This window comes from Typopeltis vanoorti, chromosome 15 (assembly GCF_054136105.1).
Source record: "Typopeltis vanoorti isolate ZY-2024b chromosome 15, IOZ_Tvanoo_1.0, whole genome shotgun sequence".
In the NCBI taxonomy this organism is placed as follows: Eukaryota; Metazoa; Arthropoda; class Arachnida; order Uropygi; family Thelyphonidae; genus Typopeltis; species Typopeltis vanoorti.
Window position 1 is genome coordinate 103,352,155 of NC_143563.1, and position 144,179 is coordinate 103,496,333.

The following is a 144,179-nucleotide window of genomic DNA, read 5'->3' on the forward strand; positions in this document are numbered from 1 at the left end:
CTTCTTTTCCTAAACACATGAGCAATTGCTGTTCAACATCCGTTCACTGTGCAGCTTTTTAAAATCTAGTAAATTTAAATTTTCATGCTCCTCTTTCATTCAGTCAACTAATGTTCTTTGAAACAGTCCTTAAGTCTCAATAACAAAATCACATCCTCCAGTTGTTCAAGAAATATATCGATAGATTTCTTATTCTTTTCTTTAAACACTTGCCTCAACATATCACCAACGTTCTGTAGGTTTTGTAATCCTTCGTGTTTGAGAGTGACATAAAAATGTGAAAATTCGTTCCTTTAAAAGTGGGATAATTGATGCATTGTATTAATAATATGAGCATGTGTCTGCAGATCCGCAGACTTTATTTTCTTTGCAATTAAATGAAGTTATTTTATCAAGGCTGAATGAAATTGAAATATTTTGATTGGTTAAAATTTCAAAAAAAGAAAAAACTATGAACATGATTTATTACAATACCTTAGATGCTAGAAGGAGAAAGATGTGACTATCGATGATGTAAAGATTTTTCAATTCTGTAATCTGAATTCATTGATTAACAGCTGGAAAGAAGAGGCGGGGGGGGTGTATTTTTAAGAGAAACGTTTACACGAACAACATGTAACTTTATTAAATGTTAACCAAAAGTGGAAATTTTTCCTGAGCTACTCAGAATTCTAAATCTTGTTCCGCATGAATCGGCATCACTGATAAGTAAGAAACTGACGGATAGTCAATTATACTTGACAAGAAATTATATTCTTATACCTAAATCCTTTATCCAATAGCGGACCAACAAAAGTTTTGCTCGTGTTCTCGATTAGGCTTAGTTTTGTATAGAAACTGTTGACTTGACATCAGATTATTTCAGTATCCCATAATGCACGGCACATCGCTTTAGGACGCGCATACTGCTATGTGTTGTGGAAATGTATCATCCAGACCGGTTTCGACCGTTACTCAGGTCTCTTCGGTCACAGTTAGACCAGTACTGATACTGAGAACTATTATCAATGTGCAGAAGTCATATTTTCCAAATACAAATAGCAAAATATTACCATATTATTATTAAATTACTCTGGATAAGAAATAGTTGTAGCAAGTTTTTGTATCCAGTTGTAGTAGGTCGACAACTTCTACGTACAAGCCAAGCAGCGCAGCTATCCATGAAGACTTTTCACAGGCAACCAATTGTTTCCTCACAATTAGCGGGTGAACGATTAAAACAAGAATCAGTGGCAGCCAGTGAAAATTTTAAGTGGGGGAGTGCTGCATATAAAAAAATAAAATAAAATAAAAAATGAAAACTTTTTTTCTAATCAGTAACGAATATATTAATAAATAAATTTACATATTATAAATTGTTTTATTAAAAATATTTGATCCTCACTACGAACAACACCAATAATAAAAGTTTCGTATCAATAGCAATGACAAGTGCAAACGAATATCGGCGTAATTAGATGGCAGTGCATTTGTTTCGTGTAACGATAATTGAAAAAATATAATTCTTTTCATATTTTCAACAGTGACACTCGTCATAATTCAGCCTTGTATCTATAATAAATAAATAATTATATGTTATTTTAACAAAATAAAATAAGATTTACAAAAAAAAAATGGTTCACCACTCACACGCACCAATAATAAGCGTTTCATATCTCACAGAAATAAGGAGCATAAACATACTAAAAATACACTGCCGTTTGAGCAGTTACAGTTGGGAATGACGTAACGTGCAATGACAAGAGCAAACGAATATTGGCGTTAGATCGCAGTGCATTTGTCTCGTAATCTAAAGTGTTAATCGAACAATTCCAATTATTAACTATTCAATCAATGTCAAAACATAAGCTGTAACCTTTAACATGTACTGCATTTATATAATGTTGAAAGTATTGTTATTATTTCTAAATACAAACAAAATTTAATTTTTTCCTTTTTTCCTTGGGGGTGCTGCAGTGTCGCAGTGTTTATGTAAGGGTCGCCACTAACAAGAATATAATTTCTTGTCAAGTATAATTTACTTTCTAGCATAGGAACATAATAAAATATTAAATTCTAATTTCATTTTTGGAATAAAATTGATTAGATTCTATTCCAAAAAGGATCTTTATTTGAACAGGCTACATTCTGCCAGCGACATAACCAGGCTTTTAGTGCCGTTCAGAAATTCCTAGCTAAGACAGTTTTATCGTGTGCAAATTTCAATAATTGGTAAAATATCCTAACAATCAGTGGTGTAGCTAGAACTTTTGTCGTCCGGGGTAATCCCTGAGTTTGCCGCCCCTCTCAATGTACACCAAAAATACTACAAAAAGTCAAAACGACGTATACGGAAATAAATTAAAACACTGTTTATTTTTGAAGTAAAACTTTAATTTCAACATTCTAAAATGTTATTTTCTTGCTTTTCTGTTAGCAAAATTGTCGATGACATTGGCGAAGTCTATTTCATAGTAATATAAGTAATTCTTAATCATTTTTATTTAGAAAAACTCCTCTCCCAACTAGCAACACTTACAGCAAATGTGAGGCAAATTAGCAGTAGTATTACAAGATTTCGAAATTAGTTCTGGAGACTGTATTTTAGAATTAACTGCAAAAGTTAAAAACGGTTCAAAGTGCCACCCGATGCTGACCGCCCCCTCCACCCTCCTAGCTACGCCTCTGCTAACACTAACGCTCTTCTGACATGGACATCCCCTGGCCAGGGCTATCGCCAGATTAGATCGCGCCCTGAGGCAAACAATTAAATATCACCCCTGATGGATTATAAGACAAAAATATAAGAAAATGTCCAATTGCCATTTTGTTTTTATTACCAGAGAAACATTAATGGAAAATGATTACATAATAATATTAATTGTTTGTTCTACGGGGATATCGCACAATAAAACTGTTTTTAAGCTTTTCTAAATTTAAATTATAAGTTATGTCCGCCTTTATCGATATAGTTGATAGACCAACCAATCTTTCTTAGGTCATTGCTGTTCGCAAATAATTTTTAATCAGTTTAAATTTAGAAAAACTTTTTTATGCACTTGCTACGCTAACAGGAATTGTTAGCGTAGCGACTGCGCCTACCGCAATATGGCTGAACGAGCACCCTTATTAAGCCGTGCCGTGAGGGAGGCTGTCTCTATGCTATACCCTGTCGACGGTACTGCCCCTGGTAACTTCCCTAATGATAAAGCCTTTGCATTCTGCTATGGAAGTATATCATAGCAGAATGTAGATATGAGCATGTGTTTACCTATTTGGATATACTTTCAGCTACATTAGAAACAAAAATCACATTTGGATGAAGATATCAAATGGAAATGATCAAATGGCAGTGATCAAATGGAAATGTTCCTTATCCGAGTCAATCAGAAGTGAAACGAGCATTAGACAATTTAAAAATGCTTTAAAGTAACTTTGGACGCCTGTATGGATTTAGATACGGAAAAGTATGACCGGATGAGCTATCTGTTTAGCTAAATTTCAAAAATACAAAAGAGCTGTAATAAGCATTGCCAACCTGGTTGGCTAAGGGATTAGCATAACCTGACAGACTGCTGGTTCGAATCCTGCTGCAGGTATGGATAGTTGGAGGCCTGAATTGGCTTAAAAAAGTTTCTGGTTTGGTCTGTAGAGAAGGGTTCATGGTTATGTAAAAAATAAATTATATAAAACAACAAAAAATAAAATAAAGAATACTTTTGTATTAGGTTTCCAAAGTATTCAAAATATGAATATATATTATACGTCTCTTCTCGCTGTAATCATCAACTGTCATCGTATATCTCGGGGAACCATTTTTCTTTCATTCAGATGTACGAAAATCGAAGACATTTCTGAGTAGAAGAGCGAACTACTGCAATTGGAACTGTGGGGGGATTAATTCCAGGTTTGTTTTAAATATAATGAACTTCAATTTTATTGGGAAACTATTCATGAATCAATTTTTATTCCTATAGCAGACATTTCAATTAATATTGATTTTTGAATAAAAATATTCAAACGCTTTAGAATACCATTTATACAAAATACATTGATCTTTCTGCCAGGCGGATTGATTGCATGCGGAAGGCGTCAGTTGGCCTTCGCTGTCCTGCTTTATAAAAACGAAGAGAATCGAAGAATGATGCACAGTTTTTATCATGGAGCACAAAGGGAGATGCATAACTGCAAATTGAAGCGTAAATGCAAACATATGCGAAGCAGGAGGGGGGGGGGGGAGAATTGACAAGCAGTTGTAAAACAGGTTTGTTTTCAACAGGTCCTTAGATATATATCACTTAACTAATACACTTCACTAGCAGTGTAATTTTTCTCGCCTTTACTGACATTAAGCTGAAGCTGTTATCCAGTTTAGTGATCTACGAGTAATAAATCAAAACAAAAATACTATAATAAATACCTGTAATTAACAATCTATAATTAATAAATACCTATAATTAACACTGGTAAGTAGAACAAATGATTATACGAAATCTTTATTTCTTCCTTTTGGTGTTAAAAACACGGGGGTAGGGAAATAAATATTGATAGGTTATCCCTGTGGAAATGGCATTCGCTTCCATAGTGCTAGGTCGAAGGAAGACAGTTCTAAGTTCGATTCTAGTCGCCGTCTGGAGGAAATTTTTCTAGGCCTTCTTTTAAGCAGGTTCTCGAGTTGGTCGATCTTTAGGAAGGGAGTTTTAAAGCCAGGCAACTCAAGAAAATCATTATTTCAAATACCAATGTATGATGTTATGTATGACCTAACACTATTATTATGACCACGAGATGGCAGCATTTGTCTGCCGTATCCTTTTATCCTGATGGCTTTGAATCATTGATAACTATGGGCAAACTATCAACGACGAACAAACAGGTAAGTCATTTATTTATTTTGAGTAACATCGATATCGATGGCTGGTCAGCCTTCTGACTAGCTATCGATGTTAAAAAATCGTTAAATTGTTAAAATGGCTTCGCCTACTCGCTTTGGGGAATAAAAAGCCTTAGATTTTTTATTTTTATGTGATGACTAATAAGACTGAGGTACTGCTGCAGCAGATATTCATACGCAATGAGTTTGTTTTATTTATATGCAGCGGTATTTCACATGTTTAGCAGCAGAATGGTATACGTCCAGAGCCAATAGCCTTTTTATTTGAATTGCATTGCAAGTCTGATGCAAGACGGCTGACGGCAGAAGTGAGATGTCTGTTTGTATGGAGTGTTCGTCATTACAATAAACAATGCAAATAACATGTTTTTGTGTTTATTATTATTATTTTTAATCTAAAGTAATAATTGTAAATAGCTTTGAGCGTGACTACTTTTCAATCCCCATAATGCAGTGACAAAGAAACAAACATCACTACACAGGTGAGTACGTTGCCCATCAAATCTATAAAGTGATGTTGACGACGAATTATAAACTGAAAAATTAACTCCTTAATTAAATCTACAAAATTATGAAATTATTAAGATATACAAATTAATTGCCCAATTAGTCAGAATAAAAGGATAAATGCATAAGTGGCGTTTTTGTTTTCCTGTTTTTTTATTAAGATGTACAAAATTAGGTTCTTTAAATAATTATACTTTTTTTTTTCCTTTGTAAGCACGGTTAACTAAAATAACTGTTAGAGACCATAGTCAGGTGACTTTTTTATTATTCAGTAATATAATAATTATACATTATTTGAACATAATATCCTATTTCATTTGTAATTAGATTTATAATGTTCTAATGTATAATTTCATAATTATAAAATTATGAAGTAAAATAAAGTCATATTTGGAGCTGTAGATAGATTGTCAATGTTACCTATGCTTAAATAGTATCGAGTATAACTACTGTCTTTTGAGTTTCATATAAAATCTGGCTATTATGAACAGCCTTAACACTGGTACATTCCCCCCCCCTCTTTTGACTCCTATTGTTATACAGATAACGTTAGAATAGCACTCAGTACTCGACATTTCGTTCCATGAAATGTCGCTGAATTATCGTGCTCATTATACGTATTATAATGAGGGATTATGTTCCTTATTTTTGTTAATAAAGTACCAGTTAAAAATAGCTACTGAAAATAACGATGATGCAGTAACTGTTCCCTTATATCATTTGTCAGTGTATTTGCTATCGCTGTTCTAATTTTGTTCTTCTGCGTGCAAGGATTATGTATACCGGCAGAAAACGACTTTGACCAGAAAATGGAGTTTGTGTTTCCTTTGTTGCTTCAATTTTATTTTAATTTCTTATTCAAAAGGTTCCAGTAACTATACATTTAGAAAACAGCATTTGCACTCTCTCTCCCCTTCTCTTTCATTCTCTCTCCCTTCCTCCCTCCCTCTCGATGTTCGATCCAAGGAGAGCGAGCATGACGACTGCGCGTGAGGAGACCGTTGTATGTGGCACCAGCCGGCCATGGTATTTGTTGCTGTCGGTGCTGCCATTTACAGTGCTCTCATGTCACTTCGAATATCACACCACAGTCATCTCCTTGTGTAACCACTATGTTTACTCCACTCCGTTTCAGCTTATTTAACTATCATATGGTAAGTATTCCTTAAACATATCCTTGTTGTGTTTACGTGTTCGTAAATTCATGCACCACTGAACCCTTGAGTGCGCTCGGAAAATGACAGCGCTGTTTTCCTGCCATATTCCTTTTGTAGTTAAGTATCAGTGTACACGATTACTTTACGTGGGCTTATAAAATGTCAAAGTTTTTTGTTTTGTGGAAAAAAATTAGATATATTTCCTGTTCCTTATTTTTTGGACGAAAATGTTGCTTTTGTATACTTCACATCTTTCCATATGACACTCATATAGAAGAAATAAGATCCCAGAATCTACAGAGACAATGTTCCACTGTATTCGATCAGAAGGGAGAAAAAAAAAATTTGTATATATTAAAGTGGTTAAATTATTAAAAGTACTAAAATAAAAATCATTATTCATTTCTAAATCAGATTTCCGAAGTTTCGCAAATATTGTTAGAATATTAACTTCGTGATTCTGTGTCGAAAAGTTAATGCATAACACATGATTCAAATTGTATCTCTCAACCTCTGTGAGACATCCTCGCATCAGTTCTTCATTCCGAGTTATTTTCGATTTGTGTCCGTTCAATATTATAGTTCTTGATGTACAATTTACAAAGTCATTCGAAAGAAGAAATTTGCTGGAAATTCTTCGATACACAAACATCACCATTTTGGAGAAATGTGGCTTTGTCTTTTCATCTGATTATGAAATGGAAAGTAAGAATAATTAGTCTGGGTAGCTTTCATATTCACATAACGTGTTTCTCCACTACCTGCAGTCAGCAATGTTGCAAGATTATTCGATTTTTTTTTTTTTGTTGTTGTTTTTTTGTGTGGGGCGAAAGAATTACGCCAATTTACATAATAGCATAGTAGGCGAGTGGCCTGGGAACCCACTTTCCCTTCATTTTTCTTTATTGATAAGGAAATTTGCAACTTTAAAAATTCAGAAGTAGTGATCTTGCGATTTATTTTCGTTTTTTCTTAAAGAAAAAGTAAAGTAACCTTTTGATATTATTAAAATTTAAAAAAAAAAAAAAAAACGTTTTTGATATATATTACGATTTTCTTTACTGCAAAAAGGCCTCAAAGTAAAAAGCGCTTCGGTGTTTCCAGAAGTTCTTAATTCGCCAATGGACAAGTGATACCGTCACTTCAGTACTTTCCAGAAGCACCGAAACATACTAAATAAAAACAATTTATAGGTGTCTTACGGTCGTTGTCACGTTTTCTTCTTCTTCTTCTTTATTATTTATTTTTTTTTTTTTTTCATCGTGAATCCGATCCGCAAAAAGTTGACCTCCTACATTTAGTACCGTGGGTTAATCTTTAACGTGGTTATGCACTCGTTATTCATAAAAAAATCATGAAATATATGTTTTTAAAATAGTAATTCTGTTTATAAATATAAAGTGATGCATTCTAAACTGAAAACGTAATTTTGTTGCTTCCGTTATAAATAAGGACGAGTTTATATTCATCTTTATAACATGTGGCTGATATAAAATTACCAAAACACATCAAGACAAGATGTGTTTTGGCAAGACAATAACGTGCCAAAAATATCTGAAATGTATTTCAGCAGACTGTTTTTGTAGTTGTTTAAGCCATGAACTGTATATAAAAATTACTCTGCTATAGGAAAACAAAAACACCAGTGTATTCTATAAACAGACAATGGTTTCTGAAAGGTAAAAACGTATAAAAGTAAACTAGGTTTCTATTTTTTATCTTGTGGCTTCCCTGCCATCTAGCTTTGTAAAATATTTTTGTGCATTTCTTCCATCGCTCCAAGATATTTCATGTTGATATAGAATTTTTTGGAGAGCAACTCTAAATTTCCGGCTGGAAAGAAATACGGACAAATACCCATGCAATAGGTATTTGTCCGTATCCAAAATGAGGCGGTCGATGGCACTCGAATACTTTTATCTTTTTTATTTCTATATTTGTCTCACTGTAACCTCTCTCTCTCTCTTCAATTCCATTTCTATAACGAAAAGCATTTCTGCCTTTTCGTTTATTTCTCTCCGGAAGTTACTTCAAAATTCGTGAGTTCTCCATTTTCAGCTTTCTTATCTGTGATTTTACTAGTTCATGACCTAGACTGATTGTTTCTTTAAATTAGTAATAACATCTGAGCTGATTTTACTATATTTCTGTAGCAAGATTTTTTGGAACCTCTTGTAGAAACGATGCCTTGTGGTTGAGAAGACCTGGCTCGATTCTTTTCGCAGTATGATAATATTTTTCACCAGTATTATAGTGATGCTACAAGCAGTGCCAGCACTTGGGTCTCTGCCGCCCGCATGCATTTTCTATTAAGCGCCCCCTGTAACGATCCAGTCATGTGTGGTTCTTTTACGATAATAAAAATTTAAATTATTTGAAATTTCTTAAATAAATTTTGACAGAACAGCCACACGTTGGTTCGCTAAATGTAACGAACCGGGGGTGTTAACTAGGCAGGATAATCGTTAAATCGCTAACAAAATTAAAAATTTTAAATTAAAATCCAAATTTTAATTAAAGTTAAAATTTATTTGAAACAAAGTTTAAAAAATTCTTGCATTTTACAAGTTACTAAATTCTTACTAACTTTTTTTTTTAATAAGTTTTATAAGTGGAACTATCTTTTAGGAAAATAAAAGAAACTCAAGATAGATGAGAAAATAATTCAGAAATAATTGGAACATTTAATATAAGTATTCAAAAAATTCACAGAATAACAGAAAATAAATTAAATTACATAAATATACTTGAAATTTTTTTAATTAAAATTTTAGGATTCTTGATTTCATATTCACAAAATTAGAAATAATGGTCTTAACGTCTAATTCCGCACATAATCGTTTTCAATAGCTATTAACGCCAAACTAACTAGCCTTTTTTGTGACACACGTGTTCTTAAGTAGGTTTTAATCAATTTTAACTTGGAAAAGGAACGTTCACCGCTCGCTACAGTAACATGTAAGGTTAACAGTATTCTTAAAGCAATTGAAAAGTTAGGGAAAGATAAATTATTGGACACAATAAAATTAAGAATATCGAAAGGGTTTTGAATATTAAAATTATCCTTCCGAAAAATATCCCGGAAAGCACATAACTCGTCATACAGTTTATTGCATTTACGGCTTTATTGTCACCGTCCTTCAAGAGAATCTCTAAATCGTCACAATGTTTTCGTAAATCTTCGTTATTAATTTGTAGTAATCTATACAAGAAATTGAAATTATCATAATATGTTTTTAGTTGTTCAAAACGTTCTATTAACGAACACATTGCAACTTCTAGAAGTGTATAAAACACATTCACTCAAAATTTATCTTCTGGCGATTGTGGCGTTTCGTCATGATGCTCATAGTCAAATTGTCGTCTTCTTTCGGCGTCGAACTTCCGTACCAGTTTTAAATTCTTGTTCTCCATTCACCTCTTCACTCAGTTCTTTTGCTGTTTTTAGAACTTCTTTAAGATTTTTGTATCTGATCAATACTCTTGTAAAAATATGTTTAAGTTTTCGATAGATTCTAAAGCAAGTGTAATGTTCATATTTATCTTGAAGCATTTTACTCACAGGGCTTATTATGTTAAGTAAATCATGCCAAGTTATAAGAGAGCAAATAAATTTGTAGTCCTTTATTTTAGTACATAATGTTTGTGCTTCATGCTGAGTTTCTTTATGAAAATTTTCATTATTTAAAATTTCAAAAAGTGCATCGTAAATGTTTCCTAACTGATATCGTAGAGGGCGGATTGTATTAATTTTACTTTCCCATCGCGTTTCTGATGGCTGTTTCAATGTTAAATTTTTTACGAACTTTAAAAGGATTGCCCAACGTTTGTGAGAGAATGAAAAGAAATTGTATATTTCTTGAATAATTGCAAAGAAACTAATTGTATCTGCATTCACTTTGACTGCATCGTTAATGATTAAATTTAGAGTATGAGCAGCACATGGCACGTAGAAAGCTGGGGGATTTTTGTTCAAAACCAATTTTGGAGCCCATATTTTTTCCCTTTCATATTTGCCCCATTGTCATACCCTTGCCCTCGCATGTCTTCAATGGGAATGTTCCATTTTTCCAGTTGTTTCATTATTGTTGCACATAAACCATGTCCTGTGGAATCTGATATATCTGCAAAACCTAAAACGTTTCCCCTGATCTTGACAATTCCGTTGTCACAGGAAACAAAGCGAATAATAATGGTCATTTGTCCTGTTCTACTTGCATCAGGTGTGCAGTCTAAAATTATGGAATAATATTTAGATTTTCGAATTAATAATAAAATTGTATCCCTGATTAAGTTACTTAAAGTTTCCAATATTTCATTTTGACTGTCTTTACTCAAATAGTGTACTCTATTGTTTCGCTGTAGGGCCCTTTCAGCATGATTTTCCATAACGGGATCAAACTTCGCAAACAGTTCGACTAATTTTAAAAAATTGTCGTTATTCTTTTCATATAATTTATCAGATGATCCGCAAAAAGCTAAATTTTGGCTACCAAGGAATTTTATAATTTCAATCAAGCGCTCTAAAACACTCGTCCAATGTTTCTTTTTCATTTCATACATGCTTTGAGTGGCAATCAATAGTAGTTTTGTTTTTTTAATTTTATCAAGTTCCTTCCATTTTAAGAAATTTTTCATGTGAGTTAAACTAGTCTCACGTCTATGCAAAGTTGTACTTACATTTCTCCAATCGTTATAACCTTCTACAAGACTACTTGATTCAGTAGGTGCGAAACGTTTGCAACAAAAGCAAAAAACAGAATTTAAAGTTTCGGAATAAATGAGCCATGTTCTTGGCACGAGCTCCCCGTTTTCCATTTTTCTATTATAATACGTGTCGCCAAATTTACGACCATATGTATCTCTGGGATATATTATATTTTTCTTTTGAACAGGCCTCATTTCAATTAAAACAACTCGTAATTTTTCATCAATATTTTCCCATTCACCTGGATCTTCTAAATTTACAGACTAACAATGTGTTAGTTTCGTGGTCAACAACAACTAAATCTTCTCCTAACTGTTTTTCACTTAAATCATGCGTCTTGTTAGTACAAGACGCATGATTTAAGTTCAATAGTATTTTCATGCAAACTGGATAATGTGCACGGTTCGTCAACTCCGATTTCTGATGTATCGAGTTGGTTACAATCTACATCAGAATATTTTAATATTTTAACAAATTTATTAAGAGCCCCAGTTTGTTTCTTAATATCTGCTTCTTTCGCAGCATGACGCTTACGATTTTGTGCACCGGATAACTTTTTTTTTTAATTTTTGATTCCATTTTTATACCCACAAGAAATTATTACACAACACGACACAGAGACGAAATAATAGTCCGCACTGCGCTACTGTCAGTAGCCTACTGACATGCGTACCATATGACTCATATGGTACGCATGTCAGTAGGCTCTTGTTGCTAGGTAACCAGTCATATGATATGACTGGTTACTTAGCAACAAATGTTTTGTACGAAAATTCGCTTCTACGCAGAAAAAACGTTCACTGTTTCACTTTAGATAGACTGCAGTAGACACAACATTCTGCAGGCAAGCATTTAGCCTGTTCTCGATGCAAAATTGTAAACATACAATTTATACACAATTTTTTAAATTTTTATTCGGTGTATCCGGCCTTATTTTAATATTGATTATTCAAAGACTTTTTTGTTTTTATGATAAAAATTTTGTTTCTTAAAAATGAACTTATGAACAGTGTCCCGGCAGCGGCGCCCGCATGCACCGCATGGTCTGAATGCCCGCTTCAAGCAAGTTACGCCTTTTTCCTCTAGCTCATTTCCCCTTCCATTGAGCACACGCATCCCACAAACATAATGCACAGTACTTGCATTATGCGCCCCCTTCGTAGCGACGCCCGCATGCACCGCATGGTCTGAATGCCCGCTTCAAGCAAGTTAAACCTTTTTCCTCTAGCTCATTTTCCCTTCCATTGAGCACACGCATCCCACAAACATAATGCACAGTACTTGCCTTGGCAGCCAGGCCAGAAAGGGAATACGATTAACTTATGTCAAATGTAGCCTGCCGACAAGGATGAAAAAATAAAAATTTCGACTACTGTAGCGCTATCAGTTCAGTGAAATTTATATTTTCTCTAAATGTTATTTTATTTATAATCACGGACATAATAAACTCAGCAAGAGCAGTTTCTGAGCATTTTATTCGATATGTTATAACCGAAGTGCTAAAACCTTATAAATAAAATATTAATTTTCTGATCACTCGCAGAGGATTTTCGCAAAAAAGTGGAATTTTAAGAAATATATTCTTCTTCCCAGTCTTCGCCAGTCCATGCGATTAACGCAGTACTGATACACAAATCTTACATATTTAGATTCGTAATAAAATTGTCGTATTACCTTGTATCGCCTATATTGTAATGTTATAACCTGATATTCTGCAGTCAACTGCTTGTGAAATATTAATTATTTTGGGATAAGGTGATGAATATCCTGAGCGAATTCATTTAATATTTCATAGCATGCGAAAACGCTAGAGAATGTGTTTTGCATCGTGTGTTTTTCGAAAAAATACCTACAAGATGGAGTCATCAATGCTATATGGCCGCATTGTATCAGTTGAAATATGACAAAAAAAATATATATATATATAGAAGTGCACAGCATTATTTGATTATGTTAAGGAAATACATCGCAAGTTGGTAAAAGTGTACGAAGCTAGCGCACAAACTACCCGTCATCTCTCCCTGCAAGAAAAAAAAAAAAAAAAGAAAGAAAAAGGGCAACTGACAAAGAAAATAGGACAGCAGTGTTATTCATACGGTAGTGCTGTTTAACTGGGATTATAATGTATCAACACTGTAACCAAGTTACGATTTACCCTAATTCTAACCGATTTCTTTTACACCGGGATTGAGTGCCTCGATACATGTGTCATCAACGTAATCAGTAGTCATCTCCACATAATCAAAATTTATTCTTCTTTTAATATGTGCAAAAGTGATTCGTACTTAAAGTCCACTTAGGTGTTCTTCAATTCTTTTAAGAATATTGGCAGATCTGGAGGAGAAAGAAAATAGGGACGATCGTATCTCTCTCTCTCTCTTAAGAAATTTATTTATGTATATTTCTTTCGGTGTGCATAAAGAACCTTAGAGAGATTCATGTTAAGGTATCAAAAACTGAGATCTCCCACAATTATACTGGTTTTGAGCTTCTGTAGGGATTAAAAATAAATTCAGTGTTTGCATCCTTTATACAAACTGAGATTTACACCTATTTAAATGTTCTTGCTCAATGGTATGCGTAAAGAAAATATCTGGATCTCAAATAACGCATGGTATGCTTATATATGAGAGAGAGAGGTATAATGAAATATGAAATGTTTGACTTCAGCTTGGCTCCCTTTCTTCACTTATAAGTACTAGAGTAATTTCAAAAGCTCTGCATAGTGTGCGTGGTAAGTGGGATGATACTAGTTTTCTTTCATCTTCGCATCAGTCGTAACCAGACTCGGAGGGAAAATGTAGAGTACTCATTTACTTATGGTGTTCTACGAAATAAAATTCAAAATTGAGGTAAAATCTGATTCAGGTTGGAAAAATCGTGCAGTAACCACCATTCGTAGATCAAAACTGGAACCTGACTTGAAAAAAAAAAAGGATTTCAATGTTTTGCACGAAGTTTGTGAAGATATTGCAGATGACCGCAGCAAACTATCACAGTAGGCCTTCCGCTTTCGTGAAGGTCGGACAAGAATTAAATATGATCCAAGGGGTGACAGATGATCGACAGCCGCAGATGGCACATGGGTAGTTATTGTGAACAGCATACTGGAGGATGATCGGCACAAACATATGATGAAATCGCAAATGAAGCAAACATCTCAACCACATCTGTTTTAAGAATTCTGAATAAAGAAGAGAAACTTTCAGCTGTTGTGGAACAGCTGAAAGAAGACCAGAAGCAGCCCGCAAGAGGACTGTAGAATCATGCATAGTTAAAAATATATGAAAGGTGCATCCAAAAACTTACTCCACGTATTGCGCTGTAATATTTTAATATTTTTTCAAAAAAAAATCAAATTTACTTGTTTATTCATTTTCTTCGTATCTGTTAGTTTTGTCATTTTTAATGTTAAATTTTATTAGAAATCCTTGCCCCTTTAGTTTTTACTGTATATGATATTAAGAAATCTGTTTTCACCACGACTGTGTAATGTAACGTGACTGTATATTTAGAAATTATGACAAAACATCACTGAAGCAACTATTTTAATTGGCTTGCTGTTGCGAAGCTGAAGACGTAATCATACCAAGAATAATGTCATTTCATTAATATCATTAGAATGACATACAAGTGATGTCATTCCATTTTGAACGATTGCAGTTCACCCTTATTCACCTAGCATTCGCTGTTTCAATCAATACAGTTCACGAGAAAACATTCAAAGTATCTATAATGCGGACTTAAATTCGGCTCAGTCATGCTTGGGCTTATGTGGCTATATCAAAACTGCAATGGAAAGAACTTGCGTGTACTTCTGGCTGCAAGAAAAAACAAACCTTTTTAAGATAAAGGTGCTATTAACGTTGTGATGGTCATTGTTATATATAAACCGCATCTGCTGTATCTTTATAAACGTCATTCTCTGTAATTACAGCACAAAGCCATCTATGATACTAATGATAATGTACTATTGGCTAACAGCCTTCCATGAGTAGAATTCAAAAATATCACTTAAAAAATAAATGGAATTTTTTCATGTCGTACGTTGTTCTCATCAGATGGAACACAGGAGGGCAAGCTGAATAAACATCGCTTCTGTATAGCAATACATTTTGTCGTTTTCAAAATTTTTTAGTTTATTATTATTTTTAATGTAAAATTAGAAAACTCTGCAGAACAAAAGCATTAAACGTATTTCTTCTAAAAGGTAGAAAAATGTGCTCAAATATTATTATTTATTCATTTTAATTTTATTTTTCAAATAATAATAACAGCACAGCATTACGAGTGCTTTTGCTAATACTGTATATAAATGTATCCGATAAAAGAGTCGTCATAAAGAAATGGTGACTAAGTGAAAACAAGGACAAAATATCATTGAAATGTATTTTGCACTTTCATTCTAATTAGCGAGATATGAAATAAGCCTCGTTTACTGAAGAGGAATTCTCGAAAACAGGATTAAAAAAATAAGTAATAAAATTTGAGCGAAGCAGCTGGTCCCAGTCGATAAGCAATAAGAATAAATAAACGTATATAAATATTTTAAAACAGCAGTTGTTGTTCTTTCTCTTTTTTTTCTCTATAAAGTATTTTTTTTTCTTTCTTTATCACTTCCATAGCGCCGTCAGAACTGCATGGCAGTTCTGACAGCGCCGTTCTTGGAAACGAGTTGATTATAAAGTGCATCTCATGAGAATCCTTTATACGGGCGTTTTCAAATGAAGATGAAATATCCGGTCTCATACCGGGGTGACACGCCTAATGTCACCAACTAATGAATACACGCTGTTAACGGATAAACATATCTAATGGGTGGAGACTCGGAAGAAGTTATTGGGTGAAAGAAAATAAATAAAGTGGCCTACTGCATTGAATCGTGGGACTTCATGCAGTGAAAATAATATAATGCTCACACATACGAAATCTTTAGAACCTGTAATACTCTACAACAGTGGGTGAGCTGCAGGTGGGGAAGAAAATAGTAGCTTCTTAGTGGATTTTAATAATTACATGTTGCAGTCGTCCAGAAATGCTGACAAGGAAGGTTGTTTCAATGAATAAAGGGAGAAATTATTAATGAAGACAAACAAACACAGTTTAATGAGTTCAAATGTTGATAGAGGTCAAGTTTTAATAAGTTTGGAAAACGTAATGGGATTACACAAGCCAATTCAGATAAACAGCGAATAGAAGAATGCATGTAAAAGCAATGCAGTACTGAAACATCTACATAAAGACAAAGTGAATCAGTGGAGAGAAAAGAGGAAAGTTTGTTGATTTCCTAAATTAGACTAATACAGTAACTCCCTTACCTCTGGTGTAAAACTAGGAGAGAGAGAGAGAGAGAGAGAGAGAGAGAATATATATAGAGAGAGAGAGGGAAAAACGCAGGGACGAATGAAACGAATCATGTTCTATGGTTCACTAAAGACGATTACACCACTGAATATATATTAGTGTCCAAAAGTTAAGGATGAACTACATTTTAACTGTATATAAAAAAATTTTCATGACTACAACCAAATGTGGACAAATTTATTGCCCGCATACTAATAAATTATATTCACAAAAATGTGTTATAAATTTCATTACAAATTAAATTGTCACACATTTGTGGTAAAAGTTACAAATCTCCTAAGGACGTAATTAATGTATAGTGCTTACAGAAAACTATGCAGAGAGGCATTTTAGTATGGAATATGTTCAACGCGAACTGCGATGCATCTCTCAACGTAGTACCATGCTTAGCACCAAATGATTCAGAATTCTTGAGACAAACTGTCCCACTCCTCCTTCAGAACAAGAAAAAGGCCTTGTTTGTTTTCTGGAGGGGGATTTTCGAGTAGCAATGTGCTCTCTATTGCGTCCCAAACATGTTCTATGGGCTCGACATCTGGAGAGCGTGCTGGCCACTCGATTCGATTAATATCCTCTGCCTCCAGAAGTATCTCCATAGCTCGTGTACGATGTGATGGCTCACTGTCATCCATAAAAATGAATTCTTCGCCTACAGTACCACGGAACAATCGAACATGACATTATAGAACTCCGTTGAAATATCGTTCACTGGTCATAGTCCCTTTTTCCAGCACTTGTAGCTCGCTGCGTCAATTGAGCATAATGCCTCCACACCATTACCCCAGCACCGCAGTATCTACTCCTTTCAAGAATATTCTCGCGATGGTAAGCAGTACCACTTCCACGTCAGATCAGATGTTGTCTAGAATCGGAGGAAAGACTAAAATTTCTCTCATCTGGAAAGAGTAGATTAGCCCATTGGTGTCTTGTCCAATTTTTATGGATACAACATCACTGAAAACGTGTTCTATAATGGGATATGGATAAAGGGACGCAGACTACAGGCCTTAGGACGTATAGACCTATTTGTTGCAAACGTCTTGTCATAGTTTCTTGAGATATCCGCGTACCTGTGCTTGAATGGAGCCGACTTGTAGGCTGACCTGCCATGGCGCGTCGATTACGTTTTACTGTTATAACGAAAAATCTTCATGTTGCTTGGTACAGCGAGGGCGACCTAAGCAAACGTCTGGAACACATTCCATGGTTTGAAACGCCGGTCAGAGCCTGAATACAACGCTACGTGAGATTCCAAATTCCCAAAATTAGTAATTCTGCGGCTTTTTTTCAACTTTCTAATAATTCTTCCCCGCATGAAATTATCTAGTGATCTCTCTGAGACATTACAAGACATTACAAACTTGCAACTTTATTCATTCACGAAAAGAACTTCCTTCTAACACAATTTGCTTAGCGCAGCCTTTTTCCTTTTCCTCTTGTTGAATGCTACTACGTAACTCTTTTGAGCGCGATTCGAAAGTTTGAATGTGTACCCGCTTTCTGCTCGAAATCATCAGTTATACAAATTGCTACAAGCTGATTCGTCTGGATTTGCGATTGTAATCTTCAGAAATAGTGTTCATCCTTTGATTTTGTTTACCGATATAATAATGCAGTATATCAACTGGTTTTATTTTAGTTAAGGTTACAATGATAGTATTTGTATTCTTTTTCTCTCTCTCTCTCTCTCTCTCTCTCTCTCCATACAGTCTTATCGACAGTACAGAGAAGCGCTATATATAACTCAAATTTTAATTTCAAATTTTGTCATTATGTGTTCGCTTATATTTGTATTCAGGGGCGCGCCGAGGGTATTTGCCGCCTAAGTGCAAACTTTTATCGGCCGCCCCTTAAAACAAAAACTAAAAGAAATTGCATGTAGCATTTACTACAATAAATAAAATAACAATTTATGCTAACCAAAAGTTACATGTATTATTTATTAAAAACACAGATTACATAGTTTCGTATAGTAATTTTTAACATTTTTTCAAAAACAAACAAAAAAACAACAACAATTATTTCTAATATAAACAAAGATTAATTGTACAGGCCTTTATGTAAAATTTACTTGAAGTGATTTTTTTTGTAGAAAAATCGTTTATTATATCCTCCATATCTAAATTAGTAGCAATTTGATGTTCTATGCTAATAAGACTTAAATTGTTGAGTCTATCCTGTGTCATTGTACTGCGGAGATGATTTTTTATAATTTTCAGCTTTGAAAAGGATCTTTCGCCAGTTGCAACAGTCACAGGTATTGTTAAATTGTTAAATATCCTTGAAGTATGGAGTAATTACTTTGAAAAACTGCTAAATGAAACAAGCAGTGATGACAGCACAGTGATAAAAAACACTGACCAGGCATGCAGTCAGGAATACATATCCATACTTGAAGTAGAAAAAGCCATCAAAGGCTTGAAATGTGGAAAGGCAGCAGGAGTAGATGATATTCGACCAGAAATGCTGAAGTATGGTGGTATAAGAGTCTTACAGTGGCTGCACTGCATAGTTCAGAAAGCCTGGACAGAGGGACGAATTCCCGATGATTGGAGTAGAGCTCTCATAGTACCCATATATAAAAAGGGAAATAAAACTGAATGTGAGAATTACAGAGGTATTTCCCTACTGAGTGTTCCTGGCAAGATCTATGCAAGTATACTTGAGAAACGGTTGAGAAGAATTGTGGAAGAAAAGCTTGGTGAAGAACAAGCTGGATTCAGGCCAAATAGAGGCTGTCAGGATCAGATCTTCACTTTACGACAAATAGTCGAGAAAGCATGGGAATATAACAAAGATCTGTATTTAAGTTTTGTCGATTTGGAAAAGGCATATGACAAGGTGCCAAGAGAGAAGCTATTCAATATGCTGCAGTTATATGGTGTCAATGGGGCATTATATCAAGCAATACTTAGTCTTTATTTGAGTTGTGAGTCAGCAGTTAGAATTGAAGGAAGTACAGGAAGATGGTTTAATGTTAAATCTGGTGTGAGACAAGGATGTACATTATCCCCTCTGTTATTCATTATCTATATGGATCACATTATGAAGGAATGTGGTATTAAACCTGATATCAAAATTGGAGATGTTAATGTCAGCTCTTTGCTTTATGCGGATGATGTTATACTTCTAAATAAATCCGCTACAAGTCTGCAAGATTCTCTGACTAAATTGAATAGCTGTTGTAATAGATATGGTATGAAGGTCAGCAATAAAAAGACAAAGACAATGAAAATAGGCAGAATCATTGAAAATGTCAACTGTGTTGTGAATGGAGAACCTGTGGAACAAGTAAAACATTTCAGCTACTTAGGCACAATTTTTACTGAAGATGGTAAACTAAATATAGAAATAGACAAGAGAATCAGCAAAGCTGGTATCGTGGGAAGTCAATTGAATAAATTCATATGGAATAAGAAAGAAATTAGTCGGAACACTAAATTAGCTGTATACAAGACTGTGTTCAAACCAATTTTAACTTATGGATCTGAGAGCTGGGTCAGAAGTAAAACACTTGACCAAAGACTAGAGACCGCAGATATGAGAGTCCTGAGAAAGATTAGAGGCGTGAACAGATGGCATCAATGGCAATATCATATTAAAAATGAGGATATTAGGAAAGAACTTGACATTGTCAGCATCCAGGAATGCGTTAGCAGAGCTAATCTCAGATGGTATGGTCACTTAAATAGAATGGGAGAGGAAAGATTAGCAAAACAAGTGTTCTCTGCCAGGTTGGCAGGAAAACGACCCAGAGGAAGACCAAGATATAGGTGGATTGATACGGTACAAAGTGCCTTAGACGATAGAAATATAAGATCTGATAATGTTGGAGTCTTGACAAGTAACAGACTGATTTGGAGGAAAATTGTAGATAGGAAGTTAGTAATGATGTAATTTTTTCATGTAGTACTGTCATATCCTGTACACCCTTTGAGGGTACATGGCAGGAATTTGATGATGATGATGATGATGACAAATTGGGGAAAATACTAAGAAGATCATTCGAACATATATACTCAAGTACCGAAAATGCGTTCATATTCGGATTAAGATAGATTAAAATATTTTCTATTTCTTCGCATAATTCCAATGATTTTATATCACAATCTTTACCATCTGTCAATTTTATCTCCAAATCTTTACAATATTTTAATTTTTCTTTTTTCTCCATTGATTTTAATAAATAAATGTCATTTAAAAATTCAAAAACATCATTATGTTCTTTCAATAATGTAAATCTTTCAATTTTTGAAATAGCTATATCAATTATAACTAAATAAAAATTGACTTTGAAATTTTGTTCTTGCGATTCAATAACTTCATCTTCACTTTCATACGAGAATAATCTTTTTGTTTTCCGAGGTCTGACTATTGGCATACAAGGAAAAATTGGATCACAATCCACTGTATTTGTAATTTCGGTTGCTTCTCCTAACATATTTTTGAATGCCTCATCTGTTCTACAATCCTTTAAATAATTATTTTAGGTCTATCAACATTTTCATTATTGTAGACACAATTACGTCCGGTTTTTGCATCAAATTACTTATGGCATTAATTTTCGATAAGATTTGGTGCCATATAACAAGAGAACATATGAATTTGAAAGATGTAATTTTTAATAATAATGATTCAGCTTCGTTCCTTGTGTAGCTATCTCTTGATATATCTTGATATAAAATGTATAAAGCATCGTATATTTACAGCGTCTATGCGGCTTGACCGTCTCGTATCATAAACTTTTTTAACAATAAAACTTGGGCATTCCTCTTTTAAAATTTTCCAACGATAGGCTGATTTAGAAAAAAAAATTATATATTTTCTGAATTAATGAAAAAAAGTTTGCTATTTTACGCGGAACACTTGTAGCATCATTTACAACTAGACTAAGCGTATGAGCGGCATATGGTACGTAAAACGCTCTCGGGTTCATATCTAATATTCTCTTTTGGAGACCCTGATTTTTGCCATTCATATTTTCCCCGTTATCACAAAAAATCTACAACAAAATTTGTTAAATCCTCGCCTGTTGAGTTAGTAATTGAATAAAATTCTAAAAAGTGTTCTCTGATTTCTATTTTCTTGCTATCATTATCGAGGTAAACAAATCTTACAACAATACTTACCGTAATTGATTTTCGTGAGATGCGTCTGGAGTGATGTCTAAAATGATAGCGTAATATTTATTTAATTTTAGCATTTTAACAATATTAGATTTTATTTTTTCTCCTATTATTGAAATTATTTCATTTTGCATCCCCTCTAAATAATGTTGCATTTTGTTCTTATCGGTTTGCATTCGACTTATATGATCTGCCATTACATTATCGAATTTTGCTACAGTTTCTATTAATTTTAAAAAAATTACCGTTGCTATCTTCAAAACGTTTATTACTGTTACCTCTGAAAGCTAAATTTTGTCCTGCTGAAAATTGAACTGTATAAATAATCCTTTCTATTACCGATTTCAAACGATTTTTTCTAGTTTTATTAATTGTTCATTTACCGCATCTATTATATTATTATTTATAAACGACTTTTTTAAATCGATCCATGACTTGTGATATGTGCTTCACTTTTTTTATGGCGCTCTAATGTTCTGGATAAATGTTGCCAATCGCAATAACCAATACATAATTGAACGCATTAATTTTAAAAACTTTAAAATTAATGCGTTCAATAAATTTTAATTCAATTATTTAAAATTAAAGTTTAGAATAGAATAACCAATTTCTGTGTATCTTTTCGTTATTATTTAATGCTTTATAGTAATAATCTGTTGAAAATTATCTGTTTTTTTTTCATATTTTGGAAAATCAATATCATATATTTGTTTTGGTCCAACATTTATTAGAATCATTTTGAGATTATCTGTTATTTTTAAAGGCCACTTTCCTGGATCATCAAAATCATACTCAAGGATAAAATTCATGAGTTTTCAGTTGTTATACTTGTATTGCACACGCTTTTGTCACCTGTTTCTTCCTGTGAACCCTAGTGAGCTGTTGAGAGCTTCAGAAGTGAAAGATAAATTTTCTAAGCATCGTTTTTTTAGCAGCTATAGAATCTTCAGTTAAATGTATGGCAGAAGAAGAAGAATCTTCAAAATTTTCTCGAGGAACTGAATATTTGTCTGTACATGTAGATACAAAACAATTGGAAATAGGAGTCGTAAATTTTTTTACATTTTCTTCTTTCTGTGCTCTTCGTTTTCTATATTCTGCTCCAGAAAATCTTTTTCTTCCGTCTGACATCTAAAAGTAAGGATTATTAATATTATATTAGTTAAATTTTACGATGTATGATGTACCAAGAAATGAATATTATTACTATTAATGATTATACTGCATTGTATAATCCAAATTAGATATTAGCTACATAAAATAAATATTTGATACTTGTTTCTTGCCGCCCTATCAATGTTGTCGCCCGGGTGCGGTGCACCCTTTGCACCCTCGGGTTGGTGCCGCCCTGTTTGTATTAGTAAAATAACCATGATGCTACTGCCTCCCTATTTACAGTAATGGTCATTAGGAAGGCAACAAATCTATTCGATCGAATAGATTTATGCTGACATTCAGTTCCTACTAAAATACTTGCTTGTATGTGTTATTAGGTTAATCCTTCATTTTATCATATATATATATATATATATATATATATATATATGATAAAATGAAGTTAATAAATCTAATTTTCCTTATTTTAGACATAAAATTCTAATATTATAATGATGTTATCACGGTTTATCATTAATATAAATCAATTAATTTTATTATTACTATTTTTTGCAGGAATCATATTGCCAAAAATCTTCGACAAGTGACAGCAATCCTGTAAGAATTGTAAAGGTTTCTGAATGCAGCCAGATATATGCTTTCTTATTTAATGATTACGTGTAAGACTGTCGAACATTTCTCTACTCAACTGATATTTTATTGCCTATTGATTATGCACGAACATAATTTGTTATCTTTATTAGCAAGAAAGTAATGCTATGGAAGTTTCTTCTGAGGATGTCGGCGAAAAAAAAAAGAGAGAAAAGATACCTAAATATATGAAGAGCGTGCCTATTAAAATATTAACTCACCCTGTGGACAAGAACATAGCTTGGAGTTTCTTCTTCTCTGTAATCTTTGTTGCGGTGGCTATAGTTACAGGTTTCCCCGTTGTTGCTCTCCTTACATTACTTCTACCGTTTGCTATGTTATTTCGCCAAACATGCGCAGGATGCTATCGTTGTTCGGGGAGAAGATGTTCCGCTAAAAAGATTAATATGTTATCACCATCTGATGCGTTCTGGTTACACGATTCTAGATTTAATTTGTATGTGGCACACTGTTTATTTTTCCTGGACTATGGCCTAAGTGCTACGAAACTACGTGACCTGATTAGTGTGAGAATTATCAATAAAACAACCGAAGATGGAGAAAGGGCATTTCCTCGATTTGTTGAAAAAGTGGTATCATTATCTACAGGCTATTGTTGGGTGGAGGATTCAACTTTCAACATTGACAATCATATTTTTCAAGAATCAAAGAGGATTAGAAACAGAAGGCAACTTCGGGAGCACGTGAGTGTCCTTATGGGTGAACCTTTGGCTTATCAGCGACCTCTGTGGGAAATACGAATAATTTCTAATTTTGGCAAATCAGGGGACACAGTATTAATTGTAAGGATACACCAAGCAATTAGTGATGGAATTTCTCTAGTCAAGATATTAGCAAATTACATGTCAGACAGTGATCAATCAGCTCATATTAAACCACGCTATGGTGGAACAACATTTCCACTAAACGTATTCAGGGCTCTTATAGTTGGACCTTTAACTTTTCTGGGCTGGTTAATTTTCACCAAACGAGATTATAATTACCTGAGACACGGCAAATCACATTCGAAACAACGCATAGTAACGTGGTCACGAGATATTCGATTTTCCAAAGTAAATCGCATTAAGCAAGTTATGAGGTGTACATTAAATGATGTGTTAGTCACTGCGATATGTGGCGCTGTAAGAACTTACTTCAAAAAATGTGGGATCAACAATCCTCCAAATGTCACGGTAAGTATGATTTTAAAATTCATGAACTTAAATGTATTTTTAAAGGAATCCAAGCTATATTGTAGATAACTATCCAAATCATTTCAAAGATTCCATTTTTTCCTTATATACGGATCTCACCCATGGAAAAAAAAAAAAAAGTAAACCTATCGCATTTTGGTGCCATCGGTGAGATAAGGGTAAAATAATCTAATTTTCCTGTTCTAGAAATCAACCCTTGAACTTTGTCTAACAGTTTCTGTTTTCCAATATCCAGAGTGGTTTTTTCAATAGGAAATGAAATCCATCTCTCATCTAAAGACATTCACAATTATTCATGTTCACGGTAGGATTCCAACTCACAGCCTGTAGAGTGAATACATTATCCACTCTGCCGAGTATACTGCTCAATACAATCATCTTTATTGTCACCTATGGCTAAATACATCCTTATATTATAAATATGCAATAATATGGTTCTAAGAATGTACTTACACCATCGAGTTCATTGTTTCGTGGACAAAGAGCTTTCAATATCTTGACACGGCGATTTCATGTATATTCATGCGCGAAAACAGTAGGACCACCAAGCCTGTTTCCAGCAGCCAGACTGCACTGGCCGAAAACAGGCTGGTGCTGACTATCCCGGTATGAGGATTGATCTCCTGTATATCACTGGGTCCTCTTATGCTGTTTACTGAACACACGTGGACAGCTATTTCGTAGTTGCTGAGAGTTTCCAAAGAGGTATTTCTCGATATGGCTCGAGGGATTTGGACTCTTCCAGCAAACACCTGTGTTACAAAGCTCTTATTGTGCAAGCATAGTTCGAAGAGAATATCCAAGCATTCCTTGTGACCCCCCCCCCCGAGCTCCTAATTCTCCTAATTTCATTCCTACAAACTCTTGTGGTATCATGTCGAACGCAGCATCCAACAGTCGACGCCTGTACCTTGCTCGGTCGCTGACCTCCGGGACATTATTTTGTTCTTTATTAGTTGGTCCAGAATACTTCTCCACATCTTCTGTGGTCTAGTGGAGTCAATGCCATTTAACCGAATGAAAAACCCAGTTTAAAGGAGAGAAAATCCTTCTAGATATGAGAGCAGTTAGTCTACGTTCAACCAAAAAGTCCAGAAAAAATATTTCCTGTCGTCATAACGAAAATTGCACGCAGATTATTTCCAGTCGAATGATGCATGTCTTATACTGCCAACTACGCAACGGACATAGCAATGAAAGAAATGCTAAATACATTTTACAAATTGAAATGAAAAATATCGTTCGATAATATCTTCACTTTTCTAAATTCTTGCTTCCCTTATTCATGTCTTGATACTTGAAATGTAATTGGATATAATATATCCGCATACTTTAATTATTCTTTCCCCCACCTCTCTCTCTCTCTCTCTCTCTCTCTCTCTCTCTCAGTATCTCACAAAGGATGTAATATTTTATCACGTACTTCTATGAATAAACCTTAAAACAACAGTAGCAAGAATTTTATGAAATAGTTCATAAAATCAAGACAATTCCTTCTCCAACTTCACTGGCGACCAGTACTAAATTACTAAATACTATACTTCAATTACTTCTATAATCTTCTATATACTTATTTAGCGATTGATGTTACGCAAGAATATGATCGATTAGAATTCCGAAAGATTTAACTAAGGACAAGAAATCAGAATATTATGTCTGTTTAATTGAGTAGGTCCTCAAATGGGTTTATATGTTTTGCTGGAGAAAAGCATTCTAATTTTAGGGAGTAAGATGCTACCTCAAGAGACATGTGCACATTAATCTGGTCATATGAATGGTTTATAAGTGAAAAAGAACATGATCCGATTTGCTAATAGTATTATATGGCCCCTCTCGCTGTATGTTAACTTGACAAATCTGTATGGAAGGAATTCCCGGGGTGTACAGAAAATATATACTGCATTGGTAATATTGTTTCCAAACCGCTTTTTTTTTTTTTTTCCAGATTATGTGCTACCATTTGTTTCAGAATTGTGAAACTGTGTGTGTGTGTGTGTGTGTGTGTGTGTGTGTGTGTGTGTGTGTGTGTGTGTGTGTGTGTGTGTGTGTGTGTGTGTGTGTGTGTGTGTGTGTGTGTGTGTGTTAAAAGAATCTAAAGCACGATGTTGAAAAATTCTATTACGAGATAGTTTTTTCCAAAAATCTATGTGATATATAAGATGCAAAACCCTTCACCCTACTTGGTCGAGTCCTTAACGTATCCGCTATCTAACTAACAGATTGTGGTTCAAATTCACCGCGAGCATGGATATTTGTGATCGTCTTCCGGTGGGTGATCACCTTCATTGCTTACTGTGAACCCACCGTCCTGCTTATTGGAGGCCTGAAGTAGCTTGCAAAATTTAATCTTCGATCTGAACAGCAGAATGTCCGCTCTAAGTAAAAAAAAAAAAAAATTAAATACAAAATAAATAAAATTTAAAAAAATTCTTTAGCCCTCTCCCCACTCTTGTAAACTATAGGTTTACAAACTTTAACGGCTGGAAGACATAAAAATATGAATTCATTTATATAATATATTTCATTAATTTATTTTTCTAATTGATTGTTTTTGTAATTGGTGTTAATGTACTGAAGGCTATGTTTAATTCATTTTATATTTAATAGATTTGTTAGTACTTTTTTATAGTAGAATACTCGTAAAAAAGTAATTTTTTTTACCCTTGTTTCCGAATTGCGAAACTGTGTGTGTGTGTGTGTGATAAAATGAGAATATTCTAAAATACACACAGGTCTAATTCGGATACCGAAATATTAGATTAGCAAACTTTGATGTCTTGTAATGTTTCAAACACATCATCTAGAATCTAGATGATATCTAGAATCTAGAAGTATTGTTGGAAAACTTAAAAGAAGATCCAAATTACTAATATTGCCAGTGAGTTTGGAATCTCACGTAGCGTTGTACTCAGCTCTGGGCAGCGTTTCAACCAATGGAATGCGTGCCAGACGTTTGCTTAGGTCATCCTCATTCTACCAAGGAGCATGAAGACAGACTTTCGTTATAATAATAGTAAAACGTAATCGACGCACCACGGCAGGTCAGATTACAAGGCGATTCTATTCAAGCACAGTACCCGGATATTTCGACAAACTGTAGCAAGATGACTGCTACAAGTAGGCCCATATGCCCGAAGGCCTGTAGTCTGCGTCCCTTTATTCACAGCTCATGGTAGAGCACGTTTTCAGTGGTGTTGTATCCATAAAAATTGGACAAGACACCAGTGGGTGTCGTCCAGTTGTACAAATGAGAGTCGTTTTAGTCTTTGTCTTTCCTCCGATTCTAGACGACACTTGATCTGGCGTGAAAGTGGCCCTGCTTACCATCATGAAAATATTCTTGAAAGGGATAGATATGGTCATGATGTCGGGAAGTATTATGTATAATATACCCACCGGTCTACAACTGCTAGAAAAAGGGTTTTTGACTGGCGAACGATATTACAACGAAGTTCTTCAACATCGTTTTCGATGGTTTAGTGATGCGGTAGGCGATGCATTCATTCTTAATGACGACATTGCCACACCACATCGTACACGTGCAGTGGGTATACTTCTGTAGACCGCGGATATAAATCGAATCGAGTGATTAACAGGCTTCCCTGATCTTATCTCCGTAGAACACGTTTGGGACGCAATAAGGAGATGCATTGCTGTTCGAAATTCCCCCTCCAGAAAACAAACAAGGCCTTTATCCTTACTCTGAAGTAGGCTAGTTGGATAGTTTGCGTCAAGAACTCCTGAATCACTTGGCGTTAAGCATGGTACGACGTTGTGAGAGCTGAATCGCAGTTAGGGATGGAAATATATCAAACTGAAATGTCTCTCCTCATAGTTTACTGTAAGCACTGTACATTAATTACTTAACTAGCCTTCGGAAATTTGTAACTTTTGCAAAACGTATTGCAATTTAATTTGTACGAAATGTATAACACATTTTTGTAATATAATTTATTAGTATACTGGCAATAAATTTATGTCCGCATTTGGATGTAGTCATGAAAAATTTTTCATATACAGATAAAAATGTAGTTCATCCTTAGGTTTTGGAAACCAAGGTATTTTTGGTATTGCAGAAGATTTCTCTCCTCCAAGACATTATTCGCCTTGCAGGAGAGAAATGATGCATGGAGTTCTGACATTTGGGGTGGTGTGCCCAAAGCCTCCCTAAGAATTCTTGATGATATACAGGGGGATCCACTAATAGATGGCCCTTCTCTCACTGACTCCTTTCAGTCACTTTTCCATAGGCGCTTATCTATATGGGTACTGCTTTACTGAACTGGCCACTACCATTCGTTCACTTTCTTCTAATCATATCAGAACTAAAGCTATTGGCCAACGCCCATACATTACATACTGAAAGAACTTCTCGTCACCTTCCTTCATTCCAGTTCTTTAGAAAAAATCTCCCTGGATTATTTTTCCAGGGATCTCCCAGCTGTTTAAGGAACATATCAGTATATAATCAATCACTTTACCCACACATGGCACTGTTGTGTGGTAGTTCTTTTGACCTTTCATGTATGAGATTATTTTAAAAAAAAATAGAAAGAAAAAAAGAGGCCCTTCTTTTTTGGGGATATCTGGAAGTGAGCTAGGCGAAAGCATAAAAAAAGGCAGTCTGCGGTTTTTGTACAGGGTGGCTCACAAAGGGGTTTAAACATGTAATAACGTTTTTATTTATTAATGATTTTTATTATTTTTTGTTATAATGAAATACAGAACAGCTCTTAATGTTTCTGGCTTCGGTGCCCTAAGTTTTGCAAAAATGTTCTCCTTCAGCTGTTGATTGTCTGGGGCTTGTTCATTCACATTTAGCTTTTCGTTCACGTTAGTCCATAGGAAGAAGTCGGTAGCCGTCAGATCTGGAGAATATGGTGACCAATTCATTGTAGATCATCCTGAAATTATTCACTCGTCAAAAATGTGTTTTAGAAGTTTCATTTTGACTCCAGCAGTGGGCATTGACTCCATCTTACTGAAACCACATCTCTGGTCTGTCTGTCCACAGTGACGACACTACATTACCGTCATCTTGAAAGATGTAAGGCCTGATAATTTCTTGTGACGTTACTCCACACCAGAATATATACTTGAGGGAGATGCAATTCACTCTGGTGAATTACCCTTGGATTCTCTGAATCTCAAATCTTGCAGTTCTGCTTGTTTATGAAACCGCTGAGGTCAAAGTGAGCCTCATCGGACATAATTAAAGGTGGATAAAGTTGTTTTCTTCTCTAGCCAGTTGTTGAAAGGGGACTGCAATATTTACACGTCGCTGAAAATCCATCGGATTTAATTCCTGTACCAGTTGGATCGTGTATTGGAAGAGGCGTAAATGGTTTAAAATGCTCTGCAGTAACGTCCGAGTCACCCAGCTGACCAGAACGCCTTTGGATCGACGTTCCTGGTTCTTCTTCATTACTGTCCCGCACACGTTGAATGTTTTCCACGATTGAACGGAAACGTTCAATCAAACGACGAACATTGTTTCCAAGGTGGCATTTCTGACATTACAATAGCGGCGATATGCTCTTTGCTTTACAATAATAATAGAATGCTAATTTTCAAAATAAAATTGCAGGATTTTGGTTCGTTGTTGGGTTCTGAACTTTTGCATTATTTCCAAATTGTTTCTTAGAATAGCTGAAAAAAAAATTAATAATCAAAAAAGTTATTCACATAAAAATGTGAATACATTTTTTGATTATTAATTTTTTAACCCCTTCGTGACTTATGAGCCACCCTGTACATTGACCTGCTGATCAACGTACAACTACTGTAACGTAATTCCTGGCAAACAGCCAGAGTTTTACAATGTACGGCGAGTATCTTTTGCAATCCTTATTTAACTAACAATTGGGAAAAGGTACTCGCCGTACAGGCAGAGAGAGAGAGAGGGTGTGTCAAGTGAAATGTGGTATGCCGTATTTAGGTAGCCGGTGTTTAGATTAGATCCGAAGCAGTAATTAGACAATGCAAATAAATGGTATGAATCGCGTAGATTTTCATTTTGGCACACTATGTAGGATCCACGGCTACTACATGGAAACACTGGATTAAAATTATCCACAGAAAACTTCCCAAAGAAGACAAGTTTACGATTTGGATTTACTGTAGAAAATTAAGCTTCAAAAATGAATAACGAAACCAGAGAAGCTATCAGAATTAGGAGAGAGAGAGAGAGAGAGAGAGCAAATGAACGCGACATAATGCGGGAAGTGGAAATTTAAGACATCAGAAAGGGAGATCTAATAATTAAATACACAAATAACACCCTTGTAACGGATTTGGATTTCTCCGAATTGCGACCAAGCAACTAAAGCTATAAGGCCTGTATATTACACGTATGTTCTTGCTAATTTGTTTGTTTTCCGGAATGAAAAACTCAACGTTTTGGGAGGAGAAATTTTGAACAGTTAAGAGGGTAGTAGTTGTATCAGCTGAAGGTCCTGCTAGAAAAACAGTAGTGCGATTTAGACACATAAACATTCGTATGCATCGCTTGTATGTGTTGTAAGACGCTAATGTTGCTAAAATGAACGTGCATTTTTTTTGTCTACTATAACTTGAATTAAAATTAATTGAATATACATACATCGAATTATTGAATATATATAGATATTATATACGTATTCCTGAGCTTCTACTCGGTTGTAATGGTACATTTTAAAGAATAAATATTTAATGACTTAAACCGAGATAAAATGTGAAGTTTTAATGAAAATGATGCAAATAGTTTCAGCCTTTTACAGCCTTCTTCAGGTATCCACTAAAGGTAGAACACAGTATTAAAAATTGAATTTACAAAAAACTGAGAATTACAGGCAAAAAATGCAATACATAATTGACACAAAAAAGTTTTATTTTTCAACTTGAAAAATATTTACAAGTAGTAATTTACAAGTAGGCAGTAGATAATAATAATATATTCGTACATTCAATTGCTGAGCGGTTTCTGTTGATTTGTATATAAAGCTCCATGTGTACCAAATGCAGATGCTGAGATTTTTCTGTAATGTTTCTTGATTAAAAAATATATTTTTTTATCTACACGAAAAGCAGAATAACTACACGAAATATAACTATACGAAAAGCTCTTATAGTACGCTTAGGTTAAATAATCCGATTCCACTTATTCCAGAGACCAAACATGGCATTTTCAAATCACTTGAAGCCTTCAACATTCTTGAAATGTGACAATAAATATTTTATACAGGCTTTTTAAAACTGTACATATTAGGGAATCAGTATTCAGTGCTATGAAACCATTAAGAGCAGCCAAATGTGAGATCCTCTGCAGTGAAAAGACTCAGTAAAACTTCTAAATCCCAAGATTCCTCGCGCGTGAGCAATCGAATATGTTTGTCCAAAACCAGAATTTCTGTTTTAATGATTTCGAAGAGCCAAGCTCCTTTTCAGGTAGAGAGTCTTTATCTTTGAAGTCATTCAGAATCTGTTTTAATTGCTTAAGTTACCAAGAGAAACTGCTGCATTTGTATTAAATTACAACTCAGTGTCAGTTGTAGTTCAGTGTCTACTCTTCCTACTGCGGCTGCGACATACTGGGCTAAGAACAACCGGTTTAAGGTCGTCATATTAACTTCGTACAAAGTCATATAGCTTCAAATTCCCACATGTTCGTGAACTTTCCTGTCGTGAGTTAAGTCATCACTCCACAGATGAGCCCTAATGTCTCTTCCTGTGCCATACACACACACACACACGCACTCATAAGAAAGTAAGAATATTATAGAAGAGGTCGCAAACTTCTGATGAGTTTGTTATGAATATATCATCGATTCGCGACAGCAAGATCAGCTGTTGCATTTGAATCTGACCTTGCTTAAGTTTTAACAGTAGCAACCTGTTAAATAAAGATATCGGAGAACGAAATCTGGAGATATTGAATTTAATTACTAAAATTCAAGAAAATAATTTGTATTTTTGAACTTAATCGATGTTTTCTCAGAGAGTAGGCTGAAAGTTTCATGAATAAAAAAACAACAAAAACATCGTTTTAAAATAATTTCGATGAAAACCTACAGCGAATTTCCATAAAAGGAAATCGATGCAGAAGTCAGTCAGTGTATTGTGCTTGCGAGTAGAACGAAACCATTAGAGGTAATATATTAAAAGAAAATCCTCCTTAATATATAGTGGCGATATGTTAGAAGCACTTTTTGAATATACTTCTATATTCGGGAAGGATTTTTTGCACTGGCTGATGTCATACCCAAGTCTTCATTTCTTATTACTTCAGTATGAGACTTTATCCAATAAAGATCAGTTTCTCATCCACAAGTGTAAAAATCTTTATGATATTTTCTGCTTGTTCTGTCAATGATGGTTAATCGTTTCATCAATTGCTTCGGACTTTTGTTAAGGTGATGAACTTCAATTCCTGGAGATATGAATGTGGGGGAACAAAATCGGAAGCTGTTAAATAGAGAATAATTTGAAACGACCTTCTCATTATAACAGTTTGTCCCTGATAGACTATAAAAAACATTTGACGCCTCTTTTTTTTTTTTTTTTTTTCTGTCAGCAGACGCTGTATTCTTCATTACTTTCAGAAATTTCCTGCTCCTAGCACTTTCATTCTATTTCCCTGAAATAATTTCATATTTAACATATTTAACACAGAATTTTAACATTTTCAAAGAGATCAGTGTTAAATTTGCAATGATTCCTTTCATTTGTATCCTTTTATGATGCTTAAATCTATATACAATTATATTCTATAAAAATTTTGTGGATTGGTCTTCGACTTATTGCTTCTTTCCAGGCGATCGCAGAATGTCGTCAACAGTAAAGTGGCTCTTGTATATATCATTTTCAGCTCTCGTTTGCCTAATATCCCAATCCTTTGTTTATTCTTTGCAGATTTCGACTTCCAAGCTTTTGTCATTTAGTGATTGAAGTCAAAGTTTCTAACCAAAGGACATTAGCAGTATTGCTACTGACTTAGCCATTGAGACACGTCTTTTGCATGTTTGTATACTTTTAATACAGATAGGATTTAAATCTTTACCAGTCACCATTACAAGATTAATCGTGTCAGCATCGTTGCTCATAAGTGGACATATGAATTAACTTATAAAATTTCTTTTTATGATGATAAAATGACTATATGACTAACGAAACTATAAAAGTTTAGTTCTGCATTTCATTAGTACTAAAATGATGTGTTATGCTGTTTGTTAGAGTTGAATTTCTCATTAATAGTTAGTCTCAGGCTTTTAAATATTACTCACTACCACTAATATTTTTCAGCTTAAGAAAACCATAATCGGTTGTTTTGATCACTTTCGTGAAACACTTTAAACATCGCGCTGTTGAGTCTTCCTTGTTCTGAAATTTTAGTCCTTCGTTTGCGTTGCTTCTAATTGAGTTTGAACTTTAACCATAAGCTCCACATCATCGGGAAAAGTCTAACTGTTTTCAATGTTGTAAGAATGTTGTAATAAGTTATAAAGTCGTTAACTAGATGTTTCAGAATCAAATTCAACCACAATGAACCTTGCAGACAGCTTCATTTGACTTGTTTCTTTGAGATTTCTGAGATCTTTCTTTCATGTGTCTGTGTGTGATCATCGGAATGATTTTCAAGAGTTCAACAATTGTTTTAAGGGTTTTTAAGGAAGGAATAATTATGTTATAATTGTTCTTTCTTCCGAAGAGATTATGCTTTGGTTCATAGATTTAATATTGGAAAGATTAGGCTTAAATTCATCATTATCATTAGGAGTTGTTGATATTCTGTGTATGTATTTTGTGAATTTATTTGCCCGTTGATTCATCACCATCATCAGGAATAAACTTGCCCTTTAAAATAACTGCAGTTTCTGCTAATTTTAGTAGAATTTGTAGTTGGATGGCATACAGGGGCGTCCCAGTAGTGTCCGGCGCCTGTGTGCAAAACTTTAGTTGGCGCCCATATCCCCTCCCCTCCAATAAAAAAAATCACTTTAAAAAATGTTTTTTTTAAGTATTTCCTCCTCTTTGGCGCCTTTACTATCCTGGCGCCTGTGTGCGTCGCACACATTGCACATATGGCCGGCGCGCCTCTGATGGCATAGTTGACCGAGCGTATAGGGCTTTGGCTTTTTCGATTAAGTATTGTTCGATGAACAGTTTTTCAATTAATTGTTTATTAAATTAATGGTTTTTTCGATAAATTGCTTTTCGGTAAATTGTCTTTCTATAAATTGTTTTCGGTGAATTTTCTGGATACCGGCCTATCCACGGTACGCATGTTACATTACATGTTTAGAACATTTCGTCGGTGAGATTTATGTAAAAAAATTAGCACATTTTTGTTTTGTTTTCAGATCGTTCACAACAGTAGAAGTTGTTATGCTGCAGAAAACTACAAAATGCTTCAGGAAGCATTTCGTAATAATGCTATAAACCAAAGCAAAACTTTTGTGTATGTGTGTGTGGTACAAATGTTTCAAGGGCGAATGAACATCTGTCGACGACGATGCGTTTTCGGGACAATCTTCGACAAGCACAACACTGGAAAATATCGCAACAGTGTGCGAGGCTATCGGTACAGATCGTAGGCGAACTATCCATATGTGTGAGATCGTAGGACTATCATACGTTCAACTATACAACAACTATACAAAATTACGTTGAACAGTACGTACACACTGATGAGACGCACGGCTGCAAAATTCGTGCCATTTCCTGACTTCCAAAACCACGACAATAATTCTCCAACCCCCACCTTTTCGCTGAACTTTGCTCTCTGTGACTTTTTCCTGTTCTGGCTGAAATAGGATGAAATTCCGGATGAAAGGGCGTCGTTTTGACACGATTGAGGAGATCTATGCAGAATCGCATGAGATACTCAACTCAGTCACACTTGAAGATTTCCAAACATGCATGGAATCATGGAAAAACTGCTGGGATCGCTATATACATGCCCAAGGGACTACCTCGAAAAAAGACGGTGGAAACTAGGAATTAGAGTATTTTTTATGATCAAATTCCCCGAACGTTTGAGTAGCACCTCGTATGAAACTATCGCATTATATGCTAACTGCATGTGTTCTTGCAAGTGATCCTTTTTTAGGATTGAAAAATTGAAGTTTCTGAAGGAAAACCTTCCATATCCGTATAAGAGCGAGTAACTCACTCTCAGTTTAAAACCAAACATAGGAGACGCATATCTTCCAATTTTAATGAATTTTGTGAAAATGTTTCATAGACATCACATGATGAAATAGCATTAAAACTGAGGGTAATGGAAATTTAGTAGACCAGTTGCTTGGCTGAGATGGCTAGTTGCCAGTTACGACTAGTTATGTATTTTTTTTTTTTTTTTAAATATGTGAATCTCACCCAAGAAAAGCTGTAATCCTAAAGTACATTAGAACCTTGAATAGGCGAAGGATTAAAGATAAAGGATATGGAGAGTTTTCAAGCAACTTCAGACCTCCAACGAGACATAGCGGTGGTCTTCCACTGAACGAGGAAATTCATCTACCATTTAACGACATTCACGATCATTCATCTATACAGAGGGTTTTCGTACCCAGAACTTGTCATTACAGTCCAACGTGGGAAGGGAAGATATGGAATGGTTTGTAGACGATGCAACATTTGGAAGAATGACTGTTGGACATTCACATATAATGCTAATTGAGGAAGGGCAATATACCTTTTTTGTGGGGAGACGAAATGAGACAAAATTTCAGCTCAAAGTTCACATGTGCGAAGATGGAATGGAATAGGATGTACTAAATTGAATCAATTTAGTACATCCTATCCTATTCCATTCCATCTTTCCCTCTTTTTATCAATTTAATTGATAGGAAGAGATGAGACAAAGAGGAAAGATCTGAGAATGGTAGAAGACAAGTGGTTTAGGGTATAGGCAGCAGGATAGACAGCAGAAGCTGAATGTCACCCAGAACAGTAGCATTATAATGAGACAGATACTGTCACGTCTGGTAAGGAGATTACAGTACCACCGCACAAAATATTCATCGGATCATGTCTGGATTGGTCTGGGCATATCCGCTCACCTGATATTTTTATCTCAGCCCCACCTACAAGAGATCAGAACCTATAGCACATTTAATTACCTAGGATGAACTAACTGTGAGTGGTTAGTTAACCTGAGAACACTGCTCTAGACCAAAACATGGATTTTTTCAGGAAATTATGCAGAGCGATAATCCTATACCAGCAGATGAAGATTACTATGATGTAAATACTCATGTTATATGAGAAATCCAACTCGCGGTCTATATTTTGGGAAGGCCGAAACACTCTCCGCCCGGCAGCAGGCTGGCAATGAAACGCTCAGAGGATCCAAAGGCAAGTAACTAAGATTTTATTGGGACTAAAGAATGTTCGCAAAGAAATTAAATTCAGATATAAGCTGGAGGAAGGTGCTGATGGGACAAATGTAAGAAGAATACTGCTAGAGTGGGGAGTGATGCACGAACAAGACGTCATCCTGAAAGTTGTATAAGAATGTAATAAGCAAGCAAGGGAATGAAAAAAGGATTTTGGCATGGAAAGTGGTAAATGAGTAGAATGTACAGAAAAATAGCAAGTAGAGGTGTGTTAGATAGATAGATAAATGAAACCACGTTCTGGATCTAGAGATTTATTATAGGAGGTCTGAATGAAATGAATTTTCACATTTTTTGCTGATTTCCATTCACCCTTGTATATTTATGTAACTCACACCCACGTTCCTTTTTTTTCATTTTGTTTATTTTTTAATTTAATATTTTTACATAATCTAGAAACTAAACATTTAACTTTATCAAGCCACTTCACACCTCCAGTAAGCTGGACGGTGGTCTTACACCGGCTGACGAAATTCAACTTCCCACATAAAGACACTCCCTAACATTAATGCTCAAGATAGGATCCATCCGCAGTGCTTTGAGTGGAGAGCGGATATGCTCACCACTCGAAAAACCAGTTCGACAGTATTATTTGTGAACCGCACTCGCAACAGCTTTCAGGCAGATTTATCAATGGTGTCCGCTCACACATTAATATTTATTTCTTCTTCATTCATATTTTACATCGATTTATACTTTAGTAAATTTCTACGTATTTTTTCATAAAAAGAAATGTTTATGGATGTTCTCGATTCAAATATTTTTTTATGATTATTTGACGGACACGAGCAGTGACTCGCCAACATTCTTTTACAAACTTATCGACTTTGCTTCTCTCATTTGCCTCTTCATTCTATGCCTCATTTCTCTGAAACAGTGAACAGTTCTCTACTAGATGGATGAAGTTTATAACGAAATTCTGTATTTCACTTAATGAAATCCGATATGTATTGAAATATTCCGAGACATTTCAGTTTTGGTTTCAATCAGACATTTATAGTGACCAATTAGGCAAAACAAAAATATAATATAATATATATCCACACTGCATAAAACTGTAAACATTTAAAAAATTGCGCTTTGACTTTCAACACACCTGAAATTTTTACAGAAGCATCGCCATTCGATAAAGCTGTTTGAATACTATAATTTTATTGCATGATAGCTCTCATGTAATACCCTAAATCATATCCCTTTATCTACTACCATTCTTAGATCTTCCCTCTCGAAAAACGTCGACATTCTAAGCCTAAACAGTTTCAAATTTTTGGTTGATAAATGATATTATCCTTTGTATTTAAAATATTCTTTTCAAAATAACAATTATTCTCCATAATATGACCATTTTTAATGGCAAACGATTCTAAATGATAACAATATAATTTCTTTATGGATGGAAGGCATTTAATACGAAATTTTGCTATTTGTTTTCTACTACAATTTGGATTCATTTCTGTTAGAGACCATTTTAATGCAATAATATTGTAACACAAACTTACCTTAAAAAATTGTTGATATAATGAATGAAATCCCTATACAAAAAGAATGTTGCAATGAAACGCATTTTCGTCCTATTTACAGAGCAATACATACACTTAAGTTAGCAGTTAGATGTGAAGGATATACATGAAGGCTTCATGTAAAATCATTGGTAAGCCATGCTAACTCGTCTTATTCATCATGGATCGCTTTATGAAGAAAAATAGCATTTAACTTTATACGAAAATCGGACATTCACCTCAGTTCTTAATTCTATGCGGACATGCTATATTCCTAAATAAATCCAGTACAAATCTCTCGAAATCTAAACTGAGTTACAAATTTTCCATGAAAATCACCACCAAAATGGCAAAAACTGTGAAACTGAGTAAGAGTTTTGGAAACATCGACTGCATTCTAAATAGATAACTTATTAAACAAGTAAAATATTTCTTCTATTAAACTTTATGTATACTAAATGTATACATTTCATGTATACTAAAATACTTTAGTATACATGATATCTACATGGATTTTAACTTTGGATTAGAAAGTGTGATTAAAATAAGACACTTGATCGAAGACTGAAGACTACAGAGCTATAAAGTTCTGAGAAGAATTAGAGGAGTAATGAAATGGTAACAATGGCAGAACGAAGATAATAAAAAAGACATCTTGACATCATTAGCATTCAAATAGAAAATCCAAGATGGTATGGTGATTTAAACAGAATGGGAGGCTTGAGATTAGCAAAACTAGTATTGGACACCAGGATGGCTGAATCAGATAGATGACCAAGATCCCGGTGGGTCAGTGGTGTAGCTAGAGCTTTTGCGCCCGGAGCGGTACCTGAGTTTGTCGCCCCTCTCAATACAGCCAAAAATATTACAAAATGTCAAAACGACGTATAGGGAAATAAATTAAAACACTGTGTTTATTTTTGAAGTAAAACTTTAATTTTAACATTCTAAAAATGTAATTATTCTTGCTTTTCTGTTAGCAAAACCGTCGATGACATTGTCGAAGTATATGTCATAGTACTGTAGGTAATTCTTAATCAGTTTTATTTAGAAAAACTCCTCTCACACTTACAGCTATTGTGAGGAAAATTCGTTGTAGTATTACAATAGTTGTAACTGAGTTCTCGAGACTATATTTTAGAATTAACTGCAAAAGTTCAAAAATGTTCAAAGTGCCGCCTGGGGCGGCCTTCCCCCTCCTCCCCCCTCTAGCTACGCCTCTGCGGTGGGTTGACGTTGTAAATAGTGCTTTGAAACATCGAAATAACGCTGTTAGAAAACTGACAAAGAACAAATAATTTGGAAGAAAATTATCCATAAGAAGCTAGTAATAATGCAAACTTAAGATAGGAACCTGGTAATAATGCAACCTGATCGTGCAGTACTGCCATAATATCTTGTGTACACATATGCCTTGAAGATACATACCAGGAATATAGCGATGATGATGAAAACGTAAACATTGTGATAATGATGTTTTACGACAATCCACTCATGAACAGCTGTAAAACTATAGCACATTAGTACTGAGGGTTAGTAAAAGTTACACAATTGAAAGCAACTAAGACCGTGAGACATTTTCTATCCACTTCAAGGCTTGAGGTGAAATATAAATATCTCATCCAAGTGTGGGATATCTGATATGAATATGTAGTCTTTTAGAAACCTAATGTTTCTAAGGGAACCACTAGAAAAGGAGCGTCAGTTTATTTCGAGTGGATTCTTTAGGAACATTAGGTTCCTTAAATTAAATTAGAACTGAAAATAATATATCATAAGCTTAATTAGTTAAGCTAAATTAACTTACGACTAATTAGTATCCCATAAGAGATATTAATTAGTTTTAATTAATTATTATTAATTATATAAACAAATCTACCTTTTTTTTTTCACTAATATACATGTATGTATACTGTCCTAACAAAAGTCACGGACATGACCGTAGGGAAAGTGGATCTGACTATGCAAATTTTGCCCTATTTAGGATGTTTCCAGTTCGCTGGGAAACTATTTCTTTTTTTCGAAATTTCAGAGTATGAGAAAATGTAGTATTGCAGAATTAAGCATTCCAAAATCTATAGTTTGCAAAAATGCTTGAAATAACGGAATCCTACGGGTGACATTTAGCCCAAACATATCTAATTGTACAATCAGATAGACATAAAATATTGGCAGACGTCGTTGCTCTGTGAGAAAACTGGATTCCTCATCTTGCTGTCTTACATTCAGAATCTGTGTTTGGGCACTCTAGCAGCCACATCCAATCTCATAAATGTTTCCATGACACGCGAGTTATGTGCATGCTATGACCTTTCGCAAAGCAATTGTTCAACAAGCTTTTGCTAGCAGTGGCGAGTGTTCTAACATGAAGTTTCAAACTGGCAACATAATTATGTGCAGTTGTTTTTGTGCTATGGATGAGATCACCTGGTTGTAGTCTTGCGGTTATGGAATCATGACTGCACGTATTACGAACCGGAATTTTTATGGTACCGACCAATGCATATTTCTGTACGATAATGCTCTGTATTAATTTTTTCCTCCGTCCCTCTCTCTCTTGAAGAGGATGACATCGTAACATTGGGTCTAATGTTAGATAGCCAAAAGGTTATTTCATAGCACATTAAAGCAATTATTACAGTCGAAAACTGGGTTAGATGTTTCGAATTACGGTAAAAAAATAAATAAAGAAATAACGCCATGAGGCTACCGTATTGTGACTGTGAATTGTATGTTCTACCAGAACGGCAAATTGTCTGGTTTGCCTGTTCTGTGAAATGAAAAATCCGGTTTTCGGAGAAGGAAAACCTCTCTATTGCTGTATAAACCTGGCTTTCTCACCTTCGGTTGAGAACCCACTTATAAAGGTTCTCCACTCTTAGACGGAATTCAGACACAATTCTTTCCAACCAAAGGTCATCGTTGTTACCGACTGGTAACTCTCCTTAGCACATCAAGTGCGTTTACCTATTCTGTTTCCTAAAATGAAACACAAAAGGTTTTTTTTTTTTTTTTTTTTTTTTTTTTTTTTGAGGCATAATTTAGGAGCATAGTTCACGGCCAGGCCCGTTCCATACCGGTGTGCAAAGAACCCGGGCGGTAATGTAAAGTGTTATTGTACTTCGGGATCTTTTAATTTTTAATGGAAAGGGAGCACAAAAATTTTGCACCAGGCAACGCAATCCTACGGAACGGCCCTGATCACGGCCTAACTTCGTTAAAGATTGTATAGTTTAGCAATAAACAATAGCTACCTGTTGAAATAAAAATATAAAATAAAATAAAATAAAAAGATTTCCAAATTTAGTTACTGTATTCTTCAGTAACAGCTCGCGACATTGGCTACAATTCATGTGAAGCGAATGTCTCGCGCAAAAATAGAGATCGAGTTGTGCTACAATTCCGACCATTATAATGTTGTTCTAAACTACATGATAATGATTGTGATTCAGTGTCGTTATATAGTTTTGTTTTTATCTCTCCCACACACCAGATGCTGCTAAGCCTATAGCAAATCAATATCGTGTGTGCGTAGATGTTAAGAATTTTTTTTTTTCTATTTGAAATTGTGGTCTGTGAGGAGTACTTCATGGGAAAGACTTGCACCAAATCGAGGTAGGAGGAAAAATGAACGAAAGTAGCAGATTCGGTAAGTCTGTAAAAGAATATCGGACAGTTGTTACTCGTGTTACTGTAGGTTTAATAGAAATGAGAGGCGTGATGGATTCCAAGTCTACTGATGCCTGGTGTCCATTGAAATATCTGTTGAAAAAACACTGCAAAAACTGACCCATCTCTGAAACGGTAGGTGGAGAGAGTCTGTGAAAAAACAGATCTTCAGCTACTGAACTGCCATCTTCTGAAAAAATCAAATATACCGACATGTCAGAGCAGTATTTCAAGGTTGAGCGGATTTGGGATTTGTACCGACTTAGTAGCTGAAAAAAAGTAAATTATTTAGCGAAAACGAATCCCACGTTATTTTGATGTTGTTGCTGCTGTAGGAACCTATCTACAGAAGATGTGTTTGTCAGGAAAAAGGCAAAGACTAGGGATTCATGCCAGTTCGAGAAGAGAAATCTGATCTTGACTTCTACGCTGAGCAATATTAAAATTAAGGGGAGAGAGAAATGGTATTTTAATGAAAATAAAGGGAAAACAATGTGTTTGGGAAACATTAAAAGTGACTAGATTGTCATCCTGATCATCCCTAACTTATTTGGTACAGACGAGCCCTTTGGTCTGTGCCGTGAGGAGCCTTTCTTGGATTTTTTTCAATCATATGATGAGTTAACCGGTCTCATGCCAAGGTAAAGGTATTTTCTCTGGAAACTGGAGAGTTTCGTCCCTCAGAAAAGGCAAATTGATCCTGTGATCAATTTGCCTTTGTCTATTTTTTTTTCTATTTGTATATTTTCTTCTTTCTTAAAGAAGAAAATTATATGTATATATATATATATATATATATATATATATATATATATATCAACATAAATCATACATGTGTGTAAGCGTGATACGCAAGAACGCACTCACGCACGCACACACACACAATACCGTTTAGTACCGTACTGGACCTCCTTTAGCCCGAATTACAGCACATTTGCGGTTTGGCATAGATTCCACATGGTGTTGGATTCCATCTACGTCTACCAACAGTCCTTTAACTGGCTGAGATTTAATGGAAGAGGACTTCCTCCCGGATCTGTTTTTGTAACTTGTTCCATAAATTCTCAATAGGTTTAGACCCAGTGACCAGTATAGATGACGGAAGTCGCTGTCATGCTCGCTGAACCACTGCTGAACAGTTCTTGCGCGAGGGAGAGTAGCATCCGTTCACCTGCCGGATAAAAAAGTCAACATTGCACGATGGACTTGATCAGGAACTGTTCAGATATTTCTTGGAGAACACCTGATCTTCCAGCAATATCAGGAGACCTGTTCCTACCAACTGAACATGCTTCACACTATGACACCACCTCCAGAACCTACAGTTGTGTTTGCAGGGCAAGCTAGTTTCATTGCTTCCTGGGCCCTCCTCCCAAACGCTCTGCCTATATCAGTACAGAATAAGGTATGCCGTGACTCACTGGACCACATGACTTTTTTCTAGTGTCTAATCACGGTGTTCCTGACACACCATTGTAGAGACAAACTTTCTGGTGCTTCGCAGAAATCAATGGATTCCTCTAGGCATGTGACTGCCAATACCAATCCTCTTTAATTCCCTGCATAAAGTTCGGTAAGATATGAGTTGGGTTGGGAAATGCCTTCATTAAATACTTCCGTCTGTTTGTCCGTACAAGCTTTCGAAGCGATCTCGTTTCTGACAGACTACTGTCTTAGGACCACACTTACGCCTCTTGGAAAAGCAATGTGGATTGTTTTTCTACTTATTAAACACCCTGGATATCTCACCTTTTGAGAAACCAGTCAGAGCTACTATTTTCAGAATCGTGGCTCCAGCTAGACTGGCCCCTTCATCGAACTCCAAAAAGATCCTTTGTTTTCTCATTTTGATTTGTATTTTGCATATACGTTGCGTAAGTGACGTTTACTTACATCTTCATAAAGGTTTCTAATTCAGTGGCCGGTGTGTGTGTGTGTGTGTGTGTGTGTGTGTGTGTGTGTGTGTGTGTGTGTGTGTGTGTGTGTGTGTGTGTGTGTGTGTGTGTGTGTGTGTGTGTGTGTGTGTGTGTGTGTGTGAACTATGACATAATGAATCCTACTTACATTAAGCAGTGTATTTCTGTAGTATGAATATAGTGAATCTGTATATATGGGTTTCATTAGATTCTATCCACAAACAAGAGAATAAAGATGGGACTGACTTTGCATGCCTTTTCATCTGTATCCCACTTAAGCGAAATGTTAAAGTAATTTGTTGTTTTTGTCAAATATCATAAATGTTTCACACATTTGCTATTTAGTCCTGGTGCTCAATTCCGTTATTGCACTGTGCTTAAACTGGTTTCACAGTTGCCATTTCATGTGAAGGGTTTCAAAAGAGAATAAAGATGGCACTGACTTTGCTTGCCTTTTCATCTGATAGTTTCTTAAAGAATTACTTCCCTTGATTTCTTTCTCAGACGATTCAGTACAACAATGTCTGCTTCGAACAATCATTGAGTTATCCTACAATACTTAACTTTTAATTTTTATTCCATGTACGAAGACATTTTACATTTAGTTGAGACAACAATCAGACTAGTGATACTATGATATTAAAGCAAACTAATAATTATTAATTTATTCGATCCATGGAAGTTCTAATTCATTTCAATGAGCTGTAATTTTTCGACAAGGCAGCTTAACGAACACCTTATAGCTATGGCTATCACAAACATTTTATAATTTTATAATTGCTGATAGTTTTAATCTATAAATGTAATGCAAAGAAATATTTCCTGTGTAATGTACAGTATTTTGGCTACAATGGAGAGATATTATCTCTGAAAAAAAGTAAAGAATGCAGTTTACTAACCAATAATTGCCACCGATTATTGGTTGGTAATCTGCATTCTTTAGCGATGGTATAAGCACCTCAACGCGTAGCTCATGAATGCTGTCCAATGTTTCAGCACTCTGCCTATTAAATGATGTGCGAAAGTGCAGTTAATTATGTCTGTATATTCGCTATTTGATATATTAGATAAAAGATATGTCTGTATATTAGATAAAAGTAGACAGCAATTTTGGATGGGAAATTGATCTGGTGCTGTATAAAATTACTTTCTGTAATAATGCACGGTCTATATGTTAAAGTATATGATTACAATCTTCACAAAAAATTTAATTGTACTTACTATTTATTTCAACAGATGAGTATACCTGTAGACTTGAGGTATGAACCGACATCCACAGATGCTTTGCCTCAGATGGGAACTCGTTTCTCCTTGGTGAATGTCCGACTACCTACGAACACAGAAGGCTCTATTCCTCGTCTGTGGGAAGTCCGGCACCTAATGGAAGAGCTGAAAACTTCCGCGGATCCTGTAGTAATGTATGGTGCAATTCATTTTTTGTTGCTGCTTCTACCGGAAGTTATAGGTCAATGGCTGCTAGGAAATATTAATCAGAAAGGAAGTGTCTTCTTCTCAAACATTCCTGGACCAGAGGAGACTGTCGTTCTAGGCTCACGAAGAGTGAAGAAAGTAACATTCTGGATGGCATGCACGCCTGAAATTCCGATATCATTTTCGATAATGTCATATGCAGGATCTCTTCAAATCGCTGTATCCGCTGAAAAAAATTTTGTTTCCTCTCCCAATGTGCTCCTGAAGGAATTCGCAACTGAAGTATGTAGCAAAGCATTTAATTATATCAAACATAAATTATACTTTAACTTTAATTAATATATCCACAAAATACTGAAGTGAACGTCAGTCATTTTAGTATTAACTATATCTACAATTTTAACTGATGTATTTTAACCTATGTTTTATTCATTGAATTTGTATCACATATTTTATAAAAAAATAATAATAATCTTTGAACTTATTCCTAAATGTTATTCTTGGATGCTGTTTAAAGAGCTTCACAGTACGAGTATGAGTAAACCCTGATATCCAATTTTATGGGCCTAGAGGTAAACACGAACCATTGTACTGTATGGGCTCAAAGTAAGTGGCAGAGTTTGAGTGCAACCGTATCGACGAATATTTCAATCCTGAAAATGTTTTGGGGAGATTCTATATATATATTTTTTTTTTACACGCAAGCGCTCAGCTTGCTTGATTTATTGACTCTGTTTTGCAGCAGCAACACTATGTTTTGTTACTGGTCGTTTTTATGCATGAAATATTCATTTCGGCCAAGGTCATCAAATAACTAGTATATAGGACTGTGACTAATGTGCTGGCTTCATCTTGCAGAGTCATCGTCCCACCGGATGATGCAATTAATCCGGTGGGACAGTGATCCTGCTTATTGGAGGTCTGAAATGATGTTTATTCTTTACATCAGGCTTTCCAGATTATCTAATCCTTGACACATAAGATATTTCGCATGCTATAGATTATTAACTAGTTAATATGATGACAATGCCATAGGTATATGATTCCATTACGACACGCTTTGGGAATTCTTTGGCAATTCCAAATAATTTCTTTGGAATTCCCAGAATTCCAAAGAATGAATTTACTGTCGAATAATAGGTGGAGCAAGTAGCTCACGCAGAAGCATCATTATCAGAACAGAAATCTGAGAAATTCTTAGATGTGGAGTGTTATTGTATAGATTTTGGTTGTTTCGTGTTTATTGTATTTTTGTTATTTTAAAACTGTTTTTGGTTGTTTTAAAGGTTTTAGGGTTTATTTTATTTTATTTTATTTTATTTGGTATTTCTTTCAATGAAAGATTTTTTTTTTCCTAATTCGCAGTGTTACTGTATTTGCGAATGTTGATATTACCAGAGTTTGAGTGCAAAGCTCAAGAAAACGAATACGATTTCCCTATTTCGGTGTATGAGCAGCCTCAATAGTTCCCCCCTGCATTCTGCTATGATATGGAACCTGCATTACCGCTGTACCAAGAACGGAGGGTGTATTGGCTTCCTAGTTATTCTACTAAGCATATCCATGAAGAGTGAACCTCATGTGTAGCTAGAGGGAAGGAGCACACGCAAGCCATTCACAGAGTTCACGTTCCGTACTGAACAATAAGAAATAAGTTATTATCAGCTAAGCGAAAATGAAGAAATTCGAGTTGAAACCAAATAACTGTCACAATAACACTCGCTACCACCAAAAATGTTTCAGAGCTCTTTGTTATTAATATTCAGTAATATACTGTATCACCGTAATTAATCTCTGGTGGTGGTCATTAAAAAGGGGTGGGTAGTGAGCAGTAAGCAAAATGTTTATTTGAAACAACAAACTGAAATGAAAACTGAGAGTCAGTGGCGCACTCAGGATTTAATGGACACTCAGGACACTCAAGATTTAATCTTGGGGGGGGGGGGGCCGAGTTGAGTAGACGATTTACGAATACACACTACACATTGTATACGACCTATGACTGAGCATCTGCAATGATCGCCAATACATGATAAGTAGTATAGAAATAGAAGACACAACATAAATGAAGAAATGAATTTTAATTAGGAAAAGAGTTTGGGGAAATTTTCTAGTGTTTATTTCCTTTTTCTTTTTTTTTTTTTTGGTGGGGGGAAGGGCCCCTTGTCCCCCTCCCTGTGTGTGTCACTGCTGAGAGTTAAAGGTTGATCGGTGTAGTTTTCCAAAGGATGCTACGGAAAAATGGAAAATATTAAGAATGGATTAGATTAGAAGCTGGAGCAAATAGCAGAGTGATTAAAAGAAAAACTGTTATAATGATAAAGTTTAAAATGAGACTAACTGTACCTAATGAATACAGATATTTTTGTCTCTCTTCAACCAATTGTCGAGTGTTTAGAAGAAATGAGATGTGTACATGTATGTGTTATTTTTAGTCCTTTTATTTCTTGTTTTAGATTTTTTTTCTATAATTAATAATTACACTTGGAATACCAGGCACTAAATAACAAATATAAGTAATTATGATGATTATGGTTTTATAGATAATAATTTTTGCAATAATATTAATCGTTTCCAAATTTAAAAAAATAAAAATAAATAAATATCGTAAATAAAAATGATTATTCACTTATTAAAATCAACAATGACAGCTGTAACTTCGAAGCTATACAGTATTGTCTTCGTGATGAAACCTTACAATTTATATATCTATAAAGATTTACTTCGTCAGCGCGGTTAGCCTAGTTGCTATGCGCTTCACAACCATATGCCGGGGAAAGGGGTGTCCTGGGTTCGATTCCCGTCGCCGACGTGAGGAGCTTAAGGATCTTTCTCAGACATAGCCAAGCTAGCCGGTCTTGGCTGTGGACAGCAGGGCTTTTCTCCCCAGTTTATCTGGGGTTTTTCCTTCCGCAAGCAGGCAAATCGGCCCCGTGAACACAAGCATCTACAGATATAGGACACACTAGGAGGCATAGTACCGTACCTTTATCCTCAGGATAAAGAAGGGCTTAGAAGGGCTAAGGATAGCTCCGTAACAGGTCACTAGGCCTAATACGTGAAGGGAAGAAGATTTACTCTAACAGTGTGGGATATCCATGCTTGCACTAAGAAACTGAAGTCTCTGAGATTGATAGCATTATGTCAGCTTAGATAAGTTAAGCAAATCCTCTGTGCTGGACTTAAAAGACGTGATCTCTGATAACGTCATTAAGTATTTCGGAATGTAAGACTTTTAGGATTTCAGTGACTTGACAGGAATTTTGAACAAGCCGATTCTTCTTAGAGACTCGTTACATTTCCTGACAGTCTCACCTAGTACCAATAGGCTGAGAATCAGATCTGGAACTCCGATCTAGTGATTAAACATCGCAGTTTTCAGCGCCCCATTAAGCGGTTGACGATGAAAATCATCTGACACCTACCGAAGACATTCATAAACTTCCATATTACACTGATATTCGAATCTATATTCCATAGATTGGCAAGCGATGAAACCGTATATGCAATAACTCGTGTTGAAAGTTATGCATTTTATGAGTTCGTTATCGGGTATGCCATGTAAGCTCGTATTTTAATTTATAGCTGTTTCACTTATAAATGCTAGAAATATATAGAGAATGATATTATAGCGAGCCACGTAAAGACCTACATAACTCTGAATTTCGGAAACTTAAGTTTACTTAGCGGAAAAGTCGGTTTCCCTTCTGAATGAAAATAAATGGATACTTTATTTTTCTAATGCTGTAGTTATTGCTTTCAGTTATATTACATTATAATATAATACCGTATAATATTTATATTATACTGTATTAAAATTTCCTATATAACGTATCTTAAAAAGTCATAAGTTGTAAAAGTAAAGGCTTTTATATCACAATTAAAATTTATGTTTTAAGCAGATCTAATAAAATTAACAAGTTGTATTTACACAGATTAATCGCTTGTCGAATCTTTTGGAAAAGCGTCGAATCCCTGGTGAGCATCGTAGACGGAGCAGTTATTCAGCTGAACGTCGACAAGAAGAGATAATCAAGCCTCCTGTTCAGGCAGTGAGTGGATATTAAAATCTTTTCAAATTTTAGCTATTTTTTTAGATATTAGATATTACAAACCATAAAGCTTACACTTAATATACCTTACTGACCGAATAGTTCCATAATAATCCCCATCTAATCTTCTCTGTAACTATCACAATAAAAGGTATTACAATAATAGTCTTCTTCCTTAAAAACAATAATATGTGACATGCAATGTTTCGATATATATATATATATTCATTCATCAAAGCTTGATTTGCTTCCTCAGTCTTAAGTAAATTCTTTACATATATATATATATATATATATAATTCTTTCACCAGAGGATGCGTTCACATTCTGAAAGAATTAACTCGGTTTTAGAAAATTCAGGTTTCGGCCCTTCAGGGGTATAAAATTGGTTGCAAGAAAAGACTATGGGATGGAAAAATATTTTTCCTTAGGGTGTTTCCCTGGTGGTGCATGGTGGCATCATTTCGTATTCCTTTCTCTCGAGAAGGTGGGGGGGGAGGCTTTCTCGGATTGAGGTGTCTGTTTTTGTTGGTAGGGACGTTTTTTCTGAAGATGGATGAAAGGGGATTACTAGTTTTCCCTTTGTCTAGTATTGCTTCTCTTCGTTTCCCTCGGGAGAGGAGAGGAACTCTTCCCCTTCCAGAAGGCAATGAACAGAAATGTCTTTTATATGTTTGCTGTATATTTCTGGATAGTTTTTTTCCCTGCTGTGATTGTTATTTTCAATCTGTTTGTTTTTTTCTTAATTTCTCTTAAAGAAAAATAGTGGCCATTTGAATTGAACACGTCTTCTCTAATGAAGAGTGGCTTCAGTTTCATATGTGATTAGTCTATATATCTGCCGTTAGCATTCAGAAAATCCACATTCATCCGCCAGAAATCTCCTCACAATCCGGAAACTTTTTCTTTCTGTTTTTATATGTCATGTAATGAAACATTATTTATCCAATATTTTATTAATATGCCTGTAAAGGGCATGTGTGTATATTTATGATATATAAAACCATTTTTCCAGAAGAATAACTTGTGGTCATTTGTTTCAGCAAGTTCTTTCTATGGTTCCCACATTAGTTCACAACAAAACAGTATTCATTGGAAGATTTGATAATTTCCAGCCCACAGCAATAATATGACAGAATAAACTAAAAACGATGGAGCAGTTATCAAAACAGCCCAAAATAATCACCGACTTTAAAGTTGTGATCAAGACTAAAATTATTTCAATATGTATTTAAGAAATATATTTCAATCTCTGTTGTGAAATGCAATAATTTTTGTTCAAATGGCCCAAGTCGATTAATGTTAATGGAAATCACTCCAATACTTATAAACTTCACGGCTGAAATATGTTTCTTACCAGGAACCACACGTTCATTTTTTTCATTTCACAATTCATAGTAAATGTTTATGTAGTTCCGAGTGCTTTTTAAGACTGTTCAAAACTAGAGGAAATTCAATGTATTGGTGCTAGAGAATGAAGAATGAGGTTGAAAAAAAAAAGGAAAACTATTTATCAGTTTTCTTTATCTATGGACTGCAATCAAAAAATACACCGACGAGGAGATTGTTACAAATATCATTGGATTGTTTGGAATTAGCAGAAACAATTAAGGTCAGCGTATTATGCTTGTCAATCGAGTGTGTTTCCTCTGAACAGTAAACGAAGAGGAAAAATTATATGACCGATATTCGATAGCATGACCGTTCGTCTCATGACGAACGGTCATGCTATCGAAATATCATTGTGTTGTGTAACAACTAAACATGTAATAACCTTCTGTCTGTTCTGAATTAACAGTTTATTCATGTAGAATTCTTTTCTCAGAAATGTTGCTAACATTTTACAGTAAATACATGAATATTGACACTAAATGCATGAATGATTTGAAGCAATTGAAGCAATCCCCCTTTAACAGTTATCTGCTAGAAAAAAAAAACATCAAGAAAAATAACTATATTAAGTTGTTTTGCTAACTATTGGGTTATCTAGAATAGTTTGAATGTGGTTCTATTTGCTCCTTTTAGCTACAACAAAAACTGCATGCAGTCCAGGAAGAAATCCATGATATTTCCGAAAAGCTCGATGAAGATCTTTTGAACACTAACAGGACTTTAAAAGATGACGTTATCGAATTTCCTGCATCGAAAGCTGCTCTTTATCAGCGGTTAGATCAACTGAAAGAAGAATTCTCTGAGTTAATGACAGAACTACGCAGAAGAAAATCTCTTGCTGATGGAATCGTCATCACCGTTGAGGTAGGAATTAGTTTAAATGTAGTAGTAGTGCACTCAGGATTTAATCTTGGGGATGGGGGCGAGTTGAGTAGATGATTTGACAGTACACACTATGTATCACATACAACTTATGACTGAGCATCTGCAATGATCACTAATTCATAAGTAGTATAGAAATAGAACACACGACAGCACAACATAAATAAAAAAATGAATTTTAATTAGAAAAAAAATTTTTGGAAAATTTTCTAATGTTTTTTTCCTTTTTCTTTGGGGGAGAGCAGGGCCCCTTGTCCCCCCTTTAGGTGCACCACTGAAATGTAGTGTATAATAATTAAACCTTTAACATGAAATACTTCTTGTTAATATTTATGTATATCAATGTATATTTATAAATTCATTTACATGAATTTATAAATATACATTGATATATATATATATATTTATTTATTTATTTATAAATGTATATTCATATGTGTACACACACATGTATAACCTTCATTGTTACTTCACCTGTGGAGTATCACAAGAAGCTGTTCTTTCTCCGATTCTCTCTCTCTCACAAACACACGACATAACCAGCTTCCCCTAAAAAGTAATATCTTCCAACATGAAAACCACAAGGCCATAGCGTCCATTCACAACAACTCAAACATAGCTTATAAATATGTAACATGACATCAATCTGGCTAACTGACAACGGCATATACAAAGGAAGGTAATGATATTTAAAACCCCGGAATCAACCCATAGAAACTAAATATCTCCCTATCTGATGTTCATCCTCCTACACACAAAGCACTGATCCTTAAACCATAACCATCTCACAGGTAAAAACAGCATATTATCTCGGATTTCACTTCGATGCTGTTAAAGTTCGAATAGCCATACAAATTATCTACGCAACACACTCAGGATAACAGCAAACGAACTATACCAATTAAAAGACATTGCTTCCACATACATAAAATTACTAATCTATAAGACATTATGTGAAAACATTTTAAGATATGTAGTCACATCATATACATTCTATGCAGACTACAAACTTAAAGTATTACAATTGTTGCAAGATAAACCAGTAACACTGGTATTCTGTAAACAAAGAGAAGAACCCACACTCATACAGGCTGCAATGACAGAACACAAAATGTTTAAGGTAAATATTTATGCCACTACGCAGTCATGCTAAAACACTACTTCAGTCCAATCTACAGAATAATCAGAACGTTTGAGATAACAAGAGCGGAGACAACACACCGCTTAACATATAAAGATAATGGACAACAAGTGAGAAGGGTGACACGTTTTGATTAATATGCGTTGGTCTGCTGTGGGCATCTAGTAAAGCCTGTATTCTTCGAGGGAAAGACTCTGTCAGTGCTTGGAACTCAACGGAAGGAATTTTGCACCATTCGTCTGACAGAAACTGGATCAATTCGCCATTGTTCTTTGGAGGTGGGAAACGCTGCCTGAGAGCTAGCTCCGAAATATTCCATACATATAGGATTTAAGTCTGGTGATTGGGATGGCCATGGCAAACAGGACACCTAACCATCATGTTCTGTAAACCACTGGGTGATCAATTTGCTCGATGAATGGAAGCATTATCCATAGCTGGCTGCATAAGAGAACAGTGTGCAAACATGGGATGAAGATGATCATTTACGATTGAAAGATAACATGCAGCATCCACTTTGCCTTCCAATACAACAAGTGGTCCCAAACCATGAAATGAGAATGTGGAGCAGACCATTACAGAACCACCAAAACCTTTCATAGTTGGAAACAAGCACTCTGGCCGGTAAGCTTCCTTCGGTTGACACCACATGTGTTCATCCGTTTGCGGCAAAATGTGTAAACGTGGAATCATTGGAAAATACCACATCCCTCCACTGTTGTGTATTCCACTGCCTGTAATCTTTGCACCACTGGACATAACAACGTGTACATTGACGGGAGTGATCAAAGGCTTATGTAAGGCAATCCAAACCTATGTAGTTCCCAGTGCAGAGTTTTTTGTTGAAATGAGTTTCTCAGGACCGGTTCACTGGTGTCGTATTTTTCACACAATTGCTCAGCACTAGCCCTACTATGTTTTGTGGCACAGCGCACTAATGCTTGAACGCTCCTCGCTTCCAATAAAGGCTTTCATCCACTATTGGATTTTGCTGATGAGGTTTATCTTGTGGACTGCCATGCTGACATAACCTTAGAAACTGTTCTGTGACTAACATGTGCAATTTCAGCTGTTCTGCTTACAGAAGCACCTGCCAGCCTGGCTCCAACAATCATGCCGCTTTCAAAGCCACTGAGGTCCTCTCTCGATTCCATTCTAACATGCAATAAATGGCAGCAAACTTCCGTTTGCCTTAATACAAACGTCCCTAGAAATGTTGAGAGTATATATCCATATCAATTGCATCTGTATTTGGTGCATCGCAGATGCTGCATTGCAACTATCGATAATGCAAGCAGACAACTCTGCGTTTCCATTGTTTTTTGTCCATTACCTGTATAGTTAAATCAACACCTCACTCGCTGCTAGTACTGAAACAAAACTACGAAACCACTGCCACCTAATATCTTCCTGAGATAATCTCAACACAAGGTTGAGGAAGTTAGCAGAAACATCATCTGAGCAAACAAATGAAGAAAAATTTCAGTTCAGAGGTAACAACCAAAATCATGAACATTTATCAAAAAACTAACATTCTCATTATTTTGTTTTGAACAGAAAATGTAACGTGATATATATATATATATACTGTATATATATATATATATTATTTATCAAAGATGAATGTAACTCAGTAATTTGTTTAGTTCCACATGTTCTACAAACAACGGAACAGAAAATGCAGCTCGTGGCCTTCCTAATCTGGTTACTATACTCGTGTCTACAATAGCATATATGGCATAAGTCATGCCATAAATGGAAACCTGTTTGGCGCCCCTTAAATGTTTCATGAAAATGCACAGAGCACTATGGTAATTGGGCTGGAAGAAGATGGGAATTTGACAGTAGGGAATGAGGTGTCTTTAGGAAATTCTCTCCCCTACTCTTCTGACATGAGTTCCAGGAACTATAAAAAAAAAAAAAAAAAGACTTTGTTATACTTTGGAGAAGCAGGCCTTTTCCGTGCTACCACAGAATGAGGTTCACATTCAGAACTTTTGCTCTGCAGCCACCGAGTGACATTTTATCACATGGAAGTTTTCATTTACTATGTTTGGCCAAAGGTGTCATACATACTACCTGATGCTATGAGATGGTCTCTGGTTATAATGAATGAAAGTTATAGTTTTAATATCAGTAATTGAGAAAAAATAAAATAAAAATTGAAAACATTGTTGCCACTTTTTTTTTTTTTTTTTTAACCGTTCATATTAGAATGAGGAATACTTTTTTTATGGTTCAAATTAAGGGCAATTTATGTCTCTAAAAATAATTTGAAACTATCACTGCAATCTTAGGAAGAAGATCTCGATGGTGGATTACGACGTCCTAGGAAAAAAGTACAGCCTTCATCAGTTAGGAGAACTAGTCTTTCTTCTGTTTTATCAACTGCATCAACTGCAAGACCTCTCACTACACCTACAACACCACATCATGCTTCTTTTGTGATGTCAACACCAAATCTTGATTCATCTGTCTCACCTTTCCTGAGTCAAAAAGCGGTTCCATTTTTCAGAAGTAATCAGGTCGGTATAAATAGATTTTTTTTAATCAAGATATAGTTAATTAACTATTTAGGACTGAATACTTCTTTTCATTGATTTTCTGAAATGTTTTCCGGGATGAATCATAATAGAAACGATATAGGATATAAAAGAATCGTCATGGTGATGTTTCAAACTTTTTGAAAAGGTGAAAATTAAAATTAATTTACATGTATACATATGTATGTACAAGCAGGGCCAGCGGAAGCGGGCCTGCAGTGCAGGCGGGCGTCACTACAAGGTGGGCGCCATTTCGAAGTGTTAGCATGAAGTTTCATTCTTTCTTTAAATGTTTGTAAACGAATTGACATACCTAATTATTATTAAGTAATAATAATTAGGTAAGTCAATCTAATTTCTGCAAATTTACATATTCTGCATAAAAATAGATCAGATTTTCTCCCACTAAGATTGTCATGAACGCGCCTTCTTAGGCAGCAAGCGTACTGCTTCGCTCAGCTCATAGCAGCCCTGTGCAATAACCCTATCCCGTAATGTATTTTCTACGGGACCTTAGAGTCTCATTCCGCTGAAGCGCTAGCAGTCGTTTGGCCCGGTTCAACCGGTGCAGAGCGTGCAGAACTCTGCACCGGTTGAACCGGATCTACAACTATAACGGCCCGTTTCACGGGGATGATTTCTATTTTGAAATGAAAACAATAAAATTCAGTTGTATTTGCTCTGGTTAGTGCTGATAAGTAGTAGATATCATTTACTACCGCGCTGATTTCGCCGCTGGAGGGCGCTGGAAGTCCTATTCGGCCCTTGTCAGCAGAATAGGATTTTAATATTGACAACTATAAAACGGTCCTTTTCATCCCCGTGGCTCAGAGTATGATTCACTTACTCTCATTAATCAAACAGTATTCGTAAGACAGTGGTGAAATAAAGACGAATTATTCGGAGTGTTCTTACATTTGGCGTTTAAAATTTGCATATTTGTACTTGTAAACAGTTCCTCTTAGTAAGTATTATTTTATTAATTATATCATCGATTACCTGTTGTATTTATGGAGTTTTTGTAAATGTTTTATTTTTATTTTTCTTCTAATAACTTCAAATATAGATCTGACCGTTATTATTATTTTTTTTTTCAAAAATTATTTTGTAACTCAAAAAAATTATTATTACTATAAAAATTTTAAATCTAATTTCTTAAATTTCAGTTTATTTTCAAAAATAAATTAAACAAATGGATACGAAGAAAAAGTTATCCGGTGCAAAAAATCGAAAACGAAAAGCTGCAAAAGAAGCACTGGCTCAAAAACAAGCCGAAGCTCTTAATACTTTTCTTAAAAAAATTACAAATTCTTCTGATGATACAGACCAGCAAAACAAACCAGGAATCGATGTTGACGAACCCAGGTCATCAACAAGCTCTTATAATGATGTAATTGGTGAAGGAGAAAGTCAAACGCAGGAATTAAATGAGAAACAGTTGGAACAAGTAACTGTCAAGAGAGACAAGTCGTTAATTTCTGAAAATTTAGAAGATAAAGGCAAATGGCCAAAAATTAATGATAAATTAAGAGTAATTTTAACTCAAATGAGACCTACTCAAAAGAAAAATATACAATATCGAAGAGATATCAATGGACGTAAATTTAGTGATGTTTATTATAACAGAAGAATGGAAAATGGAGAGACCGTTTCGAGAACATGGCCAATTTATTCTGAATCTTTAAATTCTATTTTCTGCTTTTGTTGTAAGCTTTTTTCATCTATTGAATCTAGCAGTCTCGAAGAAGGGTTCAGTGATTGGGGAAATATATCTAAAGCTTTACATGGACATGAAACAAGTTCAATTCATATGAAACACTCTTAAAATGGAAAGAATTAAATAAAAATTTAAAAAAACAAACGTACTATCGACTGTCAGGAGCAAGTTATGTACGATATGGAGAAGAAACATGGGATAAATGTTTTAATACGGTTAATGGAAATAATAAAATTCCTTGGTGGTCAAAATTTAACATTTCGAGGAACGTCAGATAAATTATATAACAAAAATAATGGAAACTTTTAAAAATTAGTGGAATTATTTGCTAAATTTGATCCTGTTATGGAAAATCATATTGAAAGAGTCCTTCGAAAAAACAACAGCGCACACTATTTGAGTAAGAATGGTCAAAATGAAATAATAGAAATGTTTGGTAATGCAATAGGGAATAAAATCTTATTATCAATTCGAGAATCCAAATATTATTCGATAATTTTGGACTGCACACCTGATGCTAGTAAAACATAACAGATAACTATTATTATACGCTTTGTTTTCTGTACTAATGAAATAGTCGAAATCAATGAAAACTTTTTAGGTTTTGTAAGTGTTGATGATTCTACAGGCCGCGGTTTATTCGAGATAACTGCACAACTGACCAAATGGAACATTCCTATTGAGGACGTGCGAGGCCAGAGTTATGATAATGGAGCAAATGTGAAGGGAAAGAAAATGAGCTTCAAAATTTACTTTTAGCTAAAAATCCGCGGGTTTTCTACGTTTCATGTGCTGGCCACTCTCAATTTAATGATCAACGATACAGCAAAAGTATCTGCATTTACAAATAGTTTTTTTGCAACTGTACAAGAAAAATTTTTTTTTCATCATCTTCAAGGCGTTGTACAATTCTTTTGAATATAACATTAAAACAGCCATCGGAAACTCGCTGGGAAAGCAAAATTAAAGCAATTCGCCCTCTACGTTATCAATTAGGAGAAATTTATGACGCGCTTTTTGAATTTTTAAATAATGACAACGTCAATAAAGAAATTCAAAATGAAGCACAAGTTCTATGTCTTACAATCAAAGACTATAAATTCATCTGCTCTTTAATAATTTGGCACGATTTGCTTAATAGAATAAATCCAGTTAGTTTTAATAAATCCAGTCAAATTTTTTATCCTCTTCAGGATAAAAATATGACTATATCACTAGTCTTAAGATCCATTGGAAATTAAAAAAAATTCATATCGGAATATCGATCAGATACATATTATAAAAAAGTTCTTGAAATAGCAAAACAACTAAGTGAAGACGTGGATGGAGAAACAGAGTTTAAATCTGTATTAGAAGTTCGCCAACGGAAGAAAAAACGTCAGGTTCAATACGAACATCCTGATGAACAGCCACAAACACCAGAAGATAAATTTAAAGTCAACGTATTTTATACACTTTTGGATACTGCATGGACTTCGTTAAACGAACGTTTTGAACAACTTAAAACTCGCGCTGATAATTTTAGTCTTTTGTGTAGACTTTTCCAAATTAATAATGAAGAGTTAAGAAAAAACTGCGAAAACTTAGAAATTCTTTTGAAAGATGGTAACACTAAAGATATAAATGCCATGGAACTCTTTGACGAGATACAATCATATACAGATATTTTTCGAAACGATACTTCAAAAATTGAAAATCCTCTCGATATTCTTAAATATATTGTGTCGAATAATTTATCTTTTCCGAATTTTGCAATTGTTTTAAGAATATTATTAACTATACCTGTTAGTATAGCAAGCGGTGAGCGTTCGTTTTCGAAACTTATATTAATTAAGACATTCAAGAACAAGTATGTTACAAACAAGGCTTGAAAGTCTAGCATTAATAGCTATTGAAAATGATATATGTGAAAACTTAGACATTAAGAATATTATAGATAATTTTGTTAATATCAATACTAGGAAATTTAAATTTTAATTAATAAAATGTTTTCAAAAACAAATGTATAATTTTTATTTCTTTCTTGTACATTCTTTCCACATGATTATGACAAAAATAAAAATAAATAAATTGCCATTTGTTTGGGGGCACCCATTTCAGCTTTGCAGGTGGGCGACGTCCAGCCTGCAAAAGTATATCAAGTATATTACCACTTTCAGGAATAAATACTCAAGTATATTACCGTCAAGTATACTTGACGGGCGACGTCAAGTATATTACTACTTTCAGGAATAAATACTTAAGAAATGCATTCCTCTCCTTTAAAACCCGGACTGGCTTTCATTAACGATACCTATTAAAATACCTTATGATATTACAATACATATCGTTAACGAATAACAATGATAAATCTTAAAGTTTATTATTATTACAAATCTCAGGATAATTACAGATCCCCAGATAAATGTTCACTTTTAGTCTCAGCACATGGAAGATTCTACAGAAAAGAAAGAATGTATAATAATCCCATTCTGCAAAGGTAGACGCATCCGACTATCGGTCTGTCAGTATCTCTGGTGCAGTGGTGAAGATTTTGGAAAAGTTGGTAATATTCCATACAGAAATGGATTTAAAGAGAATCTATACTTTGCAATGAACTGTAATGTGTATGAGCAATTTGCTCATAATTTATAACAATGCTATGGCTGAGTTGGATAACAGAATGGGATACACAATTGATACTGTCAGACTTTGCTAAAGCATTTGATAGAATTCTGCAGGAAAGGCCTATTTTTATAAATTGGAAGATAATCGGATTGGAACATGAACTATCGAATTGGCAAATAGTTGCACTTACGGCCAGTTTCAGGAAGTGATTTATGGTGGATGTCAATCTGCCAGATTTGAATTGTGTACATTACCAATATCAGTTCCTTGGACCATTTTTAATCAATCTCTACATTAATGATACTGCAAAGGACTTGACAGGAGATATTCGATTGTTCAATCAGTTCATTCTGTTATACAGAATGATTTGAATACGCTGGAAATGTGGATAAATAATGGCTATAAATTCAATGTCGGTAAGTGTAAAGTAATACACTTTAGCATAGTAAGATTTCCAATAGCATATTATATTGGTAGAATTATCTATGGGCATAATCCTAAGAAAAAGTGATGCGTCTAGGGATCTTGGAGATATGGTAGATAGGAAGTTGAAGTTCAAAGGTCACATAACAAAAATTGCAAATACATTGACATGAAATCATTTCAGAAATTATGACTTTACAACCGTGTTATAAATAACTCTTTTAATTTCCCGAAGTTTCCATCTTCATATTAAGATCATCGTCTGGAGTATATACAAATAACATAGCAGACAAAATACATTTAGAAACCGTCAACATTTTAAATATAAATCATAAGAAAACAATAACAAGCAACTTAACGAAACACAAATTAACGGCGGTGAAATCATTAAAATCAAATCCGAACATCGTAATAACCAGAGCCGATAAAGGAAGTGCCACCGTGATTCTAGACCGAACCACTTATTTAGAAAAAATGAATCTGCTAGTCGCGGACTAGTACAATAGTACATACCAACTTGTTAACTACGCTCCAACCAATAGAATACAAAAGAAAACAGACAAACTACTTAAATCAATTACTACATGGCCTGCAGATACAGTCAAAAAACTACTTTCGCACTAGGCTCGGTCCCCGAGAATTTACGGTCTACCAAAGATACACAAACAAAACACACCACTCCAGCCGATAGTCGAAGGTATAGATAACCCGAATTATCACCTAGCCAAGAAATTAGCAACACTCAAGGAGTTGGTAGGTCATTCCCCCTCCTATATCAGAAACACACAACACTTCATAAACATAATCAAAGATATTACATTAGAAAAAGATGATTTATTAGTCAGTTTTGATGTCTCTGCTCTCTACGAATGTCCCAATCAATGACACAATCCTTTTGCAGAACAAATTCCCTGGTTATTTTGTATGGCAAAACGCTTTCTACCTACAAAAAGAAGGCACAGCCATGGGCTCGCCATTATCCATATAAAAGTTAGCAATGGGGGGGGGGGGGGCATTGCTAACTTTTATATGGAACATTTCGAGCAACATGCTCTAGATTCCTCTCCTTTAAAACCCGAAATCTGGCTTAGATACGTTGACGATGTTTTCGCGATCTGATCCCATGGCCGCCAGACACTAAACACTTTTCTTAGCCACCTAAACAAACAAGGAGCGATGAAAAGGGGCCATCCCTGGAAGTTCCGAGAGGAAACTGTGAGCAAGAGGGTGAGGAGTGGTTTCTTTGCATGGAGGGTGGTTGAACCATGGAATGCATTGCCTGATAGAGTGGTGAATGCAAGGACGGTCAATGAGTTTGAGGAGTGGTTTGATATACATGGTTTCCTAGGAGGGACCTCCCGTGATGAGCCTTGATAGACTTTGTGTTTCGTAGGAAGGACCTCCCAGTGATGACTCTTTTGACTCCATGGAGGCCTGAATAATAATAACTTGTATAGTCAAATCAAGTGCAGTTGTGTTTTGTTGTACCATTTTAGTGGCAAAATTAGGCAAAACAAAACTATGAAACTATCTATAACATATGATGACAAGTAAAGAAATAACTTCACAAAAACAATATTCCATAATAGCATTATTTTATGGTGACATCATTCACTTTTCATAACAACTGAACTGAGAGCTGTGTCATATGCAGAGTAGATATCATTTTGTTTCAATTAATTAAAAGGTCAGATTTAAATGACTTGACAACTTTTATCAGTTCTTATTTTTATTAAATTCTACCAGACCGAGAAGAATTATTATTCCTTCAAATTGTTTCAAAAAAAGAAGAGAGAGAGGGGTGTTTTATTAACTAGTCGTAAATTGATTGCTGAAAGATACATCCACAAGTAGGTTCAATCAGAAATGTACTTACACTTTTCCCGAGGCAGGAGGGAGGCGCTATAGTGCTTCAAGTTCCACGCTTATGAAATGAATAAAGACAGTAAAAACAATCAATATATATACAAAAAACTTATTACATTTATTTAAAAAACTTATGCCAAGTAAAAACAATACACATCAAACACAAATGTTGAACTTGCACTAATTAACGTCTACAAATGTTCATTCCTATTCTCTTTTGGAAAATATCAATAGCATCATCAAAATTCAAATTATTCACAACATCATTTTCAGTAAATAATAGTGATAAATTTGACATTTTATCCTGATGCAAAGAGTGTCCTAAATAATTTTTCACCCTTTTAAGAACAGAAAATGAATGTTACCTATATGCAGCATGAGCACAAAGAGTCATGGAGTCATAAATAGCATTTGCATTCTTTTTTTTTTTTTTTTTAAAGGAACATATGATCTGTTTAGATGTTGACTTGAAGCAACAACACCCTTTTTTCTGAGCCAGAAAACAATCAGAATATTTTATGTTCGATTTTAATTATTTATACTTTTAATTCTTCAATTTTAAATATCATTGTTCGGGACACTTAAATTGGCGTTAATTTTTCAGGCCCCCCAGTTAGGGCCTCGTGCACTTGTGTATAAGTATGACCCTGGGTTCAATAAGGAAATTTACGATACTGTAGTGGGCACACTATCGTGTTTATCAAGCTCTTATAACTGTTCACATAAAATGCAATTTGAAATTATTCAGAATAGAATTGTTGATTGTTGATCAGAATTCATTTCTTGATATTCGATCAGATGAGTGCATTTAAAAATCCAATGAGTGAGTCTGTTATAACATATTATTAAATATATTATTATTATATTTTATTATTTATCATTTTATTCTTTATATTGCATATTTGTATTATTTTTGTTTCAATTCTTCCATATGAACTGAATAAATTAAGACAGTGATATACATCATATTAAAATAAACTCCTTACACTTTACTAATGCACTTATAGATTAAAGTAGTTAATCTATAATATAAAGTAGTATGAAAAGAAAGGAATTGAATTTCAAGAAATGTGAAATGGAAAAACAACACTTGTTTTTTTATATTACGATGCTATTATCTTGTGATGCTGAGAGCATGAGGAAGAAATTAGTGAAATCAGTATAATGAAGACATAAATGAATTATGAATACAGAAGAATAATGAGATCAAGTGAAATTAAAAAACAGTTTAATAACGAGACCTTTTTTCTGCCACTTCAAAGTTAGTCAGTCAAACTTTGATAGAGGCAAGTAGCATCTTTTTTTATCTCAGAAACTTGAGCTTTTTTAATCTAGCAACTCAAGAATCAAAAAATCATAGAATTCACACTATTTGACAATAATTTATACCTCTTGGGGTTAAGAATCACAATATACTAGTGGGTGTCAACCACATGTATGCGAGTTTTTCATCCCGCGTGCTGACAAACTAGCCTTCAGAACATATGCAATTTATAGTCAAAACTGTTGTTGGTAATGATGGGCAGTAGATGGTGCTAATGGTAAATGCAGTGCCATAGTAGGAGAATTAAGTAGTAGTAGTGGGGTGGGTGAGATGTATTTAGCAAGGCCAGTGGTGCACTCAGGATTTAATCTTGGGGGGGGGGCTGTTGAGTAGACGATTTGAGAATACGCACTACGCATCGCATACGACCTATGACTGAGCATCTGCAATGATCGCTAATTCTTAAGTAGTATAGAAATAGAAGATACAACAACATAAATAAAAAAAATTAATTTTAATTACGAAAAGATTTTTGGAAATTTTCGAGTTTTTTTTCCCCTTTTTCTTTGGGGAGTGCCAGGGTCCCCTAGCTTCCCTCTGGGTGTCACTGAGCAAGGCAGAGTAAAGTGCCCTCCTGCGATGAGTCCTTGGACTCCCTGAAGGTGTCACATAATAATAATAATAATATTATTATTATTTCGCCTGATGTCCCTTTAAATCACTGCCAGTCTTGGGATCAGATATCAGTGATGGCTAAGGGTAGAACCAGGTTGTCCACCATTCTTCAAAAAAGTTAGGTACTTATTTATTTATTCATTTAATAATGAAGAAATGAAGGAAACTTTCATGTTCTGAACATTTTTAATTGTTTTATTTATTTATTTCAGATTAGATATGGCAGAAGGAAATCCGATTTTAACTGAACAGCTCTCCGTATTTGATTTTACTACAAGATTGAATAAATTCATATGTGAAGTACCCATTTCTCTTACTCAAGTTATGTGGTTCGTGAAATATGTATAAATTTGCATATTATATATGTATGATTGAATCGCATTGAATCTGGATAGAGAACTGTTATCCTGAAATAGTTTTCATCCCTCCTAGTCAATGTGAATAAACAAGAGAATATTGTGCATTTGTGGCGATGAACGTTTATTTACAGTCACCGTTTGCATTTCCAACAGTTAATTATACAAATACAAATACATTTATTTATGAACAACAACAATTAGTTAATGAAACGCTTACCATAAACTAAACAAATTTTATTTTAATGGCATAACAAGTAGAATAAATAGATCTAACAAACAGAATTTACAATTAGGTGAAATAATGTGTAAAAAAAAAAAAATCTTTACTGCTGTTTTATAGCCTTTAAGCAAGCATTTGACTTAATAAATAGAAATGAACTGTTTAAAATTTCAGAACAAAAAAATAAAAAAAAAGTACATCAACCTTCAGTAGTATAAAAATAGTATACTGCAGGATGATATTGAGTATGATTAGTATGGTAACAATAAAATTTAGAGTAGTTGAAACTTCTGAAATACCAGTGGAGAGCAATGTCATGCAGACATGTCCGTTTTTGTTTATTTAACCTGTGGCTGGAAGAACTGGTAAAATAGTTTATTCCAGAAAGCATGGAAATAACTGTGCATGGAGAAAATTTACATCATATGAAATATGCAGGTGATATAGTATTATTTGTCCGCGCAGTTAGCCTAGTGGCTTTGCGCTTCGTAACCATATGCCTGGGGAAGGCGTGTCCTAGGTTCGATTCCCATCGACGACGTGAGGAGCTTAAGGATTTTCCTCAGTCATAGCCAAGTTAGCCTGTCTTGGGCCTGGATTGCAGGGTTTTTTCCGCCAGTTTATCTGGGGTTTTTCATCCCACAAGCGGGCAAACAGGATCCGTGAACACACAGGCTACAGCAAGGTAGGCAACGGGAAACTACCCTGCGTCACTATCTCCCTAGTAATCAGCTGCAACACTCTCAAGAGAGGAAGCCACAGGATCAGATCAGCTAGTATTATTTACAGATAATGAAGAAAACTTAAAGTAGATGATTGAAAACCTACATAAAACAGTAAAGACTATACAATGTAGATAAATTTTAGTAAAACCAAAATAATGGCAATATCCAGAATGGAAAGAGCTTAACTTAGCAGTGGAAGAAAATAAACTGAAATAGGTTAACAAATTCAATTATATAAGCACACTGATCATAGACAAGTAAAATTATGAAGAAACTGTTTAACAAAGAACAAATCTAGGGTGGTCTACTATGACCAAACATACAAATATATGAGAACATACACACCTCTCTAAAGAACATAACTTGGTACAGAGATCAAACAGATAAAAGAATAAAGACAACAGGCTTTGAAAAGAAGTCTTTGAGGAAAGGTGTAAATAAAACATCATGGACTGAAATGAAACAAATCAGGAGATCAGAGAAGAATTAAACTACAATATTTTAATAACAAGAATTAGAGAAAAACGGTTATAGTGGTATTGACATGTGTACAGAATGTCCACTAAGAGGTTTCCTGAAATCCTCCAAAAAGGAATAGTAGAAGGAAAGGTCCACCAGAAAGACGTATAAGGAACTGGATATAAAACATCGAGTATGAGTGGTCTATACTCAGAACCGTCGACAGGGTGTAGCATAGAGGCAGCCTGCCTTACGGTGGCTGCCTCCACGCGGCTTAATAAGGACGCTCATTTAGCCATATTGCGCTAGGAGCCGTCGCGACGCTTGCGGAAAGGCGTTTTTTCAAGCTTAAATTGATTAAAAATTATTTGCGAACAGCAGTGACCCAAGAAAGATTGGTTGGCCTATCGACCATATCGATAGAGATTGGCATAGCGTATAACTTAAATTTAGAAGTGCTTATAAACAGCTTTATTGTGCGATATCTTCGTAGAGCAAACATTTAACTAATATTATTATGTAATCATTTTGCATTAATATTTCTCTTGTAATAAAAACAAAATAGCAAAATGATTACATAATAGTTTCGCTATTTTGTTTTTTTGATTGTTTTCCTCAGGGCGCGATCTAATCTGGCGACGACCCTGTCTGTACTCTTACCGAAATTTAAATGATTAGCAGCTGATAGATTCCACTGGAAAGCTATTGTTCGTTATCAGCCTCCACCCGCCTTGGAAGGGTGGTAAAGATGATCAACGAGTAGAATACATCTGATTTTAGTGACAGAGCAAAAATACATCTGAAAAACGGTTGCATTATAGTTTCTCAGACAAATCACCAAGTGACCATATATAGCAATTTTCCCCTTCTCTGAAAAATCAACAAAATATTAAAACATACCCCTCGTATGCCCTAGTTCAGTGTATTTGCGGTTAATTGTGGACATCAGATGTATGGTTCTTTTTCTTTCTTTTCACAACAAACAAAATAATAGATGATAAATATGTTTGAAACAAATATAGATGTTGCATCCAATTTATTTTAATTTTAGTTAGAGAAGCTGCAACGAAGTAGTGCAAGACGATAAAAATAGTCACAATCAATATAATTAAAATGCACATTTCATAACACGATTTTTATGTAATATCATAATTCATAATTACAATTGCAACAACAGCCATTTTTGGAATATGCATAGCCATTTTTGTTCCTAATTTTGCCCCAAAATGGTCGAATTGATTAAATTTTAATAATTATCCTGAATGCAAAATATCTTTTAAAGTCATCATTTCAGGAAGGGAATTATTTGATTAAAAAAAAGTCACCAAATTATAGCGCAAAAGAAAATAATATATATTGTTAGCATTTCGGGTTTGCCAATAAAAAAAAAAAAAACGTATACTATCACCACTGTGCATATGCTTAGAATGCAGAGCAGTATGCTTTGTTGTAATTGTGGAATTGTTCAGTGCACTTGCGATTGTCGAAATTTCCGTAGTTTTCTTGAGAATTACAATATAATATGACAAAATTTCATTATTCAAAGAACTCTGTTGAACGGTGATGATTTTGCTAAATCTAGCCAGCAGAATCAAAACTTATAGCAGGTGTTAAGAAATGGTTTTAGGAGCTTGGTACAAATTATGGAAGCACTTACTAAATTTGCTGGGTCTGCCCATCTGATTGTGGCAGGAACACTGGTTGGAGTATTTTTTTATTAAAATTCAGCATCTTCCTGTCATTTAGAATCCTCCCAAAAATTTGTCAGGCCATTCCAGTTTTTGTCTGGAATGTCATTTGTATTTTGCATACCACTGTCTAGAGCAGTGGTGGTGAACCTTCTTGTGCATGTGCCAAAAATTTACAAATCGAGTTGTGACGTGTAGGCGCCAAGGGGGCAACGCCCCTAGTGTGTGTGTGTGTATGTATATATATATATATAATATTTTATAAATAATTATAATTTTATAGATAATATATTTTTTTATAAAATTTATTTATATATAAACTTATAATATTATTCAGTGGAAAATTGAGTATTATATTATTAAATTGATTTTAATGATGTTGGTTTGAAAGAAAAAAAAACAGTAGTTAATAATAATAATATATTTATGCATTGTAACTCGCCATAGAAGTCAACTGAGCAGAGAAAGCAGCAGAAGGATGTCAACCTCTCAGCGAAATGCTTAACGTATTTACTCGAATATAACTTGCATTCGCGTATCTCGCACCCCGATTTTACTTTACGAAAAAAGACATTAAAAAGTTTTGCATATACCTCGCACACGAAAAATGTTTAAACATGTTCACGTCGAGGCGATAGTAACTCGCTCCCCCGCGGTAACAACACGCCCATTATGCTGCAGCCATTATACTGCAGATGCAAGAATAACAAGTAGTTTTATTGTATCCCTGGATAAGGTACAGAGGCGTTTGTATTCTGTGTAATATACACCGTATTTCTCAACAAATAGTGTAATTAGAGAGAGCTGGAATAAAAACTGCTCTAATTAATGAATCGCATGTCCCCTCCCACAGAAACTATGGTGTATACACGCAAGCAAAACCATATGTTGCACCAGAAACACATTATCTAACTAAAAACTATTGTCCAATTTTTTAGTTACATGAAATAAGTTTATTGCATTTGAAATTTTCGATGTCATTATGACATCCACAAAGGCTAACTTCAAATAAAATTCTACCAAGAATTGAAACATGCCATATAATGAGAGTGTGAGTTCTCCTGCCAGCTCAAACGCAAACAAGCAGCAATAAAATTCAACCAAGGGTTGAAGCTTTGTGTGAGTTGAGCCCACCAGTAATGAGAAGTTCCGTCGCAATGATAAATGACACCCCATCGTGAATGCGTTAAAACTAAGAAAAATATAGCTAATGTTGTTATGAAAGTTTCAGATGTTATGGAATTCGGTTGAAGAGAATTAACATTTCAACTCATCAATTGTCGGTTGCCTTTGTCTTTGGGTCGCCTGATCTTTTGTTAATACCACACCAATCATATGCACGTCTTCATAGCTGCTCTCTCATGGAAAAATTTAATTTGTACATATTGTAATAATTTTTTTAAAAAGTTGAATCATTTATAAGCATATAAAAGGATATTACCTGTAAATCGTTGACGTGTCACCTCTGGCACACGTGCCATAGGTTCGCCATCTAGGCTCTAGAGCACATATGGGCAACCTCCGGCCCACGGGCCGGATCCGGCTCTCTACTTCTTTCGATCCGGCCCTAATCTATTTCAGCGAAGTTTGTCTGATTTCATGGTGAGAGAAAACATTGTGTGTTCTACTAACTCACATTAAGCTGACGTCATATGACTTGCGCAAAACACACTATGTTTTCTCCTACCAAGGTCTCTTTCTCACTTTGACTAGTTGTGTGTGTGAATGCGCTACAACGTGACAGTTCGGTACTTGTGTTGATATTGTGCTTTGTTCAGTGCCTGCATTGATGTTGTGTTCTGTTCAGTGCCTGCGGTGTAGAAAACAGTTTTGTTTGACAGTTCTGAATATCGCTTATAAACAGTGGTGAGCTATGGAAATTTTAACAAAGGGCTCGCATCGTAGAGCAAAAAAAGCCGTATTTCACACAAAAACTTATTAATACAGCTTGTGTACAAATGCCAATCAAAAAGTATGAGGGGACAATCAACCTGTAAAGGCAATCATTTTTAAACAAATATTTCATGATCTAAACATGAAATATTTGCACACAATCATCTGTGTTAATTTATCTTATTTATCTTACATAAGAAAAACATTATTTAACTATCAAAATATAATAAGAATAAAATCTTTTATAATCGCACATATGAAATAGTCTGCAGTGTTTATAAACAAAATAAATTTCTTTTGTTTGCGATAGAAGTTTTTATGACAGACAATCTATAAAGAATAAATAAATATTATCTAAACACAATAATATTGAAGTCCTGTTATATTTCTCTTTTCTTTTTATACTTCAAGTCATAATCAACGGTACCAATAAAGGGACATTATTTTATAGTCCTATTTATTTATATGCGATTGCCAAAAGTGATTACGGTAACCTAACAAAGTGATTTTATTAAATAAAATCACTTTGTTAGGTTACCGTATGAGTTTGTCGCTAAATATATTTTTAAAAAAATACGTTTTTTTTTTGTTATTGTTGTTTTGAAAAAATAAAAAAGTAAACAAGAAGAACAAGGGGTTCGCAAATTTGAGAAAAATTTAACAAAGGTCTCCGGCGAGCCCCTTATAGCTCACCACTGCTTATAAATTTGGGACAATGTCAGGTGTTATTGCAAAAAAAAAAAGAAAAGTAGATGAAAAGAATCGTCAATTTCAAGACAACTGGACTGAGGATTATTATTTTATTCTGAATAAAGGTTTGCCTGTATGTTTGTTGTGCAACGAATCCGTATCCGTCAACAAAGAATGCAACTTGAAGAGACACTTTACTTCAAGACATGCGGATCACCCAAAAATTGATGGACAACTACGAAAAGATTAAATACAAAAGTTGAAGAAGAACTTGGATACCCAGCAGCAAATATTCAACAAGCAAAGAACGCAGCACCACAGCATTGTCAAAGCCAGCTTGTGGTAAGCGAAAAAATCACTAAACATTCTAAGTCATTTGGTGAAGGAGAATTTATCAAAGAATGTCTGCTGGATGTTGCAAGTATAATATGTCCTGAAAAGAAAATAGACTTCGAGAATATTCGTTTGTCGAGACGTACTGTTGTCCGACGGATAGAAATTATGGCTGATGATATCAAAAAAAAGTTTAAAAGAGAAGATTGCTAGATTGGAAGCATTTTCAATTGCTTTGGATAACAACACCGATGCCTCCGATAGAGCACAACTAGCAATATTTATTCGAGGAGTTGATGCGGATTTCAACATTACAGAAGAACCATTGGCGCTTCGGCCGTTAAAAGGAACAACTACCGGTGAAGATATATTTGAAACACTCAATTCACTAGCTGGCATATGCACTGATGGAGCCCCTGCAATACTTAGTGCACAGAAGGGATTTATTGGAATAGTTCACAAAAGAGCAATAGAACTACAGATCCATCTGGAAAATTTAAAAAATTTTCACTGCATTATCCACCAACAAAATCTGTGTGCAAAATCGATTAAATTTACAAATGTTATGGAAGTTGTAGTAGCCAGTATTAACTTTATTAAGTCACGTGCACTTAATCACCGCCAATTTAAGGAGTATTTGGCAGACCTATTTTCGGATTATGGAGATCTGTCTTATTATTGTGAAGTGAGGTGGTTGAGTAAAGGCAAAATGTTAAAACGATTTAATGATCTGAGACAAGACATTGCAGATTTTACGGACATGAAAGGAAACACAATTAACCTAGTAAAAGATGATGAGAGAGTGTGTGATTTAGTATTCCTTGTAGATGTCACCGGATACCTAAACGAACTTAATCTTAAATTACAAAAAAAGATCACAATTGGTTCATGAACTGCATGGACATGTCAAAGCTTTTTTTAATAAACTAAGATATAAGAGCTAAAGATTGTTATAATTTTCCTACTCTAGCAACTCATAAAAATATCCCTTATAATTGTTATGGAGATGAACTGAAGACACTAATAGAGCAATTTGATACAAGGTTTGCCGACTTCAAAAACAAAGACTACATATTCGCTATATTTGCTCGTCCGATGGATGTTGATGTAAATAATGTGCAAGAAAACTTACAGATGGAACTTATTGAGCTTCAGGTGGATTTAGTGCTAAAATCACAATTTAACAAGATTTTTATAAATTTTATTTGGTAGAAGAAAAATACACAAATTTACGCGCCTTTTCAAGAAAAATCATTTGTCTTTTCGGCAACACATATATGTGTGAACAGTTTTTTCGAGGATGAAATACAATAAATCAAAAATTCGGACAAGAATAATGGACGAAAACCTCAAATTCTATGCGATTATCCTTAAGTAATATTAACGTCAATATTGATAGTCTCGTAGTTGAAGTACAAGGCCAATCTTCACATTAAATTGTTATTGTCGTTCATTATATTATAAAATTTATGTAGCCCTTTATACCAAAGCATTATATTATAAATAAATGAAATATGAAGTAGCAACTTGTTTTAATTCATTTAATATTAATTTATTTTATTTAATAATTTGGTCCGGCTCTTGACTCGAGACAGAATGATAATTTGGTCCCCGAACTAGGAGAGGTTGCCCATGCCTGCTCTAGAGCAATGGATTTTCACAACCTTTTTTGACTCGCGAACCCCTTTCACCATAGTATTTTTTTTAAAAATATAATCATTTAATTAATGATACAATGTGAGCTAGTAAACTAATTACAAGCAGTTATTGCAATTAAATTCTTAAACATAATGGTAATATGTAATTATAAATCAAAATAAAGCATAGTTTTATTGCTTTCCAGAATTTTCGAGGTTTTCGTCCGTTATTCTTGTTGAGTATGCTTATGCGAACAGCATATGGCAATATTTAGTTCACCGGAAGACAGATAGCCTCAATTCTGGTTCTGCATCGGGTTTCAACCGTTATGTTGACTTCAGCGAGGTTTAAGTTCCAAAAACTCTCTCGCTATACGTAGTTGAAAATGGCAGAAGTATTTTCCTAACTTTTTCACTAGGTGATGGATATTAGATATTTAATCAGTAAAAATTTAATATATTTAGAGTCAAAAATTTATAAGATTTATAGTCTTGAATAAGCTTTAAAGTTCAAATCATGTTGCCATATTTCAAAAGTTTCCTTTTTCTGTCAGTTTCAGCTCATCATCCATTGCCAAATGGATTAAGAATCCAATTCAGATATTTTGATATTTGTGGAAAATACTCTCCGAAAGCAACTTGTAAGAACTTAAAATGGTCTTGAATATTTTCCTTTAACAACTTGGTTCCAAATAGTTTCATTTTCTGTCAAGAACAAAGTTAAAGTGCTGAAACACTTGTAACTGTTATCAATAAAGTCCCCCTCGCATTTTAATTTTTATCATGCTTTCCACTCGGTATTGAAGAGTGATAACTGTTCTATATGTAACGACAGCCATGTAATATTTGTGTTTGTTAAAAAATAGATACAAGCTCATTTTCTATTTCTTTACATAAAGAAGTGAATAGTCTGTAATTTGTTGACCTTAATTTTATAAAGTTAACTACTTTAACAGCATCATCAAGTACACCTGTAAGTTTTTGAAACATTCTTCTCGACACACAAACTGGAATTTGTCGATGAATGCTGCAGTGTGTCCTTATTTATAACGCATACATATTTTGATCTAAAGTAAAAAGACCTACAAATTTTCCTGTCATTGATTTTGATCCATTGCTACAAATTCCACAACACGATCAATTTGTTTTTCTTCACAATACGAGTTAATTAATGAAAAATATCCTCACCAGTTGAGGACCTGCTAAAGAAGCGTAAAACAGCATAGGTATTATTTCTGAGAAATTCCCATGTTGCTCCTCTTAAAAAATTATTATTTTTGCTGCTATTTCTGCCTGTTTTCGTTTAGGAGTGTCCCTTATTTTAAATACATTGGCTCTTTACCCAAGAATTCTTAGGGTTTTATAAGTGTATTTTAAAGTTAAATATATGCAGATTAATAGAGGAAGAAATTTTGCACATACCTTGTTTGGAAGTTAGGATGTCTTCTTTCTCCCTACTTCTCCTGTTTGCTGTTACAAAATGGGGGGAAGGGTTCGGAAAACGTGGAGGGGGGAATGTTTGATAAATTAGAAAACCCGGGTTTTTTTTTTTAAATAATATATATACAAATACATACATTATTATATTTAAGGGCGGTTTTTGGGGAAGGGTTATATGGGAAACCGGAGCAGGGGAGAATTCTTGAGTAAAGAGCCAATGTATTTAAAATAAGGGACACTCCTAAACAAAAACAGGCAGAAATAGCCGTAAAAATAATAAAACAACATGTTTTCCTCTACTTTATCTTCACTCAAGTGACGTGCAAATGCAAATAAAATGGCTAGATTAGAAACCTGTGTGGTCTCATCTAATTTTAAAGCATAAAATGTACTTTTTCCACTTTCTATAATAATGGATCCAACATCGTCAGACATATCATATCGCATTTCTTTAAGAAATTAATACCAAGCTTTCATGCATTTGAGAGTAACCTTCACAGATTAAAGTAAAAATTTCTGCAATAGTATGATCTTCCCTAGCTGTTGCTGTTTCACAGCTTGCTAAATACGATGCCCCAAATTCTTTTTCACTGTCGTGAGTTCTTTCAATTCTTGCTTTAAAAAATTAACTAACTTTTCTGCATAATTTTCGTGTTTTGTTTCTAAATGAAAAAATGTTTCAAATTGCTACTTACTAGCGCTTCTCCTGAATAATCTTCACTATATTATTTTTTCATGCCAATATTTTGAATAACTTTGTGTTGTTTCGCGAATTTTGACCAACTGAATGAATGTTACGGAGTGTTTGAAGGTCATCTTGAGATGAATACTGTACCAGTAACGGTCTATGCTGGCTTTAGAGCTTAAGAATACTACGAATTCATTAAAAGCAGCTTAATACTATATAACGTTCAAATCCATTCAACACAATACGGTGCGGCTCAGTTACTTTTAATGCTTACCGGACTTCGTCTAATACATATCAGTATTAGACGAAGAGCCATTCCCCCTCCGCTAACGTTCTAGCTATGTAAGGACGAGTAACCACAAAGAACGTCATAAATTAATATCTAACCCTTTTATAGTTTACAGAAGTATACCAATGTAAATCTTAAGGAAACCTTATTATGCATTCTTTAGTGCGAACCCCCGAGAGTTCGCGAACAACCAGTTGCGAACAGGGCTGCGCCAACCCGAGGGTGCCCGCACCCGGGCGACAACATTGATAGTGCGGCATTTTATGTAGCTAATATCTAATTTAGATTATACAGTGTAGTATGGTGCGGCCGATAAAAGTTTGCACCCAGGCGGCAAATACCCTTGGTGTGCCCCTGGTTGGAATCTAGAGCAAGGATCGGTAAAATATTTTTTGACAATGGCCGGATAGTAAATATTTTATGTTTCGCTGAGCAAGAGGTAAAATTGAGGATATCATGTACTTATAAGATAATAATAATAAGCTAACGCCTTTTATTCCCTTATAATTTGTTAACTTTTGTGGCTGGATGGATCTCAATCCCTTGGAATATAATCCCTTCATCTCTAAGAAGTTGAGTTAATGTAATAAGAGATTATCGAGCACTTGGCTCGCCCATATTAGGGCAGCGTGGGAGCACTTGTACCGATGAGCAGAGCAGCTTTCGGGCGCTTGTGTTTCCACCTGTCGTTTTCATCATAGTTAGATGACTCTTGAATGAGTTAATTGGGGTGAATAGCTGCTTTGGTGAAATATGCAGAGGCAGTGTCACGGAGAAACTTGGGAATATCTTAAATATTAGCATCTCGATGAAGGAGAGCATTCCTTACAAACCACGGAGCATCAGATATCATGTGCGGAGACAATTGTTTTGGATAACTTGTAGTTTTTTGATGTTGCTGGGGGAAGTGTGACCCCAAGCCGGTGATCCGTACGTTAAAGTAGGTCTAATAATTGTTTTGTAGATCCGTAGCTTGTTTTCAATGCTAACTTGGCTTCTTCGATTGAGAAGCGAGTAGAGCAGTACAATTACGGAATTTGATTTGTTGCAGGCATAGACGATGTGAGGGTTAAAATTGAGGTGGTTATCTAGCTGTATACCTATTTGGTTTTGGATTTCCATGGAATAGCTGTATTAAAAAGTTTGACCTCTCTGTAATGGGATGCTTTCCGTCTTCTAAAAAGAATGGCAGTGATTTTGTCCGCATTTACAGCTATCCTCCATTTTCTGAACCATTTTTCTAGATTTGTTGCTGCGATTTGTAAGCGCTGCGTAGCTAAATATGATCTGCTAAGAATTGCCATATCGTCCGCTTAGCAAGCTATGGTGGTTAAATCCGTGCTCGGAACGTCTGCAACGAAGATGTTAAAAAGCAGCGTCGAAAGCAGCGAGACTTGAGGAACATCTGCAATGATTCTTTTCAAAGAGGATCTGAGTCCGCGCTGCTTAATTTGAAATTTCCGGTTTTTTTAGAAAGGAGTCGATGAGCTTAGTAAAGTAAAGTGGAATGTTGGCTGTAATCAATTTATAGATAAGGCCTTTATGCCAAACCTCATCAAATGCTTTTTGCTACATCTAGAAAGATAGCTCCTGTGGCTGTCTTCAGTTAAATTCAGTTGTAATAAATCCTGTCACTCTATGAACTTGTTGAGTTGTACTGTGCCCAGTATGGAACCCAAATTGCTCTTTTGGAATAATGTTGTTTTTGTTTACCTCATCTTGCAGACGATTGAGAATGCCTTTTTCCGTAATTTTCCCTATGCATGACAAGAGGCTGATGGGCCTATAATTCTGTGGAAACAGTGGTGATTTCCCTGGATTGTGAAAGAGAATTATATCTGCTTGCGAGTGGGAAAGTAACTGAGTCTGTGCATTGCATTTATGATCGCTACCAGATGCATAACTGTTTTATGTGAAAGCGCTTTAATAGTTTCGTTGGTAATCTCGTCGGGTTCTGGAACCTTTTTGTTGTTGAGTTTCTTTATGATGGTATAAACTTCCTTTGAAGTGAAACTAATATTTTCAAGGCTGCAGGGATGACGTAAAGCGCAGCGAACATGTCTGTGGATTTTCTCAATGAAATTCAAATTCGCATGCGTGTAGTTAGGCCTACGTTGCAGCTCCAGGGCATCTGCAAAAACTTCAGTCTTCTCATCATCTCTGTACATATGCCTCTTTCGCCGTGGATAGGCTGTGTGTTGGAACGATCCGAGCGGAGAGCTTTAGTCAATTTCCACAGCGAGTTATACTCAGCTTTTAAGGAATACAGCTTTCCTTCCCACTGTTGATTCCTGCAGTCTTTGAACTAAATTGGTTGCCCTATTTAGTTCTTGGCGATCCTGGGGAGATAAAGTATTGTGATAACGGCATCTGGTTATATTTTTACTACGGATTAGATTTAGAATTTCTTCCGGGAGCAGATTTGTTTGAGCTGGGGTGGTAACGGTGGAGGCTGTAGCCAGCATGAATTGTATTTTCTAAATTTTTAACTGCTGCACCGATTTCTTCGTAGGAGGAGATAGTTGGTACGGGGGCCTATAAGAGTGTGGAGTGCGACTTTGAGTTTGGTGAAGTTTATACAGGTTTGATTGGGGATGCGTTCTGGATCTACTCCTAGGTTTAGTAGTACTCGGTTGTGATCCGAGCTAAGGTCGTTAATCACCTGCAGCTGAAAATGATGAGAGGTGTTCCTGAAAATGGCTACATCGAGCACATCAGGACTGCCTCGCAGTCCGTGGTGCGTTGGTTCGATTGGTCCTGCAACAACGATGTTTCTTAGCAAAGCAAAGTTGTTAAGAATCATCCCATTATTATTGAAACTTTTACTGTTCCATAAGGGATGTTTAGAGTTGATATCTCCCACCACAATTGTTGCTTCATTAGTATCGACCAGTTGGGAGAGATTGGAAGGTAGGAGAGGTTTGTCTGGAGGGTTATAAATTGAGTGTAGCTTTAGGGTACCTGCGTTATTGGTGTGGATTTCAATGCCAGTTACTTCCATATTTGTTGTAGTGGCTTTCTCTATTTCATTATAACGGATATTTTTTTTTTGACAAAGATAGCTGTAATAGGATGGAAAAAATCAAATGGACAGATAAAATAACTAATGAAGATATCTTAGGGTAGAAGAAGAAAGAAGACTGTTAAGGTGGATAAAAAGAAGCAAGAGAAACTGAATCGGACATATTCTGAGAGGGAATGGAATCATCAGAGATGCCATCGAAGGAAAAATAGACGGAAAAAGACCCAGTGGAAGAGTGAGAAAAACGACATGCTGAACGGAGACATGTACACAACCTTGAAAGAGATGGCTCAGAAAAGAAGAGAGTGGAAGGAAAGTTTCTGCTACTAAAAGAAGAACCTGTTCAGCTGAAGAATACTAAAGAAGAAGAAGAAGAAGCTGTGCCACCGCCTCCGGCATTGATCCAATCATTTCTGAGAAGTGAATAATATCTGAGTTCAGGGTTGTCACAGGGTCGAAGATGCGTATCACTAATTAATAGGATATTAATTCTAAAGTGGTCTACAAACTCCTGTAGCTCTAGAGGTTTGTTACTAAGACCGTTAGCATTTCAGAATGTGATCTGTATGGAGTTGGTTGGGATTGTTGGATTATCCATTAAGCATTGAGAATAAGACTTGGGTATTTTTCAGGAACTTGATTGTATCATTCTGATTGGGGTTAGTTTTGCGGAAATCAGTTAGCATCTCCCCTAAGGTAGAAATTAGAGTAGCCGTAGAGTTTTAATTGCTTGGAGCGAGTTTTACCTGTTTTGTGCACAAGGTAACTGCTTCGGCATACGATCTTTGAGTTGTAGTCTGCAAAAGATTTCCTGTTGCAGGAGATGTTGTACATTTTTGTGATTTTGGAGCTCCTGATTCTCTAGCTTTCAGAAGGTTAGCTGGGTGGAATGTGCGGCCTTTGTAGTTCGCCGGATGCGGGCCGCCACAATTTGCGCACTTAGCAGGAGTTGTGCGTGGTTTAGAACACCTGTGAGTGGGGTGTTTATTTCCACATTTGACACATCTGTACTCGGCTCTACAAAGTTCTGCGCATGCCCATATTTTTGAGACAGCGGTAGCATTGTCCGGCAGTTGTTTTCCTTCTAAGTGGTCCAGTCTTGATTACTAGATTACATACGGTCTTGAGGTCATAGATCTCTCTCTCTCTCTCTCTCTCTCTCTCATCTTTAATGATTTCCACCAAGACCAGAGGCATGGGGCCTTTATCTGCCCGGTACATGAGCGATATCTTTATCGTCACTAATCCTTCTGTTTTGAAGCGGCCATCTCCTCTGATGTTATTGCTTCCACTAGACCTCTGCTGACTACCTTTAAGTTCTTCTCGTTTTTTAGCTGAAATGTGTGATATGGAATTTTCAGCTCTTCCATAAATTTAGTAATCCGACGGTAGCCTGACGCTCCTTCTGGTTGAATGCGGACACCTTCATCTGAATTTTTAGCAGAGGTGAACTTGATTTCGGTGTTCTTCATCACCTCCGCTACTGTCGACCATTTGTCTTTAGATCTTAGAATCACCGGTGGAATTCTTTCTTTGGGCTGAGCCACTGTGTTCATTGAATCTGCTCTTTCTACGGGCTGCCGATGTGTCCATCGGTGCTATCCTATCTTTGGGCTGAAGCCCTGTTTCTGCTGTTGTTTCAGGTTCTGTAGCTGGAGACGCCTTCTTATGCTTCGTTCTGCTGACCACCTGATAGTCTGTAGAGTCATCTGAGTCGACTAGGAGCTGGCCGATAGCTGTCGATATAATCTGCCTGGTGTTGTCCTCAGAAGTGCTGGAGAGAGGATCAGGGGGTTGGTAGTCCTCTGTTTCAACTTCCTTAATGTGGTGGATCTCTATTCTTCCTGGCCATTCAGTGTGCAACAGGTTACCAACATGCTTAAAAACTGCAAGCAGTTGCTTGAAATCTAGTTCTTCATATGGAGTGTCCATGGTTAGGCCTCATCTGTAGTTAATGGGCGTTTGCGTGGAATAATAGTTAATAATGTTTTATTTCTAATATATAAGCCAACAATGGCGATTCTAACGGAAGCAAAGCAAAATTAGGCCTAGCAATCGCCCTCGTTGTAATTACAGTTTTCTGGAATAAAGTATTTACCTAGATTAACCAGAACTGCACATCAGATAACAACATTACCTCAATCATTCAATGCACCACACAAACTCGAAAAGAAAAACTGAAATAGGCGAACACTGATCAAATTCACTCACAATTCCTAATCGTCGTAGTACAATTCATCACTCAGATCCGCCATATTTTTTCAGCCTATTCCCTTTTAGGGAGTAGGCAAGGCCTTTAAACCCTATCTAGCTTTTGGAAACTGAGTGGGTAGTTCAATCTCCACAGGTAGCGAATCAGAGATAAATGGCCCATGCCAATCACTAATTATAGGCGCACCGATGAAGAGACGAGCAAACAAGTGCTGACATCTCTTGGTACTTAACCCTAACAGGATATGTTACTGTCTGAAATAATATGGGTTCTACTGTCGAATTTCTTGAGTTTATTTGGGTTTTAAAACCCCGAGTTTCTGGGAGAAAAAAACCCGCGTGCCCGTGTCAGAGATCGACTAACTCGGGAACCAGTCGAAGAAAGGCTTAGAGAAAGTTGCTTCAGTCGGCGACCAGACTCGATCTTATAAGTCTATCTTCGTGCTGTCGAGTGCAGAGCCTGCAAGTGCCACTTCCACTGTGCTTCACAGGCTTTATATATAAGATAGAAAACAAAATTTACACAGTTCTTTTTTTATTAATATGCGGAATATAACTGTGTACAAAATAGATGTTTGGGAAATTAATGAGAGGAATGGAATGCTTTTTAATGAAACATAATTACACTAAACTCGAGTTCATAGTTAGTGATGTCAATCATCAAAATCCAATTCTTATCAGAGAATGACGATCTCTAACGAGAATTTACTTATTTCATCTTAGAAAATGTCTTTTCACATTTTTAAAAATATATCTTTTTTAAGCTAAGCTACCTAACTTGAATATAAACAAATATGTACCAATATACCCTGAAGTTACGTCGTGATTACATAAGTGTGACTAAGACATGATTGACGCTCAATACTTTTGTGAACACAGTTATATATACTCTGTGTGTGTGTGTGTGTGTGTGTGTGTGTGTGTGTGTGTGTGTGTGTGTGTGTGTGTGTGTGTGTGTGTGTGTGTGTGTGTGTGTGTGTGTGTGTGTGTGTGTGTGTGTGTGTGTGTGTGTGTGTGTGTGTGTGTGTGTGTGTGTGTGTGTGTGTGTGTGTGTGTGTGTGTGTGTGTGTGTGTGTGTGTGTGTGTGTGTGTGTGTGTGTGTGTGTGTGTGTGTGTGTGTGTGTGTGTGTGTTGCAGATTGCCATTGCACTAGTGCCACACTGCACTGGCGGTCTTATTGAACGTTATTAGCGGATCCATCTGTGTTTCCTTTGTAAATATTACTTTCCTTTTCGGAAACCCATACGAGTTTCCGAAAAGAAAGGAAACAAATTTTTTTTCTTAATAATGGTGAAAGAGAATAAGATAAAACAGGATGGATAGATGGATCCTTTAATATGGTTCAAAAAAGACCGCCATTTCAGTGTGATGCTACTCCTCTCGCCTCACAGCTAATTCCAGTTTCAAAATGGCGAATACCTTGCGAGTGTGGTCCAAGACAGTTGCCCGTAAAGTTAGTCAATTCTTGGAAGCAAAAGAGAGTTCACCAAGTGGCCTTCACCATAAACTAATTTGCTGTGTATGAAGAAAAGGTGATGTCAAAGAAGCAGAGGTATTTTTTGTGCAATGAATTTAAAGCGGGCCGTAGTGAAATGGAACATCGACATCGGGCGGGTAGGCCTTTAACGATCAAAACAGAAGATAGAATTTCGCGCATTAAGGGCATCGTTCTTGAAGACTGAGTGAAATTTCACAGGTGGTGAACTTGAGTAAGTCCACTGTCTACGAAATTGTTTAGGATATCTCGTTTTGAACTTGGCTTCGAAAAGTGTGCTCCCACTGGGTTGCCTGACAATTGCCATAGGAGCACAAGGCAACATGCATGGAGATGTGATGTATCTGTAGAATCTGTTGCAATATCACGAAAAATAAGATAATTTTCTTGCTCGCTTAGTCACTGAAGAGGAAATATTGGTACATGACTTCACCCCAGAGAGCAAACAAAACTCCATGACCTAAAAACATCCACAGTCTCCTGTGTGCAAAAAATTCAAAATTGTTCCCACTGTCCGAAAAGTCAGAGCCACAGTTCTAAGATCTTCACGACGTTCTGTTGGTGTGCTTCTTGCCGAAGGGAGGAATATCAATGCAGAACTTTACTGTGTAACGTTGAACCGACTGCGTTGAACATTCGATGCAAAAGACCAAGACTCCTGACAAGCCGCGTTATTTATTAATATCTTAATATCTAGCACACTGCAACCGTTTTTAACTAGTAAACCGATTGTGGTATGTATACTTTGTATTCCTATTATTTGATTTCCTTGTTTCTCTATTCTGATGATGTACTGTTAATTTCAGTATTAGCTAATTAATAAAAGTAAAATTCTAGACCACCAGACCCACATATTGCTCTGTTCCATAAACTTCCATAAATGAAGAACTCGTATCGAATGAGATCAAATATATTTGGAAGACAGTTTTAGGTGATATTTTGTAATGACAATAAATTACTGTGTGCCGACTGTAAAACCAAATATGCTGTCTGTAAAAACGAAGCACCATTGAAATCTGGTGCAATATGATAGTACAAAGGAAAAGTATAACATATTACCTTGGACTTCAACCAGATAACAATGTCTATATACCCAACTTAGCAATCGAGGTTGGATCGACAAGTTAACTACCGAAAGAAGTGCAATAAAAGTAAAACCAGCAAGAGACAGACTATCACTAGGAACATGAAATGATTTTATTTTATGGGCTCTTGAAACACTAGACTCTTCAGGAAATTGAGTGATATCGATGTGACATCCTTAGAGCAGTGGAGATGCGTTGGACAGTCGGGGGAGATAGCAAAATCATCTGCGGATATTTTATTAGTAAAAAAATGAAAATGAAAGAATAAAAATGCGAGATTTGCAACAAGCCCATTTAACATCACAGTGGTCCAGGTTAAGGTTCGCCCACTTCAGAAAGTGCTGCTGAAGAAATAGAGTGATTCGAAAACAACTAGGAAATAGTCTTTAAATCAGTACCAGAGAAAATTATACTAATCAGTTGAGGAATTTGGAATGGGGAGATTGGGAAGGATAGTGAAGAATGGGAAAGAACAATGAAGAATGGGAAAGAATGTTCTTTCCCATTCTCTTTTGAAGAATGGGAAAGAACAATGAAGAATGGGAAAGAACAATATGTAAGTATGGATATGAAGAAAGCAATGGAAAGGGGAAAAGAATGCTTAAATTTGCCTTGAAGCTTGCCATGAAAATTTTCAGCACAAACTTCCAACAAAAGAAATGGATGAACTAGACCTGACAGTCACCAGATGGAAGAACTAAGAATATTCTAGATATGATACTCATAAGCAAGAGATGTGCCAATCAGTTCAGCAGTATGGAACATTTCAAGGCGCGGATATGAAATCGCATTATTACTTAATTTTGTCCTTGCGCCTAAAACTATTCCCAAGGAAATGTTTTTAATTAAGATGGAGAAAGCTGCATCATTACTTCCTACCGCAGACGCCAGTTTACTTCGCATGGAAGCAATACTTGCGATTAATAATGCAAGACCTCCATCTGATAACATCTCCCTTAGCGAAAGGCTAGCAATAAAAAGTCTTAAGAACAACAAAGACATCGTTATCATACAAGCTGCCAAGGGCAACTCAACTGTAGTGCTAAATAAAACAGATTACCATGAAAAAATCTTGGCATCATTAGAGTAAGATACGTACTTGGAAATTGAGAGAGATCCAACGAGGGAGATACATAACAAAACAAACAACCTCTTACAAAAAGCCATAGAACTTCCAAGAAACATACGCCTTGCCGCTCGCTCTATACATCCATTCATCCCAAGGTTATATGGTCTCCCAAAGATACACAAGGAAAACTACCCACTGAACCAATAGTAGATAGAATTGACTCGCCTACCTACAGCTTATCTAAGTTTCTGGCTTCATCTTTAAAAGGTTTTACAGGAAATTCTTCTTCATATATCAAAAACTCAATAGATTTCGTCTCGAAAATCAAAAATTTCAAACTCCAGCCTTCAGATATCACGGTGAGGCTTTGACGTGGTGGCTCACTTTACCAATTCAAGAGGTTCTCGATATTTTAAAGAACAAAATTTCAAAAAAGATGTTTTCCATGCTATCTCATTGCGTTCACTCCAGCTACATTCAATATGAGAAGAAAATCTACATACAAAATAAAGGATTGGCAATGGAAAGCCCCCTGTCTCCTATATTAGCTAACATATTTTTTGAAGATTTCGAACAAAAGGCAATCTCCTCAGCTACTCTTAAACCAAAAATTTGGCTAAGATTTGTAGATGACACATTTCTTATCTGGGACCATGGCACTGATAACCTTCAGTCTTTTTTAAATCATTTAAATAACTTCCACCAAGATATCAAATTAACAATGGAGGTTGAAGAAAATGGATCTCTTCCCTTCCTGGACGTAAGACTTACTAAGTCACCTGATTCTATTAAAATATCAATCTTTAGAAAATCTACACACACACACACAGATCGATACCTGCATGCGTCCTCACATCACTATCCTGCACAGAAAGTGGGTATCATCTCAACCCTAGCACATTATGCTAGATCTATACTGTCAGATGATGAAGATCTAAAAAATGAACTACAACATCTACAAAGAACTTTCACAAGTACTGGCTACTCGTCGAAAACTATTAATAAGCATCTATACCACCGCCATCAAAACAACTCAGAAACACAAGACAATCCAAAAGGTTATATTTCCTTACCATATATCAGCTCGCTCTCCACGAAACTAAGAATAATTTTAAGAAAGTTCAACATAAAAGCCTGTTTCTCTACTCTTCCTAACCTAAGATCGATTTTAAGCAAATACAAACAAGCTCACAACCATCTACAATTCCCAGGAGTGTACAAAATCACGTGTGACTGCGGGAAGCAATACTATGGCCAAACTGAAAAATCCATCCTCCTACGTCTAGAAGAACATCAGAGAGACATTGCCTACAAAAGAGCTAGAGCAAGTGCCCTGTCAAGCCATGTACTGTCTTCAATAAACACAAATGATGAAGGCCGTCAACATGAGATAAACTGGACAACAACCTCAAACCTTCATATATGCAGTGACGAGGTGAAGCGACGCATAGTCAAGTCTAAGAAAATTGTTATGGACCCTCATCACATAAATAATAACCTCAGCCATAATCTACCGGACTCTTTCAGCTCTGCTATCCGATATTGGCACACGCGTGAAATCAGACGCACGCAGCTACTTAACAATAGAACTTCAACACGGATTGTAGCTACAATTCAAAGCTAACTGATTTTATAATAGTCGTTTTATAGTGATACGATGTTTCTTATAGTGTTTACTTGCTTTCTATGTTCCCACGCCTAAAGAAGTCGGACAATCCGATGAAACATGTTGCGTTTTGAAAAAATTTAATTGTTATTCTAGTCTCGGTTATAGTCAGTATATATAAATATGAATATATATCAAAAAAAAATCAGCTAACGCCTTTTTATTCCCGTATATACGGGAGTAGGCGAGGCCATTTAGCCCTATCTAACTTTTTGGAGACTGAGTGGGCAGTTCAATCTCCACTGGTACCCAATTAGAGACAGATGCCCCAAAGCTATCACTAATTAAGCGGTACGCAGTGAAGAGAGACGGCTCAAATGTGCCGCCATCTCGTGGTCCCTAACCCTAACACAATATATTTAATGTCTGAAATAATGTGGGTTCTACGGTCGATTTTCTTGAGTTTACAGGACGAAAAACCCGAGTTTCCGGGAGGAAAAACCTGCTTGCCCGTGCCAGAGATCGACTAACTCGGGAACCGGTCAAAAAAAGGCTTAGAAAAATTTCCTCTAGTCGCCGACTAGACTTGAAACGAAGTCTTCATTCGTGCGGCCAAGTTCGGTGGAGCGCAAACGCGACATCCACTGAGCTACACACAAGCCTTCAGAACAGTAAGAGAAATATCAACAGGATCTGATGGTTTTTCTTATATCGTCTTTTCACGAAATATTTGATTTCTTTTTCGCCAGGAAAATTAAAGAACGATTGAATATTGCTTGTTTAGACCGGTCAGAGTGTATTTAAAATGAGCGTCATTGCAATAATTAATGCTACGTAGGAAGCCTCTCATCAGATGGAACAAAGGAAATAGCTGCTGTAAGAGGAAAAAATGATAAACGTATAAAAAATAGAGATGCAATAATCAAAAAAATTCAGGAATTTTATACTGAACTCTATGAAAACAAAGACAGAGACATCCAAGAATCATCTATGGAGAAATCGAGTGAAGAAGAACATGATGCCCCTGAGATCTTACAAGCCGAACAAGCTGGATTTAAAATGAATTACAATACTTTGGACCATATTCACACATTACGACATTATATATTCACACATTAAGACAGCTCATTGAAAAATCAATTGAATACAATAAACCCTTATGTCTGGCCTATATAGACTACGAAAAAGCATTTGATTCAGTAAAAAAATTTGCAACACTAAAAACACTCGAAACCCAGGGAACTGAGAAACCATATAGTGGAATACTAAAACATATTTACAATAATGCAACTTCTGTAATTAAATTATATGAAAACAGTAAAAAGTTCCCAATACAAAAAGGAATCCAGCAAGGTGAACACCATATCTCCCAAATTACTTACATCTGCACTAGAGGAAGTCTTTAGAAGCCTTGATTGGGAAACAAAAGGAATAAACATAAATGGAGAAATGCTGCATCATCTGAAATTTGCAGATGATATTGTCCTGAGAGCAGATAATCTTGAAGATCTGAAAGAAAGACTAAATTAACTAAATGAAGCCTCCACAGTAATTGGATTAAAAATAAATAGAGAAAAATCAAAAATAATGATGAATAAATATATTAACCATAGAACTGTGAAAGTTGAAAACCATGAAATATAACAAGTTACTTCATATGCATATTTGGACCAATTGTTATCCTTTGAGGAGTGCCAAAGAAGAGATTGAACGAAGAATTCACCTTGGATGGATGGCTTATGGGAAAATGAGAGGCATATTCAGAAGTGACATCCATATGAGTCTAAAAAGGAAAGCTTTCGACTTACTGTCCTAACATATGGAGGAGAAACATAGACCTTAACAGAAGCCCTAAACAAAAAGCTGAGAACAACACAACATCGCATGGAAAGAAGTATGCTACAAATAACATTAAGAGATAGAAAGACAAATACCCGGATAAGATCTCAAACAGGTGTCATGGATATTGTAAAATATATTAAACAGGATAAATGGATATGGCCAGCCCATCTCCACTCCATCTATCCATCCATCCAAGTTGAATTCTTCGTTCGATCTCTTTTGTTTGTCACTCCTCAAAGGATAACGATTGGCCCAAAATATACATATGAAGTAACTTGTTCTATTTCATGGTTTTCAACGCCAGATGCAGTGACGGCGGATGGACTAGAAAAATAACAGAGTGGAGACTAATAGATGGAGCAAGACAAAGAGGAAGAAAGAGATGAAGGTGGAGGGATGAACTGGAATAAATTGCAGGAGTGAGATGGATGGGAGAGGCAGAAAACCTAGTGATCTGGAAAATCATGGGGTGAGACCTTCGTCCAGCAGTGGACAGAAACAAATAAACAGGATGAAGAAGAAGAAGGAAGCCTCTAAAGCCTAACTTATTTTTCAATGGGTACAGTGTAATGGAAACAAGTGTAAAAAATGTTTTAGAAAATTATGGCGAAAGCTACAGAAAGCAAGATTTCCATTCAAAACCTGCCTATTGCTCATTAAAACCTGTTTTGGAGATAGTAATTTTCCGTCAATATTTTGAGCTTTATTAACAAACAGGAAACAAAAACTGAGATACGAAGGCCACGTGTATATGCTTCACATATTAGAAGAATCAAGGGTTAGATATGCATTGAGCATGTACAGTGTGACATGGAATGAGTGCTTTCATATACCAATAAGTATTTTAACAGTGATGCATTCGATGTAAAGTGAATTAGGAATTGTAATGAAATAAAAGACCAAAACATTATGACCACCTACCTAATATGATGTTTATCCTCCATATTCTGCTAAAAGAGCTCTTAACCACGAGATACTGAAAGGTTTCTAAAGGTTTCATAACCAGCAAATCCTTTAACTCAGAAATTAGGAAGAAATTAGATCATGTAGGATATAAAGCAGAAGACAATATACTTAGTAACATAGAGGAAATTGAAAACAAATTTTAGAAGTGCAATATATAAGAAAGCTAACGAGGTTATCCCAAAAATTAAATACAATAAGAAAAAACCCTAGATGACTGAATGAATACTTGAACTTATGAATGAAAGTCGAAAAAAGAAAAATACACAACAGTATAAAATACTCAGTAAAATTATATAAAATGAATGCAGGAAGACTAAAGACAAGTGGCTAAATGAAAAATGTAAAGAAATAGAGGGGCACTGGACAAGAAACACAATAGTAAAGAAATGCATAAATCAATCCAAGCTCTGACAAATAAAAAGAAAAATTTCAACCATAATCCTTGTATAAAAGATCAAAATGGAAAAATGCTACTAGAGACACAAGATATCATAAAAAGATGGAAAGGATATGGAAAAGAACTGTTTGACTCTGAGCACACAGACGCACCAGATATACAAAATATGGATGGTGAACCAATTACATATGAAGAAATGGAATATGCTCTAAGTCAAATGAAAACAGGTAAAACACCAGGCCCTGATCAGATCCCTATTGAATTGTTAAAGAAAGTAAATGAAAACACACTTAATGACCTAAAGGTTATTTTTAATAACATCTATCATATAGGATACATCCCTGATGATCTAAGGAAATCCATCTTTGTCACTGTTCCCAAACTTCCAAGAACTTTTGAAAGTACAGAATATAGACTAATAAGTTTAACAAGCCATGTTACAAAATTACTACTGAGAATAATCCTAGAAAGAATAAAAGGCACTTTGTCAGTAGAAATAGAAGATACTCAATCAGGTTTTCAAAAAGACAAAGGTACAAGAGAAGTAATCTTCAATTTGAAAACAATATTTGAAAGAAGCCTTGACAAACAGTAAAGCATATATCTTTGTTTTATTGATTACACCAGAGCATTTGATTCAATAGATCACAAGAAATTAATAAATATCCTATAAATAATGGGTAAAAAGGAAAAGATCTACGTATAATTACAAATATATACTGGAATCAAATGGCCTTAATAAGATATAAAAATAAATATTCTGGCAACTTTGAAATCAAAAAAGGAGTAGGGCAAGGATGAGTCTTATCACCCTTACTGTACAATATATATAGTGAGCAAGTTTTTAAAAATATTTCAGAACTGAAGGGTGTAAAAGTCGGAGGTAGGAACTTCAACAACTTCAGGTATGCAGATGACACAGTTTTTATAGCTGAATCTGAATATGATCTTCGAAACTTAATCACAGAAATTTACAACATGGGACTAATTATTAACCTAAAGAAAACAAAGTGCATGATTATATCAAAAGAACCAATAAATAAGAAATAAACATAACTGTTAACAAAAAGAAAATTGAACATGTTCAGTCTTTTATATATTTGAGACAAATGTTTACAGACAGAGGAAATTCCCTTAAAGAAATAAAAAGAAGAATAGAGATAGCAAGAAAAGTCTTTACTGATATGAAAACTGTTCTAACATCCAGAGAGATTAATATAGACACAAGAAAAAGATTAATGAAATGCTATATCTGGTCGTGCCTTCTCTACAACAGTGAAATTTGGACTCTAAATAAAGAAGCAGAGAAAAAATTAGAAGCTTTCGAAATGTGGACCATCAGAAGAATGTTGAAATTACCATGGACAGAGAAAATGAAGAAAAAAAAAACAAAAGCAAAAATGAAAAGAACATTAATGAAAATAATTAAATATTTTAGACATCTAACTAGACAAGAAGTCATTCAGAAATTAATATTAGAAGGGAAATTGGATGGGAAAAGAGGGAGAGGTAGACCCAGGAGAATGTGGTTTGAAGGCATTAAGGACTGGACTGGCTTGAATTACCATAAATGTTCCAGAGCAACAAAAGAAAGAAAAAGGTTCTGTGACATGGTTGCCAACCTCCTTTTAGGGGATGACACTTGAAGAAGAAGAAGAAAAGACCAAAACACTATGACCACCTACCTAATATGATGTTGGTCCTCCACATTTTGCTAAAAGAGCTCTTAACCAGCGAGGCACTGAAATGTTTCTAAAGTTTTCATAACTAACGCATAACCAGCAAATCCTTTAACTCTTGCAACTTACGTGGTTGAGCCGCCCCAGAGTGAATGCGCTGTTCCAACACAAACACAAATGCTCGATTGGTTGATAGCTGGGAAATTTGGAGGCTAGGGCAATACTTGGAAGTCTTTCCAATGTTCTGCGAACCGTTCTCGCACAATCAGAGCAGTTAGATATGATTCATTATCCTGCTAAAAGAAGGTACAACCAGAGGGGAATACCTTTGCCATGAACGAATATACCTGGTCTGCAGTGATCTTTAGGTAGGTAGTGGGCGCTATAGTTTCCTGAACATGAATAACTGCTCCCCAGGTTTTCCCAACAGACATTGTCCAAAGCATCAAACTGCCTCCACTGACTCGATTTCATCACATACACTTCCCCATATAAACGACGAACATATATCCTGCCGTCCACATGGCAATTGGAAACGATATTAATCGGATCACACGACCTCTTTCTATCCATGAAAAGGCTGGTTTTTATGCTTGCGTGCCTATTTAAGGCGCTTTCGACGGTGAATCGAGGTTAGCATGGGTATTCGGAGTGTCCTGCAGCTACGCAGCGCCATTTTCAGCAGGGTACTATATACTGTGTTGTGACACCTTACGCCCTTCACCAGCATTCAAATTATGGCTATTTGCACTAATCTGTTGGCTCGTACCAGCCGTGATTATCTTTGATCAATGGAGCATCTATTAGCTATGGTCAGCCTACACCCTGCCAGCGACTCGTGGTTTTTCCCTCCTCGGATCACTTTTTGACGTTACACCACAACTAACTGTAAGCATTCTACAAGCCTTGCCATCTCGAAATGCTTTGACCAAATCATCTGGCTATCACAATTTGGCCTTTCTCAAATTTGCTTAACTCCTCTGCCTCCCCTATCTGAAGAAGAAGAATAACACTGATTAACAGAACGCACAACCTGGTGATATTTATACGATTTCATGACTTGCACATGCGGCGTCGTTTCCGTGCAGCTGCTTCGATTTGCATGAAGACGCGCTGGTCATAATGTTTTGGCTCTTCAGTGTAGGCAATATATGTGAACAATCTACTGAGATGACTCATGGTAGAAAATCACTTAGTATTTCTATCTGTTGGATCAGATGAGTTGGAAAATAAAAGCCAGTTCGAGTATTGAAATTTTCTAAGCTTCAAGGAAGTTGGTGTCATCAAGGTCGCGCCAACCCGAGGGTGCAAGAGGCGCACCACACCCGGGCGGAAACACTGATAGGGTGGCATTTTATGTAGCTAATATCTAATTTGGATTATACAATGCAGTTATGGGCGGCCGATAAAAGTTTGAACCAGGGCGGTAAATACCCTTGGCGTGCCCCTGGGTGTCATTAATATGAAGGTCGCACTGAAGAAAATGAGCATTGTATTTTATATGCTTACTATGTGCGAGCTAAGGATAGATAATCTGGAAAGCTTACTTTAAAGACCTAACATTATATAATTTGAGTTGTTCTATAAGCAACAAGATCGGCTCGGACGTCGGGTTTTCAGGTTTCATACAGAGAACCCGCGCTCGGAGGGTCCCCGCACTTTCAAATTTCTAAGAAAATTTGATAATATAATTTTTGATGTTTCAGAGATGTATTGATATGGGAAATATTTTAATTGAATTTATATTGACTCTTTGTCCTTTTATCATTGTCGGTACCCGGTACTGGCAATGATAAAAGGCGCTGGTAAATGCGATGGTCCCCACTAATAACTTTTTCTCGAGGTTCTACAAAACCTCCTGCCGGCCCTGCCTATAACTAATGTTCCTATTCAGTGATTCATGGAAATATTCCTCCATCTGTTTTTTTATTTTTATTTTTCTTATTTTTTTCATTGTTTGTTAACATGTTTCCTAGTTTATCTCTGCGTATCCGATCTATTCTCTAATTTTCTTGATTGTGTTATATACTTGTCTAAGCTCACCCATGTTCTTCATACTGTATCTTGTTCTATTGTGCATACCATTTCAGGGCTTGTCTTTACTTCATTTGAAAGATTTTGTCTACCTCTTGTCTGAATTCCTTATTTACAAATCACAAACTATTTTAATTTGATTAAACATTGGAGTTAAAGGGTTTAAGATACATTCTTTCTTGTAGTTATATGAGTTACTTTAATATAATTTTTGTTCTAGGAGTTTATTAGAACTTTTCATCCCCCTCCCTTCTTAATATTTTGTCATTTTTAATTCTACTTTATTTTGCAGTAAACACTCCCGTTGAAAAGTACAGATTCACTGTCAACCCATTTCTGATTGAAGCTAAATGAGCTCCGTATGTCCTCTTTCCCGTTGGGGAATAAAAGGCGTTAGAGGATTTATTTATTTTTTCTTTATATAATTATTATTATTTTATCCGATAGCCGATTTATTAAATTTATTATTTCGTCATAATATTATGATATAATTACAGTAATAACATTATTATTGTTATTAATATGATTACAGTTGTTGTCAGGTTTATATTTTCTGTTATTTATACAAGTTGATGAATTTGACTGAATCAGCTTACTTAACTTATTTTATTACTTTTTTTTTTTTAATAATAAAATTTGCCTACCTACACTTTACCAATATTTGCTTACCTGCAGTTGATAATTATGAACTGTACTAACAATACTTTTAGTTACGCTCTTGGCAGAAATTTAACCTTGTGCATTTTGTTTACGAGGTTCTTGATTTATTTGTATTGTTTAATAATTAGGTAATTTTTGTTTTGATTTTTAATCATTATTTTATTTCATTTTATTTTTTATTTGCATTACATTTTTAACATCTTTGGAATATTAGTGCTGTGATGTATTCATGCTAAACAGCTCATGTGGTTTTATGTAAAAAATTGGGATTAAGTTGTCACCGGTAAAAATGTAAGTACTGTACAAGAAGAAAGACAACTAATCGGAGTAAGTAAGTATGGATCTTCGTGGCATTTTAGCTATATTCAGTTATTAAAAATGTCATATGTTTGCTTATGAGTATTTTTATATTGTTAGCGTAGTAACGTTATGAAAAGAATTAATGTTACGGTTTCATGTACACACATGAGTGTATATATTTTTTTTATTTTCGGCTAACGAAGCTTATATGTATTCTGCTAGAATACTTATGTTTTTGAAGTACTGCTATTCTGAACTAAAAATACAAGGTGGTTTTATTTTTAAGGCTTTACTTCTAAATTAATAACATCACTTATTTCACACATTACCTAATTTTTTGTATTAATGTATATGGCTTATTTATATGTACCCCAAATACCTACGATGGTTGTTTTAAAGTATCTGATTAACAGAATCGTGTTTTAGAATATATAACATTAACATATAATGCAACGTTTTCGAAGTCCTTAGAAAACGAACTGGGAAAAAGCAGTATTGTATGTATACACACGTGTGTGTGTATATATATATATATATATATATATATAGACTCTGTGCGACTCTAGCGTGTATATATATATATATATATGCTTCATAGGCTTTGTGCGACTCTAGACCTAGCACAACCAAAAGAACAGGCAAGCTTTAGTACAATTGACCAAATCCAAGTTATACAGCAGATTATTGAACGGTGTAATGAATATCAATTACCACTATGTCTTGGTTTTATTGACTATGAGAAAGCCTTTGATTCACTACAAAACCAACAAGCGGTTACATCAATACCATCAAATCAGCATACAACCAATGCCACAGCAGCAATTCATTTCAATGGAAACATCTCTATTGTGGGAATACAGAGAGGTATAAGACAGGGTGACACAATATCTCCAAAATTATCGACATCATGCCTGGAAGAAATATTCAGACTTCTTGATTGGGAAGGGAAAGGTCTGAAGCTAAATGGAAGATGTTTAAGCCATTTATGCTTTGCAGATGACATAGTTATCTTTACTTCAACTGCGCATGAATTACGGACTCGTATCCATGAACTCCAAATTGTTACCAAAACAATTTGGAGTTCACGGATACAATCAACAGCTATGTCCAACCAGAGATAATAAAAATCAGTAATGAGGAAATTAAACAAGTAGATATACTTAGATATACATTACATATACTTAGGACAACAGATATCAGTGGAACGAAATATCATGAACAAAATTAAAAGTGCTCAATTCTTGGGTGGAAAGCATTTGGAAAATTACATTCAATATTCAGACGCCAACTACCATTATGCCTGAAGAAAAAAGTTTTAACCAGTGTATTCTTCTTATACTGACATAGGGCTGTGAAACATGGACACTGAATGCAAAGAAAATTGCATTCAGTGTCCATGTAACAAGGTGCCAAGAGAGAAGCTATTCAATACGCTGCAGTTATATGGTGTCAATGGGGCATTATATCAAGCAATACTTAGTCTTTATTTGAGTTGTGAGTCAGCAGTTAGAATTGAAGGAAGTACAGGAAGATGGTTTAATGTTAAATCTGGTGTGAGACAAGGATGTACATTATCCCCTCTGTTATTCATTATCTATATGGATCACATTATGAAGGAATGTGGTATTAAACCTGATATCAAAATTGGAGATGTTAATGTCAGCTCTTTGCTTTATGCGGATGATGTTATACTTCTAAATAAATCCGCTACAAGTCTGCAAGATTCTCTGACTAAATTGAATAGCTGTTGTAATAGATATGGTATGAAGGTCAGCAATAAAAAGACAAAGACAATGAAAATAGGCAGAATCATTGAAAATATCAACTGTGTTGTGAATGGAGAACCTGTGGAACAAGTAAAACATTTCAGCTACTTAGGCACAATTTTTTCTGAAGATGGTAAACTAAATATAGAAATAGACAACAGAATCAGCAAAGCTGGTATCGTGGGAAGTCAATTGAATAAATTCATATGGAATAAGAAAGAAATTAGTCGGAACACTAAATTAGCTGTATACAAGACTGTGTTCAAACCAATTTTAACTTATGGATCTGAGAGCTGGGTCAGAAGTAAAACACTTGACCAAAGACTAGAGACCTCAGATATGAGAGTCCTGAGAAAGATTAGAGGCGTGAACAGATGGCATCAATGGCAATATCATATTAAAAATGAGGATATTAGGAAAGAACTTGACATTGTCAGCATCCAGGAATGCGTTAGCAGAGCTAATCTCAGATGGTATGGTCACTTAAATAGAATGGGAGAGGAAAGATTAGCAAAACAAGTGTTCTCTGCCAGGTTGGCAGGAAAACGACCCAGAGGAAGACCAAGATATAGGTGGATTGATACGGTACAAAGTGCCTTAGACGATAGAAATATAAGATCTGATAATGTTGGAGTCTTGACAAGTAACAGACTGATTTGGAGGAAAATTGTAGATAGGAAGTTAGTAATGATGTAATTTTTTCATGTAGTACTGTCATATCCTGTACACCCCTTGAGGGTACATGGCAGGAATTTGATGATGATGATGATGATGGTGTCCATGTAACATAATAACAACACAATTTAGTATGCTTGGTATCACAAGATTGGATCACAAAAGGAATACACGGATAAGAAATCAAACCAGTCTCTGACATCATAGGAAGAGTGAAACATTTGAAGTGGCAATGGGCGGGCATATTGCTTGAAGACAAGATTGATGGACAAAAGAAGTACTGGATTGGATTCCATGAGAGGAAAAATGACCACAACGCCAACCTAAATCACGATGGATTCATGATATCATCAGATATGCAGGAGTGACATGGAAAAGGAGGGCCATGGACAGACAGTTTTGGAGTAATCTTGGAAAGGCCTTCATTCAGCAGTGGATCGACAATGGCTGATAATGATGATGATGTATATATATAAAACCAAGTGTATATAATTTCTTGATATTCTTAACACATGCATACATATATATATATATAAGCAAAACATAAATGTACACAAACTCAATGTTAAAAAAGATATATTCCAACATGAACTAAACAATAGATTTAAACTTCTTATTATAGATGACAATGCTGATCTATCAGAAAGTAATGACATTATTACCCAAAACCTTTTACAATGCTCACTTGAAATAGATGGTACAACAGAACAGAAACAAGACAAAATTTCTGAAGAAACGAAGAGAAATGAAACAGTCAAATAACCTACAGAATGAAACTGAATACACTGAATTGTGCAAAACGATCAGAAAACATATCACAGAACAAATAAGAAAATTCAACAGAACTTCTAAAAACAGGTGGAGAAATAATCTACAAACTTTTAGCAAAACTATTTACTTTATACCTGAAGAAAAATTATGTACTAACAACATGGAAGAAGGCTGCCCTAATTCTGATACATAAAAAAGGTGAGATAGAAGACTTGACGACCTATCAGTCTACTGTCAGTGGTTTACAAAGTGTTTACAAAAGTCTTAGCTCATAGGCTTTGTGCAACTCTAGACCTAGTACAACCAAAAGAACAGGCAGGCTTTCGAAGGGGTGAATGGTGTAATGCAGCATTTCTCAACCTTTCTAAGGCCAAGGACCAGTAAAATGCTGAAAACAATTCTACAGACCACTAAGTTACTGAGGTGTAGCTGGGGGGGGGGGGATCAGCCCCGGGCGGCACTTTTTGGCATTTAAGAAATCTTGTCTTACTGTCTATAAAACAGCAACTGAGTGATGAAATAGACTTCGACAATGTCATCGATGATTTTATGAACAGAAAAGCAAGAAAAATAACATTTTAGAATATAGAATAAAAGCCAAAAGGCTATTTTTCTGGCAACCTTAATTATTATTAAGGTTGCCAGAAAAAAAAAAAAAAGTTGGCAAATCCAAGTGGTTACTTACACTTGGATTTGCTGATAGTTTTTCGGTATGAAACTCATAGATCTTAGTCCTAGTTCTTAGAGTTTCGCTTACTGGCAGATAAACATCAAAGGATTTGTATCCCCTTCATTAACATTTTAGAATGTTGGAATTAAAGTTTTACTTCAAAAATAAACATAGTGTTTTTAATTTATTTTCCTATACAGTGGAACCTTGGTTTTCGAACATAATTTGTTCCTAAAGGCTGTTCGGAAACCGATTTGTTTGAAAATTGAAACCATTTTCCCATAAGAATTAATGTAAAATGGATTAATCCATTCCCGAACCCCAGATGATTGCTTATTTAAACCTTTACAACAGTACTTCATGCATAAAATTGTATACAAAAATAATGAAAATGCATAAAATCGTACATAAAAAGAATAAATACAATAAATAGATAAAATATGGATGAAATAGGGTGATCTCTTTCCACAAAACTTTGCACCTCACCCACTGAATAAAAAAAAGTGATTTCACACACATTTCTTTGATCAAAGAACTAGAAATCCTCCCTTCCTTCCTCTGTCTCTGAAGACATTTCTTTAATCACAGTCTTTTGCTGCTCCTTCTGAAAGTGTTCCAGTTCTTCCATGGTGAGCTCAAAGCCCTCAGTGTCTCTGTCTGCTACACAGTCTGGCCACAATTTCCTCCAGGCCAAGTTTATGGTCCTATAAGTCACTTGCACCCAGGCTATGTCAAGAATATTAAGCAATGGAGGATACTGAAGTGATTTTTCCAGGATTCTCTGAGTGTTAATTCTGTGTCAGAGATCACTTCAAAACACCTTTGAAACAGTGCTTTGGTGTAGAGTGTCTTAAAGTTTGAAATGACCTGCTGGTCCATGGGATAGATTAGAGGAGTCGTGTTAGGGGATAGAAATTTCACTGTTATAAAATCAAACTCCTCCATCAACTCATCCTCCAAGCCTGGAGGATGAGCAGAAGCATTGTCCATCAAAAGAAGGCATTTTAATGGGAAATTTTTATCTTGAAGGTATTTTCTCACATTTGGGGCAAAGACTTCATGGATCCCTCTGAATAAAAAAATTGCCTGGTTACCCAAGCTAACTGTTTCTCGTTTATCCAAATCAGCAACAAATTTTCCACTTCTTCATTTCTCTGAGATATTTGTTTAGTAAGAACTTTAACTACTTTTGCAACATCAGCTCCATTGATCACCTCTTTATTTTTGAGTATTATACAGATCATTGATATCGCCATACTGAACTGCATAGCAAGATCCGAGGCACGAACGTCATTTGCATGTTTGGATAAGATTTCTCTTTTCACCTCTATCTTGGTTCTAACAACATTTCTTTTTGCTTTGCTGCTATTACTATCCTTCTTTGTTCCCATGGTGACTTATTTAATAATAATTTATAAAAAAAAAACCCAGCAAAACAAAGAAAATCAAGAAAAGGCACTGCAAATTCGAGCAGGTGTCTGGATTGAGAGGAGGCTGCGGCATAAGTGACGCTCTTCCCCTGTACATCTCAGCCTGGCGATCACATGGTTGCCGGTTTGCCTGTTCAGAAACTGGTACGTTTTTGGCTTGGAAAATGTGTTCGGGTACCGATTTGTTCAAGATGAGAGTCGTTCGACAGCAGAGGTTCCACTGTATGTCGTTTTCACTTTTCGTAATTTTTTTAAAAACCTAACTAGGAACTATCATCATTTCAGAAAAACTGTGCCATTTATAACTTAATAAATGGCACAGTTTTAACATAATAAATGGCACAGTTTTCTTTGTTTTGCTGGGTTTTTTTTTATAAATTATTATTAAATAAGTCACCATGGGAACAAAGAAGGATAGTAATAGCAGCAAAGTGAAAAGAAAAGTTGTTAGAACCAAGATAGAGGTGAATAAATCTAAAAGCATGTTTTGAATACATATGGAAACATAATTAAATTGGAACTAAACAATTAAAAGTGTATCATCATTGAACAAAGTTTTAATTTTTATTAAACAAATAAATAATATGATCTAATTATGTTACTACTTACTTTTAATGCGATGGTTGAGCTTCTTGGCCCTTGCAGAGTTGCTGGATAATATTGGTCAAATTCAGTCGAAGATCAGCACACACACACACAAAGATGATTTCTGTATTTTCTTTTTATTTGAAGGAGCGATGAAAATCCTTTCTCACAAAGATAGGTTGTAGAGAACTGCATGACAATTTTCAATGCTGCTTCAGATAATTCGGGAAATTCACTTCTCACTGAAGGCGAGATCCAAAATCGAGCCAAACCAAGATCGTGGAATTGCATTTTAAGTCCACTGTCACTTAAAAGTTCAATTAACTGTTCTTTTTTGGTAACGAAAGGTCATTCTCGTGATTGCAAGCCTGAAATGGATCGCGAACTGACAGAAATTTCTTATATAAGTTATTTGGAAAATATGTTTCAAAATTCCGTTTCAGATTTTTGAGGTGGTCACAAACCCTTTCCAGCAACTCAGAATCAACAAAAATATCATTTTCTACTATGAAGGATTCCTATGTTGGAAAATGTGCAAATAATCTGTCTTTTACATAATTAATCCATAAAACCAGTTTTTTCTCGAATGCCTTTATTTTGTCATAGGCATCAAGAACAGTTAAAGAATTTCCCTGAAGGGAGAGATTTAGTTCATTTAATTTTGAAAAAATGTCTGAAATATAGGATAGTGTTGATAACCATGCTTCGTCAACAAGGAGTGATGCAAAATCAGAATTACGTTCATTTACAAATAATAAAACTTCGTGCCTTAATTGAAATAACCTTGTTACTACTTTGCCCCTGGAAAGCCAGCGAATTTCAGAATGAAGCAAAAGTTGTATATATTCACTGCCCATTTCATCACAGAGTACTGAATATAACCTGTTATTTAACAGTCGAGCTTTAATAAAATTAACTTGCTTTACAGCATTATATATAGCTCAGTTTTAACTACTGGTGGCATTCCTTTGGAGGCTAATATTTCCCTGTGTATGAAACAATGTGCCCAATTCATATCCGGAGCTACTTCTTTGACCATAGAAACAACCGCACTATGCCTGCCTGTAAGGGTGTGAGCTCCATCCAAACAGAAGCCTATACATTTTTCCTGCTGGTTGTGTATTATGTAATTATTGAGAGTGTGAAATATTTCTTCTCCAGTTGTTCGTTATGGCAAAGTTCTACAAAATAGAATGTCATCATGAATGTTGTTATCGTGCGCATATCTTACTTGCGCACATTAACTGTTAATATTAGCATATTAACTGCTCATCACTTGTAACATCAGTAGTCTTGTCTATTTGTAACGCATAATAATGGCTCTTCTTAACTCTTTCGATTAACTGAGATTCTAGGTCACCTGCCATATCATTAATTCTGCAACCGGCAGTGTCATTTGAAAGAGAATCAAATCAACATCTTTTAGTAACTTGTTGCCAAACATTGTTTTTACCACATCTTTTATAGCTGGAAGTAGCAAATTTTCTCCGATAGAATGAGGTTTCCCTGTTTTTGCTATGTGCAAACTTTAGAGATAGGATGCTTCCAGTGCCTTGCTATTAATAGAACCCGTGGCTGAAACTATATCTTTCCTATGATTTAATGTCCCTAAGCATCGCTGAAAAAATTCAGTTGGCTTATTTTTCACATCACAATGTTTAGTTTCTAAATGTCGTCGGAGTTTTGCAAGTTTCATGCACTGGTTCGAAAACACTTCATAATACAAAATACATTGAGATTTCTGTTCACTTTCATCTCCACACCAAGTAAACCCGAATTCCAAATATGAACTGTTATATTTCCTACTGTATTTTTTCTTTGAACTGCTTGTTTCTTCTTCTTTAATAGTATCAGATTTACTCTGTTACAACACTTGTATCACAATTTGGGTTAGCATGACCCTGTTTCATTTACCCTTGTTTTCAAAGTCCTAGTTCTAAGCCACTTTTCCATTATTAAAAAACTTTTCCAAAAAATATATACTGGGGTTAACTCAGGATACACTTTGTCCAAATATCACTTGGTACTTCTCAAGATATACTGAGCCTTGGTTGAAGGAGGGAATCCTTCTATAATAAAAATCAATAAACAACAACCCATTGGTCGAAATGTGGATAACACATCTTCACGTCAAATCTGACCAAACAGCAAGGGAAGGCTAAAGCAATAAAACTATATTATTGTTCACTTCACCACTCTTTTATTATTGTCATTCTGCAGCTGCAAATTTAAGCGGCAGAATGACAAGTCTCCATTTGATTTCTATAATTTTTACTTATTCAATTTTAATTTGTTTAGATAATTAAAAAATATATTTATTTAATTAATTTAAGTCTGCCTGCAGACCACCTGTGGCCCGCAGACCACAGGTTGAGAATCACTGGTGCAATGATTATCAGTTACCAGTGATTATCATTGCACCAGTGAGAAAATACAAGATTGGATAGATGAAAATGGGATACTGTATTGGGGACAGCATGGTTTTGTGAAGGGTAGATCATGCCTCAGTATCTTGTTCACGTTCTATAACACAGTGATGGCTGAACTGGATAAGGGTAACGGGCTTACAGTGATTCTACTAGACCTTGCTAAAGAATTTGATAGGATACCACGTGGAATTCTAATCAGTAAACTGCAGCATATGAGAATGGATATAGGGTTGGTTAGATGGATAGGAGGATGGTTGATAGAGAGAAATCAGAGTGTGGTTTATTCAGGAGTAGAGTCCAAAAGATGGCCTGTGACTAGTGGTGTGCCACAGGATTCTGTTCTTGGACTACTATTGTTTAATTTGTTCATTAACGATATAGGAAAGGATCTGAGAAGAACTGTGCATCTGTTTGCAGATGATGCAAAGTTGGGTAGAGCAATAGTGAATGCTCAGGATGTCAAAATTTTGCAGAATGATTTGGATCATTTGGAGGACTGGGCTAAGGAGAATGGATGTCAATTTAATGTGGAAAAATGTAGGGTTTTGCATTTTGGGGTGAAAAGATTAGCAGCAGTATATCACATTGGTAGAACTGTACTCCAGGTGATTGACGAGGCCAGGGATTTGGGAGTGTTGGTGGATAGGGAGTTGAAGTTTAGGGGACATATCGCAAAAGTGGCAAAATCAGCTCATCAAATCACCTGGTTGCTTAAAAACACTTTAATGAGCAGAGACAAACAAGTTATTGTTCCTCTGTATCGAGCCTCGATAAGACCCCATCTAGACTACTGTGCCCAGATATGGGCGCTAGGGTTTCTTGTTGATGGGGAGGAGGTGGAGAGGATCCAAAAACGAGTGACCAAGATAATAGCAGGACTATGGAATGAACCTTATGAGAACAGGTTGAATATTTGTGGGCTGCAGAAATTGGTTGATAGGCAGAAAAGGGGTGATATGATTGAGACATTCAAATTACTGAAGGGTTTCTATAAGATTAATTCAGAAGATATTTTTGAGAATAGGACTGGTAGTTGGAGGACTAGGGGGCCATCCATGGAAGCTTGGTAAGAGTGTGGTTAGCAAGGGTGTTAGAGCTAGGTTTTTTGCTTGGAGAGTGGTAAATGTGTGGAATAAGCTGCCAGAGTCTGTTGTGGGTGCCATGACTGTAATGAGTTCAAGGTAAAGTATGATGTATGTTGAATAGTTGTTCTTGACATGATGTTGGGCCTCCCTCAATGAGTCTAAGGCAGGGGTCACCAAACTTCTTTGGCCGTCGACCCCTTCAAGAGTTTCTTGACTTTTTATCGACCCCCTCTATTTTACTATTACGTAATTATAATAGGACAAGCATAAAAGATGCTTATGTGAGTTTTTAGATTGCTTATTTTATAGTTATAGTGCTTATCGTATGTATAATATAGTATATATTATTATATTACTACTACTATTACTATCACTAGTAATATCACTGGTATTACTAGTGATATTAATATCACTGGTATTACTACCAGTCCTGCTCAACTCTTCAACATAGAGAAGTTTAATTCGTGAATGAATAACGATTGAATTATAATGTGTATGTTGATGAATTTTAGAACATTAACGCTCACTTGTATGTCGATGTGCAAAAATGAGACTGGGATCGAATACATGTAAGTATAAGTAAATAAGAACCGCGCACGTGTTGCAATCTCGCTCCTGCCGTGCCGGACGGGCGGGAACCATTTCATCCGTTTATTGGTAAATATTTCATTTTGGCCTACTTGATTGGCCTCCGTAACTATTTTCATAATCTTGCTCCATCTTACAGGTCCTATTCATGTTACTGTTCCCACGATTCACTCTTAAGTGCGTTGTCATTCAGGATGGAGGTAACCCAAGTTAACCGAATTAAATATTATCCGTACAATGATATCTTATATTTTTCTGTTGACCCCTGAGCCCGAATCGACCCCTAGCAATGTTATATCGACCCCTTTGGCGACCACTGGTCTAAGGACTCCTTGGAGCTGCCCAAAATAATAATAATAATAATAACCTTTGCTATCCTTGAACATTTCAGAAACGTTGTTTGTTTACATAAAAACAGCACCAAAACAGTTCATACAAAATCACATATGACCTGTAACCGTGTTGGTATCCTGCTGCACAACTTCTCAATCCACAGTGCATATGAGCCTCCTTGGCCAGGACTTAACTGGCCCAGCCCTACACTTCCTCAGCCAGCCATTCCTGGCATCATCCTTGGGGCTTTCGACTCGCACAGTACATAATGGGATCATAATAATGATGACATCTTGGGCCTGCTACTGACAGATTGGATGTTAACAAACAGCATCCACCTCCTCTATGACAGCAAGCAACCCAGAACTTTCAAATTTCGAAGATGGGGATCAGAGACAACTCCCGACCTTTGTTTTATCACCACTAATGTGGAAGGAACTCCTCTTACCTCCACCTAACAAGTGCTGCCCCAATTTCCCCGCACCCAGCACAGATGCTGTCTAATTACTGTAGGACTTCTAATCCCCAGAATAAACAATACCCCAATGGAATCTCATGAAAGCAAGCTGCCCTGATGAGACCTCAATAAAGATCAAAACCAGTCTGGATAGTGGTCCTTCCCATAATGCATTACATCATCTCTGTAGGATATGTGCATTGCATTATGGGATACTAAGGCAATTAATATGAAGTCATTAGCCTCTATATACTTCACATGCAAGCTTTGTTTGTTACACTTGGATAAAAGATGAAACCAAGAATATAATTTCTTGGCATCTTTAGATTAAAGTAGAAATAAGGTGGTCATTATTGCTCTTTATAAGTCTGTGATATAACCACCTCATTACTACTGTGCACAGATTTAGGTTTCTTGAGAATGAGGAGATGGCTGAATGAATTCATAGAGAAGTGATAGATCTACGGAATGCTCCCTGTGAGCAACATAGATTGAAGATGTGTGGGTTGCAAAGTTTAGTTGATAGATGAAAATGAGGGGATGATAGAAACTTGTTACTAAAGGGATTCTATAAGGTTGACTTAAAAGAAATTTTTCAATACTTGATAAGCTAGGAAGTTGTATAAGAGTGAATAGTAAAGGTATGATGACTAGATTTTTTTGCTTGGAGAGTTGTAAATGATGGAATGAATTTCAAAATAAGGGTGGGATTTTAAGGAGAGGTACAATAGGTATTATATGAATAACAGTTTTGTGGTCCCCTTTCCACAATGAGTCTTCAGACTACACAGAGATGCCAGTATGATAATAATGAACAGCTCTGTGTGAAATTCATGAATGGCTGTCATTTCTTCATTATTTACGAATGACAGAAACTCTTATTTGATTTATTGAAACTCACCAAACCATATATTCAGGTAATTTTTCATGGAAAGGGAAAATTATACAAACAGCTAGATGGAAACGATGGGTTCTCCCTAGCTAATTTTCTAAAACCAAGCATTAAAGTGCTACACAAAAACCAAAAGTCTGGCTTGCAATGTATATAATGCATTTGCTGTTTAGTCTAATGACCTTTGTGAAATATATGTTTAGCATATTTACACAGCCAACATTCAAAAATGCATTTTGCCATCCATTATACTTTTCTGTTTATAATAACCTACAAGCCCCCAGAAGATAGGTAGTCAAACCACCATCCATCAAAACAGTATCCTTAAAACACACACAGCCAGAACTGTTTGCTCTAATGACATAGCTTGTGCCTTAGAACTGTATTTTTGTAACACTTTTTTTTAGTCAACGGCTACAGTCCCTGCAATACAGCATGTCCCACATCTAATACACAAGATTACAATAAAACTAGGTTCATTCCTTATATCTGGGATACATCTGAAAAGATAGCTGTGGTTCTTCATTCCACTTTCAAACCACAAATGCTGTTAGCAATGATTATCTGTAATGCATTGGATCAGTTGCATCCAGATGCAACTGATCCAATGATCACAATGGCCACTACCCAGACTAGTTTCGACCTTTATTGAGGTCTCTTCAGTGGGAGCCAGGCCCAGAAGTGGAGATACCAGGCAGAAGCAATGCCGAGGTCCATTCCACTCATTCACCACTCTACAAGTAAAGAATCTAGTCTGCACACTATTACTAACCACACTCTTAGACAACTTTCAAGTATGACCCCTTCTGGGGTGTATAAAATTCTTTGTACCTGCAGCTTAACTTAATGTGGGCATTGGTGGATATGTTAAACATCCATATGAAGAACAAAAAACTATCTGCAATTATTTTTTTTAATATGTCTCCCATCCACAAAAAAGTTGTAAAGCTATCATAAAATTTAATGGAATAACTAGAGCACAAAGAGAAATAATTAAACAGCATTAATTGTTTTCCATCTTTCATATGTCACAGAGATATCTTCAGGAATACAATGTTAAAATTGTAATATAATTGAAAATGTTGCAAGTTTATTTTTCACTTGGTTAGACTATGATAAATTTAGTTTAATCCTTTATCCAAGTGTGAGCAAACAAAGTTTGTGCCTGAAAATCTCTTCAGGACTGGGGTAGGGTAGTACAACACCAGGCAACTCATAGCAAAGGTGGACCAAGCTAACATCACTCCTATCTCAGTATCTCCCATAATGCAAAACACATCTCCTTGCAGATATGTATAATGTTATGCATTGAGGGAAGGGCAACTACCCGGACTAGTTTTGACCTTTATTGAGGTCTCTTCAGTGGGAGCCAGGCCCAGAAGTGGAGATACCAGGCAGAAGCAATGGTGAGGTCATCTCTACCTATATGAGTTGCCAAAAGGTGTGCCACCTTTTTATTAAATTACTCTGGATTTAGAAAAAGATGTTGAAAGTTTATTTTTCACTTGGTTAGACTATAATACATTTAGTTTAATCCTTTATCCAAGTGTGAGCAAACAAAGTTTGTGCCTGAAAATCTCTTCAGGACTGGGGTAAGGTAGTACAACACCAGGCAACTCGTAGCAAAGGTGGACCAAGCTAACATCACTCCTATCTCAGTATCTCCCATAATGCAAAACACATCTCCTTGCAGATATGTAATGTTTTGCATTAAGGGAAGGGCCACTACCCAGACTAGTTTCGACCTTTATTGAGGTCTCTTCAGTGGGAGCCAGGTCCAGAAGTGGAGATACCAGGCAGAAGCAATGGCGAGGTCCATTCCACTCATTCACCACTCTACAAGTAAAGAATCTAGTCTGTACACTATTACTAACCACACTCTTAGACAGCTTTCAAGTGTGACCCCTTGTTTTCCACCTACTAAAAAAATTTTTTTTAAAATTATGTATTAAAAAATTTCTTCTGTGTTAATCTTATAGTAATCCCTTCAGTAACTTATAAGTTTCTATCATGCTCCCTCTCCTGCCTGTCAGCTAAACTCTGAAGCCCACACACCCTCAATCTCTCCCCATAGGGAATGTTCCACAGAACCTGCCATTACCTGATCCCCAAGAAACACAGGTGACCAAATCTGTGTGCAGTAGTAAACATGTAGCCAAATCATAGCCTTATGAAGAGGGATAATAATCTCTCTATCTTAGATGTTAATATTTTACTAAATCACTTAAGGAATTGACAACGTATATAAGAATATAAATTAAATAACACTTTAATAAATATTTCCGATATTTCGGGAATGTCACGTTGCCATCTTCAAAAGGAACTTGCAAAAAAGGCACGTGCACGTAGGCACTACAACACAGTAACTGAAAATGAAGGGAGAAGCTATTGTTCTCCTAAAAGTCCTGATGGTGCCCCCTAGTGTGCTATGTAGGTGTTCTTGGCTGTTGGGCTGAAGGTCTGCTGATGTAAGCCTCCCAAATTTGGTTGCATGAGACTGCCCCAGTTATGGTTTCGAGATCGAGATTGCCACGACTCACCGTTTCCTGAATGATTCTAACTTAGCTATACAAGCACTTGAAGATGACCTTTCAAGCACCTTAAGCCACGAAATTTGGTCTGTTTTATACAACATCTCGTGCACTGCAACAGAGAAAGAATTTAAAAAAGGTACGAGATCGACACATCAAAAAATTTGAAAATTTAAAAATGAACTCGATCTCGAAACCACAACTTCCTACCAAAACGGTAGTCAACCTTTCGTCAATTAGTGTAAAACCTGAAGCACTCGACGCCCTCACACGTGGCCACAACTTTGCCATTGCACCCAGAAGAATACCTGCTGAAGATATTATGATAAGAATTGAACGCGGGATACGACACCTTCCAAACCACGTCACGAACGATATTAGACTGGATGTAGCTTGTGTTCTGACCAAAGCTAAACCACCAAAAGCCAACATGCCCAGCAAGGAAATTAAATCTCTACTGGAATTAAAGAAAAACAAGAAAATAATAATCACCAAAGCTGATAAAGGGAACACCACAGTATTGCTTAACCAAAAGGATTACACAGGTAAGCTGGAAGCTTTATTGTTAGATCGGGCTACTTACCTCCCTATCGAGTGCAATCCCACCAACTCACAAATTAGAAAACTCCTCAGGCTCCTTAAGAAGGTCACTTCTTGGCCTGTATGGAAATCATTAACAAATTAAAACCATTTAACTCCATCCCCCCCACCCCGTATTTATGGACTCCCAAAAATACATAAGGAAAATGTGCCATTACATCCCATAGTGGATGGCACTGATTCCCCCACATACAAACTAGCTAAACATTTGGTCAAAGCTCTCTCACACTATACTGGCAACACACCTTCACACATAAAAAACTCAGCCCACTTCAAAGCCAGCATAGAAAACCTTACACTCAAACACACTGACATAATGGTCAGTTTTGATGTCTCCTCTTTATTCACAAATGTCCCACTCAAGGAAACTCTAGAGCTAATTCAAGCTAAATTTCCTCTTGGTATCACAATTCTTTTTCAGTTCACAATGAACTCAGGCTATTTTGTTTGGCAAGGAAAATTCTACAAACAAATAGAGGGGACAGCCATGGGTTCTCCACTCTCCCCACCCTTGGCCAACTTTTATATGGAGACTTTTGAAGAGAAAGCCTTAAACTCTGCCCCACAAAAACCAACCATTTGGCTTTGCTATGTTGATGATGTGTTTGCTATTTGGTCACATGGCTCCGATGCACTCCTCTCCTTCCTAACACATATAAACAACCAACACCCCAGAATCAAATTCACTCTGGAAGAAGAAAAAACAACTGCCTTCCTTTCTTAGCCACACTAGTCACCTGCCAGCCTGATGGAAACTTGATTTTCTCAGTCTATAGAAACCCCACCCATACAGGCAGATACATTCACCAACAATCCCACCACCCCTCCTCGCAACAATATGGAGTCATTAAGACACTACACAACAGGGCTAAACTTATCTGTTCAAATGACAATGCCCAAAACACAGAACTAAACCACATTCTCAACACTTTCTCAGCCAATGGCTACCCCTCCCCGCCAAAAAAATTGAAACCAGTAAACCACAACCCCCCTCACAACAAGGATTACTCTAAATCCATCACCATACTCTATATATGAGGCACCTCAGAAAAAATTACAAGAATCCTAAAAAAACATGACTTAACTTCTTGTTACAGACCATATAAAAAATTTCCATCCCTTATTCGCTCTACTAAAGACCCCCCCCCCCTAGACCTACCTGGTGTATACCAGGTCCCTCGCAGCTGTAAGCTGTCCTACTTTGGACAAACAGGCAAGACAACCAATATCAGAATTTCAGAACACAAGGACTACATCCGGTTTCACCAGTACAGCCACTCTGGTCTTGCTGACCATGCACTTGGACACCTGCCATAGAATACGATGGAAGAAAGCCACGATAGTACCGTAGTAAATACAAGTATGAAAGGCTTTTCATGGAATCAGCTTCAGCCCTAAGAAACGATCCAAACCTCAACAAATTTGGCTGCATGAGACTTCCTCAAATTTGGGAAACCTACATCAGAAGACCTTCAGCCCAATCGCCCAAGAATACCAACATTGCTCACTAGAGGGACACCATCAGGAACTTTAGGAGAAATAATAGCTTCCTGCTTCTTCCTCATTTGCTGTTTGTTGTGCCTGCGTGCACGTGTCTTGTTCTTAAGTTTCTTGAAAATGGCAATGTGGCGTTGCCGAAATATTGAAGTATATTAAAATTTATTTTAATGTATATCCTAGTGACGTTGTAATTTCCTTAAATTACTTAGTGAAAAATGCATAACCAATGTCTAAGCCTTTCCACGAGAAGAACTACTAGATAATACCATATCTAGTAGTTCTAGTGATGTTACAGTCTCACGAAAACGAAAGCTTTCGCGTTTATTGTCAGAAACTGATAGCGAGTAACATAATTTTTTTATAGAATCCGTAGCAAACGACTGAAATTAATGTTTTAAGTTATTAAAATTCATTATACAGTATGTATGTGTGTTCTCCATGAAATGTAAATAAAAATCTTATGATCCTAACGAATTTAATGTTTGTTTTTTTCATTATTTTGCTTATATTTCAGGTTTGGAACCAATCTTCACTTTTTCTATGAAGTCAGTAGTTCTTTTTACGTGTAATTTTTAGCAACATATCTATCACATAAAAAGAGATTTAGGTGTTCTACCTTGATAGTCTCAGCAGACCTATTTTCCTCAGTGCTGGACATTCATGTGAGGAGATGGGCAGAACTGTCAACTGACCACTACCTTGTCTGCACTCCATGGCTACAGAAACCAAATGCTACCATCTGTGGAAGAGCTAAGCGGAACTAGATCATCTACAAAAAGCAGACATCCAATGCTACATCTTCCAATTTTGACACACTCACTGCCTTCTACTGAGTTAAGAAGGAGGGCAATGATAGCAAATGATTTCATGTGCAAGCTATGTAGAAGATATGGATGTGAGTTTTTTGATGTGTGGGGTGTGTTTGATGGCAGAAAATATTTGTATAAGAATGATGGCCTGCACTTGAATTCATTTGGCATCAGAAACCTGGAGAAATTACTTCTTGGTACGAGATCCAATGCAGAGAGTCACGGAAACTAGATCATCAAGGGAGGAATGGGAAAAATGTGTGTGAAAGTTCAGCTATGGTATACAAACGTGATAAAGATATGAATGCCTTTGAATGCGGTTATGTATGTGGCAAAAGAGTGCAAATTTATGCTTTGGATTTGGACCTTTTAAGTATGTCTGGGGAGGGAAAAGAGAATAATTCTAGAACAAGACCAAATAGATTGCATATCTAATTATAAGAATAGGCTAGGTCGTAATTTATTATGTCTATACACAAATGCCAGGAGGTGCTAGAAACAAAGGGGTTTAGTTTGTTGCTTTATTGAATATGTTGTGGCCTAAGATTGTTGGCATTAGTGAAACCTGGCTATCAGAATCAGATATGGTAAGTGGGATCGAGTGTAACGGATATACTATTTTTAGGAATGACAGAAGAGATAGGAGAGGAGGCTACATGCTGAACTACAAAGCAGGAAATTATGATCACCTTAGAAGAATACTATCTTTGGTCCCATGGTATCAGTTACTGAATGGAAAAAAAAAGGCCGGAAATGCATGGGAATCTTTAAAAAAGTGCTTGAATGAGGCTGTATCTCAATGTATCCCTAGCATTAGAAGAATAAATAGGCTGGGAGTGAAATGGATGTGCAGCCTTATTAAGCAAGAGATCCACAAGAAGAAGATGATGTCTAAAGAAAAATGTCAGCAATGCATGGGAATCTTTGAAAAAGTGCTTGAATGAGGCTGTATCTCAATGTATCCCTAGCTTTAAAAGAATAAATAGGTTGGGAGTGAAATGGATGTGCAGCCTTATTAAGCAAGAGATCCACAAGAAGAAGATGATGTCTAAACCATATCGTAGAATAAGAGTGACAGGAGTTATGATATATATATAAAGCTCAGGCCAGAAAAGTAACGAGTATTGTGAGAAAAGATAATGGAGTATGAAAAGAAATTGGCCATGCAAGCTAAAGGCAATCCAAAAGAATTTTATCGTTATGCTTCAAGCAAAAGAAAGAATGAATGTGGAAGAATAACTTTATTGAATGCAGATGGTACTAGATTGTCGGAAGCTCATGAGATTGTTGAGTTAATGAGTGCTCACTTTGCTAAGATATATCAACCAGGTGTATGTAGTATAGTGCACAGTGCTACTGCTACGTTGGATGAAGAGTTAGACGTTTATGAAAATTAGGTTGAAGAGCTTTTACATAACTTGGATAAGAATTTGTCAATAGGGACAGATGGAATATCTGCCTGTTTGTTAAAGGAATGTTCAGCTGAATTGGCTAGGCCTTTCACACATTTGTATAACTTGAGTTTCAGCTCAGGAATGATACCAAAGGAATGGAAGGAATGTAATATAGTTCCACTGCACAAGGGTGGTGCAAAAATCGATGTGTCTAACTACTGACCTGTTAGTATTTCTGGTGTGGTAGTGAAGATTTTTAGAGAATTTTGTAAGAACTTGCAATGGGTTTACTAAAGGAAGGTCATGTTTTAGCTATTTGCTCATATGACTATTGAATTGGATAAAGGGAATGGATCACTATGATAATGATGGATTTTTCTAAGGCATTTAATAGGATACCACACGATAGGCTGTTGCGTAAACTGGAGAATATGGGATTGAAATATAATCTATTGACTTGGATCAGGGGATGGTTGACAGATATCAAAAAATTAAGGAAAATTTAAATCTGCCAAAACAGCTCTTCCGTCCAATTTCTCCGACTCCAGACCTGATGGATTTCCTGTGGCTAGGCTTCGGAAGGTGCAGTTGAAGATTCTTCAAGACTTATTGGACATTCTCGTTTCCAGTAAAGCAATCTCACCATACCTACGTGCTTCAAGAACTATCTTCATTCCAAAAATAGAAACTTCAAGCCGTGCATCAGACTTTAGACCTATTACCATCTCCTCTGTGATACTTAGACTTTATCATAAAATCTTAAACGACTTCAGCAACATATATAGCATGATTATAGACAGAGAGCTTTTGTCCCTTTGGACGGCTGTGCTGAGAATATACAGGATGTTTCCAAAAGAATGTCCTGATTTGAAAATTGTATATCTCTGCAACCACGAACCACAAATGAATGCGACTTGTACCATTTGTAATTGTGGTGAGTGAAACTTTAGGCCTTACTTCATACTTGATAATTTATTTTGTAACTGTACCACATTTTCATTATTAAATATAATTATTTGAAATAAGGTCATTCTTTTTGAAACACCCTGTATATCTTCTTTCTTCTCTTCTCTCTGATTCCCGACACTGCCTTAAGTCTCTATATATGCCATCGCTGGACCTCAAAATGGCTTTGATAGCGTCTCCCTTCCTGCTCTTCTTCGAGCGCTCTATTGCTGGATGTCCACAACCCTTTCATCACTATCACTACAGGGTTCCGTGCAACTTCTATTCCCGCAGTGCAGGGTGTTCATCAGGGTGATCCTCTATCTTACCTTTTCTTTAACTGCATCATAGATGAGTTTCTTCACTCTCTTCCTAGCGATATAGGCTACTCTCTAGGCACTTTTCCTTTAATGCTATTTTTTACTGTAACAAAATTATCTATATCAAAGAATGTTTCTTTGTTGTTTTCTTAAATAGAATATAGCTCTGATGTAGTTATTTTATTTCCTTATTTATTTTAATTTAATTTACTTTAATTTTTTATTTTATGTTTTATTTATTTTTTCACTAGAGGTCATGCCTAGAGAATAGCCGCTGAATCAAATCATTGTATCTGTAGCTTACTGTGTAAAATGTAATGTAGCTTGTCTTTGTATATGTGTATATACTCTAGATGATGACCTTAATATGAAGGTCTAAACGTCTGGAAATTAAAATATTTATTTATCACACAGTTGTAGAGTCCATAATTTGTCTAAAATGAAAAATTGAAAAAAAAATATAAGCTAAATTGCAGGTACAAGGAAGAACTTTATACACTCCAGGATGTGCAAGAGGATGAAGTTGATCATTAGGAGAATGAAGGTAGCTAGCTGAATAAGTGGTGTGAAAGAAGTATGGCAATTATATTTGCAGAGAATTTGAGCTATCTTTTCTGATGTACTACCCTACCACCAATCCCAACAGTATGGCATTCTCAAAACATTTACACATAGAGCCAGGACTACTTGTTCTGAGCTTAGGCATCAGAGCTGTAGGTTTTCCAGAGACTAAAGACTGGAAAACCTGCAGTTTTGCTAAAGAGGCCTCACTGTGGGAGAGACAATGGGTTTGGCTGGAAGAGGGTATATGCTGCTTATCACAGAGTGATTTAGTATCTCAAAGCTCTTTGGATATCAGACAACATTTGACTTAACCATACTGTACAATGCAGTATATTATTAAAGAGTTACAGCCTGCTTAGTGCAAATATTTCTAATTGTGGTTTTATTTGTTTTAGATATGACTGTTGCAATACCAACAACTGTGGGAAAGCATCTTAGCTTTATTAAACAGTGGAAAGGTAAAAATATTCTTTTATTTTATATATATATGTATTAATTATACATTTTAATGAATTGAATTGTTTTAGAATTTATATGCTAATTGTTTTATTCATTAATATATAACTGAGTATTAGTATTCACAATTAATAAATTGATTTATCATTATTATTTCTTATTATAATTGATTTATAATATTGAAGGGGTTGCTTAAAGATCAAAGTTAGTTAATTTATAGGAGACCTCTACTAACCATTTCTAAATCACTTAGGGAATTGAAACAACGTAGATCCGAATATAAATTAAATTGTACTTTAATAAATATTTCCGAACTGCCTTTTTGTAAGTTCCTTTTGAAAATGGCAATGTCACATTGCCATTTTCAAAAGGAACTTACAAAAAGGCAGTTGCACACAGGCACTAACAATACAGTAACTAGAATGAAGATATGAAGCTATCGTTCTCCTAGAAGGCAAGTTCACCCTGAAAAAAGAGGAAAACAACTGCCTCCCTTTCCTAGACCCACTAGTCACCCGCCAGCCTGATGGAACTTTGGTTTTCTCAGTTTACAGAAAACTCACCCATACAGGCAGATACATCCACCAACAATCCCCCCCCCCCCTCACAACAATATGGAGTGGTAAAAACACTATACAACAGGGCTAAACTAATCTGTTCCAACGACATAGCCCTTAACACTGAACTAAATCACATCCTCAACACTTTCTCAGCCAATGGCTACCCCCCCAAAAAAATCCAAAAAATATTAAAACCTACAAACCACAGCCCCCTTCCCCCCTCCACAAAAAAGATTACTCTAAATCCATCACCATTCCCTACATCCGAGGCACCTCAGAAAAAATTTCCAAAATTCTAAAAAAACATGACCTCACCTCCTGTTACAGGCCTTACAGAAAATTGGCATCCCTTATCCGCTCTACCAAAGACCAACCACTTCCCCTAGACCTACCTGGTGTATACCAGGTCCCTTGCAGTTGTAAACTGTCGTACTTTGGCCAAACAGGCAGGACAGCGAATATCAGAATTTCTGAACACAAGGACTACATCCGGTTTTACAAGTATAGCCATTCTGGTCTTGCAGACCATGCTCTGGATACTCGCCACAGAATACGGTGGAAGAAAGCTACAGTAATACACCGGAGCAAATATAATTTCGAAAGATTATTTATGGAATCAGCCTCTGCCCTAAGAAACTCTCCAAACCTCAACAAATTTGGTTGTATGCGACTGCCCCAAATTTGGGAGGCATGCATCAGCAGACCTTCAGCCCAACGGCCAAGAACGCCTACTTAGCCCTCCAGAGGGCACCATCAGGACTTCTAGGTGAACGATAGCTTCATATCTTCATTCTCAGTTACTGTATTGTTAGTGCCTGTGTGCAATTGCCTTTTTGTAAGTTCCTTTTGAAAATGGCAATGTGACATTGCCGAAATATCGGAAATATTTATTAAAGTATAATTTAATTTATATTTGGATCTACGTTGTTTCAATTCCCTGAGTGATTTAGAAATGCATAACCAACGTATAAGCCTGTCTACGAGACTCTACTAACCAGAACTTAGAACTTTATCTGATTCTCATCCTGTGGTGTGCTTTAGTAAATATCCACTTGGATACTGAATGAATGAGGATGGGCTGACCATTTAGGATTTAGCTGAACAAATTACATTTTGAATTGGATTAAACTAAAAACATCATGATGGTACAACATGGTATAATGCTATGCTTCTGGAGTGTCACTGTGTCCACTCACAGTGAGTCCTTGACTTGCTGAAAGTGTCACTTAATAATATTTTTATTTTCCACATGAAAAGAAAAAATGTATGATTACTGCATGAATTTTCATTGTAATAATTTTTTTTTTTCCACATGAAAAGTGGAAAAAAAAAATATTATTACTATAGTGAAAATTCACTGAACAATGAACATCACCTATTGAAACTGAAACTCAGACAGCAGCAGAAAAGCAAAAAGAAGTTGAACTGACAGAAAACACAGAGCTGTACCATGTTGACATAACGGGTGCTAATTGATAAAGAAGACTGAAATAGCTGAGATTCTGCAAAATGACTATAAGAAGTTACTCAGGCACTAGTGATCAAGGAAAGAAAGAAATAGCTACAGCATTAAGAAGTTTGCCACTTCTAAATCCTAAGAAGTGGAGAACTTCTTTGCATCATTAAAGATGGGCAGCTGAACAATTAAAGAGTTTTTCCTTGTTAGAGATCTAAATAGAGTAAATGAATACCAGACATAGAAAATTTAGAGAAAAGCTCTAATAATAATAGTAATTACATGCTGGATTTCTGTTCGGGATATGGATATTGGCTAGTCTTACTAATACAGTATGTCAACACAAAGATGCACACAAAATCACAGGAGAGAAGAAATACGAAAGGTCTTGTTGACTGTTATTGTTGAGAGCGATATTTTCATGTCGGTTCAGGCACCAAGGGCATACAGAGAATTTGAAATAAGAAGTAATTTCCATCTAGTTTTGAGCAAGATAAACATGAATTCCATATAGAAAATGAAAATGTTATTATGTGAATCTCCAGGGAGACCAGGAACTCATTGCAGGAGGGTATTCCACATCACACAACCCACTGTCTACACTACTCAATCCTTCATCTGGCAACTAGCTCACTATCTGTCATTTGCATACCATGCCATCTACCACCCACTAATAATATATTTGTATTAATTGCACCCTCTCTGACTGATTTTCCAGTTCAGTTCAGAAAGTCCATATAGATTCTTCCTGTCATAGTGATCACAAAGTTTTGATTGGTTTCAAATGCTTTCAATTTTTTAGGGTTTAATAAAGGATTAAACCAAATATATAATCGCTAGCATAGCCAAGCGAAAAAAACTCCCATGAACTTTCTCTAATCCAGAGAATTTTAATAATAAGGTGTGACACCTTTTGGCAACTGGCATATGGAAATATGACTTCTCCATTACTTCCACCTTAGTATCACCACCTCTGGGTCTGGCTCCCACTGATGAGACCTCAATAAAGGTCAAAACCAGTCTGGATTGTGATCCTTCCTTTAATGCATAGCATTATACATGCCGCCTGCAAGGAGATGTGCTTTGCATTATGGGATACTAAGGCAAGTGATGAGAACTTATACCATCTTTGCAGTGAGTTGCCCCAGTCCTGAAAATACTTTGGGCGCAAACTTTGTTTGCTTACACACTTGGATAAAGGATTAAACCAAATATATAATTGAAAGCATTGATTGATTTGTGGGAGGCATATTGGGATGTTGTTTGCAAGGATAGAAAACTTGTGATGGATCAGGAAGTTGAAGAGGCAGTAATAAGAAAAGAAGAAAGCATCAGAGTTCCTTGGTGCTTTTATCTTTTCTTATTATTGCCTCTTTAACTTCCTGTAAGTAAGTTAGCATATGTCTAGACAGAATACAGAGAAAAATGTAAGAGTAAAATAACTCAAGAAAAGTCATGCAGGAGCTTTTTTTATGTCACTCCCACACATGAGAGGCCACAAGGTGATGTGTATGGGCTGGAGTCAAGAGTTCTGGAGGTCTTTGGGAAAAATATGTGGGGAAGGCTGTTCCACAGAACTGAAGTGGACATAATAAAAGATGATTGGAAGTAGCAGATTTGATAAGTCTGGAATTCAAGTATTGGAGGCTGTTGGTAGCTGCACTCACTGTAGGATTAGCAGAAAATGAGAGGGGGATTAATGGATGCTAGTTCTGCTAGCATCCATTAATCATCAAATGGATGCATGTTCACAATATCCACAGAAGAGACTCAATGTGGAAACTGACTGTCTCTGAGATAGAGGGATAGATAGAGACTGTAGGAGAGTAGTCATCAGTCTGCTGAACCATTCTTTTCTGGACTGTGTTGAGAACTTTTCTAGAGAAGTCTTAAGTGCACAACCTGAAATATGAGAGCGGTATTCTATGATTGGGCAGATTTCAGATTTGTTCTGAGAAACATAGCAGAGACTAAGGAAGATATGGAGCAGTTGAGTCCATTGGTAAAGTGGGAAGTCAACAAAGCTGGGCTTAATTTAAACAGGAGAAAACTAAAGTGATGACTTTTGGCAATGGTTGAGGAAGATAAAATAGAGGTTGTTGAAAGTTATGATTTACTGGGGTCCAGAATATGAAATAATGGTAAATGTGAAGGGTCAAAGCTGTATAACTGAGAGGAGACTTCCACATAGCCTTTACAGGAATGTGAAGAACCGACCAGGGCTTCTGACCTAATGTCCGATCCTCACCTTCTTGTGGTGCACCCTGTTGGGTATCTACCTGGATACTGAGCGAATGAGGATGGGATGGCAATTTGGGATTTAGCCGACCAAATTGTATTCTTATTGGCTAAACCAATATAGAAAATGATGGTACAACATGACAAAATTTCCTGCCGGCTGGGGCGTCGCCCGGTTAAACAAGGCTCTAGTAGCAAGGCTTATACGTTGGTTAGACATAGCTGGTAATTAGTTTACGGAATTAACAACGCATATAAAGTATATTAATTAAAGGTAACTTTAATGAATAACTTCTATATTTCGGCAAAGTCACATTGCCATCTTCAAGAACATAAAGATATGATATGTGCACGCAAGCACTAACACAAAGCAAATGAGGAAGAAAGCAAGAAACTAATATTGTTCCTAAAGTCCTAATGGTGCCCTCTTACGGGCTAATTTGGTAGTCTTGGCAGTTGGGCTGAAGTTCTCATAATGTAAGTCTCCCAAATTTGGGGTAGTTTCATGCACCCAAATTTGTTGAGGTTAGGAACGTTTTTTAGAGCTGCTGAAGATTCTTTGAATAATCTTTTGTATTTAAACTTGCTGCGATGAATTATTTTTGTTTTCTTCCAACGAATTTTATGATGGGTAGCTAAGGCATGGTCTGCCAGCCCAGAGCGGCTGTACTGGTGAAACCGGATGTAGTCTTTGTGTTCTGAAATCCTGATATTTGTTGTTCTGCCTGTTTGGCCAAAGTAGGACAATTTGCAGCTGCAAGGGACCTGGTATACACCAGGTAGCTCTAGGGGAAGTGGTTGGTCTTTGGTAGAGCGGATAAGGGATGCCAACTTTTTATATGGTCTGTAACAGGAAGTAAGGTCATATTTTTTGAGGATATTGGTTATTTTCTCAGAGGTGCCCTGGATGTAGGGGATGGGATTAATTTAACATCTTTCCAACCATGCTCATGTGTATTTTGTTTATCTTATGGATTCACAGTTACATCTACATCAAACAATAGAATCCTGTACACTCCTGAGGATACATATTAAGTAATCAATGATGATGGTGATAGTAAGGGTAGTGACCTTTTCCTTAATGCCATGGGAAAGAAAGTGTACCTTACCATAGTAGTGAAGAAATAACATCAAAGCTTCTTAAAGCTGCTGTGTTAAAACATATTTAAGAAAACAAAATACCTTGTGCAAATACCTGTATATATATTGTATGTGTGTGTACATATATATATTATTTATTTATATTTTATTAATTTATTTTTATTATTTATTTATTTTTGTCTTCTCCAGATGGTAGACTTGTACTGGGATCATCATCACTTACTGGAAGATATTGGACAGGTTCCGTATGCTGTTTTCAGATTCCAGACGAAGCACCAGACGTTGAAAAATCTATTGCTGTAATTGAGACAGAATCTGGAATATGTGATGGCATGTGCTTTGGAGATAGTATGGTTGTCCTCGGATTAGATTCTGGTATCTAGTTATTTATTTTTTTCATTGCATTACTTCACTTTATTTCACGTTATTACTTGTCAGTTGAAGAAAGGTATGCTTAAAGGTCAAAGCTGTATAACTGGAAGGAGACGTCCATGTAGCCTTTTAAGGAATGTGGGGAACCAACCAAGGCTTCTGTTGTCCAGTGTCCAATCCTCACCTTCTCATGGTGCACCCTGTTAGGTATCTACTCGAATACTGAATGAATGAGAATGGACTGGCAATTTGCAATTTAGCAAGCCAAATTGTGTTCTTATTGGCTTAAACCACAATGTAAAATGATGATACATGACAGAATTTCATGCTGGCTGGGGTCACCCACTTTAATGGCCATATTGTTAAGGTGAACCACAATGGATAACTACACTGTTAAAGAGAGTGCTAACCTGTAGGAATAAGGAAGTAATTCTTCTATTGTACAAAGCTAAAACTTTTATAAGATATCTTGGCTACTGTGCTCTGATGCCTTGTTTCAGAGGAGGTGAGAAGACAATTGAATCCAGCAGAGGATAACCAAGATATCTTACCTGTAGAACAGTAGAAACTGAGGGAATGTCTTCAAAGTTTGAATAATAGACAGAAGAGAGGACATATGATAGAAACATATTATTATTAATAACATTCGACTTCCATGGAGTCAGTAGACTCATCATGGGAGGCCCACACTTTCATGCAAAGAGACCATTGAACTGTCTTAAATCCATTTGCATTTTCTGCATTCATGACGCTTGCAGGCAATGCATTCCACTCTTCGTGCAGAGAAACTGCTCCTTACTCTCCTGCTTATACCCTCCTTATTCAGCTTCCAGGGATGGCCTCTTGTGTCCCTCTACTCTCTGAAAAATCTCCTCCCCTTTCATCTGGCAACAACCTCTCACAAACTTACGTGTCTCAGTTATATTCCCCTCTCCTTCTATTCACAAGACTCTGCAAGTTGCATTACCTCAATCTGTCCTCATATCCCACATTTCATAGACTAACTGAAATCAGCTTAGCGAACCCTTTCTGGATCCCTTCTAATATAACCTCATCCCCTTGAAAAAAATGAGCTAAATTTGTGCACATTACTCTTTACTTCTATATTTCAGGGTCCTCTTCATCATCATTGTTACAATCTGTTGTGATGATCTTACAATTTTAACAATGTGACCCATAAATTTGTAGTCTCTGTTCACTATCATCCAAGAACTCTCCAACTCCTACAAAATTTCTCCATTAATTGTATACTCTGCATCTGGCCTTGCCTATCAAATTTCAACCTTGTGCTTTGCATCATTAAAATGATAGCTCCACTTCCTTAGTCTCAAGAGACTAAGGAAGTGGAGATCCTCTTGCAAAGCCACAACATTTACTCTGCTCCTCATTGTTCTTCCCATCTTCTTTGCATCATCAGCAAACAACTGCATATCCCCAGTTAAGCCTGTCCCATTATCATTAACATACAAATTAAATAATAATGGTCTCAAGCAAAACCACTGCTGTACTCTGCTAGTGACTTTCCTCTTTTATGATACCACTCCCACCAATTACCTGTCCAACTCATTAGTCTCTTATTAATATCAAGTTTACTTAATTTTTCATATACCTCCTCACTCACTCATCATCAGTCCGTCCTCAACCACACCCTGTACACTCCAGCTTGTCATGATGTTGCCTTCACAAGGATGAAATCCCCTGACAAACTGCTCATTGAATACTTATATAATGCTATATTCTGCATCAATTACCATTTTACCATTGTCATCAACATCAGCCTACCATATTCATTCTTTCTTTTATTTGTCATATATTGAAAGAACTCACTAGTTTTTTTTTAACTATCTAATTTCTGCTTATACTGCACATTTGATGTCTCTAATAACTGAGTCACCTTCCTGACCTACTCTTCATACCTTTAATGCAGCTGATTATTACAACATTCATCCTTCATGAATGTTGTAAAGAATTTTCAGCCTGATTTAATGCTTTATCCCTTTATTCGTCCATTTTACTCCTACCTTATTTAGTCTCTTCACCTTTGGAATATAACACTTATACAGTGATGTTGTTAAATAGCTCTTGATCAGTGTAGCGTTCAAGCAACATTTGTGTCCTTTCCATGCTATAGTTCCTAATTATTTCCTAAGCTTTTCATAATCACCAGTCCTGTAGTTATACACACACACACACACACACACACACACACACACACACCCCTTCTTTGGAGAAGTTTTCATTTTCATATAACTGGCAACAATGCATTTGATCACTTCATGGTCACTTTCAACAACTGGGGGAAGATCAGACATCCCATTAAAAAGCATATCCTCATTGCATATCAGCATATCCTAAGCCTCTCAACACTCGTGCCCATTCTCCTTATTCCCTGATGCCATCTCTTCATCCCAGTCATTATTGCCATAATTAAAACCATCCTTCACTTGTTCACTAAGCCAAGTTGCTTATGCATTTCCTGTCTCCATCCTCAATAGCAACAGGGGACATATTTCCCCTGCTGTCATCACTAACACTCTCCATCTCCCTCTTGCTTTTCCTATCCCCACAAAAAATATCATACCCTTCTATTTCTATTTCCATCTGGATGTCATTCTCATCCAACCATGTTTCATTTATTCCAACTATTTGCAGATGAATAAACTCATTCATTGCAACAATTTCATCAACCAGAAATTTGTCATTTTTTTTAATTGTTTATTTTTAATAAACTCTTTATATTACAGTGTGGTCTCAATACTGAAAACTACCTACAATAACCAGTCTTATCCATGCCATCCCTCCTCTGTGACTTCTCACCTGATTCTGTTTACCTTTTCTCTTTCTCCCATTTATCTTCCCTGACTCAACTACCTCCATGCATCCCAGTCCATCCCATTACTATGCAAACAATTCCCATATATGCATTTATTACTACTTTCAGAATTCACTCTCCTTACACCGTCTCCCTGACCTCTTTTTACCCCTCCCCTTCCCCATTTTCCTGTTCTCACATACTCATCTCCATTCACAATCACTTCAGTTTTGCCTGGTCCACTCTCCTGATCATTTACACCAACTTTGTTTCAGCAAAAGGTATCGCTTTTGCTGAGAAATGAGTTTGCATAACTCATTTCTCCTCCTTCTAGCAGTAGCCTTTCCAAATGACTCACACCAAAGCCATTCAGATGCAGTCCATCTAGCTTATATAATTTAATTCATCCCTCAAACTCATTCCACACATTCACAAACCTCACTTCTCTTTCTTCATGCATTTCTATTGATATTTCATTTATGATCTCTGCTTTCTGCCTCAACTTCTCATTGTCATACCTGAACAACACACAACTACTCTTCCTACCACATTGCTGTCATTCACTCTCTTCAGTAATCTCCTAATATCCATCCTTACATTCACTCTACGTCCAGTCAAATTATTCATTCCTACTGCTACCATTAACTCCCTCACATGTTTACTTCTTATATCCAGGGTATCAATCACCCTGTTTATTTTCTCTCACAGAAAACAAACCTTGTGTACCTTCTCATCTACCACATCTTTTTATAATAGAATTGAATCTCCATATAGAGATACTCTAAAATTATTTGACACTTCTTTTTCCTGTATCTCTAATTTTTTTTTTCTTTTGAACTCTTCCAGAACGTCAGGAGCTTTCCCTATCAAATAGACATGAACATTATTAAAAATGAAGAGAATCTTGAAGAAGGGACTCCATGTCAGAATGGCAGTTAGCAGACTAGATTTTTGCTTTAAGACTTAGTTGAGAAATCTTGCAAATATAATATGTTCCTTACATAAGTTTTGCAGATCTGAAAAATAAGGCATAATGATGATAAAGTGGCAAAAAAAAAAAGCTATTCAAAACATTAGAAAGATATAATTTTCAAATGATATCTTTCTAATATTTCAAAGATACTGTGCAGGTGATATCTTTGAAACATTGTATAGAAAAATATATACAGTTGCTTGTGCTTATGTTGTAATCCAGAAGTTAGAAATGAAGAATATGCAGGAAGATAGCTTGATGTTAATGTTAAATTGAGCATAGGACAGCGTTATATCACTCCTTTGTAACCTATAATTATATTTATATAGGCTATAATCTACTGTATATAGCTAAGAAAAGTGGTATTAAGCATGATAATCAAATAGGAGATATTAAGCTTAGTTCTGTATTCTGTGCAGGTGATATCTTTTTAAATAAATCTACTGCGAGTCATGACGTTTTTAGCTATATTATAAAATTAATTTAGGAAAGTTGGTATGAAAATCAATAGTAAAAAGCAAATAAGAAAATGGGTAAGAAAATAGAAAATATTGACTGCATTCTCAATAGTGAACATGTTATAACATGGTAATATGCAGTATATGATCTGGTAATAGATACTGCAGTAAGTAAGTAAGGCCAGGAATGGAGGAAGCCAGTTAAAGAAATTTATTTCAAATAAGAGTGAAAAATTAGCCAAAAGGAAGAATAAGTATCCATATCAGTTTTGATCAGAGAGCTTGGTTAGAAATAAAATAGTTGATCAGAAAACTGGAGAAAATATATACAAAGGTTTTGAGGAATATTAAAGGGATGAATAAATGGAATCATAGGCTGAATGATATTAAAAAAAAAAAAAATATATATATATATCAAAAGCAAACTAGATATTATTAAACCTATTCAAGAGCTGGTAAGTAAATGCCTCTATAATAATATGGTCACTTAAACAGAATGGAAGATAAGATTTGTGGAACAAGTGTTTGAGGTAAAAATGGCATGAAAAGTCCCAGAGAAAGACAAAAATATAGTTGCATTGATACAGTTAGGAATGCTTTGGAAGATTGAAATACAAGAGGTAATGAAATCACCTCTGACAAATGTAGGCCAATTTTTTATTGGAAACTAGTAATGTTTTGTGCTATTTTCATTATAGGTATTGACTCTTATTGTAGCAAAGTTCCAACCAAACCTGCATATGCATAATGCTATGCAAAAGAAAATTTACTATAACAAACTATTCTCTATAAACAACCATTCCTGTGGCAAATTCTCTGTAGTGAGAATCAACTGGATCTGGTCTACCGCATGAGAATATACACCAGAAAATGATGATAAAGAAATAGACTGAACATGTGCTAAATTGATCACCGAACTCTTATTTTGGGAAAAAAACCTTGAGTATAAGATTCTCAAGTCTATATGTATATACGATCACTTAATATTGTAAAAGTGTTTCATGAATTTCTAGATAATCTAAAATTATGTTGCATTTTTTTTTTCATTTGCAAAAATAATATTAATAAGTGAGTTATTTTGAAAATTATCAAGTGTGAAGTTAGTGAAATAGATAGAAATTGAACTTTTTGTATATTTTCTTTATACCATATTTTTATACTTGTAGGTGCTGTGAGTGTATTGCAGTTACAGCAAGATTTCTTTTGTTCTCAGAGCAGTAACTGTGAACATGATGAGGCAGTTTGTTCTTTAAGTGGTAACTCTGATAATAGTACTGTTGTGAGTTCTAGTTATGATAAATGGTAAGTGCACGTGCATGGCATGCACACACTCACATGTAGTGTATAGTTATATGCATTCAGACTAACAGCTGTGTATGCTGCTTACCAAAATATTTAATATTTTATATGTGATAAATTGAAAGTGGCAGCCTTGCAGTTTATAGAGACTATCTAAGTTATTTATTTTTAGTTGTCTGCTTGTAGCCTTTTGTTTTTTGGTTCTGTGTATTTCATTGCTTTTAACATTTTTGTAATTATAACATATGTCTATGAATGTTGATCTAAAACTTGAAATTCCATTCAAGACATGTTTTCACAAATATATCATCATCATCATAAATTTCCTGATATGTATCTATCCCCCAAGGGGTGTTTAGGTTACTATGATAACACTACACGATTACGTTTGCATTATTATTAGTCTCCTCTGAACAATTCCTCCAAGTTAGTCTGTTACTTGTAAGCACTCTAATATTGTAGTTCTGACTGAATCAATCCACCCAGACCTTGATCTTCCTTTGGGTCTTTTTCCTGTTATCTTGGCATTAAACACAACTTTTGCTAATCTTTCCTCACCCATTCTATTATTAGCTCTACTTCCACATTCTTGAATACTAATAGTGTCAAGTTCCTTTCTAATATCTTCATTTTAAATATGATTCTGCCATTTATGCCATCAGTTCACTTTCCTAATTTTTTTTCAGAACCCTCATATCTATGGTCTCTAGTCTTTATTTCTAACCCAATTCTAAGATGCATAACTTAAAATTGGTTTGAACACTGTCTTGTATACTGCCGGTGTGGTGTTTTGGCTAATTTCTCTCTTATCCCATATAAATTTATTCAGCTAGCTACCCACCATACCAGCTTTGCTTATTCTGTTGTCTATTTCCAGATTTAACCTGCCATCTTCACTAAAAACTCACAGGGACCACAGAAATGGTTTGTTATAATGGATAGCATGACACATTGAACATCTTATCATAGCATTGTACCAATGGGGCTTTTGTTAGGAATGCTCAGTAGTTTGTTATAGTGGTGTTGCTATAGTGAGACTTTACAATATTTGTAATCCTAATATACCAGTGAAGGCATAACTGTAACAAGAAGCAAGAAATAACAAAATTAATGTACAGAATTAGTAGCATAGTTGGGAATTTATAAAACAGTTCTTGCTTTCTTTGAATTCAGAATTAAAGTACCTGTGCATTGCTGTGGCGTATAATGTGACTACCTGTCTTAAAGCGAAAATATAGTCTGAAACAGCTCATTCTTCAATAGTTTTACTTTTAACCTAGTGCTTCTGTAACTCAGAAGGATGATGTTAACTACTTGTGTTCTCTAGCTAGTTTGTTTTATTTTGTGTGAGAGAGGAGGGAACTCAATTTCCAGAGGTAGGGAACTCTGCCGCCTTTACATGAGATGACAAATTCACCTTCAGTGTAAAATGTCTATAAAGATTCCTTGCTTTCTGGATGCGATTTAAATCCTGATCCTCTCCCATCATCCTTCTGAGTTACAGAGGCACTAGGTTAAAGGTAAAACTGTTGAAGAATGAGCTAGTTTCAGACTATATTTGTGCTTTAAGACATGTAGTCACATTATACACCATAGCAAGAATCTCTGTTGGGATTGAGACTTAGCTGACCAAGCCTAAAGCATAAATAAACATGATGTACAACATGATCAAATTTCATGCCACCTACTGTACTTCCCAGTTAAACAAGGCCCACGCTGTTTTTGTTAGGGGACTAGCATGAACAATAAAGTCAGCTACTGGAACAAACTCCAACTCAAAATTTAGAAGAATAAGAAACTCAGTGTCAGAAGAATTGAAGATAGGAACAATCATCATAAGAAGTATTAGTGAAATGAATATCGAACTTGCAGAACTGGACATAATTCTAATTGAGACAAAGAATACTAAAACAGGTGAGATCCTGCAAAGTAATAAATATAGGATGTTATATTTGGGAAATTATGATCAAGGAAAGGAAGGGGGTAGCATTCAACACCAAACATGAAGATAAACTTTCACACGAGAGAAATCAACAGTGAAATTTATTGTGCTTATGGTCCCACAGAAGTTGTCCTGAGGAATAAGTGGAAGAATTTTTTGAGTCATTAGAGCCAGCAGCTGACATAAAGAAAATGCAAAAGGTGGGGTCCTAATTTGAGATCTAAACAGCAGAGTAGGAAATTAATCCCAACAAGCCTGTAGAAAAGTTTTGGTAAAATTTGGAGAAAAGGGAGAAAACTAATAATGACGATAGTACCTGCTGGATTTCTATTCAGTATACAGACTAGTCATTACTAACATCATATTCCACAATAAATATGTGCACAAAATCATGTGGAGAGAAGATATGAGAAATAAGAAAAGCCTCGCTGATTATTAATGATAGTGATATACACATCCTGGTTCAGGATACAAGAGTATCCAAAGGATTCAAAATTAAAAGTGATCACACTAAGTTTTAAGTATGATAAAAATGAATATCATATTTGAAAAGAAAAATATATAAAAAAGATTTGAAAAGAATTAAAGTTGAGTAGCCTTTAGAGGTAAACTGTAGACTGAACTGTACAAATATTATTCAAGAAAAAATGAAATAGCTCATAAATAATTCATTCAGATGTTCTCAATGGAGAATGTATAAATCAAGTAAAATATTTCAGCTGTTTAGGCACTATTGTTAGTGAAAAAGGTAAATTAAAAATGGAAATGGACAACAGAATAAGCAAATCTGGTGAGATATGATTTTCATCACCTGGTATAAAACCACCATCCTGCTTATTGGAAGCCTGAAGTGGCTTGAAAAAGTTCCATGCTTGGTCTCTTGAGCAGGGTTTCCAAATTATGTAAAAATAAATTCAAAATTACAAAAAAAAACACATAAAATTGATAAAAATGGAAGGGGAAAAAAAAGTTCTTAGCCTACTCAGGGTACAAATGTACTAATAGCCTTTTGTGGGCAGGACAACAAAAGTTGAATAAATTTATATGGAATCTGAGAGAAATTATCAAAACACTAAACTAGCAGTATTCAAGATAGTGCTCAAACCAGTTTTAGTTAATGGATCTGAGAGTCAGATTACAATTAATTAAAACTGCATGTGTGTGTGGGGGGGAGTGAATGGATGACATCAATAGCAGAATCATATTAAAAATGAAGATATTAGAAAGAAACATGACATGATAATGTTATTTTCAACCACTGAATATTATTTAAAGAAAAATGAAGAAATAATTATCCTCAAGGTAGACAAAGGAAACTCTGCCGTCATTTTAAATACCAGGGATTATACATCAAAGATCTCGGTGTTGCTGCTCTCAGACACATCCACTTATTGTGAATTATACTCAGACCCTACTTGGATGAACCATATAGAAACAAACAACCTTCTGTGCAATATGGAGAATTGGCCGACAAATCTTAAAAAGAAATTGAAGTCATTACATCCATTAACGCCATAATTATATGGTTCACCGAAAGTTCGTAAAACTGGGATACCTCTTCGTCCGATAGTGGATGGGATAAATTCCCCTACTTACTTACTTTCAAAATATCTAGCCTGTCTTCTGAAAGCACATATTTGTAATACAGACAAATATATCAGAAATACACAACATTTCATTGAAAAGCTAAGGAATATTGCAATATCAGGAACAGACATTCTTGCTTGCCTAGATGTAGTGTATTTGTTTACAGTGTCCCAGTAAATTTAGTCATAACCATCATAGACAGTCTGTTTCCTCAAGACATCGCTCAACTTTATAGACATTGCCTCTATTCAAATTACTTCAAATGGAATGGAAAAATTTATAAACAACTATCTGGTCTTGTGATGGGTAGTCCTCTATCTCCTCCATGTGCAGACTTATTTATGGAAAGGTTTGAAAAAGACATCTTGTCACATATAGATCCAAAACCATCAGTATGGTGGAGATATGTTGATGACATTTTTCATCATATGGAAACATAGTGAAACATATCTATTTGATTTCCTAACTACAATGAACTCATTTCATCAAAAAATTAAGTTTACCTTAGAACTCGAAAGGTAAAGAAAATTACCGTTTCTAGACGCATTAATAACAAAACAAATGGATGGCAATATTGATTTAAAGGTTTACCGCAAGCCGACTCACACTGGCCATTACCTGCATTTTTATTCATCACACCATATTTCACAAAAGTTGAGTACTATTCATATGCTGAAAAACAGGGCAGTTTGTATCATAAGAGATGACAAAGTTTTAACATACGAATTAGATCTCATCTTCAAAACTTTAACAAACAATGGTTATCTGAAAAAAAATTAATAAATAAGATTCCTTTCTCCAACCCCTCCCTACAACAAACCCATGAAACTAACTACAGGTCTTCCATTTCCATTCCTTTTGCTGGCACAGTTTCACAGAAAATTGCAAACCTGCTAAGACCTCACGAGATCCAAGTGGCCTTCAAACCAATAAAGACAGTTCACAACTTGTTATGGTCACCTAAGGACAAGATTGCTTTCCATAAACATCCTGGAGTATACAACATCCCATGCTCTTGTGGTTTAAATTACATAGGACAAACATCTAGATGTTTAGAGATAAGAAAAAAAAAAAAGAACACATTAGGGATGTCAACAACAACATGGTGGAGTTAAAGTGGTAGTCAAGGAAAAGAAGAAAGCGTATTGAAAGTTGCTGGCAAGTAAGTCAGTTTGTGTGTTTGTAGTGACCGATCTTCAGAGAGTTGAAGCCTCCAGAAAAGCATATAATAGGATCATGTGGCGAGGACTGGTGTGGCACATCACCAAGCATCTGAGTGACCATATGGCATCTCTTGATGTCAAATGAAATGGATGGGTGGAACCATATAGAGGCTTCCTCTTAATTATTGGTTTTTGCCATATAATCCAGAAACATTCTGTTCCCTCTCATCTACACAGTTTTGATTTTAATCAAAGCACACCACAATTTGTGGCATGTATGCCAATGTGCAAACAGGAAGTAAGAGACAGATTCTCATCTCATGCTTCAATAAGTATAGAACACGACGAGTTGTCTCAACCCTGGTGAACATGTTAACTTGATGGGTCTCTAGGTAGTGAAGAAGCTGGTTGTTAATGACCTTCTTCTTCCCCTTTGTGGTGGTATTGGGTGAAGGAACTACCTTTGGACAATTTGATAACTTATCTCTCTGATTAAAGTGATACAGCAATTGATAAAGATGGGAATCGTGTGGAATTTTTAAATGACATGCACATGGTTTTAGTTCTGTTGGGCCAGAAGTTAGTTCATCATTATCAAATTCCTGATATGCACCCTTAGAAGATATGTAGGTAGATCATCATCCTGTACTTCCTTCAGTTCTAATTGCTGACTTACAATTCAAATATAGATGGTGTTGCTTGATAGCGTCGTCTTTACACTATATAGTCGTAGTGTTTTAAACAGCTTTTTTCTTGGCACCTTCTCACATGACTTTATAGTGGTACCAAACTGAAATGTGCAGATCCTTGTTATATTCCCATGTTTTTTCAATCTGTTAGTCTTAAATTGAAAATCTGATCCCAACAACCCTTATTTGACTGAAAAAGAAACTTGGATTCAAGTTTCTCTTCCAGTTTTTCTTAACCTCTTCTCATATGCTTTCAAAATCTCAATAGGGAAATTCCTCTATTATTCTTACATGCTATTTTATTTCCCTTTTTTATATAAATGAGTACCATGAGAACTACTCCAGTCATCCAGAATTTGACTTTTACACCAGACAACCTGAAATGATTTTGCAGTGCATCCACTGTAAAACTTATACTTTCATATTTGAGCCTTTCTGTTGAATATCATCTACTCCAATTGCATTTCCATATTTCAGGTTTTTGAATGCTTTTTCTACCTCAAGTATTGATAAGTACTCTTGATTGCATTTCTCTTGAATTTCTAAGACCATTCTGTCACTTCTTGTTTCATATAACAATCTCTCAAAGTAATCGGATAGGTGGGAATAAGTTACTCTAAACCTGTGCTTCCACATTTTATTGTTTTAATTGTTTTTTCCCCCAAATCATCCAAGAAATGGAAATTGCAACAGTAGGTACTAAGCAGCTGACTACTTTTACACAACCCATAAATAATTAGGTACATTAAGTCAGTTATTTATTCAATTAAATATTAGCCGTGTGCAAGTACTCACTGTGCTGACCGCGCGAAGCAATGATGGTGGCGACAAAGACCAACAATGACAGAGCACCTTTGGTCTTGCCATCACAGCACTGTTGATCATCAGCAAACCAAGTGATAACACAAAGTGCTGCAGTTGCAGAATTGATATTACTGACAAGAAAAATGGTCTAATGTGTGATTTCTGTTGCCACTGGCTGTATGCTTCCTGTTCAAAAATAGAGGAATCGGCACACAAATTAATCATTGAACTCAACCAACCTTTGTTCTGTTTGCTGTGCCTCCCTTCTGTAAAGCAGCTTTTGAACTTGAGGAAAACAGGTCAAAAAGCCTCGAACAGTGCCCTAACATTATGGATGAAACCTTCTCCAAAATCCGAATGCTAGAAGCCAAGCTTGAACTGCTCCAGTGCTGCAATGCAAGTGTATCCTCCCTAACAGTGTTAACAAACTCTGCGACCTAATCATGTTGGCAGTACAGAAAACAAGAAATTCAGCACTAATTGCTAAAAGATAACATTAGTAATTTAGGAGAATGCAACTCTGATCGCAAAAAAAAAAAGGACAGAACGAGCTTACCACACCTCGTGAAAGTGGAATATTACTCTTGTGAGGTTTGGATTTTATCGAAGCTTTTGTCATATCCAAATGAATGTTAGCCAATATAGGAGATAAATTGTAGATACCACATTCACTGTTGGTCATATTTAGAACAAGTGTTTGTGTAGGATACAAAATTATGACCTTGACTTGAGAGCATTACCAGCATCTTCTGTAAGTTAGCTGTGATAATAAATTCACTACTATATGATTTTGTTATCATTGCGGCAGATGTGTTTACTGTTGGAGAGCTTCGAATTTTTTATACTAGTTTTTAAAGCCAAATGTATCCACGAGGGTGGATACATTTGGCTTTACTAGAATGAAACTTCTGTTTAAATTTTAGACAGGAATGATATTAGTGTTCTTACATCTTTTAAGGAAGGCAAGCATATTGTAATGCTAATTTTAGTTTCTGCTAACCTTATTGATGTGCTTTATGTGAAGGTGCTTCTCCATGCAGAATCTGTATACACATAGATAGGGTTAAGTGGTGGTTATTTATTACAGTGTTTCGTGGTATTAACAACACCAGAAGAAAATAAATAATTAATTTATTGAACCTGCATCCAAAAATTACACATCCATAGATGGATGTGTAATTTTTGGATGCAGGTTCAACTGTCGTTTGGACATACCAATTACTTTACGAGATGATTCACTCTCCTTTTCTGTTTATTGAAAACCTGCACATCAGAAGGTACCTACGTAAGTATTCACACCATCAGTCGTCCCAACAGCATTCACAAAACAATTACAGTTAGGCCTTGTTCAAATGGCACAGTCCTCGCCACTGAACTCCAGGCACGTTTGCAACAATTCCAGTAACTACTGTGGATATAATCTAAATGAATATAATCTCCACACATCTAGCTAGCAAGCTTCATCTGCTTGCTAGCTAGATGTGTCTTTATCTTAATATCTGCTTCAAAGAACATAAAAGCTATATTCGCAATCATCTTATGGCAAGTTAGGACACTGCCAGTTCATGCTCTGGATATTCCTTCAATCAGGATTAAATGGAAGAAAATTGTGCTGCACGAGAAATCACTGTAGATCTGAGAGACAATTTTTAGAATCAGCATCAGCTATGAAATGCTTCTCTAACCTCAAGTATTGCTGCATTAATTTTCCAAAGATCTGGGAGAGAGTTAACTAAGACCACATTGAGCTTGACTTCTGGTTATGGAATCATTTTAGCTTCTCCTAGAGGGCATCTTGGTAGGACATTTGTTTCTTTTGAGTTAAAATTTTGAATTGTTTGTACAACCATTTAATTTAATTGCATACTTTATCATTGTCATAATTTGTGATCAGAATATGCTGATTAGAAATCCAGTGAAATATTAGTACATTGCATGAATGAATTATTTTCTCTTGGTGTTGTTTATACCTAAATTACTCTACTTTAAGAAGAGAAGATATAAAATTCATTCAGACTGGTAACAAGAATTTTTTGTAATCCCTGAAGATGTCTCAGTGACTGAGACGAAATATAGGAAGTATTAAATTCTGTTTTAATCCTTTCTGAGTGCTGTATACAATCCATTAAGCCTCAACACACGGATTCTTTGTCTTGCTAGGATTGAGTTGAAGTCCTATGTTATTACTGCTCTTGTTAACTTTATCAAGAATTTGACCTAGTTCTTCCTTGCCATTACATGATCAGTATTCTGGATGAGTACGGTATCATAAATATACCTCAGATTACTGATCAATCTACCACTTATCCTAATTTCTGTCCTGAGCTCATCCAGTGCTTCACGCTTGATGTCCTCAACATATATACTAAACAAATGAGGAGAAAGTAAACATCCTTGCCTTTTCAAGTTAAACATCCTTGCTCTTTCCAACCTGTTCTTACTGTGGCTTCTTGCTCTGTGTACATGTTGGCTATCAATCTGATAGTGTGTTGAGAAAAACTCATTCTTTTCATTGCTTCCCACAGTTTCACATGCTGAACAGTCAAAAGCTTTTGAGTAGTTTAAGAAACACATTACCAGAGGGAGTCTAAATTCTTTATATTTTTCTATGATCTGTCTAAGGCAAAGGATTTGATCTCTGGTGCCCTTACCTTTTCTAAAACTTGCTTGTTTCTCGGGCATCTCTGCCTCAACTTTGCCCTCAATCCTATTTAGCATATTTTTCTGTTCAGCTTCTCTAATTTTTCAATCTTCTCTCTGTTCATTTCTCTTAGTTTTAGCTATTGATGGTTCTTTCCATTGCTAAGTAGGAAGGTGGTTCCTGCTCTTCTGTAACTTTGAAGTTTCTGGTTAGTAATGCCACGCACTTTTTTTGCCAAATACAATTTCTGTTAAGGTGCCTTCTTTGCCAATTGAGGAGAAAATCTAGAAACTACTTTTTGCTAGCCTCTGGTGAATGTTTTAACAGATTATATTTGTGCTCCTCTTTCAGCTAAAAAGTTCAAAGGGATCCAGTAATAATATCTTGCTCAGAACTGTTGCACTTCTGACACTGGTTAGAGACATGTCCAATCTCCATATAGTTAAAACATTTGGAAAGTTGCTGTTTAAGTGATCTTATAAGCTGCATTGAAATCACCATCTTTGCACTCCTAGAATATTGACGAAAGTTGGTATGGGTGTCTTCATGACCATTTTGAATGTAACATTGTCAGAGAAGTCAGCTGCGATCTTATTTTGACATACTCTTTTTTATATTAATGAATTTGCCCCATTTTTAGAATGTCTGGATTAGAATTTCATATGCTATCCTCTATATATTATTGGAAATCCTTCAATTTTTACTTTGCACATCACTTCCTACTATTACAAGTTACTATACTACCTCAGAATGTAAAACCATTTAGCAGGCTGTCCCTTGTTTCCACATCTTTAACTAAATATTTACCCTTCCTCACCACCGTTGTATACTTTGCAGGAAAAATATCTTATTTGTGCCTATACTGCTTCTTTTAAAACTAGCCACTTGTCTCACATTTCACATCTAAGAAATTCAGTTCCTGAGGTTTGGACTCTGAGTAAACATATATATATGTGTGTGTGTATGAAGATTGATTTAATCAGTTGTTATACATATTTTTAAAAAGAATTGAATGACTTAAACCGAAGGAAATGGAAAAAACAGTTTATTAGTACTACACAACTAGTTTCAGCTTTTTAACAGCCTTCGTCAGGTGCACATTATAAAAGAAATAACCATTAAACATGGAGGGAAAAAACTGTAAACATCATGGAAAGTAAATGTATATATTTAACGTTAAGACGTTGAAGTCAACATATTCAAAGCTGTTCCCTTGTTGGCTACATTGTTAGATGTGTGCGTGCGTATAGCATATCGTGAATGTCAGTATTTGATCATGGTAGAATGACTGTCTGAAAGGTTGTTGTTTAGATGTACAGGGTTGAAGATGATTTCCTTAGATTCTATAATCTTTCTTTCCAATTCGTCATGGCAACAGAAAATGTTGTTAGATTTGTCCCAAAGGATTGTATGGCTATGATTTTCTTCATAAGAATTGGCCGAAAACAGAACATGGCTAGATAAAGCACTGGCACGTGTTCTCTTGTAAGCTATGTGTCTCTCTCTCTCTCTCTCTCTCTCTCTCTCTCGTGCTCCTCAATGCGTAACTCGATTGACTTATCTGTTTGGCCAAAGTAAGGAATGTCACAGTCACACCAGGATATTTAAGATTATGATGACTAGGTTTTGGATGGCTTACTAGAGAATGGATTTTTGGAAGAGGAGTAAATAAAGTTCTTATGTTGTATTTTTGAAGAACCTTGGCTAATTTGGGAAAAACAGAGCTTATGTATTGTATAGAAATATTACCTTTTACATTATTCAACTCTTCATTATGGCGACCAGGAGGATTAAATAGGTATTTTTTGGTAATTTTTTGAGAATATCCATTTATTTGAAAAGTAGATCTAAGAAAATTGATTTCTTTATGAAGCTCAATCAGGTCATCAAGAAGAGAGCGAGCTCTATGTCCCAAAGTAGAAATTATTCCAAATTTCTGAGGAGGATGATGATGGGATTGACTATGGAGATGTCTGTTGGTGTGGGGGTTTCTGTAGATCGAGATTTTTAGTTTTTCTGAAGAACGGGTCAGTTTGACATCTAAAAAAGGAAGGGAACCATTAGCATCAAATTCAGCCGTAAATTTAATATTTGGGTGTTGACCATTGAGATGTTCAAGGAATTTCAGGAGAGATTCACGGCCATGGTTCCAAATTAGGAAAATGTCATCAACATATCGTTCCCAAATTCTTGGTTTTAAAGGATAGGAAGAGATAGCTTTAACTTCCAAATCTTCAAGATAAATGTTGGCAAGTACAGGAGATAAAGGATTACCCATAGGAAGACCATGATTTTGTTTATAGATGGTATCCTGAAATTTAAAGTATCCTGACTTGATGCAATGAGTAAGTAAGGCTAAGATCTTTTTAGATAATTTATCCTTGAGTAGTACCAGAACTTCATCTGTAAGAACATTTGCGAATAAGGAGACTATCAAAGCTAGCCATGATTTCATCTTCCTTCACAATAATATCTTTAATATATGACACAAAATCCGCACAGTAATTAATAAAAGACGGTGACTTGCCGGAAAAACATTTGAAAGATTTTGCCAGATATTTGGAAAGGTTGTATGTTGGAGAGCCAATACCTTCAACAATAGGACGAAGTGGGGTCTTTTCCTTGTGGATTTTGGGGACTCCATATAAACGTGGAATAAGTGGATGGAGAGCGAGATAAGAGAAAGACGAATGTTTCTAGACAGTTCAGAGGTAGTTTTCAGTAAGTTGTTGGTCCAGTTTTGGGGTTCACGAGTGGGATCTCTCTCTCGAGGATTGAGTAAGAGTCACTCCGTAATAATTCAAACATCTTATTTTTATAATCTTCAAAGTTAAGAACAACTGTGGCGTTGCCTTTATCTGCAGGAAGAATAATTATATTTTTGTTATTTCGTAACCTCTCAAGAGCCTGTTGTCCCAATGAAGACATGTTGTCTGTAGGGGGTTTTGCATTGTTGATGATAAAAATGGATTCAATACGTAGTAGTTTTGCTTCTTGGGAACCGCCTGGATAGATAATATTAGAAGGTGAACTAGTTCTCCACCATGTTAAGGAGATCCCAAGGGAGCATGTTAGGACTGTCATCTTCATGGTGTCCCAATGGTCTACATCACATATGGGCAACCTGCGGGCCGGATCCGGCCTAATCTATTTCAGCAAAGTTTGTCTGATTCGTGATTGGAGAAAACATGGTATATTCTACTAACTAACATTAAGATGACATCATATGACTTGTGCAAAACACACTGTTTTTTCTCCAACCAAGGTCTCTTTCTCACTTTGACTAGCGGCATGTGTGAACGTGTTACAACGTGTCAGTTCGGTACTTGCATTGGTGTTGTGCTTTGTTCAGTGCCTGCATTGATGTTGTGTTCTGTTCGGTGCCTGCATTGATGTTGTGTTCTGTTCAGTGCCTGCAGTGTAGAAGACAGTTTTGTTTGATAGTTCTGAATATCGCTTATAAATTTGGGACAATGTGGACGGAGGATTATTATTTTATTCTGAATGAAGATTTGCCTGTATGTTTGTTGTGCAACGAATCCATATCCGTCAACAAAGAATGCATCTTGAAGAGACACTTTACTTCAAGACATGCGGATCACCCAAAAATTGATGGACAACTACGAAAAGATGAAATACAAAAGTTGAAGAAGAACTTGGATACTCAGCAGCAAATGTTCAACAAGCAAAGAATGCAGCACCACAGCATTGTCAAAGCCAGCTTTGTGGTAATCAAAAAAATCGCTAAGTCATTTGGGGAAGGAGAATTTATCAAAGAATGTCTGCTGGATGTTGCAAGTATAATATGTCCTAAAAAGAAAAGAGACTTCGAGAATATTCGTTTGTCAAGACGTACTGTTGTCCGACGTATAGAAATTATGGCTGATGATATCAAAAAAAGTTTAAAAGAGGAGAAGATTGCTAGATTGGAAGCATTTTCAATTGCTTTGGATGACAGCACCGATGCCTCCGATAGAGCACAACTAGCAATATTTATTCGAGGAGTTGATGCGGATTTCAACATTACAGAAAAATTATTGGCGCTTCGGCCATTAAAAGGAACAACTACCGGCGAAGATATATTTGAAACAGTCAACACAGTCTTCGAGAAATTTGGGCTTAAATGGAGTTCACTATCTGACATATGCACTGATGGAGCCCCTGCAATGGTTGGTGCAGAGAAGGGATTTATTGGAATAGTTCACAAAAGAGCAATAGAACTACAGATCCATCTGGAAAATTTAAAAAATTTTCACTGCATTATCCACCAACAAAATCTGTGTGCAAAATCGATTAAATTCACAAATGCTATGGAAGTTGTAGTAGCCAGTATTAACTTTATTAAGTCACGTGCACTTAATCACTGCCAATTTAAAGAGTATTTGGCAGACCTATTTTCGGATTATGAAGATCTGTCTTATTATTGTGAAGTGAGGTGGTTGAGTAAAGATCAAATGTTAAAACGATTTTATGATCTGAGACAAGACATTGCAGATTTTATGGACATGAAAAGAAACACAATTAACCTAGTAAAAGATGATGAGAGAGTGTGTGATTTAGCATTCCTTGTAGATGTCACCGGATACCTAAACGAACTTAATCTTAAATTGCAAAAACAAGGACAATTGGTTCATGAACTACATGGACATGTCAATGCTTTTTTTTTAATAAACTAAGATATAAGAGCTAAAGATTGTTATAATTTTCCTACTCTAGCAACTCATAAAAATATCCCTTATAATTGTTGTGGAGATGAACTGAAGGCACTAATAGATCAATTTGATACAAAGTTTGCTGACTTCAAAAACAAAGACTCCACATTCGCTATATTTGCTCGTCCGATGGATGTTGATTGATGTAAATAATGTGCCAGAAAACTTACAGGTGGATTTAGTGCTAAAATCATAATTTAACAACATTGCCTTGACGGATTTTTATAAATTTTATTTGGTGGAAGAAAAATATATAAGTTTATGCACCTTTTCAAGAAAAATCATTTGTCTTTTCGGCAGCACATATATGCGTGAACAGTTTTTTTCGAGGATGAAATACAATAAATCAAAAATTCGGACAAGAATAACAGATGAAAACCTCAAATTCTATGCAATTATCCTTAAGTAATATTAACGTCAATATTGATAGTCTCATAGTTGAAGTACAAGGCCAATCTTCACATTAAATTGTTATGTCGTTCATTATATTATAAAATTTATGTAGAACTTTATACCAAAGCATTATATTATAAATAAATGAAATATGAAGTAGCAACCTGTTTTAATTCATTTAATATTAATTTATTTTATTTAATAATTTGGTCCAGCCCTTGCCTTGGAGGCGGAATGATAATTTGGCCCCCAAATTAGGAAAGGTTGCCCAAGTCTGGTCTACATAGACTGATTGAAGAAGAAGAGAGAAACTGCCTTTTTTCCAGAACACAATCTGTCTTCTGAAAATATTCTAAATCTGATCTCTAGTCCAGATCTGAGCATCCATTAGAAATGTCTTCCTAAAGCTTGAGCACTTGGTATTGATTTTCTTTGATATGGAATGAGCATACGAGAGTTGTGTAGTTCAATATTTCAAATGGAATATTGTGCATACATCAGTTGCAAGATAAGTGCTATAAAGCAATAGCTTTCACACACATCTTCCACCTCTTGAGGTGCTGACAAATGTTCTTTGCTTTGAATGGCACTGATAAGATTCAAACTTCATTATGGGCCCCAAGTCTATGCTTCTGCTAGAGTGTTCTGTGGTGGCTAGACCCTATTCACTATCCATAAGAATAGCAACAGGAGCATCTCAAACTTCTCTGATCACTAGTCTGTATGTCAAGGCAAATGAACCAACTTTGTTGCTTTGACGTCAACAGCTATCTCTAAAAAATAAAATTCCTGCCAGACCATCTTACATTGGCAATTATTGTTGCCCACAATGGGAGAATCTGTTCAACACATGTGACACTTCCATACGACTCTTTGGTTTGCAAATAAAAGCTCTTATAAGCTCTGGATATTGGGGTAGACATTGCACAGATGCCATTAAATGCACTGCCACTTTGGCATTCCTAAATTCCTCCATGCAGTGTTTTTCTCTGTGCAAGCTGCCTTTAGCAGTAGCACTTTTTAGCTCAAAGACACGAATATTTTAATTTTGTGCCTGTTTACATTGACAATTCAAAATCAGAGACTGTACTGAGATCCTGCTATCTTCCCTGACAGCACAATATTTGCTCCACTAGAATGTAACAACTTCCCCTTATACTTCATCATCATAAGCATCAAGATCTTCAGAAGACTACTATGACTGCATAACATGATTAAGTTAAATTATTATTAATTTTCCTGCAAATTATTAGTCTATTACTTGTCAGCACTTCAACATTGTCATATGCAATATTTCATTCTTCTGAGGCACTTCTGATTGAATCAATCAACCTATACCGTTGTCTTCCTCTGGGTCTCTTTTCTGCCATCAAACACCTGTTTTGCTATCCTTTCTTCTCCCATTCTGTTTAAGAGACCATACTAACTTAGATTAGCCCTACTCACACACATTATTATGTCGTTGTTTTTTTCTATATATTTTAGTTGTTTTCCATATTATAAATTTTTCTTTTCAACAAGACCTAGCCCCTCCAATTACAACAAACTTTGACTCTCAACTCACTTCTTGTGCACTCACTCTCATAGGGAAAGCTAATCTGTGTCACAGGTCAATTTCTAAAACTTTGTCACGTTTTCATTCTGACTGCTAAAGGTTATCCCTAAATTAAGAACGAATCCTTTAAAATTTCTATCTGGGGCAGCCTCCTTTTCAGATATTGACAAATTTATTTTTTAAAGCTGTGCCAGCCAATATCCTAGGATAGAAGGGACTCTTATTCAGAGAGACCTTCCCAGAACTTTATGCTCATATTCATTAAACAAACTACGGCTATGTAAAACTCAGCTTGCAGTCGTGACCTCTAATCTAACACAATATACTTTCTATTCCCTCCCGCTTAGGTTCGAGTTTATTAGTGGTAGTTTGATTTCATATTCAGGCAAGGCTCAAGTATAAGAAACAAAACATGTTTATTGGGACTTTGAACATTTACAATTATAAAATATCACACACTCAATTAATTCAATATCATACTAAATCAAACTAGGAGAAACAAGTAAACCCTATGGCATATGAGCAATAACACTTTCCCTTAAAATAAACATAAATACACATAATATAAATACTATAATCTTCTAATCAATTCTGTCTACAATCTTCGTCTCAGACATTAAAATTTGTCACATTCATCTATGAAAGTTTCCAGACAACTTGTCTAATGGAAAGCTGCCTATATAAGATTAAGATGATCACTTAAAGTTCTCTAATAATCTGTCCACATTAGACCAATACATAAAGATTTTCTTTCCTCTAACATAATTGGGAAGTAGATAACAAAGTTCTGTACTTTACCATTTCTTGCCCGGAGTACCATGTCCATTAGATCCATTTGCCTTTGTTGAACTCAGCTCGGTACTTCTGTCAGATCATGTCCACGTGGAGGGTCACGGTGGTCGTCTGATTAGGCTTTACTCTGTACCCGACATCATGTCTCCATCTATCTGGATCTGCTGCCGATTATTCTCGTCCGTTCTGCCGGTTGCAAGGAAACTGTCTGCTGCTTCCTTCCAATGGGACACTTAGCGAAAGCTCGAAACTATAGATGCCGACATCTCACATTTGGCACTGTTCGGAATCTATCAAGCATCCAAGGGAAAGGGCTCACCACCCGACATCGTCGTACCACCTTGAATCGATCAGGAACAAGCAGGTTCAAAGGAGACAGAAAAAAAGCTTCGAGAAACGGCACGAATCCCCTTTTATTCTCCCTTCCTTGCACCCTCTTGCTGTCCTATTTCACATGGCACTTGTCCTCAGTGCCCCTTGGCTGATCCGTTATGCTCCTCTTCTTCGAGCGCTCTTTTCCAGGAAAGCGAGCTAGAGTCACCTTCCACGTAAGCCCTTGCTTCAAGCCTTATGCTCAAGCAGGACGGTTCGCACGCAACCTTTGGACTATTGTTTACAACCTTACTTAGCCATTCACTGTATATAGAATGCCTTAACTACCTTAGCAGCCATTATGGATCAAATATGCATCCTCATACGCTTCGTATCCATCACATATTTCAATGTATTATGAATGGTATTACAATTTTATATGCACTTCGCATCCATAGTAACTTGGACGTATATATACGTCCTGGCTGGTAGCATGGTTAAAATAACTATAATCAACACACAAATCCTCTACATGATTTTTGGATAGACAACATTGAATCTTGTAAATCTACATAAAGAGATATATTTATTCTTACATACAGTAAATAATTTCCTTATCTTCTGCTGGAGTACTAGTTTCTCTTTCAGCTGTTATATTAAACTTGTTAAATCCTGAATGAATAGTTTCTTTATAAAAGTTCTTCATTCGGGATCTAACATATTCTTGAATGAACACAATATTAAGTACCTTAGTAATGCCTTCATTTTTAATATGATTCTACCACTGTTTAGGTATCTAATTTTCTTGGAACTCACACCTGTGGTCTCTAATCTTTGATTAAGTGCTTCATTTCTAAGTTGAAGCTGGTTTGATTTGAACACACTCTTGTATTACTGCTAGCTCAGAGTTTTGGCTAATTTCTCTCTTATTCCATATAAATTTATTCAACTGTCTCCCCACCATACCAGTGAATATTGCTTATTCTGTTGTCTGTTTCCAAATTGAATTTGTTATCTTCAAGAAAAACTGCCTAAATAGCTGAGATATTTTACTTGTTCTACAGGTTCTCCATTGAGAATGCACCTGAAGTTTTCTATGTTCCTGCCTATTTTAATACTTTCGGTCTTGCTGATTTTCATTTCAAATTTCTTGAAGATTAACATTATGCAATTTAATTCAAGAATCCTGGAGACTTCCACTGGATGATTTAGAAGTACATTATCTGCATAAAGCAAATCGCCTAGTGTGATCTTCGATTCTAATTAGGAATGTGCCTAAACCATGATTTGGCCAAAACACGCTGAATTAAACTTTATAAACAAAAGTTTTTTTCATGAAAAAATACACTCTTGAAATTTTATGAAACATTTTAATGAGGGTATATTCATATATTCAAAACATTTATTTATAAAATTTAACTAAGTGTTTAAAATTTAATTCAATATGCTTTAGTCAGATATTCAGTGCTTTGGACAAATTGCAGAATGAAGAAAAATTAAAAAATATGGATAATAATACTTCACCTAAGTAATCACATTTAAATTACTATTATTACGGGCAACTCCAGGGAGTCATTAGACTCATCGAGGGAGGCCCCAAATCATATTCATCACAACTATTTGAACATACAGTATCTATCATACCTCGCCTTAAATTCATTCACTGTCACAGCATCCACCACAGACTCAGGGAGCGCATTCCACTCATTCACTACTCTAAAAGTAAAGAACCCAGCTCTAACACCTTTACTAACCACACTTTTGCCCATTTTCCATGGATGTCCCCTAGTCCTCCCACAACCAGCCCTGTTCTCAAAAATATCTTCTGAATTAATTTTATAGAAACCCTTCAGTAATTTGAATGTCTGAATCATATCTCCCCTCCTCTGCCTATCAACCAATTTTTGCAACCCACAAATCCTCAACCTGTTCTCATACGGTTCATTCCACAGACCTGCTATCATCTTGGTCACTCGCCTCTGGATCCTCTCCACCTCCTCCCCATCAAGAAGAAACCTAGGTGACCAAATCTGAGCACAGTAGTCTAGATGGGGTCTTATCAAGGCTTGATACAGAGGAACAATAACCTGCTTGTCTTTGCTTGTCAACGTATTCTTCAGCAACCAAGTGATTTGATGAGCTGATTTGGCCACTTTTGCAATGTGTCCCCTAAATTTCAATTCCTTATCCACCAACACTCCTAAATCTCGTGCCTCATCAATTTCCTGGAGCACAGTTCCACCAATGCAGTAAACTGCCGCCAATCTTTTCACCCCAAAATGCATAACCTTACATTTTGCCACATTAAATTGACATCCATTCTCCTTAGCCTAGACCTCCAATCTATCCAAATCATCCTGCAAAATTTTGACGTCATTTGCATTCACTATTGCCCTACCCGACTTTGCATCATCCGCAAACAAATGAACTGTTCCTCTCAGATCCTTTCCTATATCATTTATGAACAAATTAAACAGCAGTGGTCCAAGAACAGATCCTTGTGGCACACCACAAGTCACAGGCCGTCTTGTGGACTCTACTCCTGAGTAAACCATTCTCTGATATCTCTCCGTCAACCACCCTC

General features: G+C 35.7%; 2 protein-coding genes across 5 annotated transcripts in view; both read left to right on the forward strand.

Annotated features, from left to right (window-relative positions):
- The first annotated feature begins 4,835 nt into the window (after positions 1 to 4,835).
- Positions 4,836 to 64,591, forward strand: LOC150099044 (uncharacterized). Of its 2 annotated transcripts, none has more exons than XM_090405269.1 (7): positions 4,836 to 4,855; positions 23,407 to 24,674; positions 45,393 to 45,869; positions 49,523 to 49,639; positions 51,665 to 51,895; positions 55,352 to 55,579; positions 64,362 to 64,591. In XM_090405269.1, exons 2-7 carry the CDS (start codon positions 23,610 to 23,612, stop codon positions 64,395 to 64,397), a joined length of 2,154 nt encoding a protein of 717 aa, XP_090261395.1. In that variant the 5' UTR covers positions 4,836 to 4,855; positions 23,407 to 23,609; the 3' UTR covers positions 64,398 to 64,591. The 2 variants fall into 2 exon arrangements, with proteins under 2 accessions (XP_090261395.1, XP_090261394.1); XM_090405268.1 differs by lacking the exon at positions 4,836 to 4,855 and adding an exon at positions 5,325 to 5,355.
- Positions 64,592 to 92,327: 27,736 nt separating this feature from the next.
- Positions 92,328 to 144,179, forward strand: part of LOC150099045 (methylosome protein WDR77-like) — a 190,449-nt gene continuing 138,597 nt past the window's right edge. The window contains exons 1-4 of one of the 3 annotated variants that reach the window (XM_090405301.1): positions 92,328 to 92,368; positions 113,676 to 113,738; positions 119,281 to 119,466; positions 124,873 to 125,008. In XM_090405301.1, coding sequence (XP_090261427.1) covers positions 92,338 to 92,368; positions 113,676 to 113,738; positions 119,281 to 119,466; positions 124,873 to 125,008 — 416 coding nt within the window. In that variant the 5' untranslated portion in view covers positions 92,328 to 92,337. Of the gene's footprint in view, positions 92,369 to 92,601; positions 92,765 to 92,837; positions 92,968 to 113,675; positions 113,739 to 119,280; positions 119,467 to 124,872; positions 125,009 to 144,179 lie in introns of those variants that run through there. The other 2 variants (XM_090405302.1, XM_090405303.1) reach the window with 2 other exon arrangements.

What these genes read in the sequence shown, in the direction of transcription:
- LOC150099044 (XM_090405269.1), top strand. Translation starts at nt 23,610, where the DNA reads ATGGAAGTTTCTTCTGAGGATGTCGGCGAAAAAAAAAAGAGAGAAAAG. An exon ending in ACAATCCTCCAAATGTCACG is followed by an intron (nt 24,675 to 45,392) that starts GTAAGTATGATT and finishes TTATTTCAACAG; the next exon opens with ATGAGTATACCTGTAGACTT. An exon ending in CATTTTTCAGAAGTAATCAG is followed by an intron (nt 55,580 to 64,361) that starts GTCGGTATAAAT and finishes TATTTATTTCAG; the next exon opens with ATTAGATATGGCAGAAGGAA.